General features: G+C 33.7%; 16 protein-coding genes and 1 long non-coding RNA gene across 43 annotated transcripts; 8 read left to right on the forward strand and 9 right to left on the reverse strand.

The window, feature by feature from the left end:
- Nucleotides 1-749: 749 nt before the first annotated feature.
- On the forward strand, nt 750-3,089 carry LOC105179903 (Ribosomal L18p/L5e family protein). 3 transcript variants are annotated; one of them, XM_011103563.3, is made up of 2 exons: nt 750-1,271; nt 2,440-3,089. In XM_011103563.3, exon 1 carries the CDS (start codon nt 852-854, stop codon nt 1,239-1,241), a length of 390 nt encoding a protein of 129 aa, XP_011101865.1. In that variant the 5' UTR covers nt 750-851; the 3' UTR covers nt 1,242-1,271; nt 2,440-3,089. The 3 variants fall into 3 exon arrangements, with proteins under 3 accessions (XP_011101865.1, XP_011101866.1, XP_011101864.1); XM_011103564.3 differs by having other exon boundaries at nt 2,527-3,089; XM_011103562.3 differs by having other exon boundaries at nt 751-1,271; nt 2,523-3,089.
- A 125-nt stretch (nt 3,090-3,214) lies between these two features.
- Nucleotides 3,215-7,257, reverse strand: WRKY12 (WRKY family transcription factor). The gene is made up of 4 exons (XM_011103561.3): nt 6,714-7,257; nt 6,398-6,483; nt 5,636-5,803; nt 3,215-3,529 (listed from the first exon to the last, which is right to left on the reverse strand). Exons 1-4 carry the CDS (start codon nt 7,014-7,016, stop codon nt 3,367-3,369), a joined length of 720 nt encoding a protein of 239 aa, XP_011101863.1. The 5' UTR covers nt 7,017-7,257; the 3' UTR covers nt 3,215-3,366.
- A 9,210-nt stretch (nt 7,258-16,467) lies between these two features.
- Nucleotides 16,468-25,072, reverse strand: LOC105179901 (FBD-associated F-box protein At4g13985). The gene is given in 12 exon segments (XM_088883305.1): nt 16,468-16,674; nt 16,677-16,829; nt 17,176-17,283; nt 17,680-17,726; nt 20,689-20,744; nt 21,370-21,490; nt 21,584-21,675; nt 21,769-22,085; nt 22,441-22,480; nt 22,563-22,727; nt 23,552-24,581; nt 24,853-25,072. Coding segments are annotated over 11 exon segments (2,217 nt in total). The 5' UTR covers nt 24,524-24,581; nt 24,853-25,072; the 3' UTR covers nt 16,468-16,528.
- A 1,065-nt stretch (nt 25,073-26,137) lies between these two features.
- Nucleotides 26,138-30,178, forward strand: CRR22 (Pentatricopeptide repeat (PPR) superfamily protein). Its single transcript, XM_011103559.3, has 2 exons — nt 26,138-29,150; nt 29,606-30,178. Exon 1 carries the CDS (start codon nt 26,309-26,311, stop codon nt 28,724-28,726), a length of 2,418 nt encoding a protein of 805 aa, XP_011101861.1. The 5' UTR covers nt 26,138-26,308; the 3' UTR covers nt 28,727-29,150; nt 29,606-30,178.
- Nucleotides 30,179-31,028: 850 nt separating this feature from the next.
- LOC105179899 (nucleoside diphosphate kinase 1) lies at nt 31,029-33,158 on the forward strand. Its single transcript, XM_011103558.3, has 4 exons — nt 31,029-31,234; nt 31,532-31,580; nt 32,158-32,389; nt 32,859-33,158. The coding sequence occupies exons 1-4, from the start codon at nt 31,184-31,186 to the stop codon at nt 32,971-32,973; spliced, it is 447 nt and encodes a 148-aa protein (XP_011101860.1). The 5' UTR covers nt 31,029-31,183; the 3' UTR covers nt 32,974-33,158.
- A 1,162-nt stretch (nt 33,159-34,320) lies between these two features.
- LOC105179898 (uncharacterized) lies at nt 34,321-40,046 on the reverse strand. 5 transcript variants are annotated; one of them, XM_020691484.2, is made up of 10 exons: nt 39,818-40,045; nt 39,380-39,536; nt 38,096-38,205; nt 37,590-37,658; nt 37,329-37,444; nt 37,166-37,220; nt 36,167-36,287; nt 35,696-35,743; nt 35,412-35,506; nt 34,321-34,874 (listed from the first exon to the last, which is right to left on the reverse strand). In XM_020691484.2, the coding sequence occupies exons 2-10, from the start codon at nt 39,468-39,470 to the stop codon at nt 34,773-34,775; spliced, it is 807 nt and encodes a 268-aa protein (XP_020547143.1). In that variant the 5' UTR covers nt 39,471-39,536; nt 39,818-40,045; the 3' UTR covers nt 34,321-34,772. The 5 variants fall into 5 exon arrangements, with proteins under 5 accessions (XP_020547143.1, XP_011101857.1, XP_011101858.1 ...); XM_011103555.3 differs by having other exon boundaries at nt 39,380-39,714; nt 39,818-40,044; XM_011103556.3 differs by having other exon boundaries at nt 38,096-38,190; nt 39,380-40,046.
- Nucleotides 40,047-46,050: 6,004 nt separating this feature from the next.
- On the reverse strand, nt 46,051-50,121 carry LOC105179897 (ubiquitin-conjugating enzyme E2 28). Of its 2 annotated transcripts, XM_011103553.3 has the most exons (5): nt 49,983-50,121; nt 49,721-49,819; nt 48,396-48,523; nt 47,288-47,392; nt 46,051-46,512 (listed from the first exon to the last, which is right to left on the reverse strand). In XM_011103553.3, the coding sequence occupies exons 2-5, from the start codon at nt 49,788-49,790 to the stop codon at nt 46,369-46,371; spliced, it is 447 nt and encodes a 148-aa protein (XP_011101855.1). In that variant the 5' UTR covers nt 49,791-49,819; nt 49,983-50,121; the 3' UTR covers nt 46,051-46,368. The 2 variants fall into 2 exon arrangements, with proteins under 2 accessions (XP_011101855.1, XP_011101854.1); XM_011103552.3 differs by lacking the exon at nt 49,983-50,121 and having other exon boundaries at nt 49,721-49,909.
- A 570-nt stretch (nt 50,122-50,691) lies between these two features.
- Nucleotides 50,692-53,304, reverse strand: LOC105179896 (bax inhibitor 1). Of its 3 annotated transcripts, none has more exons than XM_011103550.3 (6): nt 53,139-53,304; nt 52,068-52,211; nt 51,893-51,984; nt 51,495-51,681; nt 51,029-51,169; nt 50,692-50,933 (listed from the first exon to the last, which is right to left on the reverse strand). In XM_011103550.3, the coding sequence occupies exons 1-6, from the start codon at nt 53,265-53,267 to the stop codon at nt 50,901-50,903; spliced, it is 726 nt and encodes a 241-aa protein (XP_011101852.1). In that variant the 5' UTR covers nt 53,268-53,304; the 3' UTR covers nt 50,692-50,900. The 3 variants fall into 3 exon arrangements, with proteins under 3 accessions (XP_011101852.1, XP_088737031.1, XP_088737032.1); XM_088880905.1 differs by having other exon boundaries at nt 51,893-51,987; XM_088880906.1 differs by lacking the exon at nt 53,139-53,304 and adding an exon at nt 53,033-53,094 and having other exon boundaries at nt 51,893-51,987.
- A 1,402-nt stretch (nt 53,305-54,706) lies between these two features.
- On the forward strand, nt 54,707-58,482 carry LOC105179895 (dihydroorotate dehydrogenase (DUF3598)). The gene is made up of 5 exons (XM_088880755.1): nt 54,707-55,315; nt 56,080-56,505; nt 56,702-56,794; nt 57,499-57,638; nt 57,951-58,482. Exons 1-5 carry the CDS (start codon nt 54,884-54,886, stop codon nt 58,390-58,392), a joined length of 1,533 nt encoding a protein of 510 aa, XP_088736881.1. The 5' UTR covers nt 54,707-54,883; the 3' UTR covers nt 58,393-58,482.
- A 1,596-nt stretch (nt 58,483-60,078) lies between these two features.
- On the reverse strand, nt 60,079-61,349 carry LOC105179894 (mavicyanin). Its single transcript, XM_011103547.3, has 2 exons — nt 61,132-61,349; nt 60,079-60,642 (listed from the first exon to the last, which is right to left on the reverse strand). Exons 1-2 carry the CDS (start codon nt 61,286-61,288, stop codon nt 60,239-60,241), a joined length of 561 nt encoding a protein of 186 aa, XP_011101849.1. The 5' UTR covers nt 61,289-61,349; the 3' UTR covers nt 60,079-60,238.
- A 2,810-nt stretch (nt 61,350-64,159) lies between these two features.
- LOC110011410 (uncharacterized) lies at nt 64,160-68,705 on the reverse strand. Of its 7 annotated transcripts, none has more exons than XR_016067821.1 (5): nt 68,575-68,705; nt 66,033-66,408; nt 65,870-65,960; nt 64,891-65,094; nt 64,160-64,619 (listed from the first exon to the last, which is right to left on the reverse strand). It is a non-coding gene; the product is annotated as an uncharacterized LOC110011410 (long non-coding RNA). The 7 variants fall into 7 exon arrangements; XR_016067822.1 differs by having other exon boundaries at nt 64,891-65,104; XR_016067816.1 differs by lacking the exon at nt 65,870-65,960.
- On the forward strand, nt 64,742-66,807 carry LOC105179906 (2-oxoglutarate (2OG) and Fe(II)-dependent oxygenase superfamily protein). Its single transcript, XM_020691489.2, has 3 exons — nt 64,742-65,119; nt 65,535-65,782; nt 65,935-66,807. The coding sequence occupies exons 1-3, from the start codon at nt 64,871-64,873 to the stop codon at nt 66,569-66,571; spliced, it is 1,134 nt and encodes a 377-aa protein (XP_020547148.1). The 5' UTR covers nt 64,742-64,870; the 3' UTR covers nt 66,572-66,807.
- Nucleotides 68,706-70,554: 1,849 nt separating the features above from the next.
- Nucleotides 70,555-74,307, reverse strand: LOC105179893 (RGG repeats nuclear RNA binding protein A). Its single transcript, XM_011103546.3, has 7 exons — nt 73,875-74,307; nt 72,554-72,866; nt 72,398-72,463; nt 72,143-72,275; nt 71,568-71,723; nt 71,371-71,427; nt 70,555-71,029 (listed from the first exon to the last, which is right to left on the reverse strand). The coding sequence occupies exons 1-7, from the start codon at nt 74,074-74,076 to the stop codon at nt 70,847-70,849; spliced, it is 1,110 nt and encodes a 369-aa protein (XP_011101848.1). The 5' UTR covers nt 74,077-74,307; the 3' UTR covers nt 70,555-70,846.
- Nucleotides 74,308-78,766: 4,459 nt separating this feature from the next.
- Nucleotides 78,767-86,287, reverse strand: LOC105170238 (uncharacterized). Of its 9 annotated transcripts, none has more exons than XM_088884727.1 (7): nt 86,061-86,287; nt 85,388-85,450; nt 85,149-85,265; nt 84,052-84,252; nt 83,702-83,966; nt 82,578-82,654; nt 78,767-79,129 (listed from the first exon to the last, which is right to left on the reverse strand). In XM_088884727.1, the coding sequence occupies exons 1-5, from the start codon at nt 86,121-86,123 to the stop codon at nt 83,886-83,888; spliced, it is 525 nt and encodes a 174-aa protein (XP_088740853.1). In that variant the 5' UTR covers nt 86,124-86,287; the 3' UTR covers nt 78,767-79,129; nt 82,578-82,654; nt 83,702-83,885. The 9 variants fall into 9 exon arrangements, with proteins under 9 accessions (XP_088740853.1, XP_088740843.1, XP_088740836.1 ...); XM_088884717.1 differs by having other exon boundaries at nt 82,578-82,661; XM_088884710.1 differs by having other exon boundaries at nt 82,578-82,768.
- Nucleotides 86,288-89,683: 3,396 nt separating this feature from the next.
- Nucleotides 89,684-113,816, forward strand: EDD1 (glycine-tRNA ligase). 4 transcript variants are annotated; one of them, XM_011090941.3, is made up of 36 exons: nt 89,684-90,024; nt 90,379-90,429; nt 90,669-90,736; nt 91,202-91,283; nt 91,403-91,466; nt 93,298-93,353; nt 93,506-93,583; nt 93,745-93,819; nt 93,904-93,974; nt 95,304-95,420; nt 95,525-95,626; nt 95,940-96,066; nt 97,124-97,207; nt 97,429-97,515; nt 98,502-98,603; nt 99,024-99,087; nt 100,253-100,308; nt 100,923-100,994; nt 101,612-101,694; nt 102,946-102,994; nt 104,166-104,228; nt 104,331-104,420; nt 104,501-104,587; nt 104,839-104,910; nt 105,002-105,060; nt 105,236-105,329; nt 105,604-105,822; nt 106,569-106,663; nt 108,126-108,216; nt 108,297-108,401; nt 108,790-108,828; nt 109,316-109,405; nt 110,105-110,206; nt 111,063-111,144; nt 111,260-111,345; nt 113,249-113,816. In XM_011090941.3, the coding sequence occupies exons 1-36, from the start codon at nt 89,764-89,766 to the stop codon at nt 113,345-113,347; spliced, it is 3,222 nt and encodes a 1,073-aa protein (XP_011089243.1). In that variant the 5' UTR covers nt 89,684-89,763; the 3' UTR covers nt 113,348-113,816. The 4 variants fall into 4 exon arrangements, 2 of the variants coding, with proteins under 2 accessions (XP_011089243.1, XP_020552867.1); XM_020697208.2 differs by having other exon boundaries at nt 90,010-90,024; nt 90,669-90,740; XR_016065052.1 differs by lacking the exons at nt 110,105-110,206; nt 111,063-111,144; nt 111,260-111,345; nt 113,249-113,816 and having other exon boundaries at nt 108,126-108,232.
- Nucleotides 113,817-116,397: 2,581 nt separating this feature from the next.
- On the forward strand, nt 116,398-122,615 carry LOC105170273 (RWD domain-containing protein). The gene is made up of 8 exons (XM_088883125.1): nt 116,398-116,652; nt 117,259-117,297; nt 117,746-117,883; nt 118,159-118,298; nt 118,406-118,506; nt 119,411-119,523; nt 121,576-121,908; nt 122,050-122,615. The coding sequence occupies exons 1-8, from the start codon at nt 116,515-116,517 to the stop codon at nt 122,095-122,097; spliced, it is 1,050 nt and encodes a 349-aa protein (XP_088739251.1). The 5' UTR covers nt 116,398-116,514; the 3' UTR covers nt 122,098-122,615.
- Nucleotides 122,616-132,119: 9,504 nt separating this feature from the next.
- Nucleotides 132,120-134,678, forward strand: LOC105174082 (phospholipase A(1) DAD1, chloroplastic-like). Its single transcript, XM_011096069.3, has one exon. The coding sequence runs from the start codon at nt 132,482-132,484 to the stop codon at nt 133,826-133,828; it is 1,347 nt and encodes a 448-aa protein (XP_011094371.2). The 5' UTR covers nt 132,120-132,481; the 3' UTR covers nt 133,829-134,678.
- The last annotated feature ends 7,152 nt before the right edge of the window (nt 134,679-141,830 follow it).

The following is a 141,830-nucleotide window of genomic DNA, read 5'->3' on the forward strand; positions in this document are numbered from 1 at the left end:
GAATTCATTGAACACAATCAATGCGGCCTTACCCTAATATAAAGTGTTCATATTTCTCAATCGCTCGCAGTAAACTACAGTAGATACAGTGTCCGCGATCAGTCTATCATCGCATAAATGATTGTTCGCCGACCGAACGAGAAGTTGCCTTTCGTCGCCTTATTGGTCGCGCTTACTCTGCTGATAGCGAGCGACGCCTCGGCGGCTGCGGCGGTCGCCGAGGGCAGCTCGAAAATTCGTGAAATCACATTTCCAGACAAGTGTTTCGACGGGTGCAACAGGGAGAATTACTGCACCTGCAGAGTTAAAGACACCGAGCGTGCGTTCTGCTGCACGTACTGCAGAAGAAAATGCAAGCAGGGCTTTAACGGATGTGAAAACTTACCGATTGGGCCGCCTTGTCCCTGAGGCCACAGAATCATATGGGCTGGGCTTATTGCCGATCCCAAGTATTTTAAGCATTGGTGTTTCAGCTATGGATTGAACTTTTATTTAATAAAACTTTCACATTAATTGGAATATTTCCAGCAATAGTTATTTTATTTTTCAGACTGCTTTTGTTTTTAAATAGTTGAAAATCAATAGTATGAATATTGGATGCATGCATTTTTTATATATTATTATTATTAATAATAAATAAAAGAAGAAGTATATAAATTCAAATAGTCATCGGTTAAAACTGGAATAGATTAATTTTAAATATGAATAAATAAAAAAATATTAATAAAGTCGATAATTAAACTGATGATTATTTTTATGTACTCGAACCGGCCTTCTCCTGCACCTTTTCCAGTTTTCCTCATCGAAGAAGTTCGTAAAATAACCAAAATCACCCCTAGGCCGCCGCGGAAATGGCAGCTCCGGCGACAACCCAGGGCGCCCACCTCCTCCGCTTGATTCTCTCCTGCCGAAAAATCACCGCCCAAGTCACGTGCCCAAGCACCCATTCCATTGTAGCCATGGCTTCGTCCACCGAACAAGAATTCGCCAAGGAGTACAGAGCGAAGCTCAACCGTTTTCCCCGCGCCAACATCTTTTGGGACTCCAAAACTGCTTCCAGAATCGGGGATAAGATCGCCGTCCGCCTCAGAGAAACTGGGGTATCTAGCGTCCGAATCGACGTGCAAGAAGAGCTATCGAGGCCCCTCCATTATCGCAAGATGGTGGGTCCATTTTTTGACTCTGTAAAGCGGTCAGGAATCACCATCGACGGTGCTGAGGGTTTAATTTTTCTGGGTTGAGATTAGTTGCCTGATTGTTCCATTCTTGAGGTACTTACTTTTATGTCTAAATCCAATTCGATTGTGCTTGTTCTGGCAATCTTTGGTTGATTTGGCCCTTCTTCGTGTTAAAATAACTATCCACTCAATTCGTTTCTGATAATAGAAGGCTAGTTATGAGCAGCGAAGTCTTGGTGGTACTCTAAGTTTGGTTCACTATATGAGTGATTTTCCATAAAAACAACGAATAGGCAATCGTTGGTGCATTGATGACTGCTAAAGGTGGTAGAAACTAAGGGGTGTTTGTTCACGAGCTTATTTCAAGCGCTCATTAGTTTTTTTTTTTTTTTGTCAGAAATAAGCTGAAAATTGTGTTCTTGATCTATAAATTTGAACTGTTAAATTATACTGATTTGAACAAAAACTATAGGTAGCACCCTGTCAACTTTTGTACCTTCTCAAAAAAATTATAAATATTAAACTTATTCTCCAAGCACTCAAATTCAAAATTCTCAACCTTGACGACCACAAAAATTATGCAGCTTTGAGTACAATTTATTTCCACTGTAAAAACAGAAACTATTTTAAAAGTCGCATTAATGCTGGAAATAATGTTTGAAGAAGAGAAGAGAGGAAGTTGTCTCTTGTTTTATTGTTGCTGCGCACATATTAATAAGTAGGAGAATAATGTATGTAAATATTGGATTCATACAGTTTCTCTGTTAGGCATTTTCCATTAGTAGAAGCATGGCCCTTTTGCTCTGACCTTATGTTTGTGCCATGTAATTGTTTTACTGACTTCTGTCCAGTGACTGTTGAAACTGTAGTTTGTAGCTTTCTTGATTTGGGAAGGGTTGAATTTTCCACTGTTTCTTCATTCAATATAGAGTTTCCATGTATTGAATGTTGAGTTCTATTTCAACTAAGCTGATCACAATCTGTTTGTTGTCAATATTATAAACTTGGCCCGCAACTGTAAGAGATTTATCACATTCCTTGACAGTAATTTGATCGGCAGCCGACAAGTTAAGAAATAAGCAGATTTTAGCAGAAGAACGCCGTAGATTTGTGTAGTTTCAAAATTGCATAACCTCCCTGAAGTTGCAGAATTGTAAAATTGATGTATAATACTTTTGTTATGAGATTAATTTCTGTTCACTATAACAGCTATTTGTATATTTTTGTTTAAAATCATCATCTGTAGTTCATCGATTTGCAGAGTCCTCTGAAGATTTATCGTATGTCATAATGGGTTGAATTAAGGATCAATTGATATTCTACTTCTAACTGTGCCAATGATAGACAGAGAACGCAGAGACCACAAGGAACTGGAGAATCAAGCAGCATGATTGGAAAAATCTCATGTCAATTGGGTGCGGCTCTATTGGCTTAAAGAATTAAAGCTATCAACAAGCCAACGCTTTCCTGATTGAAGGTGTTGTCTTGAAGAACTTCCATTGGTTGGCCGTGATGTGGTGAACGGAAAATCGACCACTGAAGCTGTTTAAGGAGTTTGCTGGATCCTGTTCCAGAGCTAACGAACATTATTACTGAGACCACATCCCAAAATTTTTTTTATTTGACAATAGTTGTTCTTTGGTTCTCAACGATTCTTGAGGTTGCAAAATTGGCTAGTCGTGAAGAGCGTGTACGTCCATGGATTTTATATCTCTCGGATCTCATGTTCTTAAAGATGCTGTTATTTACGCAGTCGCCCCTTATTGAGCATCAAGAATTCAAGATGCTCTTGGATATTAAAGTCCATTGATGCGTACTTCAATTCAATGTAATGTGACTAAAATGCTGTTACAGGGCTCTGTTTGCAGAACATAAACTTTTTTTTAAGACGCTTTTTTCTGCTTTCTGGAATTGCATTCTCCTCTATTTTTTTTGTTTTTTTTTTCTCCAATTTACGCGATTTGGTGCCTAATTAAAGATGCTTCGTGCAATGGATCCAACGTCCCACGTTTCCTCAATCGAAAACTTGAGATGGATCAAGGAAACTAAATGTCAGGCAAAAGAACTAAATGATTAGAAGATTAACATAAGGTGGCTAGCCATAAAGAACTGCTCAAGTTCACTCATATACATATATATGTATATATATACCGATATTTGCGAAACATGTTTTTCTATACTGGACTACTTAGAAAGAGGTGAAACAGTCATGGTCTGAGGAGTTTGAGTCGTCACAGGGAGAGTGGTTGTGTCTACCTTCATACGTTGTTATCACCATTCGACAATCTTCCGACAGGCGCTCCACCCGTTTCTTGACTCGACAATTGCTATGTGTGCATCTGTAGTAACTTCTGCAAATAATAAAAACAAATCAATCTTTAATTATTATTTATTTTCATTAACGAACTATACAACATGTCGAAAATCGATTGATATATAGTAATATCATGTAAAGAATAATAGTTAACAATACTTTCCACAAATTGCATGTGGTGAGTTCTTTACTGGGTTTTCAAGAAAGCCCAGAAAGGATGATGGTATCTACGTCAAAATGCTGACAAACATTTTCCAGACAGAATGTAAAAATTTTGCAGAGAAAAAATTTCATCTAGACAAATTATATAGATGTCCAATGCAAGGCTCATAAACGACAGATGTACAATTTAATAAAATTGATCAATTATTTGTTGGGTAAAAAACGTAACATTTGAGTTGTATAATTGATTCAGTGAGGCCAAAACCGCGTCTAGGTAATTTTTTTTTCATAATTAGTGTAATAGAAAATGATCTTACAAATGTAGGAAAATCGAACAAATTGCAGAAAATGAAAAGAAACCAAGAATTTTAAGAAAAAGTTAATTTAGGAAAATCGAACATTTGAGTTATTTATTGCTTTCTTTTTTTTAAAAAAATATAATGTATATTTTTTATTCATAATATATTTTAAAATACAAAATAGTATTTATTATATGCACGCAAGAACGATGTGCCACGATGACTAGTATATATATATTGAGTGGTGGTGAGTTGCGGAAACAAAATCACAATTTAGTTCTAATACCAATTGATGTATATGATTGTAATCGATCAAAAGAATAGAAGAGATTAGAAGAAGCCAAAGGAAACACAAAAATACTATTCCAGCAAAAGATCCAATAATTCTTCAATTCATCAATGGCAGGTTGAGGGTATATATGATGAAAATAAAATTTAACTGGGAAATAACTAAATAAAATAATATTCTAATTCAAATAATTCATTTTTTATTACCTAATTCCTTCTAGATACCCATCCTCTTATTGAGGTTTGGACGTCATGGGTGAGACAAGTAGCTAGCTAGTATTTAAAGCTACATGTGAATTTTAAGACAAAATTCCAGCTTTATTATGTTTTGAGACATAAAATTCCCTCAGACATCCTTTCGAAAATAATCAATGTGTAAGAATTAAGGGAATTAATTACTCCATAAAATCCTAAAACATGCATGCATGCATAATGCTTCAAACTCACAAAACATATATATATATATAGAGAGAGAGAGTTTCTCTCATGACTTTAATTTATTTAATTTGCTAGCTAGCTAGTTCTTTTTTCCTAGAAATTTCCGAAAAATGATTTTGTTCACCAGGATATCATGTGAAAATTAGATAAACAACACCGTATAATATATATATATATATGTGTATACATCGAGAATGTTATGATTAATCTAATTAATTATGATGCTATTTTGATATGCATAAATAATGTTGTCATTTATTGACAAATATAATTAAAATATGTTGGTAATCATTTTAGAATTAAGTAGAAGAGGATATATTTTTTCAAGAAAATCTATAAAAATAGTTCACTTGCCCTCTCTTGAAGATCAACTAATATTTTTACACAAATTATAACTTAATTTTTCTTCCCCCTCAAATCCAATTAATCTGCAGAATATCATATATAAATATATATATATATATAACCTCAAAAAGAAAAAAAAATAGAGAAATTAAAAGAATTAATGATAATAATTAACTTATGAAATTAAAAACTATAACAGTACTACTCTCACACTGTTAATATTTTTGAGACTATTGATAATGATATATTCTCTAGTTTGTATTTGGTACATCTTCATTTCCTCATGTGATAATACATATATATATATAGGCCTTGCATCTGAATAATATTAGGACAAGTGTGAATTTGTTATTATTCTTAAATCTCTCTCCTAATTTTTTGCCATCAGTGTGCAATAAACTTCAAAAAGGACAGAAAGGAAACAAGAAAAGAAAGAGAAGCCAAATGATATATATATATATATATGTAATTAATTCTTAAAATTTCATTAAAGAACACAAATCCCAAGATGAAGTATTCATGAAATTAATTAGCTGAATTAAATTAAATCAATGAAAATAATAATATGTATATGAAAGCAAAAAAATGATGAAAGAAATATAAGTAAATACCTAGGATGAAGGCTGTTCTTGACAACCTTCTGACCGTACTTCCTCCATTTGTAGCCATCATCAAGAACATCCACATCACTCCTTGTCTGAAAGCAAAATCTTGGCTCCCTCAGCTTTCTCCTTATCTTCACCTTATTGCTCTTCTCTGATGATGATGAATTCCTCCACCTTCAAATACATATATATGTATATATATATATTCCACATTAACAATTAGATTTTTTTTTTATTAAAAAAACTATATATATATTACAGAAAGTAAAATAAAGATGAGACAACATTAACATGGGAATCTGATCAAATAAAACATGTATGAGTGTACAATTAATGACTGTAGAAAGTTATACATAGTGGAAGCAGCACTGTCGTCTTTCCTCAGACTTTGCAATAGTTCATCACACTACCTATACATACGGACATGTGTGTGTTTGTGTGTGTACTGTATATAGGGTTTCTGCATATACATAAATATGTACGCATATCATTTACAAGAAGATAGAAAACCCTTTTGGTTTCCCACTTCATTGGAGCATTAATAATTAATCTTCCCAAAAGAAAAGCTGTCGTTCCCACTCATCATCTCCTCAATTAAGTTCCACATGGGACCATCAACCAGCAGATCTCTCTAGCTAGGGTTTATAAGTATCCAGTGAAGAGAGAGAGAGAGAGAGAGGAATTGATGATATATACTTGATGAAGTTGAAAAGAGTTATAATGAACAGAAAAAGAAAAAGAAGGGATTGAAAGAAAATGCGATGATACCAAGAATTGCCACCCTCGTTCGTGTTACCACTGCAATTTTCATCATTCACACCTTTCGGATCCACTCCTCCACCTCCACCTCCCACCTACACATTAATTATTGTAATTTCATTATTTCTTCATGTATATATATATATATATATAGAGAGAGAGAGAGAGAGTAATAATTAATCAAAGAGAGAGAAGGAAAAGAAAAAAGATAGGTAGTGTAATAAAAACGAGATCTTAACAATGAAGCAACTAACAAGAATGAGATCGACCAACTTAAACCAAGAATTCAAACTAAAAATGAACGTCAGTAGGAAGAGAGAAGTACCTGGTGGTGGTCGTTATTCCATGAGGGTCGACTGTTTACAAACTGATCATTATGATTGAACCCTAAGGAAGCATTACTAGTGGCGGTGGTGGGCTTAGCGGTGAGGGACATATTGTGAGAAGAGGGGTGGTGGGAGAGTGGTGGTGGCGTCACCAGAAAGCTCAAAACCTGATTATGATGATGATCATCTTCAAACTGTACAAACCCCATTTCTTGATGATGATGAGGAGCAGAGAAGGAGCAGATTTGGAGAGGAGGATGATCGTATATGGGCGGCAACGTCGTCCCTCTTTCCCCTTCCATTATTAGACTAGTGTTTTGTGTTTTGTTCAAAGTAAAGGCGGGGGGCTGATGATGATGATGATGATGATGGATTGAAGGAATTTCTGGGTCTGTCTCTGCCTCTGCCTCTGCCTCTTTCTCTTTCTGATGATCTTTATTATATTCCTTCCATATATCTTTTTCCTTCTTGTTAGAGTAGCCGCTGCGCTTAGTGGATATGTGGAATACTATTATTGCATGCCCAGTACAAAACCCTGCCCTCCATTCCCACAATTTACATATATATATATATGTATATATATACATATGTCTACAATATTAATTTCTAACCTGAAAAAAAGGAAATTTTATCATATAACTTTAGATTTTATTCATTTTGATTCTTTATTTTTGACAATATTAAATTTAGTTTTTTTACTTAGATCTGGTCATTTAGTTTAATTTATAACTTTTTTGTCCTTTTGATGATAAAGGTTAATGGTTCATTCTAATACTCTAAGTGTAATATATATACACAAATATTTTTTCAATAAATCTAAATTCTTATACCATTCTAAGGGAGTATTAGCTACGGATGCGAAATGAATGGATATATATGAATTAAAATTGCTCTTAAAAAGCTGTGTAGGGATAAAATTATGCGGAATTGGATCGAATGACTAAAATTAAACACTTTTGAAAGTTATAAAACTAAAAGTAAAATTGATAAATTTAAAAGACTAAAATTAATACCCGAAAACTTTAATGATTAAACAAATATTTTTTTCTTTCTAACATATACAATAAAATATAATATTAATAATAATTCAAACTCTATGTTAAAAAATATATCTATTAAGGGGTTGTAATTTTTGTTTTATTAATATAATAAATAAATATGATTTTTAAAAAAATATGCTATTACAGGAATTGTTTTAAATATCAGAGAGTGATAACCGTATTTATTAATTGTTACTGAGCTGATTATATATATATATATTATCAATAATTATTTTTTACTTATAGTTTTTTTGATTCTTTTTTGTAATGAACTAATATTTTAAATTTATACGTACAAACCCAATATTTATGTATGTTTGATGTTTATTTAAATATATTATAAACTCAAATTTTATATTACATACAACGTTACGTATATATATACATGTGATTTAAAATACGAATTAAATTACTTTAATTTGTGCTCATTGATTATTATTATTTTAAAGGGGGGGGGTGGGTTCTTTTTGGTCAACTAGGTAGTAAACTGTAGAGGGAATATTTGTGCAGTGAAATTTCAAGATTATATATACATACATACATCATCCTCTTTTTTCTTCTCAGGTTGTCTGGATCATTCACCTACAAACAATAATAATTTCAAGGCTACTCTCTACTGTACTACATATATATGTATATATATAGAGCCTCCCATTTTTCTCTCACACGCACTCACACCCTGCAAAATTTCTGTCACATTTACGCATTATCACAACTCATCTTTTGTAATAATATTGCACTGTACACACATACATATATAGTTTAAGACATAACAAAAAAATAACACTAATAGTAACGACACGTATTTCTTACCACATAGTGAAGTTCGGTGCTAATGCAGATTAGCAATAAATTTAATAAAAAAAATTATTTACTAACTCTGATTTTAACATCAAATATTTTCTTATAATGAGAGATATTTATTAAAAACATTAAATATAACACGCATTTTAGTTTAATTACTTATTTGGGAGTGAAGATCCAACGTAATTATTTTTCGTGTTAATTGACACAATTATTAAGGTAGCCAGCTGCCAACATCTCTGTCTCTGTGGTCAAAAACTAATTATATGAAGCCAAGAAAACGGAGTGCAGGTTCACACAGTACGGACTTGTAGTTTTTTCTTACTCTGCATAAGCCCTCATTTTAGAATAATGAATGATACTATTTTCAGACAAACCATTTCTATTTTATGTTGCTCCATCTATATATATATATTAATTAGTGCATTTAGAAATCTACTTCTTTGGTCACTCAGATATGTGTTTGTTGAACTAAATAAAATCTTATCTCGGAAATTCTTGCATTTTTGTTAATTTTTAGACGTGAATGAGATCGATCTTTTACACTACTTTGATATTACACATGACTTGTGTCCTTACAGTGGGGATTTCACCGGGATTACTGTATCTTCTGCTTTTGTGCAAGAAATACGGTATAAAGAAATATGTGAGTTAAGCAGTAGCGAAATTTCTGAGTGTCCAAAAATAAAAGTGAAAAGTGAAAAATTGAGGTTAGAGTAGTTGGACTAATATTTAGGGAAAAGTATTATTTTAGTTCGTTAAGTATGCCTAATTTTAATTTTAGTCCGATAACTATGTCCATTTTTGTTTAGGTCCAGTAACTTACGAAATTGCTTACTTTTAGTCCTTTGGTAGATTTTTGGACAATTTTACCCCTATGAGTGCATATGGACTAAAATTATCTTTAAAAGTTGCATAGGAGTAAAATTGTCCGAAAATCAGCCAGAGGACTAAAAGTAAGCAATTTCGTAAGTTACTAAATCTAAACAAAAATGGACATAGTTATTGGACTAAAATTAAAATTAGACATACTTAGCGGACTAAAATAATACTTTTCTCTAATATTTATAATCACTACTACTACACTATAAATAACCACGATCTCAACTTCATGGTAAATCAACACTATTAAGTATGGTTAAAAAAAAAATTAAACTTTTACCACGATTAATCAATATTCACCATGATTTTAGCAATGGCTAATATTTTGATCATACTTGTAGAAATAACGACTAATGACCATTGTGAGCCCGTGTTGCGTTTGTATTTGCCATGGTTGTTTTCTTTTGGCTATATATAGTAATTAAGCGTATCGAAAAATTATATTTTTTTAGTGAATTTTACCAATAAGTTATACAAATTGGTAGAAAAATACACTTAAACTAACTCAATTTAATCATTTTAAAATAAAAAATTATTAATAAAAAATACTATTTTCTCTTCTTTTTCACTAATAAACTAATAAATACTTAATTTAAGAGTTTTCAAACACCCGTATAGTGATGCATAATGATGTAGCTAGATAATTAATCTGATTTTTCTAGAATACAAATTTCTCAAAATTAAACGTTTAATTAAATTTCAAATTTTGATCATTCTATTGTCAAATCAAACTTAATATTTTATTCGATTTGATTCGACTAGTTAGCATCAAGACAAGTCACACACACGTGGAAGAATCTTAAAACATAGCAAAAAAATATTAATATAATCTAAAACCCTATGATTATTATAATATTGGAATTAATCTAAATATAAATTATTTGATGTCTTTCAATCATAGGTTGCTACCTGGCTATATTGCTTCCTCAATCAGTTCTAGAAATTAAGGGAAAAGAAAAATCGGACAAATCATCATGCTATGATACCTAGTTGACATTAATATTGTCGAACATTAATGAGGAAATTAAAAATGACTTAATTAAATTGAACAATATACTATATCCTACATACGTACATCAATCGTATAGTATACGAACTCAAATTGTTAGTTGGAGACTTTGAGTTCAATCCATCAAAATTTGTCCTGAATCAATACTCGTATCCAATAAGGCAAAAAGTTCTAGATGAAAAATTAAAAATGAAATTTTTAGGGTAAATCACACCAACATCCTTAAAATATACGAATTATATAAATACTCTATAAAATTACAAATACGATGTGAATTAATTGGGAATATGTATATAGATATGAAAAAGTGAAATAGGTAGGAATAATAGATAGAATGATGTAAGAAGGGAATGGAGTAGGGGGAGGAAAGTTTGGGAATGAGGATGTGAAATATTGTCTGTGGGGAGCAGAGGAAAGAAAATGATGATAGGAGTGAGAAAGAAGATGTTAATGTAATAGAAGAAGAAGTAGAAGATGGAAATGGAAGTGTCTACTCACACCACTCTTCCCTGCAAAAAGTTGCAAACTACTATCATCACCCCCACTCATTATCACCCTTTCATTTCAACTACACCCCCCCTTCTCTCTCTCTCTCTATATATCTATCTATATATATATATATATATATTTCTTTTTTATTAAAAATATTATAATAATAATAATTTAATATTTTCATATTCAATGTATATATATGATAATAAATTCAAATAATAAAAAGGGATCTTCATGTCAATTGTCGAAAAGCTGAGGGACTTATACATAAATAACCCTAATTAGAATCTGGTAATGTGTTAATTGAGATAAGCATGGCTAATCTAGAAAAGGTGTCATTGTAATTGTGTCTCCCAAATGGATATCATCTGACAGAGGTTGATATATAGTGGTTGTCGCATTCACTACACCTTCATTTACATTAATTATCATTTGATGTGCGTATAATTAGCATGTCATTATACAATAATTAAGTTTGTCTAAAATACGGTGCAAATTAATACGTCACAAAAAACATAGTCTAAAATGAAGATTTGAAATCATTTTTAATTGTGATAGATATTACATTTAAATAATTATATATAAAATTATAGACTCCAAGAAAAAAATAACTGAAATCACAAAAAACTGCATGTAAGATTTTATTAGAATTAGGGCAGCAGTAGCAGAACCAATAATTTGTTTCCTAGTACAAAATACATGTCCTTTTCCTGCCTCACTTATTCCATCCAAATTCCATACTCCATCATCCTCACTATTGAATTTCAGATCCAAATATTATAAAAATAAATAAATTATATGTTACTTTAATTCAAAAATAAAAAAACTTATATCCTAACCAAAATTATTTAAACACTTTCCAAAAACGAGACTTCACTTATTAATTGTTCCGAATATTTTAATTATCCTCGAGAAAAAGAATAAATCGAGACAAATTAAATCTCGTGGTTCTAAAAAATAACTGAATATATGATGATATAAATAATTATAAAATATTTTTTTTAAAAAAAAAAAAAAAAGAAGAAGAAGAAGCAATAGGCGACAAAATGGTATATATATGATGATGATGATGATGATGATAATGTAGGTAGGTATAGGCATAAGGTATATGGTTTTAGGGGGTGAAAGGGCAGTAATAATTAATAGAATTATTTTCCCAAAGTGTAAAAGATATCTCCCTTTTTGTGTAGAGAAGATTTGGTAGATAAAGTTGTCCAATACATGATCGCGAACTAGATTGCCTTCTGCCCCAAACCTTGTGAGTAATCACAACTGACAAACTCGTGCTTCTTGGAACTAACAATTTCTTTTCTTTCCTTTTCTTTTTCTTTTTTACTACTTCATACACTCTAACATATATATTTTAAGCGCTTGTACGTCTATTTGATTGGAGCATGGGAAATTTTTATTTGAATTCGTTTCAGTCAAATTTGAATTAATTATATTATAAGTGTAATATACTTATTATGTAATTAATGTATAATTTAAAGAAATTGATCAATTACATCACACTTGCTCAATGATTAGATTGGTTCGAGCAAAAATTTTCTTGAAACAGTGATGTAGTTAAAATTGCAGATTAGGAGTTTGACTGCTTTATAAATTTGAAAGTCTTTTTATTTTTAGTGATATGTTTTTTTTAGAATAGAATCGTGATGTTCCTACGAGGTCAATATATCACGCAACGGAACACTAATCAAGTCGCAACCGCATTATTCAACACCCTTTGTTAAAACGAGGCCATGTGCACATTCCAAGCCTCTTGTCTGGAGGGATGATACGAAATCAGAACGGACAATACATCGCACAACGGAATACCGATTGAGTCTCAAGCTGCATCATTTATCGCCATTAGTCTGAACAAGATCCTATGTCTGTTCCAAACCCCTTGTTTGCAGGGAAAATGATACAGGCAAGGACTTCATATTGACTGCAACGAAAAACTTAGACAGCTTATAGGTTTTAAGACTTTTTTTCTGTAGCGAAATGTCTTTTTTATAACAAATTTTATAAAAATTAAAATAGATAACACGTCACGCAACAAATCACCAATCACATTGCAACTCGAACGAGAAAGTATGTAAAATGAACAAATATTAGAGTTGTGATGGTGGGTTCGAGCAAATGTTTTTCATTTCCAAGTCAGTCCAAATTTAGAAAAGGTTGAAGAAAGCTAGGGCGTAGGGTAGAGTTATCACTACATAGTAAATATCATAATGCATTGTAGAGAATATAACATTAATTATTCTCTATATTATAATACATACGTCCCAAAAATCACAGTAACATAATTTAATCAACCGAAATAAAATATATTAATATTAAAAATTAAATTTTGATCATAATTAATTAAAATTTATTATAATCTTAATAATAATTAAAATACTTATTATAATTTTTAATTTTAACTAATATTTCGACATATTACTTTCTGAAACAATAGTCACTAGCCGTTACATGGCTATGTCGACTAACTCTTCACCACCACAACTTTTAAATTTTATCCATAATAAAAAATTATGTTTTAATTTTTTACAGTAATATCGGTAAGGGAGGATTGTGATATCTCTATTAGGAACGTAATGGCAACCTAACTATTGCTATTGACTGATATGTCCTTTCATTTATTTATTTTTTTTATTTATGGGTGATTGGTCATATTTTTCTAAATTATGGCCATGAATATATTTCGAGGGAAATGGGGATTTGTTGCATCAGTCAAGATTTCAATGTGAAAATGGACAAATTTCCGGTCAATCTTTTCACTGAGTACACAAATCTTGAGGGAATATGCAAGTACTAATCATTAGCCTAGCATCAGAATTAAATTTTCATTTTATTGTGTTTTTATTTTTTTGTAAAAGAATATTTAAAATATGAGTAATGATATTAAAATTGCCAATAGCTATATATATACATATATTTAATTACAAATAATCTTTTGCATTGTCACAATAATAACTTCAATAGCGATATATATTCTACACATTATTATTGTTACCGAAAAAATGTTCGATATAATTGTATTATAACTTATCAGTATTACAATAAATTAAACACATAGAAGATTTACGACAACATCTGTATTGTCACTAAATTGTAACCAATACATATATCCCTATTTCAGTCAATAGTGATAATAAATAATTAACATTTGATACATGTTATTAATTACAAATTACGACATTGTCGCTTATACTTTTTCCACTAAGACCTCGAACTTTTGGATAGAATACGATCTCTTTGCATCTTTCAATACATTTAGATATTAAAATCTAATTAAATATATTAATGACTTCAAATAAAAGCTTACATTAGAAAAAGCAATAAAATTTAATAAAAACAACCTAATATTCGTATTAATGGTATTTAAATTGTGAAACCTTAACCTTATTATCCGAGCAGAAAATAAAAGTCCACAAAGATATGAAAATGAGACATTTCATTTATTCACTTTCAACAACCTCGTATACAAACCGTTGGCAGGTATATGTAACAATTCTAATTAATACATTTACTACAAAAGGCTACATTTTTTTCTTACAAGACTTACTTGAAATACATATTATTGAGACGTTGACATGATGGTGGAACATTCATTTTTTCCCATTTCAAATATTTTTTTAAATACAGAAAACCAATACTAATGTTTTGTTGTGTTAATGTTTTTAGATAAAGACACTTGACCATGATGACCTAGCATGTTTGGGACAAGATATAACTTAAAATCTTGGCCACGATACAAGCAGAATTGATGGTGCTAACACGTATCACATACAAGTCGCGAATAAAGAGTTTGTGTAGTTTATAAGTTAAATGGCTTGTTTTTCTAACGGAACATCTTTTCAAAACTAAACCCACAAAATTATAAAATATCTCGCACCACAAAGTACCAATTGCATTGCACGCCACAACATTTGGTTTTATCTGTAGAAACAAAACAAAACCATTTCTCAGACGCAAACCTCCGTCTTGAGGGCTGATGATATAAACAAGCCTTCCACAGCTTGCACAGTGATATCCTCTCCTTACCAACACCTCTTTTCAAGGACAAATTCGTTAGAGCGAACGACACTTCACACCGGTATTAGTAGTACTAGTAGTAATAATAACAATAATATGTTTTAATTAGTGAAAATAGAAAAAAGAAGTGAGTATAGAGAGGGTAGAGAAGGGGCAATCTCATGATTAATAAGCACTAAATATTGAAAAGAGCAGTAGAAAAGCACAAGGTGTTGTTGATGAAAGAGGAAAGTTTGCAAGTTGAAGCAAAAATGTGCTGAATTCCATGCAACAATCAATTGCCCTTTCAAATTCCTTTCCAAAATTTCATCATTATAAATACACTGTGCCTTCACATTCCCACTATTGGTGGGGTCTCTTTCTTTGTCCCCTTCTTCATCTGCTTATGTATTTAAGGTGAAACTTGCTAATCCTTCACCAACTACTTTCTTGTATTTATTTATTTTCTAATACCACAATTATAACAATTGAAAATTTCGAATTATGAGGTAATTGCAGTACTATTGGGTATGAATAGGATATCTTTGATGGACATTTAGGTAGTCTTTGGTTTCATTTTCATAAATATATACATTTGTATATAGGGATATTAAGGCTTTGTTTGATTTCACTTTTAAAGTTTTCTCTTCTTTATAAATTTCAAGATATAAAGATAAAGATACTAGTGTGTATGTTTGATTTTATATTCTGAATGAATATATGATAAATAAAGATAAGACAACATACACTGAAACATGTTTCTTGCAAAAACATGAATAAACATTCACAATGTTTTTGGTCATCCCACCTACAATCATATACTGGAACCAAATTAAACCATATACTATTACAATAAAGATTCTCACCAACTAGTAGAAATCAAACACCAACAACGCATTACAAAACGATCAAAAAGCATTATTGATGAAGTTTCTAGAAACGAGTATATGAAAACGACGTGCCAAACCAGAATATCAAGGCAAGCCCATATAAATCACACAGTTTCAAGTTTCCAAGTCACATAGAACCAGATAGAACAAGAAATGCAATATGGCAAGAAAGCACGACTACATAGCATCACTAGCTGCTTACCACTTACTCGGATGGTCAATGTCTCTTCAGCTGGTTGTGAAAACAAAACATATATTATAATGCCACCTCATAATAGTTCTTCATTTTCATGATCAGACAAAGCACCAAGGTCCTCTGAATATACCTTCTTTACTCTGCTGCACGGACCAGAGCAAATCAGCGAGAGCAATGATAGTTATAAACAATAAGATTGAAGAATATATGAAAATTTTAATTTCAAAGCACTGAGAAGGAGCCTTACGCAGCTTGTTTTGATTCATAATACTTAAATGGTTCAAAATGCAAATGGAACTTTTTAACTTACAATCTCCTGCTACAACCGTCCAAAGTCAATTCTGAAATCCTCTTTGTCTGGATAGTGAAGCGAGAGAAGCTGATCTCTTTACATAATAGCAGCATATCTTTTTCCACAAATAATGACAGTCCTAAGGAGTTTGAAGTTCCAAAAAAAGTTCAGTTGGCAGCAAAAAAGTTGTTGGTTGTACTACAAGTATTATAACCTGCAGGAGAAAGTTAAGAGACAATGCATATAGTTTCTCCAAGTTCGCCCTCTGTTTTTCTGGATTATCTTCATTTTCTCAAATGATTTGCCATTTTGAAGGAAAAACTTGATAGATTCCAACGAATAAGATGAATCACGGAACTTAGTATTTCAATTTCTTTTAAGTGATGTGATAAATGTGGCACATCCTCTTCTCTGGTCCTTGCAATAGCTTGTTCGGCATTATAAGCACCATGAAGAAGAATATTTGAGCCCAGGGCGCATACCAAATAGCAACTCATTTTCGTCCAAACTAAGATCAAATATAGACAACAGAGGAGTTTTGTAAACATTTCCACCCAATATTTAGAAATTAAAACAATACTTTCTGCTAACAAGTTTAAGAAGTGCCAAAAAAAGGCTGAATTGCTGGAACAGAAAATAAAAGGAAAACAAGAAAAAGGAAGGCAGAAAGATTTACATTAAACACCTAGTGTGACTGTTAAATAGGAAACAGAAAGGCTCGAAAAGCCAGGAAAAGAAAAAAGGAGAGGAGTAAAAACGAGGAAGAAAGAAAAGAAAAGGAACAGAACAAGCCTGAGGAAAAGAAAAGAGAGATAAAGAATCAGAAAAACGGAAGAAGGAAGAGGAAGACAAACCTGTCTGAGAATGTTGGAGCAATGTTAAGGTGCATATGCCTCTAGCATGGCCAGCGCCACTCTTTGCGCCTCTTGCCATCTCCGCTACAGCGGGAGCCTTCAACAACACTGGTTAATATATGGTAAAGTCCAACTAAGTCATAGTAGACAAGCAGTCCTGACTCCTATTAATAAAAAATCACCAGACCATTCGATCAAATTTTTTATAATGCAGAAATATTCTGGTTTACCTGAATCAAGATCCTTTCTTCACAATGATAACATTTATTATGCCCTTCTACAGTTTTAGAGGTTTCTAGATCTTAAAACACTTAAGGATGCACACAAAATCAATGATAAAAGCTATCTTGATTATTGTGAACTACCAAGTTGGCTTCTATAGAGTTGTGAAAACAAATCCATATCCAGTACACATTTCTAAAACAGGTAAATACATTGAAATCTACAAGTTCTCCTTCCCAGTTGATCAATGCACAACAGTACAAGCACGCAGATGCATCTTACCTTCACTGTACATGATCAGGCCCAGAGAATACAGCAAGCAAAACAAACTTGTCCTCAGTTAGCTGAAGCACAAAAGCTCCGGAGACTTTCAGCACAGCATGCAGCCCCCCTAAATATGCAATTTCACATTTCAAAGACCCACCAAAGCAAATGCATCATAATTCAATAATTTAGATTCCTAGTGCTGATTCAAAGAACTTTGAGCTCCATTGTATGACAATTTGGAATATGCAGAATTGATACGAAAACACAATAACTTAGCGGTTGATATTACCCCATGTGGGACTAGGCCTCTCCAATCAAAGGCATTTAATGATGCAAAATGCTGATGACATGCAATGCAACATACAAAACAATTCCATCATTGTCAACAATTCAAAGAGTTTCTTCTATAACTCCACTAAAATGATGTTTTTTACTGGCATAGTATACCAAGTTCCTGAACACTGTTCAAACCCAAGAATTATAGGCACTTGGCTGATGGTCCCCCATGAACACTGCAAGTGTGGTAGGTATTGATCTCGTAACTGGTTCACTCCTACAATGCAGTCCCATTTGATGAATCAAAATATAATCATATAATAGCGCTTTTCATCTGAAAGCAATGAGATTTGAGCTTTGTAGCTTTTATGATCATTTCTTTAGAAAAGTGGTCACCTTGATTGACTCGGGCATTTAATATACTTATAGACACTAAATGCAACTTCATGTGCAATGTGTTCTCCAGCTATTCTTTTTCCTCCTGAGCAATATCTCAAATGTATCAGATTTTATGAAGTACTGCAGCTCTCCCGTGCCTATTACTTGAGAGAGATCTTTACCATTTTGAAGAAGTCAACTGCATTAAAACTCTTATAACAGTAGAGTCAGCACCAGTTGTTAATATGACAAGACGAAGAACTTTCTGTTTACCATTAAATCCTTTTCCATAAAAGCATTTAACACATGCAATATATAATTTGCTGGGCTAGATTTGATAATTTAACGTAATGAGTTTTAAACAATAAATTACCATGCCTAGTGCCAACGAAATGCCCTGGAATTTCTACTTCAAGGATTTAACTTATTCACCAGATACAAGTAGGACCTCGACCACTATGACCGATAGTTTGTCACAAAAAGTTACACGTTCCCCAAAACTATATTCGTTTTTGCATGTTCCCGCTAAGTTGCTAACCTTATATTTTTTCACTTCACCGTCTCTTCTTATAGGTTGCATGAAATTTCCGGTTGGTTCTTTTACCGGAAAATTCTGTGATCCAATACATGACAAGCGCGTAGTAAATTAAAAGCGTAAACAACAATCTGTAGAAACTCTACTTGGCCACCCGGAATATGAGAATTTTTCCACATTGTACCTACTAATTGTGATCATTTTCCATGTGCTCTGTACGCAACTAAAAAGTAATTTGATTAATACTTTTTTGGCGCAGATGTCTGAACATTTAAATTAAATAGTATGATAAACTAGTGATTTGTGCCTTGTCATTAGTAGCAATTTTCTTGATATATATTAATAATAATATTCAAGTCATACATAGATATATGTGATTAATTTCGGTCAATATAACTTGTGTAGGTTCACAAGAAATTAATCATATAACTACAGGACCATGCTAATATGATGCCTTGGAATGGGACCAAGCGCCTGCTTGGTCTGGGATTAAGCATTCTTTGAAGTAAAATGCTACTCAAATAACATACTCATTAGTTCAAGCGGAAGCACGGAAAAATAATAACAGTTCAAGAGGTTGAATAGGAAAATGGTCAACATTTAGGAACAGAAACCTAATTTCTTAAGTCAATTGATTGTTGTCCATCCAAATAACATGGGTTTTCACATGATAGAATTGAGATGGAAGACTTTGCCTGGTGGTGCAAAATAGGCAAAGTGATAGAAATCATAAGGTTGAGATAGCGAAACAATAATATCAAAACTATAAGTAGGGATCGAGGAGTTGGCTTTCCAGTTATTAACGCTTACCAATTTCCTATTTCTCTTTATCAAATCAAATAAGCCGCAGTTTATACGCGAGTCTAGTCATTGATTATCTTGTCCAGATTAGAATATATATTATTACATGATAGGCGAATTGTGATTATACCATTGGTTATATGTTACATTAATAAGTACTTGCATTTCTCAATATGAAAAGGGGCTATATTCAAAAAGGTCAAACATCAGTTTTCTCGAGTATTTCAATTGTTTTTCTCCTTCCAAAATGTGCCTACCATGTGATAGAATGAGAAAGTTGAACAAATCATAAAGTAGGGGATGTGAAGTGATAACATAAGAGCCATTATGTTGGGATTAGGTCATAATGCTACCAATTCTCATGGACTAGCCCTTCAAAATTTCTCTTTTTAGAAATAATACACCATATGATATAAGAGAAATGTTGATAATTGTATTCGAAATTCAAACATGAATCCAGCATAGCGAGCAAACAGCGATTTTCCCATTGGTTACAAATTACACGTGACTAAGCAACAAGTAGTTCTAGTTGTTCAGAAGGGCTATCTCTTTAGATTGTACAGCTAACACCAGGTGTCCCTTAAATCAAATTCAGATTCATTCCTGAGTTATTCAATATTAAAATTATCTATGGTACAAAACCAAGGAAGAGATTCAGAAAACTTAAGGAGGAAAATTTACAAATTTGAGACAGTGGCACTTTCACCTCAGCTGAAAACCTAGTAAATCAAATTGGATAAATTATTTTTCTTACATGCTATGACGACCATGATTAAGAAGGGCAGTTCTCCGGCAGAAAATGATATTCCAAAGTAGAAATTACTAAAACATAAACATGAATCTCTCAAGTTGCTCCAAGTAACAGAAAAACCCAAAGAACAAGATGCACAATTTAGAATAAGAAGTTTATAGTACCTTCAAACTGCTGCAGCTGTACCATCTAAAAGGAACCAATTCACAGCTGCTTCTTAAAGAAAAGGGAGAAATAATGATCCACAAAGTATTTAACTGAAATAACATAGAATAATTGTCACTGCACTCTTTGAAAACTGTAGTTCTCCATATTCATTGGACTTCTGATAAGTGCATCCTGTATGGACAAAGATTTACTCATTAGTACCAGAGGGAAGACATTTATACCCTTATAAACATCTTGTACGGAGAATACAGTGACTATGATCGCCAAAATTCATAAGACAATGTTCGGGGGAAAGCAGCATTGTATGGGATTAATTAAATGTAGCCATAAATCAAAGTTGAACCCATTAGTGCTTCAGGTGCCAGCAGTAATAAAGATCTCATTCACAGTTGAGAACTTTGACACAACCATGTTTTAAGCAATTAATGTCCACACATTCATGTGGTTTACATATATCAATGGAATTCAGGATTTCATTGGTGGGTGTCAAAAGTTTGTGAAATGGTAAGACGATAGGAAAAGCAACCTATTTCTCTGTAGGCATTGGTTTTAATATCTGTATAGTTGAAATTTACCATAACCAATCAACTATTAGCTGTGACTTCAAACATATATTTTTTATGATGGGTAACGGACATTAGGAAGACAATTCTGTTAAAAAGGATTCGTTGTTGTAAGATTGAATACAACTGGCTGAAAAGGATTTGATCTGCTTATGATTGTCGAAGTTATGTGACCAATAGGACTGCTAACTAAAGCTGAAGGGAAAAAGACAACAGATAAAATGAAAACTCACCTGTGCAATTTTCAGCTTTGGCATATTTATATTTTTCACAATGTTCAGCTTCAGCATTTTCGCACTTACATTCTCGCCTACTTTAAAAGTAGCCGGATCTGATGTGGAAAATGTTAAGAGCCTGATATCTAATCATCTCTTTTAAAGAAACATTGTGTAAGTAAAAGATCTGTTGAGTTATAATAATCCAAGGTATCAATATTATGTCCCGAACCTGACATTTGTGATATTGGATGCCAGAACGTATTTGATGAAAAGCGTTGATCTAATGCAATTGATGCTTGATGCAATAGCAGAATATGAAGACTGACACAAGAAGGACATCAAACCAAGGATCTTGATTCTAACAGAAAAGAATGCTCGAAGTATCCCAGAAGAGCAACAATACCTTTCAGCTCAATCATCGTATTCTGGATCAGAGTCTCCTTTATCAAACCAAGGGATTTTTCTTTGAGCATAATCGGGGAAAGATATAACAACTCTGGCAGAGGCTTTAGGAAATGCTACTACCTTGCTGAAGCTCTTCTGTTTCCTCTCTCCATTCCTGGGCATAAGTTCCATCTTCTCCAGGACTTTGCCATTCTGAAGTAAAAACTTCACCAGCTCAAGTGCAATCTCTGTACCATCTAAGTTGGAAATGCGAATGATTTTGACATGATATGACAAGCATGCTATATCTTCTAGCCTTGATTCCCAAGAGCTTCTGTTTTCAATTGCTAAACATGTTGGAAACAGAGCATAATTAGATAACCTTTTTGTTCAGAGCAGTGCACAACAAAGTAGTCTATCATTCAAACATGAGATATATGACAACTTAGGCAACGTGAGAGCTGCTAAGAAATAACCGTACTGTTAAGATAACAACCCTACTAAACAGTCTTGCTCTCCAGTGTGAAACATAATAGTAGAGCCGTCATTAGCAGCATCCCAGAAAAGATGCATCCGAGATAGGTTTGAGCATGGAATGGCTTTTAACAGGCTTTGTAGCTAAGGAACATACAGTTCTAGCATGTCTGCTCCTAAAAGTGATTCAGTCATGTAATACAAGACCTTTTAGAGACAATAGAATACCTTTTTTTTTCTTTCTTTGCGACCGAGGAATATGTCGAGCCTGAAAAGAAGGAAGACACACTATAAGGGCATTCTGATTCATGGAAAAAACTTAAAAATAACTGCATGAAATAGACTTTTACCTCTTTAAATCTGATAAAAAGAGATTCAAGGTTAGGTGAGAACTTCAGCAAGTTGACCAGGCCTTCTATATAATTGGCATTGTATCTTAATTCCAACTCTAGATGATTCAGATTGTCCAATATAAATGTGTCCCACAAAAGTTCACCATAAGCTGGACAAAAATACTAGGGGAAGAGGAAAACAACCTCCATAAGTAGCAATACAATTATACAATCATAAAATGCTTGACCAGAACAAATTAAATTGCAGTTTATCCAATTTGGAGGGGTATCCTCCTCGTAACCAGATTATTCAGACTCCTATCAGCAATTTACCCTATTACTGAAACTAGCTGAAAATTGTACAGTTATTACATGGAGACATCCACAACTAGATACAAGTATGGTTGACAACAAGAATATTAGACAAGTATTTTCCTTGTTCCTTTTTCTGCTTAACCAAGCTGCAAAGTAGTTTCAAACATTCAATAAAAACTCTAAAAAATATCTCAATGAAGTTCCCACACATAACAAGAAGTGAAGAAAACCCAGTCAGTTCCCAGCCTCATGTGGCAGCTTCTCATCCCCCAACCTTTTCAATGCCACACCTTCACCCTTTCCAACATTGAAGAATATTCAACTGTTATTTTGTTCTCTTAATTGTCTTTGCAGAGTAAACAGCTTTCTATTTTATAAATTCATTGTTGGAACAAGTTTTGTTCTGCATTTTAGACCCACAGTATATTCTTTGATAATTCGAGATAAGTTAGGAGTTCAATGGAAAATAAATTTCACCATTGTTTAATCAATCAAGGAAGAAGAATATGTTTGTCGATCAGTCAAATGACTAGAAAAGATAGAGTTCTATTAGAAAAGGTCCTCTCAACTACAAATTTAGATGCAGAATAGCAATTGATAATCATGTTTCATGTGGAGCATTAGGAACATAACCTTTAATCTTCATACTGCATATAAGGAGAGCTGAGAATGAGAAAGCCAGGGCTAGATACCTTGACAACAAGAGTAGACAAAGTCAAAGCCTTGGCATGATTAAGCCCAATGAACCTTGCAGGACAAATTAAGTGGTTCTTGTACTCATCCTCATATCCCCGAGGAACACGCAGAAGGCGGATTGATGCACTTTCCAAAGACATTGTATTCAGCAAAGCAAAGCCACGCAGCATTGGTCCAATGTAGCAGAAAGATATCAAGTTTGGAGCAAAAATTCTGAGCTTAGAATCAAAAGAACCTACAACCCAGAATTTCTCATAGGTGCATACATTCACAATTGTTAGATTCTTGAGATTACAAGCCAAAATACTGATCTCTTCGACATCCCTGACTTGACAATCTTCTAGGTACACGTTCTCGAGTTTAACACAATCACTTGAAAGAAGTTTCTGAGCAACATCACTTGATATAAGAACTCTTGTCAAGTTAAGACTTCTCAGACTACTAAACACTGCTGTAACTCGCAATGGGATGGTGTCACGGAAATTAACTGTAAGCTGTGTCAAAGTTTCACAAAGGACACGAGGGAAATCCAGCTCATCAGCTGTATAATCCCCATCAAGAAAGCAAAGTTCCTGAACCTTTTGTCTAGCTGCAACACGAAGGAGTCCATTAAGCTGCTCTGTGATTGTGTTATCAGTATACAGGCATATCCTTATAATTTGAGAACCGTCCCTTAGAAGCAAAGCCCACTTGATGAAATCCCAGAACTTATAGCGCGGCTCCATAAGTTCAAACTTCTTATTATAATTGTGCTTCACAAACCAATCCATGTTGAAGTTCAAGAATGGCACCGAAGTCCAAACAAACCTCCATCTTTTTGACAGCACACTGGTCCTCACTACATCAAGAAAGTCAAGATACGAAAATACACGATGCAAAATATCATCAGGCAAGGCGCTCAACCTATCCACAAAACACTTCTTTGGACGCGGTGTTCTTGATCTCTTGCACGAGGAAACCATTTCCATGAGGCCCAATTCAAGCAGACAAAAAATGATTCACGAAATCTGAACAAGCGACAACTATCTGCAGCATAAAAACATACAACCAAATTCACAACAACCCGAAAGGCCTAAAACTTATTTCAAGAACTCAAATTAATTCTACGCCTTTCCCAGTAACCGTGCATCGATTCTCACAAATTCTTCATTCTTTCACTTGTACGATTTTAATAGAAAACACATACAAGAATGTTATCAACTTATTTACTCTGAATTATATCAAATTAAAATTTAGCGGGAAGGAAAACACTTAACATGAAATCTTGAAAACAAAAATGGCGAACAGAAAAACTTACGAAGGCGGCTGCAATGCTGAGCAAACCCTGCTCCCGAGATAGACGCATTCCGCTGTTTGGTGAGTTGTGGAATTTTCTGAACGGAAATGCAATTGAATTTTGATTGCAATCTGCTTTTTGGAATTTGGATTCACCGTATTTCGTAAGAAATTGGGTGGCAGTTTTAATTACTTTTTAACTTTATATAATTAATAGGGGCAATACTGTAAACTCATGTCTCCTGTTTACAAACTCCAATGCCACACCATTTAAATTAGAGATAATTATATTATCGTCTCTCAAAATTTTGTGTAATTACGTATAATTTTGTGAGGAAGGAGGGCACGAGGAGGACAAAGGCAGGGCGATGATGGTGGCAACACTGGGAGGGGGTCGGCGATAATATATTTAATTTATTAAATATATATATAAAATAAAATTTTATCGATTAAAAATAATACTCAGTATAAAAGAGTGAGGGTAATACGTCACTGGACATTAAAGTATATTTTATAAAAATATAGAGAGATAAATTATTATTATTTTCTATACATTAGAGTTTATTTAATTTAAAAATTTCTACATCATAACCCCTATCCTTTTCATTTATTTATTTATTTACATCATATATCTAAAATAAGATTTGGTGAAATAAATCTTTCCAATTACTGAAATTTAGGGAAAAAAGGTCCCTCACAACCAAACAGATGTATATATAATTTTGACTAAAAATGGCATGCTTGTACAATAATTCACAGTTTTAAAAATGACGCTTTTAGGTAAATTCACAGTACACGTATACCAAGGAGTAAATCGGTGTGTATTTATATTGTGATTTGTATTTATAATTATAATTTTAAATAATTTAATAAATAAAATATCAATATAATAATTTATTACAATTTACATAGTATTGAAATATATTAAATAAAACTTAAAAAATTAAAAATTGCATCGACGAAAAGTCACAATGTTTGTTGTTGTTCTAAAATCATGATTACCTCCCTACATGCACCACTAACCATCGAGTCGAACTCAAAAATAAAATATTTTATATTATTTATAAAATTATAAATACATATTTTTGAGGTTTTAATTATAATTAAAAGTAGACTTATATTCAATAACAAAAAGTTCATACATTTTGTATATTATACTAATACCTTTAAAGAGATTTACTTATAATCTTTACAAATAATCTATTTATATATTTAAATATAAATTAAGAGACGTGGATATAATTTACCGTATATCAATTTTATACGTACATGGGGAGCTAAGTTTATGATTGTATTTTTATCCAAAAGAAAGAAAGAAACAAGAATGAGAATACAAAGAAACGAGATTAACCGAAACTCACCGCCCATGCGCATCACCAATACGGAGAAATCTCAATTTTTGTTCACAAGCCACGAGATTTCTACACTCTCCGTTCTCTCCATCTTCCTTGGACTGCAGTCAGTGGCAGCTGCCATCCATGAGTTCGCTGCTGCTGCCCCGCACACCACCGCCTACAGTCTCCGCCGTCCCTCCATTTCTCTCACCAAGAACGCACATCCCTCCGCATGTATACAAACACCCAGCTGCAATTCTGCTCGAGCTATGCACTTCCATGAAAGAACTCCAGCAATTCCTCCCCCTAATCATAAAAAATGGCCTCTATCACGAGCACCTATTCCAGACGAAGCTCGTCAGTTTGTTCTGCAAGTTCGGGAGTCTGAACGACGCCGTCAAAGTTTTTGACCCCATTGAGTCGAAGATTGACCCCCTTTATCATACGCTTCTCAAAGGGTATGCGCAGCAATCCAATCTTGATGCTGCCTTGAAGTTCTTTTGTCGGATGAAGTACGACGGAGTTGCACAGGTGGTGTATAATTTTTCGTATTTATTGAAAGCTTGTGCAGATAATTTTGATGTTAGAAGGGGTAAGGAGATTCATGCGCAGTTGATATTAAATGGGTTCTCGGCTAATTTGTATGCCATGACCAGTGTGATGAACTTGTATGCGAAATGCGGACTGATTCACGAGGCCTATAAGATGTTTTATAGAATGCCTGAGAGGGATTTGGTGTGTTGGAACACTGTGATCGCCGGTTTTGCGCAGAATGGGATGCCAAAGAGGGCCTTAGAGTTGGTTATGATGATGCAAGACGAAGGGCATAAGCCTGATATGGTTACTGTGGTTTCCATTTTGCCTGCGTCTGCTAGTATTGGAAATTTGAGGATTGGGAGATCGATTCACACCTATGTTTTGAGACACGGGTTAGAATCATATGTTAATATTGCTACTGCTTTGTTAGACATGTATGCAAAATGTGGACTAATTGGGACTGCCCGGAGGATTTTTGATGGGATGGGTTCCAGAACTGTCGTGTCATGGAATTCGATGCTAGATGGTCATGCTCAAAGTGGGCATTCAGAGGAAGCATTGGATTTGTTCCAAAAGATGTTGGATGAAGGATTTAACCCTAGTAATGTTACTGTTATGGGAGCTCTACATGCATGTGCCAATTTGAGTGATATTAAGCGTGGTCAGTTTATTCACGAGCTAGTTGATCGATTGGGCCTTGGTTCTGATGTTTCCGTGATGAACTCTTTGATTTCAATGTATTGCAAGTGCAAGAGAGTTGATCTAGCTGCTGAATTATTTTATAAACTAAAAGAGAAAACACTTGTCTCATGGAATGCTATGATATTAGGCTATGCACAAAATGGTCGCACAATTGAAGCTATTACCCTCTTTTGCAAAATGCAACAACAGAACATGAAACTTGATTCGTTCACTTTGGTGAGCGTCATTACTGCTGTAGCTGAGTTATCAGGGTTGCGGCAGGCAAAGTGGATCCATGGACTGGCTACAAGAACATGTTTGCACAAGAATGTTTTTGTGACGACTGCTCTTGTTGACATGTATGCAAAGTGTGGAGCTGTTCATACAGCAAGAAAACTATTTGATATGATGGACGAGAGACACGTTACAACTTGGAATGCTATGATAGATGGATATGGAACACATGGTTTCGGAAAGGAAGCTGTGGAGTTATTTGATGAGATGTGCAAAGGGAATATAAATCCTAATGATGTAACATTCTTATGTATAATTTCAGCTTGCAGCCACTCTGGCCTTGTAAGGGATGGCCGCCGTTATTTTACCATCATGAAGGAAGAATATGGCTTGGAGCCCTCAATGGATCACTATGGAGCTGTGGTTGACCTACTTGGTCGTGCTGGTCAACTTGAGGAGGCCTGGGACTTCATTCAGGAAATGCCTGTTGAACCAGGACTAAATGTCTACGGTGCCATGTTGGGAGCTTGCAAGATTCACAAAAATGTGGATTTGGGAGAGAAGGCTGCTGACAAACTGTTTGATTTAGAACCCGACGATGGTGGATATCATGTTTTACTTGCGAATATTTATGCAATAGCATCAATGTGGGAGAAAGTGGCTAAAGTGAGAACTCTGATGGAGAAAAAAGGGATTCAGAAAACTCCTGGGTGCAGTTCAGTAGATTTAAGAAATGAGGTTCACACTTTCTATTCTGGAAGCACAAGTCATCCCCTATCTGAGAAGATCTATGCGTACCTAGAAAAATTAATTAATAGGATCAAAGCAGCTGGTTATATCCCAGATACCACTTCAATTCATGACGTGGAAGATGACATTCAGGAGCAATTGCTGAACACTCACAGTGAGAAGCTTGCAATTTCATTTGGACTTCTCAATACCAGTCCGGGTACAACTATTCACATCAGGAAGAATCTTAGGGTCTGTGGAGACTGCCACAATGCGACCAAATACATTTCTCTCGTGACCAAACGGGAGATAATTGTCCGTGATATGCACAGGTTTCACCATTTCAAGGATGGGATCTGCTCGTGTGGAGATTATTGGTAATCTCCATTAGTCTCAACATGTCGAAATTGCTTTAATTTAATGAAACACAGCCATTTGTGTCCACGGAATTTCTACTAGCCATTGCCGTTTTATTCTGTTGACAAAAGGAATGGAGATACTGGTTCCAACTTCTTGTTGCTTTTTCTTTCCACTGCAAGTCAGAAATGCCTGTTCTGCAGTTGATGAGCCATCATTATCACTAGGAAGAACCCACTGACTTTAACACAATGGAGCTTATAACTGACATTTTGTATAAAGAGCATCCTAAGGACCTTGATTTTTTACGATGGACTACCTGGCTTCACCAAATTATGCAACCCCATTCACCCCTGTCCCTGCCTCCCTGAACTAGTGGCCAACATCAGTGGTGCACAGCTTGATCTCATCCAGATGCAATCACGCCTAACTCTTCAGCATGGGATCGGTAGTCTCTCTCTCTCTCTCTCTCTTCTATATATATATATATATAAATAGATAGATAGATAGATATACATACATATTATCAAGCCCCTAAACCAACAAGACATGTGAAAACTGTATATGTGGATAACCTAAAATCTGGTATTTCTTAGTACAATTCCTAAGTAGTGGATGTCATCACTATGCGGCAGTCTTTTTACTGCGCAAAAAGTTTATGAGAGAGGGAGATAAGATGTCAAAACCTACAGCTTTGTTAAGGTGGGAAAAATCATCCTGGGTTTAACTTTACAATCCTATGCAGTAATCTTAGATTAATCTGTTCTGTCATGCAGAATATGTTTCGTACTGTGGATAAACAGCATCTTAAGTTCATGTTCTTTTTCCGTGATGTTCCTCTTAACCTCTGCTTCCCCATTTATAGTTTTCACAAAATTAAGTTTAATGTGATTAAATGTCCAGGATTCCGTTTACATCTTGAGTAGCTTATGCCATTAGAATCATTCTCCAAAAGAAGATACAGCACAAGGGTTGATTCATGAGTACAATAAAAAGGAGTCATGAAATATATATCCCTCTATGGCAAGCCAATTCAGACATCGATCACCCTCATAGCAGACATCCCGCAAGGTCATATATCTGGAGCTGAATGATTAAAACATTAACTGGTTATGATTTTCTTGTTTAAGCAGCAGAAACTTTCTCATCCAGTTCAATTACAGCAAGGTATGGGCGTGTGGGCAGCGTGGAGGTTAAACCGAATTACATCTGTTCGGCCCAGTGACTGAACAGATCCCGCTAACTATGCTGCATCACTTTACTGACCTATGTGAAGTTCTATAAGCTTCCCATAAGCCAGGTGTTAACAGATCTTTGACTTGACTTGCTACAGGCTATTAGACAACTAAATCTATTTCCGGTTCAGCCGCTTTCATACACATAGTTTTGTCATACTTAATATTGCTGTTGAGGAGGGAACTGCTGTAAACAGTTTTTTAATAGATATGAGACGTGTTCCACATAATTCTCCTACGACCATGGATGCTTGAGATCAGTTTCTATTAACAGAATTCATGTGAATTATCAACTATTTATACTAGAGCATCCGAAACAAGATAAATTATTTATCCTCGATTACTTTCTTTTTACATGTGGGACCGGCCACCGAACCTCCAGCGTCAGGTCCCCGTCAATTCAGTGGGAAGTTGGATTCTCATTCCGGTTACACCATTCAATAGGAACCAACCTACAACACTATTCTCATCATTTGGTAGTTACATATACAATCTTGGATTGATGTACAGTTTAGGGTTCAATTCAGGATTTAAAGCATCTGAATTGATGAGTTCAATTCATAAGCTCTTGCAATTGGAAGTTTCCCAGCCTTTTTTTCTAATATAAAATGAAACAAATAGCTACTGTATTATTTCCCTATCTCATATTTAAGATCTCATAAGCCATGAAATTTATATTTCACTGCAATCTACTGAAGACATTATTTCACCAAAAAAAAAAAAATATCCTAAACCTTTGAATTAGATAATAACATTTAACTCTTTTTGTAGTAAATTTTTAGAGAGGTTGGACCACTTTTCTACAATTTTCACAGAAGACTTTCCTTAAGACAAAATATTCCATTTCCTTTTAATATAATTTTCTTTCCGTTCGTTTGTAATTTCCTTTTTTTTCCCCCTCATAAAAATTTTCAAAATGGAAATTTTACTTAAAGGGAAAAAGATTCGATATTAGATAAATTATGAATAAACAGATAATAAGATACCGTCGTCAAAGCAAAAGGAATGTGAAAAAGTAAAAAGCGGGAAGGTTTTGGTATTTTGAAAAGAGGAAGGGAAGGGGCTCACCAACAGAATATTCCAGAGCAAAAGGATTTAGGGTTTCTGTGCTTTTGAGTACCACATACATATTCATTATATATCTATCTATCTATATATATAGCCGCTGCTGCATCTCACTACCCCCACCCTCATCCTCACTCTATTCAAAAACAAAAACCAATTGCACTTGGCCGCCTCAGTGAAAATGGAGCAGACTTTCATTATGATCAAGCCTGATGGCGTCCAGAGAGGCCTGGTTAGTCTGTTTCTTTTTATAGCTTTGTCAAGTTCTTGTTGAATTTTATTAGATTTTTTTTTTGGAGATGTATGCTGAATTTTTGCGGGTTCATTGAAGGAGTAAGTCTAGTTCTTCCTTTTTTTTTTTTTTGCCATTTTGTGAATCTAGTAAAGTGAAGAAGAGAATTTAGTTGTAATTGGGATGAAATGAAGAAACTCACTGGATCTAGTGTTTTCTAGCAAATAAACCCTTTATGATGTTTTAAGCTTTTTTTTGCTAGTATTTGTTGCCCTAACTCTTATTGTTTTGATTCAGGTTGGTGAGATTATTAGCAGGTTTGAGAAGAAAGGTTTCACTTTGAAAGGTAGCTTTCGCTCCCGCTTATGAATATGGACTTTCTTCTATTTTACTAATAGTGATTGGTGCCTTCGTGGTTGCTCTTTTGTATTGTTTAGATGTGACCTTTTGCCTTTCGCTTTAGCTATGGTAGTGCTGCTCATGTGTTTGTTTGTCTTGCTTTCTAAAATAAGTGAGTGTTAGCTACTGATTCCTGGCCAACTTACAGGGTGTATACATGCTAATTGCTGGTGATTTCATCTTGCTTTCAATTTATTTGTGCTGAATTAGAGGCCTATGCATACAAAAGAAAACAACTAGAATGCAAGGAAAAAGGTGTTAATGGACATTTTCCTTGATGTTGATTTGAGCAATAATTATGTCTTATTATTTTGTTTCATCTTGCTTGCAATTTATTTCTGCTGAATTAGAGGCCTATGTATACAAAAGAAAACAACTAAAATGCAAGAAAAAAGGTGTTAATGAACATTTTCCTTCATTACCTAATATCCAGGAACTTGGCAAAAACTTTAATTAGTTTACAAAAGTCAAATAGCCAACATCTTCCTTATTAACTTAATAAGATGCATCTGTTTTGGATACAGGTTTGAAACTTATCACTGTGGATCGTCCTTTTGCTGAGAAGCACTATGCTGATTTGTCTGCAAAGCCCTTCTTCAATGGGCTTGTTGAGTACATTATCTCTGGACCTGTTGTTGCAATGGTTTGGGAGGGCAAGAATGTTGTAACTACTGGAAGAAAGATCATTGGAGCAACCAACCCCGCTGAGTCTGCTCCTGGAACCATCCGTGGTGATTATGCCATTGATATTGGCAGGTAAATGTTGCTCTTACTATGATACTTTATCTGGTTGTAACAAAAAGCTTCAGGAGTGGATAATCTTTAAGAATTGGGACTGCTCTATATTAGTTCTAATTCAAAAGAACTTAACTAAGTCAGAGAGTTCAATTTAGTACAATTAAATGCGAGGGTTTGTTCTATTGGAGGAAATTTCTCCTTGTCCCTGTTGGACTGAACTGTCACTTCTTCTCATATTGGGTCCAACTGTTACCCAGACTGATTTAAGATACCTAATGCTGTTCCCGTGTGAAACTGTGCTTTAGTTAATTGGTCTCCACCTGTAGAGGGGTGTAGTTTATGTATCAAATGGTGTCCTTATAGTTGTCCCTTGCTAATTTTCTTCTGCAAATCCTTGACATTTCCAAATTTTAGATGTGTTCTATAGTAATTTTGTCAAGGTTGTCTAAATGCATATTGAGATAAACGTTATGCCCTGGCAATGCAGGAATGTTATTCATGGCAGTGATGCCGTCGAGAGCGGAAGAAAGGAGATTGCTCTTTGGTTCCCAGAAGGAATTGCTGAATGGAGGAGCAGCCTTCACCCATGGATTTACGAGTGAACTTGATTTAAGAAATATTATTATGTGTATGGTCATTGGCCATGTTATCTGTAGCCCCATGTTAAAGATTTCAACTTCATATTGAGGTTTTATAACCTTATCTTTCAGAGTGAATTTATGTTGCCATGGTTTAAACCACTTGATATATCTGAAACATCTATGCTATTTAGTTTTCAATTGTACTATTTCGTTGTTTACTATAATCGGTATCCCGTAGTGGTTGCAGCAACACTGATGAAATGGTTTTGTTGTGATTCGCTCATCTAGTTGACCAGTTTATTTTGAATCCGTCCCAACATAGCAGCTTGTGTTCTGTAATTCATAGGATGATAAATCTGGTGTGCTTGACAACTGTAGTTTAATGCTTGATGAAAGGCTTTATAGTATTGTACCAAAAAGAAGGTGAATTAATTGCTTACTGAGTTGAGAAACATGTAATTGAAGCTATTCTAGTTAAATTGCTAATCATGATGTCCATTGTGATTGAAACTACAACCGTTGCATACATGTAATAAGTAATATTTCAACTACTTAAAGAAATGCTTAGGATGAATGGGAATAGATACGAGATGACCCTGCCATCCGCTTCTTGTGGGCTGGTTTATTTGTAAATAATAAAAAGAAAAAAAAGGATATTTCTCTGCATATTTCTTTTAAAAACATCTAGAAAGAAGGGTTGAATAAATGATAAGGCACTACTAATTCCTCATTTCTCCCTAAAAAGGGAAAACATTGAAAGCAAGAACGATTACCTATATATCTATACTATGGTATCAATCCCTTCTTTGGTCTGCAATATTTATTTTTTTAATTATTTCAACATTTTCTTTTCTCAACCTCCATTTCTTTTTCTGTCAACTTCTATGTTTTTTCTTCTCCTACTTTTCTCTAAATAACTGCTCGCAATCTCTATCTTTTTAATATTTTTTATTTATTTAACTAAAATATATAATTTTAAAATATAATAATTATATTCTAAATATTTTAAATTAATTACATGCACTATTTTATATGACTAGTGAGTATCTGACAATAGAGATGCCTCCACTCATACTATTACTACACCCCAAAACTGTGCCATATTTTCTATCTAGCGGACATAATGGACCAGCAGTTTCGTTATTGCCCGAAACCTATTTCATAGATTCATTTGTCGTATTCTATAAGCTATTGCCTTGGCATGAAACTCAGCCTCTGTTCCATTGTATTATCTGGTCTTTTTTTTCCTTTTTACTGTTTTATCTTTTATTTCCTATTATTAATAAATATATCGTCCAAGTGCTCATTTGTGGTAATGAGCATAAAGCACAAATGTGAAAATATACACTTTACTTAAAAAATACAAAATAAACCATAAACCTTCGGGTTGGATTCATGAGTTTCAGTGAACAAATTTTTGCACTGACTTGGCTGGTTATACATCATCCGTGTCTCTACAAAGATGTTGGCTTACATTGATTGTCAGCAAATTCATCTTCTCCCAAGCCTAAACAGGGAAATCAATTGACAGGAAAGAGCATGCTATAATTTTGCTATTCCAAAGCTTGCAGCAGAGAAGGGTTCTAATTACTTACTCTATCATTACAGACTTGCTTAGTCTCCCTTCCCCTCACAATAATCAGTCGAAACAACAAAACCCCAAACCCTGCAAACAACCCGATTGACGAGGGAACTACCTAGTTGGAAACACCATCATGGGAAGGAGGAGAAGAATGGAAGAGAAGGAAGCATCCAGCAGAGAGCAAGTCTTAAACATCAACTCATACCTTCAACAAGTGTGAGGGCTACCTATGCATTTTCTATCGACTAAGAAGGCTGTAGGAGGGCAAGTCTTCAAGGCGTGCAACGTCTTCTTGCAGAAGCTCCCTCTCCAGCTGACGGCGAGTAGCTTTCATCACCGTCTGATGTAGCATGGGAAAAAGAATCAGAATATGTAAAAGAAAAGAAAAAGAACGTCGAGTTGCGCATGAAATCATCTAAAAGCATGACCAAAATTTTGTTTAGATTCATTTCTGAAAAATATTTACTGAAGATGGTATGAAAAGATTAACTCAAGGAATGTGTAGAAATAGAAATGTTTCTGGATAAATGAAATGTAATTTCTGGTTAATTGAGCTGACAAGGTTGATTTGACATTTCATTTGGATTAAATCTTTGGTATACTCATTATGGAATGCAACTAAAGTGAGTCAAAACTCGAAAGAGATGTATGCTTTAAAAATAGGGTTGAATATTAGGTGTAGGATCCAAATGAAGAAATTACTAGGAAGTATTTCTTGAGTAAAAGGGCTCAAGCAATCGTGGAAACATGAGCTCTAAACCACTTGTAAGCTCATCACTTATCAACCATTCAGTTATATGCATCAGGCCAACATGAGAAAGTACGTATTTCTAAGCCTCTATGTAGAAGCAATTCTGACAAACACGTGAATACTTACATTGAAATCCATGTATGAAGCATGCATGGCAAGCCACTGATGGTCCATTAGCTTGAACGCGATACAATAAAGAAGGTCAAATGCAGATTCATTTTCTGTCAGGCAAAACGGAATAACTCATTGAAAGGTGCAAGAACACTTGGAAAATAAGTTTAACCAAAAGTGGATCATTATTGTAGCACGGTCCTACCTAATACACAATGTTTCTAATTGATTTGATGAGCAGAAGCAAATAAAATTAATTGCCGCCGTTTGCTAAGTAGAGTGAAGATGGAAAACATTACCTGTTAGAAACTTCAAGAAAGTTGCTCCGACAAGCGTTCTGGGCTTCACTGCATGGGTGGCGTAAGAGATTAGCTGATGAACAAACAGTACAGACTTTTTTTTCACAAGTTTACTCAGGTATTTTGACACTTGTATAGACTGTGTCTAACAGAGTAAGCAGAACCACCTATGTCCTGCAGTCTACCAATCTTCATTTACATCACTGACAGGCATTTGAATTTTAACTATGGGCACTAAGGTCTGCCAATAATTGTTCACAGACCATTTTTGATACTACATAGATAAAAAATGCTTCAGAAATAATAACTTATCAGATAAGAATGAAGCTGACTCCTATTATAAAGCTTATTGTTGGAAGGAGTTGGAGGTTCAGGTCCCTTGAAGATGAGATACACTTCAAATGAAAAAGAAAAAAGACGAAAAATAATCATTCTAACATTGACTTTTTGGTCTCAAAACATTCAAATCACCTGCTTCGAGGTCAAGCATTTGAATTAGCATGAATGTGATGTTGACACCAGCTACAGCAAAGGGGTATTCCCACAGAGCTCTGTCACCTTCCTTCTTCCGGAGAAGATCTTGAAAAGATTTCTGTGAGGAAAAAAAAAGATAAAAGAATCATTAGGTGAGTTTATTAAGATGATATACTTCCTTAGTAAATACCTAAGCTAAGGAAAAAAGAAAATTACAACAGATGAATAAAGGGAGAGAAGAAAAGTTAGAAAGAGAAAGTATGTCGGAGAATAAGAGAGACAAGGAGCAACTATCTCCATTTTCCTGTCTTTACATGTATGCGTATTTAGCAATGTCTTCAAATTTTGAGCAAAGACTAACAGGGCTACTTTAAATATATGCAAGGTGGGTGGATAAACATACAACTTCTGTAATTGTTTGTATGTGCTTATATCTACAGATATAGTTATCTATCCATAATCACTTCAGTGGATCTTTGGACAGCTGAACCTATTTCCTACCCATCATCGGATGCACATGGGCCTTCAATTGGTATTTACTCCACTTTAAGACTTTACAGAAGCAAAAAAGTTGGAACTGGAACGTGAGACTAATTTGAGCAACTACTGCCCAGGTGAAACAAAAGAAAACCATATCTGAGAAACTTCGAGTAGCGCGATTTAAATTTTGAATTCATGAATTAAAGCTTTGCAATTATATTCAGTGGAAGCTGTACCTGAGGTCACATGAAACTAGTCAGACTATACTACTTCTCAATTTACTATGCAATATACAGATGAAAATAGCCCAGGCATTCTTTACACAAAAGAAGCAAGATTATTCAAGAGGTGACAAGGTTGATCAAAAAACATAATTCACACAAGGCACAGAAACACTAATGATAATGTCTACCCATTTACCACCAGGAAGACGATAGATTTAGCTCAAACGCAAAAGTTTGCATGCATCCACACAGAGAGAGAAATAGATAGATTGAGGAGAGATGCGTAACATACCGGAAAGTTCCTTGCAAAGTATAATAAATTCTCCAATGATATGAAACCACCACCCCTAAAAGAATAAAAACTATATGTCAAGAGCTACAAAAGCAAAGACATGACCAAGAGTTAAGCCAATTTGGTCCAAGAGATTCAACAGGTCATGAGAATGATTCCATACCGAAAATCTGTAGATGGATCTTTTCCTTGCCAACCCATTTCCTTCCACTGCTCTGATATTAAACCACGGAGTTCCTCTCCAGGAAAGGCAACATGCCACAATGCCCTTAGCGCTTCCTATTAAGCAAACGAAAAAGAAGATTGATGAGCAAGAGAAATACTTCGCAGGTTATATTTACACTAGGCAAGAAAGATGGAACCCAATGAAATTGACAAATACTTTCGATATAAAATAAATTGATAGAAATTTTTTGACCAGTACCTGATGTTCTGGAACAGAACTATCATAGGCAATATCGATCCGATTCTGTAGCCTCTGTAGGCATTCCTCCTAATAACATCAGGTTATACAAAAAATCAGGTTTCTACTGAAGCGGGTATGAATTACAGGATAAAGTTAACGGCAAGAATAATAAAATACTACTGTTAAAGTTAACAGCCAAAAAATAGCAAAATACTACTGCTCAAACATGAGATTTTGATCTATCAATGCACAAGTTTTAGGAGAGCAAGTTGTCAAAACACAAAATTGTGCCGGCACATGCCAGAGACAGAGTTGTGCTAGCGTGACACGGGCAATGTATAAGTATAGCATCAGATTCTGTATTGTTCATGCTATGCCCATCGGATCAATTAGAAATACACAATCATTTAACAGAGAGCAAACTGCAACAAAATTGGAGATGATTCCAGATAATGTTTCGGGCTATGATACAACACTGTAGGCAAGCACCGGAAACCAAAAGATTCAATTAATCAGAATATTACCTGTGCAGCGGTCAAATCAAATGATGGACGAGCATCACTATCTCTTCTTTGAGCACAAACACACGAAAGCCCTCTGCCAAGCCATGCAGCAGATCCTGCCACAACCTCCACTGTAACAAAAGAAAATGATTGGCAAAAATAAACAGCAAAGATGTTGGCGTGTGTTGTCATCAAGGGGTATTGTATGCTATGACTTGAAATTTGGACAGAAAATGAAAAATAGCAGTCACTTCCTAGTTCCTCTGGGAAAGAATATAGCACACTAGTATCTCACAAGCACGGTAGCACCTCATTTGTGTTTGTTTTTTCCACGATCTAAAAGTGTAAGTTTCATGTACTTTTGATAACATCATGTTCCGTTTACAGAAATACCATGCATTTCATTCCAATCAATATAATTGAAAGTGTTAGACACAGGAATTCAAAACCTTGGTAGTGCATAAAACTAATTATAAGCACAGAGAAGCAGAAGCTGCTCTCTACCAGAAAACCTAAGTCATAAACTGCAGCTACAGAAATAGGAAGAAGAAAAAGGTCAAAACATTCCTACTTTTGAGAAGGTCCGAAGACTCCAAACTTGGTAAACAGAAAAAAACAAAGAACTTAGAGTACTCTATAAAAGGAACACACAAGGAGATTCATGAAACAAATAAAATTATGAAGTTTACTTATTTTACCGTAGTTCCGCTGGTATAGAGAACTCCATACATAGAAATGTTTAAGTAAATTAATAGCAGATAGCTTTATATGTCTATCAGCTACAGAAAATCTGCTCAATCTTTGATTTATTAATGGGATCGTTTAAAATAGCAGAACTTTTAAATAAGAGTAAGCCCAAAATTACCTTGAAACTTATTTACCAGAAACAGAAAACATATCCAACTGTACCCCAGCATACAAAATGAAAAAAGAAAAAACTGCTAAATATAAGATTCACAAGTTTGCCACATAGCAATCAAATTATGGAATGACAAGTACAGACACAAATTCGGTAACGGAAGAATGAAACTAACCACAAATCTCAATGCAAGTAGGCATCAATTAATTAACGTAATTTTTTTTAACTCATCATCCAGAACTTCCTCAACAGTCACCTGCACTCTTTTATACACAATTGCACATATACTCGGGGGCGGCGGAAATGAGGATACAAAGTTATGCTGGGGTATATATATATATATATATATATAGAGAGAGAGAGAGAGAGAGAGAGAAGGGGAGAAAGATTCTAAAAGTAACTATGAAAAGGAAGAAAAGAAGAAGAGATAACATAAAGGAATATACCAGAAGTAGAATGGCAGGCACTTCCTCGATCAAGCCCTTGCGAAATTCGCCTTACTGCCACAAACGACCCTCCTCCTCCTCTATCATCCATTCCTCTGCCGCTACTTGGTCTTCAGTTGATTCCGAATCTGTTTAATGACTCCGCCTCCACTCCGAACTGAAAAACCACTTTATTACAAGTGCTTCCCAATTCGATTTCCCCAACTGATACTAAAATACGAATTCAAATCTCGATAAACTGAAACTAAAATGTGCAACAACTTGGATTCACCGGCATCGTCTCGTGAAGTGCTTACTATCAAGAAACCAAAGATTCCTTCAATAGGGTTCAAGATCTACAATACATCCCCCAGAACAAATTAAAAAAAGAAAGAAGAAGAAGAAGAACTGAAATCACTCTCTTCTCTAGCAGTTCATTAGCACGCCTACATTACATACCCAATGAAGAATGCTGAGATTGTACGTATGTGTATGTATGTATGTATAGTTTGTTCAAGGCTGCACAGAGGTTTCTCTCTCTCTCTCTCTCTCTCTCTCTCTCTATATATATATATATATATACTGTATGTGTATGGAATTATTATATATTGGACTGAGCTTTCTCTCTCTACAAATGGAGAGGTTTTTGTTTCTGTTGGTGGAGTTGGGTGGCCTGCGCGTCTGTTTTTAGAGAGAGAGGAAGCGGCGATCTTTCTTAGACTCATTTAATTAAATATTATTTAATATTTTTGCACTAGATTTATAATAGCGACAAATAAATTACCTTTAATTTAATTATTAGCAAGTTTTTTGCATTTGGAGGGCATTTGGTGGAAAAAGAAAAATCGAAATAAAATAAAATGATACCCGTGGACCATTTGTCAACACCCTTTCAACTGTTGTGAGCATTAATTTCAACAAATTTGTGTTTAGAAGTTGATGTGCATGTCATATTCAGATGCCTAAAAATCCACTTTATCTTAGCCTGTGACCTGTGTATGTATAAATTATAATAAATGTACTACTTTGATTCATGTCTTAATTGCTCAAGTGAATGACATTGTGTTTCCTCTTAACCTCCAATTCACATGGGATGTTGGGGAAGCGTGGACCATCTCATCATCTCATGTGTTAACAATAAGATAAGACGTTCATTTGTTTTTTGACCCACACCCACACCCACACCCACCCCAAATGTTTGTTCATCATCAAACACGCATGCCCTCTTCTCAATTACACACTTCTTTTTACTTTTCTCAACATTTATTATATTCAAAAATTCAATTCAATTTTTGGTATTGGAAAGAAGGGTTTGGATATGTGCACCCAGAAAAAGGTCCATTTTTAGGTAAAAGAATAGGCATCTCTCAGTTTATGACTTTCATGTGCCAATGCTCTTGTTTCAGTGGTCCCAATCCCCTTTTTCATGCTCTGCATAAATATTCCTCAAATCTAAATCTACTTTGCTTCATTTACTTTTCTTGCTACTACAAATATATAAATAATTTGATCCAATTTTTCATGTGATTGACGTACAATTTTCAAAAATATCAAATCACAAGATAATTACTAATAATTTGATTCGAGTTAGAATTTCAATTAAATCAGTTTTTTTTCCCCTCTTTAATAATTTTGCGTTTGAATCCTACTGATTATTCCGACATTAATTTAATATCATAGTTAGTAATATGTAATAATTTATGGAAATATTACGGTCAAAAAAAGATTCACTTAAGAAAAAATGAGAGGAAAATAATATAATTATTGATGTGACATTTTACATTGAATTTTGGTGATTGAATTGTCCATTTTGGTGATGGGATTTATGAAGGGAACAAAGCTATGATGAGAGATTTGGTGAAAGCTACAAAGCTATGCAGAGAGTCTTGAGATTTCAACATCATAGTGCTTAAATTCATGGGTAGGGCTGACTAACATTAGCCTCCTCAATTCTTTGTTTTTTTTTTTTAATAATAATTTAGGTCATGAATAGTGAATTTAATTAATGTCCCAATAATTCAATCTCAAACATATGATTATTATAAAAAAAAGAGAAAGAGAGAAAATTTTGGCCCAAGTCTAGATTGAATTTATGATTTGATGCCGACATAAATATCAGTAACTCTTTACTTAAAATTCTTTAATTATTATTATTTAATTTGAATTAATGGGTTCGAAGTAAAAGATTTCAAATCAATAATAATAAATCGATTGAATTTATTTGAATAGTTTCTTATTATAATGTTTTTTAATTTTTGAGCTCTCATTTTTTATTAAGGTGGATAATGGATACGAATTTACGGATATAGAATCATTTGAATTTTTTTTACTGAGTTATTTATTTAAATTCAAATTTTTTTATGCAATTTCGATCTTAAAATTCTCACAAAAATATGGGACCGAAAAAAAAATGGATCTTTTGAGTTGTGAGATATAATATAGACTTAGGTAAAAGCTAGATTTATTTAATTTAATAAAGTATCCTATGGATTCTTGGATCTCAAAAATCAACGTGGCATGGAATATTTATTTATCAGACCCTTAGTACTTTGTGTTTTTTTTTTTTAATTGTTTTTTAAATTTATGATAAAAGTATGTGCAAGTGGTAATTTTAATAAAAGCTGAAAAGATCATACAAATAATATCATATCCAATCAAGTGGAAAATAGGTCTAACGGTCGATTTTCAGATTGGGCTTATTAGTCAAACCTAGACGTGCTTATCATGTTGTACCTACCATCATCTAAGTACAACAATCACATGCAATTATGTGTCTTTAGACCATAACATTCCATGCTGCAATTAGCACTCTATTAAGGAAAATATTTTGCCTAAAACCCTCAAACCCTATTTGCTCTTCAAATTTTCTTTATGATTGTGAATTCTTTTTCTTTTCTATCTTTCTTTTTTTTTTTTCCTAATGTTTGCTTGAACTAAGGGAGCTCAACTACCAAGAAACTTCCTTTTTGTTGAAACTCGTCGAAATATTGTCGAATTTGGCATTATAAACCAACACGCTAGATGTGTTAAGTTTAGTCTGTATTGAATCAAGATAAGTTGGCCATTGTGTGAGGTTGGTGAGTTCCAAACTCGTAACATTTAAGTGAAAAATTAAGAATCTAACCACCAGACTACTGTACTGGGTAAAATTACAATGAGCTCTCCCGAAATTTTCTATTATTTGAAAGATAACAAATACCCATTAGAATTAACGGTTGTCTGACAAATACCCCTCTACAATAGGCTGTCACGAGGGATATTTGTTAGTCGGCTATTAATTTTAGGGAGATATCTATAATTTTTTAAATAATGAGAGAGTATTTTCAATTATTACAAACTTGTAATTTAGCCAAGTATGGGTTTATGCATTTAACTATATTGCTTTTTATGACAATTATGGGAGGTTTATGATATGATTAATTTTGAGCATTGGAAGTAGTATGAGATTTTGAGTATCAAAATTTCTGGTCATTGGGAGTAGGGACTATATATTAGCAAATCAGCACAGAGAAGAAGCATTATATGATGATGTTGTGGACCCAATGTCATGTGGGATTTCTGAAAAATGATGATTATATCTAATTTTAAGTGGTGTATTTTTTAAATGTTAAATTTTCATACTATCTATACTTTATTATTAAATTAGAGAGCCTTTTTTATGTCTTACTTAATTTTGATTTACTATTAATTTTTAAATTTTTAATTAATTTATATTTTTCATAACTACTTTTCTGGTAAAATTCTTTTTCCCTCATACATTTTTTTTGATTTGTCTGCAAATTGGTGATGAAATTGATTGATAACAAGACTTGTTTGAGGGCTTTATGGGACATTTTGAAGTTGTTGTGCACCCAACTTTTAATAATTGTTGGCTTTTTATTGTACAAAATCAGCAACAAAAGCCCATTTGAATGGCAAAGGTGTACTCCCTTTTTTGCTAACTCCCACATTTGTTCCCTTACCTAAAAAGTAAGAAGACATTTGATGGGAATCTATGCTCAAGTCTTTACCTATTTTCCTTTTTTTTTTAAATGAAAATTGTTGAAAGTGTGAAATTTAATTATTCTATGATTTTCACTGATTTTATTATTTTAATAATTCATTTAGAATTCTTATGTACAAACTATTTATGTTATATATATTATTGAAAATAAAAATGAGATCGATAAGAATAAAAATACTAAAAAATTAGATAAATATTTATCACGTCACTATTATTATGTTGATTTCTAGGAAAAAATTGAAAAACTTCGTTTATGTATTATAATCCTCGATAATGTTATATATATATATATAAATCAAGTCAAGCATCAATGTAATTTTTCTAAAGAAAGCAAGTTCAATAAAAGGTAAAATATACATCACAAATTTTTATAGGAATTGACCTCACAATTTTACTATCATGAATAATTAATTTTTATATCCCAGTTAATTGAACGTGAATGGCATCTCCCCTCTCCCTCTCTTACACTTTGTATATCGTACAATATTTTTGAATTTTAAATATCTTGAATTGATAGGATTTTATTTATTTATTATTTAAAAAATGACCATTTTAAAGGGTCTATGACGAAGTAGAGATTAATGTTAAAAGCACTATAAATGCAATATGAAATAAAGAATATTTAAAAAGTTTAGAATATATTATATAATACGGAAGTTTGTGAATGCGAGGTTATTAAATAAATATAAAAGTTGATAGAAGTTTTATATAAAAGTCTAGAAGCTTTTGTGATATTTTCAAAAGAGCTTTTGAATGCTTCTCACCACACCATTAAAATTAATCTACACCATCGATTCAAAGAACTAAATATATAAATATTGGATTGGAGTTCGTTTCTAAAAATCAAGTTTGGACATTAATATTTTTATTAAAAAAAAGTCACTAATTTTTTTTACTTATTTACACATTATCTACGAAAAGAGAAAGAAAAACAAAGTCATTATTAAAATTAAGAATTAAGCATCACACGAAATAGAAATTTATTTTGCTAGTTTAAGAAATGAACCAATAAAAGTATTACATCGATTCTTGGAGAGAAAGAAAGGAGGGTGAGAAAAGGTAACAAAAATTGGACGAGGGAGGGAAGGGGAAAAATAATGAAAATTACATGTGTTCGAATACAAACACAGATGAAATTAAGTTATTCCTCTTAGTCAATTAGACAATTAACTCTATATACTATTTTTCCAACGTATTTTAAATCCTTAATGGTAAATTACAATAGATAATCTATGGTATAAAAGCACGTGATGAATATGGAATTCAAACCCACACACATTAATCACTCCATTCATATATTAAATTTATGAAATCTGTCTCAAATAGATAAAAATTTTCTCCAATCATCACTCCATTCCATGTCTGTCGTTTTTCGCCTTTCGATCAAGTCCATCAGGTTTCAAACTACCACAGTTGGCGATTGTCGTCAAGCCGCGACGACTTCTACCAGTGAAGAACTGTTTTCTCTTTGTCGAAGAAGAGAAAGAAAGAATAAGAGAGAAAAATCTCTATATCTCCATTAGTTTTCTTTGATTTCTGATCGGATTCTGATCTTCTTATTTTTGGAATTTTTTTATCGATTTTCATTTTCAAAATATTCAAGATATTTGAGTAGTTTGATACGCTTAAAATCCTCTGAAAATAGTAAAAACCCCTTATGGTATCTCTGAAGTTTTGTTTATAGCCAAAATCCCAACTCTGTACTCTTCAGTTGTTTGTCTAATAGTTGGGGAAGAAACTCCAATTTTGGATGGCCGCCGCATTTGATTCTTATCTCCCCTTAATCAAGCTCAAAATCTCCTCAAAGTCGTGAATCCCAACGGTCTCTTTGGTTGACGCATGGCATTCACTTCCCCTCAAACAACTTTTCTCCTCTATCCGGTAACTGTTGTTCAACAATAATTTCCAACCTCATCTTCTAATGTTGGGATTTTTTACATCTTTAAACGGAGAAAGTTATGATGAATTTGAAGAGTGTTTTTATTTTATTTGTATCATTATTTCACTACAAAATATGTAATTTTAACTATTTAAATAATATTTACTCTTCAATTTTATAATTGAACGAAATACTTTAAAAAAAAAAATTTAAAGTCATTTATAAAATGACAATATTTAAATTAACTAAAATAATTTATTTAAATTTATCAATCCAAATAGAACATTTGAAAAAATTCTTAATCCGATACTACTGTGCATAACTTTTTTTATTAAATATATAATTATCATTTTAAAAATAAGAAAAAAATTCTATAAATGATTCATACAAATATAATTACAATAATATATATACAATTCAACCGGCAAACAAATAATATATATATACATATATATATAAATACATATAAAAAAATATAATTTAACAATAAACACTAAACTTTGTCTTCTAAAATACAAAATCAAACATACTACTCATATTTCACATTATGTCCAAGTGACATGACAATAACAATATTTGTTTGTTACAACCAAATAACAATTCATTAATGATATGTGTCCTGTATAAGGTAAAAAATAAAAAATATTAAAAAAAAGGAAGGCAGGCAAGCCTATAGAAGTATGGATGATACAAATACGTGAACAGTTCTTTAAAACATTCAGACACATCCAATGCAGCAGGACAAGTAAGAAACAGATGCTTGCTTACATGAATATATAGATTTATTTATCATAATTCATAAGAATAATCTTATTTTGTCGCAATTATCATCTAAATATCATTTAAATCACTGAAATACATAAAAGTTAGAAGTATTGGATGCAGTAGCATCACAAACAAGGCACAAAAGTCAAAAGGTAGCTCCTTTCACCTTGTTTAGAGGATTCTCTCACATCAACAATTTAGGCTTCCCCAGTCATAATTGCACATAAAACAATCAAAAATCAACATTTTGTCCTTCAAGCGGGCAATAATATGAAGTTGTATTCTACATTTTTGTTTGATACAAGCACAGTTTAACAGGCAAATCATTTTTACATAGTTCCAAGTCCTGGCAAGCAGATCAGACTACCCCATAGCATACTTCTGGGTCCAGCTCCTAGCAGTTTGCTCGTATTTGGCCCTGTCCGTCTTGTACATATGAGCTATTTCAGGCACCAAGGGATCATCAGGGTTTGGGTCCGTCAAAAGTGAACAAATTGAGAGCAAAACCTGAAAATACACACAAGCCAAAGTTCAGTCCGGTGAAAAAAATTATTTAGTTGCAATACCATAAAGAAGCCTACTCGTGTAGAAATATCCCTTCAACTCAATACGGCTAAATGTAAGATCATTTATTTGCAATGAAGTTACGCAAACATTTGTTATACGTCAATGTGCCGCCATTATACAATTATGCAAACACCAGAAAGCAACGGATTAGAATTTTCAAGAATTCCATCTATGCAAACAAAGATCACGTTATAAATGTTTACAACCGTGCAACCAGTTACTCAATAAAGACATGCACTGCCAAGAATTGAATCTACATCCAAATCATAAACTCCAAAACTCCAGTAGCAAACACAGTGGATAAATAATGCTAAGAAAACACTCTTAGAATTGGCAACTGATGCCTTAGGACTGTAGTGGTGAGCTAAATAGAGTAGGGTAGCCCATAGGAGCAGATAATTCAATGACATATACTTCTCTAAAACTGTTTTTGGACCAAATATTACAGAACATATTTGAAATTAAAAAGATAACAGATACAAGTCAAACCAAGATACTGGAACTTTCATGCAATGGTATAAAACACAACCAAATGTGGATATAAAAGACTTTCTTAATGAATTAATTACCAAATATTTTGTTGCAACACCTCTGGTAATAAATATATCATACCTCCATAGATGGTAAGAAATACAAGGTTGGACTTGTTTGTTTTGAAAATGCTAATTCAGAAATCCACCTCATAAGAGGAAAGTTTCAAGGAAATGAGAAGTACCTTTGAAATAGTTAAAGCAGGGCTCCATTGCTCCTTCAAGATATCAAGGCAAATACTGCCATTGCTGTTTATATTTGGGTGAAACACTTTTGTCCTGAATGCGACCTGAAATTTTGAACCTCAGGTAAAAAGAAGATCATAATGGCCAAAAAGTAATATATGAGTTAGTGGCATTTGATGTTGGACTACAACTTGAAACATGACGAGAAAAGTACACAGAAAACACTGGAATTTCCGAATAAACTTACTAACCAAAGTTCCAAAATCAAGAAGACTACAATTTGCAGATCAAACAAGGTCAACGGAATTGGTTTATTGCTTCAAAATTAAGATGCAGATGGAAGCAATCCCACAAGGAACCCAGTTGTTCCTGGGAGTCCTGGAGGAGCATCACCATATTCCACTTTAATTTTCTAAAATCGCACTCATTCTCAAGTCACAACTTCTGAAGGTTCTTATTTGCTTCAAACAATGTGGAAGTTGGAGAAGACAACACTGATGTTACGCTTCCAATTTGCTTCATTAAAGAGGTGCCCGATGGTTGCCCGTGGTGTTGGCCAACCAACGGAATGCAATGTTGGACATGACAAAAATAGTGGAAAGATGGCGGTACGATAGTTAAATTATTAACATGAGAGATGGCTTTCTGCTGCTCTTTTTTATGTTTTTTTTTTCACTGCAAATGGCTGATTTTTAAATCCAACTGCAACTTCAAGTAGCACATGATTAATACCCTCATTCAATATATACTATCATGTAAAATAAATTGTCAACCAGAACGGGTCATAGAGATAGGTTCAAACTTCACCGTTAGGGTCAAATTATTGAACACTGAAGTCAGTTGTGAAATCTGCTTAAACATATTACATCAAACTTAGGACAGACAAATGCAGGAACCATAAAACCATTATTTGACAAAGTCGATAACATAAGATGACACTAGTCATCCAAAGTATCTATAGGTTAGACTCTGACACAATTAACACCAAAATCAGATCCACAGAGCAGTGTTTAACGGAGTAGAACAAATTAATCGTGTCATGTAACTCCAAGAAAATACTCAAATGCACGAAACCAACAATTCCAGTATTATTTACTTGTTGCATACCTTTGGAGGTTTGAATGGATAATCAGGGGGGAAATGTATAGTGACTAGAAAAACCCCCCCTGTATAAGGACTGTCTTGAGGACCCATTATTGTTGCTTGCCAGTGAAACATATCCTCACCAACAGGTCCTGACAATGTCAAAAGCAACAAATTATCACATTTCCATCTATCAGTCATAGAAAACACTAATACATTGTAATACAATAGTAATTTGCCAATGCACAGTCGTAAACAATCCATCAACTTATGACGCTGAAAAATAAAAAGTAACACTATATGCTTGATTGATCTCCAATTCAACATTAGGAGAGGCATCCTGCACTTATATGCAAGACTGAAACAGGTGCCTGGAGATTACAAGATTTAGCTCTGTTTGCTGGAAAACCCTGAAATAATACGAGGGCATTCCCTAATAGTGATTGACTCAATACCAGATGGAGACAAACAATTTACTGTTAGTCTAGAAATAAGAATGTGATTATGAAATCATGGGAAACAGAAATGTCAGATTTTAAAATAATCTTCACTGAATTTTACTTCAGAGCATAGAAAACAGGACCACTTCAAAATAATTCTAGAAGAAATTATAAATGAACCTTAAAACTTAAAGTAAGTAGCACACTGAAATAGAAATGCAAAAGAAAAGTTGAAAATGATTCTTGAAAGTATACAAATACCTTTCAGAAGTAACCTATTTTCACAAAAGAATTTTACTTCTCAAAACCATTCAGCTATTTATTGGCAAAATTATGCACGATTTTGGACACAAATTACAAATAAATTTCCATTGGTTGGTGAATATAAATATCACAGCACCTCGTATTATGTATAAGCATATTTCATCCAAAAGGCCACAAAGATAATTGATGCCTCATCCTAATTGAATTATCTAAACCTCTAAACAAATTGCGGTCATTCTGCAAGACTCAAAAATCCAAAGCCATAAAACTTAGTCAAATTATTTAATTACGCTTAAGGGCTTCCACCTTAGGTTAAAATGTTCGTTAAAAATAAACATTCAATAACAGCAAGCAGGACTGATAATTCAATTAATAGACAAGAAACCACACCAAACTTATATTTTTCGACCCTCTTCGGCACAAAGCATCACATCATAAACCCACAAATTTTCAACCCAATATAGCTTTTCCACACTCAATAAATGGTCAAAACGGCAAATTCCAGGCAAACCCAAAGCAAAAATGATCAAATTCTATGGATCAAACGTCGAACACGCCAACGAATACATCTAAAAAAGAAAAACACATCATACGAAACCCTAAGTACCAAAAAATTAAACACGAAATCATAGATAAATATGATACCAGCGCTGCAAGAAGTAGGGGGATCTTTCTGTAAATCCTTTAGCTCCTTGAGGATCCTTTTCGACGCCATTGATCAAATCAGCAAAGACAGACTCCGATCTGTTGAATATTACAAAAAAAAGTCCCACAGGTAGAAAAATGTTAGAAGGCAAGAGATAATGTCTTCACAGATATATGTATGTATGTATGTATGTACATTTATAGCGTAAGATGAACGTATTTTTGTTGTACGTATAGATAGAGATGTGAGGTGTGGACTCACCCAACCCCACTATTTGCTTTTCTGTTTTTGTTTTCTTTCCTCGTTTCCTCTTTCTCTTGAGGTTGAGCTGTGCAGCTACTAATAAACGACTTTAATGACCCTTTATTGAGTAACTTGACTGCTTTCTTTTTCTCGTTGAGTATATCAGAATTCCGGCTTATTTACTTTGCTTTATTCTAGTTTTTGAGCTTTTTGCTTTACCAAAAAAATAGTAAATATTGGTTTGGAGAATATACAGTTACAATAATTATGAGGCCAGAGATTTATAGTCTATATAAAATGATGTGTAGCCCGCATGACAGTAACACTAATATGGTTCGTCTTTCTTGTTACGAAAAAGGGAAAAAAAAGCCCAACTTTTATTAGTTAAAAGACAAATTGAGGACGCAAATTACAATCGTACATTTTACATATTGAGTCCCCTTAAATTTAATTGAAATAAACTTGGTATAGTTAACTTCTTGTCAAAACCTCATAAAGAAAAAATATAAAGAACAATAAGAATACTTCTATAACTATCCAACCCTATTATTCATCTATTAATATGTGTGAAGATTTATTGTAACAAGTGTGTATCCGCAACTCGAAAAGGTAATAGCATATGGAACATATGATCATTTGACAGATAGAAAAACTAAATCAGGAAAGCTCCTCGTGACTAACGTATATGCAGTTATGCACTAAAGATCCTGATTTTGATGCATATGTGTGTGTAAGTGAAAGAAATTACAGTTAGGACTTAGGAGCATTGGCGTAACCAGCATCTTGGAAGAATGCTTATCAGCTTCCGACCTTACAATTTCATCACATTATTGCAAACAATAGCATCTCGCTAACAGTAGATGCATTTCTCTAAGAAAATCTGCTTATACTAATTGTTTGTATGTTTTGCTAATATTCTGCGTGGTCCTTGGAGAATCACCCAACCTGTCTCTTCAGTAATTTCATCACCTGCAAGAACAAATAATGAAATAATAATAACTTCATGAGATAGTACTATATTATTGACTAGAAAAGAGTTGAGATCAAGACATGCTGTTACAGACATGAACAATGACAGCAGGAAAATCGGTGATGAGGGTAATTGCATGCTTCACGTAATCGACATCTCCACTACGAGCTTTTAGCACCACCTCCTGGCTATACACTGCCACATACACCATAAACCACAGAAGCCCTGCGTGTAGCTGTATCAAAACGGCAAGATGTTTCAGATCAAAACTTTCTACATATAGATTTGCAAAACAAGAGATTGTCCTTGCACTTCAATGTAAGTAAAATGCACCAAATCAATCTCAAAAGGTTAGAACCAATAGAAGTATGAATTAGTTCGCAGCTCCATTCTTTTCTGCTACTTTGTTATTTCAAATCAACTATCTGAGAAACTGTTGCCTTGTAGTTATGAGGTCAACAGATATATAAATTTTGGCAAAGCTACCAAATATATTAGATGATCATTTTCAGAACTTCTGTATGCGTATTAAATATAGTTTGTGGGATTTGGTCAGAAACCTGAAACGTCCAACGCGCTGAGTCGCCACCAAAAACAGCTGAAGCACTAAGCAATCCTATCAGGACCAGAGGACTACAGAGGAGCAGAGCTACGTAATAGACGAGATCGAAGCGCATTGTCCACATGGATGATGCCACGAAACAGCAAAAGCCCACAGAAGCACCCCAAATCGAAGCAACTACAAAACTTTAGATAATATTTACCTTAGTATTCACAAATTATACAACTATATTATGAAATCCGCTGGCTCTGGGGACACTATCCAGGAAAATTTGGTATCTTGACAAACTTAGTTCTGAAAGATCCAAAATAAACTTGAGAAAATTTGACTATGTTTCTTGAGACCGAGCCAAACTCTTTGATTAAACCTATTCTCAAAGGGGACAGAAACAATTACCCTGTATCCACACCAAGGAGCCAGGTAAAACAAGGAGCAAATGAAGCCCCTCCAAAAAATGCACCAGTAAGTAAGAGGCAGATCCTTCTGTTCTGCTTTACAATATCTTAAAAAGTTAGAAGGAAAAAAAATTATTATATAACAAATTTCAAGGGAAACTTCCAAGTCTAAGTACCTCTTGCCATGGGGATGTTTTGTAGAGGCAAAAGATGATCACAAAGGTTGCAAATACGGTAAAAAGTCTTTCACTAGTCAGACCAGGACAGAAATAGCATCCTAAGGCAAAACTTACTGAAGCACCAAGCAGACATAAGTAGACCTGTATAACCATTAGTCATTAATCACTTAAAGAAAGAGATTGTATGAGTGAAGTGGAAGCAGCATGCAATGCTGAAGTATGTCAGGATAGCATCTCACAAGAATTCTCAGAATTATCAAAATCCAAGTGAAAAACATAATCATTCTGCATCATGCAATCAATGACATTGAGACGAAATTCAAAAGTTATGGTCTCCTCGATTGTAAAATCAGTATCCCAGTAATTCACTGGGTGAAATAAAACAGCTGTCAATACATTGTTAGAGGAAACACTAAATTGAATAATCAACTGAACTACTCTTCAAATCAAAACAATAAGATCCTTCTGAATTAGAGTTTTTTTAATTTTTATTTAAGTACCAATCGTCTCTGGAAAGAGTTCAGGTTCCAGATTAAAACTTCAGTTTTATTCAAGTTTCATACAAGTGCCACCAATTCTCCTGAGAGCCAAAGCATATCCTTGTGTCATGTAAGCCAAAATCAATTACAACAAGACTTTCATGTATTCAGCAGAAAAATCACAAACACATAGATAAATAGAACAAATACCTGCGCACGCGCGCATATCGACTCACCCAAACACGCACAAAAGAAACCTATCATTTCCTACATTTCTTCTTATAGCTTCATCGCAAACTATTATCCGTCATCTTACCCAATTTTCAATGCAATCAAACCAAACCAAATATTCAAAAAACTCACTACTCAATGCGTTACAGGAGTTGCACACCTGCATTTCCTACTATCCGTCTAGTTTGTCTAAGGAAAATAAAATAAATGAAAAAAAAAACCACTCATCTCGTCGAATTATACGCATTTTACCATCCTGAAACACATCGCCTCTGTCTTCCAAAATTGTCTTCATTTTATCATACAAGAAAAAAGGTTCTGGAACATCAAAAAACGAAAATAAACTTAGAATATATACCTGAACCAGGTGGCGTCGGATGAACGGCGCGACCTCGTCGAAGTTTATCACAGCATGCATGTCCCACTCCCTGTGAAAGTAGTTCCTTGCTGCATTAACTGCACGGCGTCTCAACGCAGAGAACCTCATTATGGAGTGTGGTTGAAAGTTTCGGAGTGATCTCAGAGAACAGGTGAAGACTGAAGAGTGAAAGGCAGGTGGATAGACGAGTATTTTATATGCATATAAAACATATTGCCCTTCTGGCCAATCCTGCATTTATTTACGGTACTCTGAGCGAGGTCCTGTCGTAGTTTCGTGAAGCTTATAGGGGTTCTTTTGGGAATTACAAAGCGTGCAGCTAGGCGGGAACGAGGCGGTTCTGATTTTTCTGATCGATGGACGCCACGTGGAATTAACTAACTAATCAGCCTGTGGGTCCCTTTATATCCATCTTTTTAGTAACAACGCCAAAAACCTCCCTACGCTAAGTATGTATCTTTTTTGGCCATATTTTTTACCTACATTTTAGAATTAAATTTATTACTATGCTCTTAAAAAGCTTAATTTTCTTTTAATTTCGTAATTTATATTTGAATTTTCAATATACTTGTTAATAAAATTTAAAAAAAATTATAATTTTAAGTACCACGTGATAATAAGTTCTAAAAATTTAAAATTATTTCTAACACTCTGCTTTTATTTAATGTGTCAATTTAATTTAATATTTATTTCAAATTTATGACACCGTTATTACAAAATTCAATTATGTTTTATGATATTTAATAAGTATTTAATCATTTTAGTTTTATATTTCATTAATAATTAATTTTATATGACGATTATTAGTTTTTAACTGTTCATTTATATATATATTTTTAAAATGGTTAAATAATTGTCAACTATTCAAGGGCCAAAGTTTATATTATGAAAAACACATTTCATGCTCCCACACGATTTACAGAGTTTGGGCGATGTGTCTGTGTATTGGTTCTAAATATTTTTATAGTTGTGCACATTGAATGATGCACTATTGAAAGTTAATGAGATTTTATTTTAAAATTATACATGTCCCTAGAGAGATAATCATGACTTTAAGACAACGACAAATATCGTAATTCCCCATCAACGTAATTTTCTAATTTCTCAAACTTTATTTAGATATTTCATTACTGTGTGAATTGTGATAATTTATTGTATTAATATTTTACGTTCGGACATATATGTTTGAGATAGATAATCATAAATCTCACAATATTCTTTCATGTAATGTTTGTATTAAAATAATCACTATTTATGTATGTATATTATTTATTTTTATTTTAATATTTTGTATTTATATTATTTCTATATGATTTGTTAACTTGTATAAATATAATTTATATACACCACAAATTATTTAGTTATTATATTATTATATATGTTGTTTTTTTATATATATATATTGTACATTTAATGTTATATATATAAGGAGAAATAATAGGTTATATAGTTTTTTTTTTTTTTTTTGGTGCCAATTTGACTATAGAGGATTCTGAAGTGCAGTTCTGTCCAATTCGAACTGAAGTCGAATAAATTAGCTGGAAATACGATTTCAGTTTAAAGACTCGCTGCTGGAGATAATGGCTGCGCCAAAGCTCATCGTCTCATCCCCAACGTTACAGTAACTACCTCGTTCTCCGCCATAACCAAATAATACTGAAACCCTAAAATCAAAATCCCAATAATCAATTTCAAGTTACACACAAAAACACACGTTTTAAGCAATGCAATCACCATGCGTAGACGCTTGCAAAACCTACAGCAGTAGCCTCTTCCAAAGAGGCTCTCCCCTGCCGCAATTTCTTGGAAATCAGGTGGATTACCGCTCCAACTCCTCTTTTTCGACCCGTAGGTACAGTTCTTATCCTTGTATTTCGTGCAATTTGAACGAAAAGAGTGATCCCCATGCTGACAACCGAGGAAGACCAAGCCAGAATTTCAGAGTTAATTGTAGTAGGGGTAAAGTGCGGGCGAAGGGGAAGGAGAATGTGTGGAGTATCGACAACGAGATGGTGAAAATTGAGAAGGAGAAGGAGAGGATGAGGAGGCGGAAAAAAAGGGGAGGGAAGAGAGTGACGAATGTGAATAGAAAAGGTGATGGGGTTCTGGTCTCTGGTTCGATGTTGATGGAAGTTGAAACCGTTTTACAGACACAGGTAACATAAGCTAATGTTTGGAAATTCGAGTTCATTCATTTAATCGTAGTTTTTCTGGGGCAATGTTCGAATTCTATACCATGTCTCTGCAACTATAAGCAGTTTGAGTTTGCCTAAAGTATGGGTTCTCAACAATTTGATGAAAAATGAATTGCTCACTTATACTGTAAAAAAGTCCCGCCTGTGTTAGTATTCTGAGAGTTCGATTTCTGTTATGTGAGTTCTGTAAATAGTACTGATACAATTAAACAGACCAAACATCTTCATAATGGTTAGATTCGTTTTCTGAGTGTTTTGTTGTGACTTGTGGAGATAGAGAGAGAAAAACAAAGATAAATAAGTTTGTGCTCGAGATAGTATGTATGTTTGGTTTTTTTTTTTTGGAGATAATTTAAAATAAGTATTATATGTTTAATGTTGTGTTTTGGGAGACAAAAATTACTATTCATTGTCAAATCATGTTTTTTTTGTATATATTTATATATGTGTGTGTGTGTGTAAATATGTATGTATTTATGATAAAACAGTTAAAAATATCTAAATAAGGTGTTTTTGAATGATTGCAAACATTGGGTATGTTTTTGTGCTTTGGTATTCCTATAGAAATTAACTCAGTAAATGACGATTTTTTTAATTTAGTACCAACTTTGCCCGTGTTTTTGTGCTTTGATGTTCGTTTAAGAGTATGTTACTCCATTAGTCAATTCAAGAGGCATGCTGTCGTTCTTGTTCTTCAATTCACAAGAAAGTGGTCATGGTTACAGGAACCAGTTATTCGGCCTGCATGGTATACCTTTACAAGTAGTGTCAGTGGGATATGGAAGGGCGTAGGAGCTGTATATTCTCCAATCACTGCAGAAATGGAGCCAATTGAGACTGGCAGCAGGAATGAAAACTTATTTGACTGCTATACCTTATCCCATATTGAGGTGTTGCCATCTACTTCTGGGGCTCAAAGTTCTCAAATACGAAGGAAAATAAATTGGGTTACACTGAATCCTTATGGTGAAGCTCAGAAGAATGGAGGTGGTCTTGGAAATAAAAACCGAGATGCATCTTTCGTCAAGGAAACATCTGGCAGAAAATCAACAGGTCACAGTTTGCCAAAAATTGAATCTTTTGACTTTGGAAGAAGTGATGTGATGGAAGAAGATGTTATGGGGATGGAACCTGGTCTTGTTTTCTTTGAGGTAGTGTTCTTAAGTTTATTTATAGCCCCCTGAACTTCTGTATGGGCAGTACGAAACTTAAGTACTCGTAGGGGATAAAATTTAAATTAGATATTATTAGAATGATTATTTCTTGTGATCATGGCTGATGATGTTTGTATTGTATATATCAGCAGGTATTGAGTTTTTATTAAAAGTTTCAACATTGAATTTTCAGGATGGATCTTATTCCAGAGGCCCAGTGGACATTCCAATCGGTGAATTTGACGAGTCTAATTATTACCTGTCCCCAACTTTCAAGTTTGAGCAAGTATGTTTCTCTTTTCCCTGGAGAAGTTTTTATTGTTTTTGTTTAATGCCAACATGTTTTCGATCATGACTGTTACTAACTTATTGGCAACTATTAATCCTAACAGTAACTAATAGATGGAAACTGAATTAAGATTTGCAATCATGTTTAGCATAAAGAAAAAACAACTAATTACTTTTCTGTGTTTCTTGTCTTGAAAATATTCAAGTACTTTACCCTGCAAGGAATTTGATGCTGAAGGTATGAAATCCTTTTACTTTTGTCATAAAATATACTGTCACATGCGAATAATCTACCTTTTCTGGCTGTCTCCATTTTATACTAGCCCTAGGACAGTTCTGTGGGCTTGAAGATTTTTGTTGTGTGCAAATTTTGCTGCTTGCAAATCTCAATGACATCGATGGCCATTTCACTTTAGCCCCTCCTGATCCCCCAGCTACTGTCCTTTACTATATCACATTTTTCTTGAAAGCATATGATTTGATGACAACCGGCATAAAAAACCTAATTACTAACATTTAACTCCTGTTCTTTTCTCATTTTCTCCAGCAACATCTAGTATTAAATTATTGGATATGGAATCGGCATTTCTTTTCAATATTCTTTTTTGTTTTTTCTGTAATCTTCAGTTAGATAAAGTTGTAGTTCATTCCTGCGTCTGTAACAAAGAGGGCTTAATTTTCTTTTTCTGTTTCCTTTTCTAGTGTCTGGTTAAAGGTTGTCACAAAAGACTGCGTGTTGTGCATACAATAGAATTCAGTAATGGGGGTTCCGATATCCAAATAATGAGGGTTGCTGTTTATGAAGAAGAATGGGTGAGCCCAGCCAACATACCTGACTCCAGGTATCAACATACCTGCAAAATATTTAACCTTTTCATGCATTTCAAAAAATCTGTTGAGCTCTATTAGATTCTGATGGATTATTTCACCCCTAAGAATAAGATTCATTGGTTAAAAAACAACCATCGTTTCCATCAAAACATCTACTAATCTGCATCCTGATTTCTGTGATCTGGAAGTTGGTTTAATATTTTTCAAACTCAAACATTCACAATCTGCTTTTATGGATGTTTCATCTTATACAGCCCTGTTCTCTCTCTGGCTCTGAAGCATAACTAACCATTTAAGCACATAATTGATGTTTGCTGCAATAGTGAGTTGGAGCTGGACTTGATGCCATTTTCTCAGAGGAAAAGAGTCCAACCATCAGAGCTGACCGGCTCCTGGAAGGTGTTTGAGGTAAGCGCCACACCGATATATGGTGAAGACATGATAATGGAGGAAAGCAACAGCACACCTTATGTGTACCTCTGCACAGAAACCCTTAAAAAGAGAAGCCTGCCGGAGAATCTTGTTTACTTCGGTGAGGAAGAGATGCTGGACATGCAAGACGTCGCAGTCCTCTGGCTGCCTGGAGGTGTGACTGCCTACGTTGATGTAAACAAGGAAGGCATCCTCTGTATAGGCGTTGGCTGGTACTCGGAGGAGGGAATCAACCTTGTAATGGAAAGGGATTATGGATTAGATGGGAAACTTAAGGAGGTTAGATGGAAATCAGAGATGAAGAGAAGATGGAATAACCCTCCCCCTATGTAAATTCTTTCTCGTTTCCTTGTTTTCCAACCATTCCACGTATGTTTTCAAGAAACGATGGCAAAAATATAGTAAGTTCTCTTGTTTTTGATATACCAAGAGGCAGATAATTTACTTATGCGATGTCATAAAATCTGCATAATTTGTTCCTCCTTTTGAACTCAAGGATGATAGTTAACCACACTCCTGTTTCCCTTCAGGACTTTGATTGCTAGATTGTACTAATCTTGTGGTCAGAACTTATTACGTTGTCTAGAAAACTAAGCAGCTTTTGCTGGGCCTGATTCATAGTGTTAGAAAAAGGAGTACGTCCGTACTGTTTCTATAAACACCAAATAAAAAAAATAATTGGTCCCGTAATATAACACTCTTGATTGTATAAACAGCTCGTGGTCGCGTAAGAGCCTTTTGCGTGGAACCTAACATCTAGAATACCCCCACTAAGCTAGAGGTTTTAGCTTGTGGAAATCTAGTCTAAATTGGTTTGTTAAGAGGTAAGTTAATTATACAGCGACTATAATATATTTACAATATGATTGGTATATAATTTGAAAAAAGTGATCAATTACATAATAAGTGTATTATATTTTTTCTGTGATTGGTTTACTTCGACCAAACTGATTTGAGTAAGAATTTCACAACTCTCAGTTCACGCTTCTTTTTATCTCAATACTCGTATATTTTCTTCACTTTTGATTATATTTAATCAATTTTTATTATTTCATGTCACTTTTGATTATATTTAATCAATTTTTATTATTTCAAACCATGAACGATATAATTTGATACTATTTTTTAAGATTACAAGAAAATATTTGTGCATGTTTGAAATTGTATCACAACTGAGGAAAATCTTGTTTACTGTTTTAGACATTCTTCCAGTGGGTGCCCAATTTTCAAGTCATTGAAAATTTCCTGCTAAGCCAAGTCAATGGAACTTATCCTATCCCACCTTAGCTGCCTAATATTTCTTCCATAATACCTTTCGAAATCCTTTTGATTTTCTATCTTTAACTAATTAATTCCAACTATACCTACTACCAATATATATATACACGACATGCAGAGATCATCCAATTTTTTGTATTTTCTACAGAGATGATTGAGATATTCAATTTAATTGATGGGGGTTTAGGTTAGTTGGTAATTATGGCATTAATTAGTCACCACCTAATTACTTTATTATAATAGCAATCATAAGCTTAGTCAACATGTTTTTGTCTATTGACCAAAATAACATCAAATTGCTCAAGCTCGAGTACTAAACTTATTTTCGTGCTTGTACGATAAAACAATTGACATATTCCTAATATTTGTATTTTAGCAATTTATCTTTGAGTTTTTTGTAGAAAATAATATACATAATAAGATGTTAATATTAAATAATTCTTCTTTCTAATAGTTTTAACTTTTAAATGAGGTGTTAGTTTAATATGGTAACCAAGCCAGACCGATAAAAAATCGTAAGTTTGAATCTTATTATCACCCATTTATAAAAGAGAGATTTTACGCTTGCAGAATTTGCATGTGATGAGATGTGTTTTTTCGTTCTTTTATGTACTCTGACATTAATTAATATTTTATTTTACTTTATTGTTTTCTGTCATGAACTTCTAAATATTACCAAAGTTAAGATCAGAAAATGCTTAAGAAAAATAACATTATTGGAAAGGGAAAAAAAAGCTTAAATAGAATAAAAGAAATCCTAATTAATAATTAACATTATTCCTGCAAATAATTATTACAATGAGATTAATAGATCAAACAGTAAAGAAAGATGGTGATCACATTCACCACAGCGCATGTACTCACAATCAACACTAAAAAATTCAAAAGCACTGCCTCTTGCCTAGCCCATTATTCCCACCACCGCAGCCAAAACCAGTGAAAATCCAACCATCAAACTGTTTCTGCCGCCCAAAATGCTGGCCGCACCACCACCAGCCGGCGGCGGTGGAGAAGACGGAGTAGAAGGTGGTGTCCCTGGAGTTTCTGGAGACCCCGATGGAGGTGATGGACTGGCCCCGCCAGAGGGCGGTGGTGAGCTTCCGTCCGCACTGACGGTGACAGTCAGTTTCATACCTTGAGAGCAGTGGTTAGACCTTGGGCAGATGAAGTACCTAGTGCCGGTAGCGTTCAGGGGGACGGTGGTGGGGCTGGACGGATAGGAATTTATGGGATTCGCACTGCTGCAACTCTGGTAGTCAGCTTCGGTTACTTCATCCACCGTGTGACTGATATCGTAGATGAACACTGATATTGATCATGCATGGTCTATGTGTCAGTTGGGAAAATTCTAATCCAGATCTGGCTTAGTTGGACTTGAACTAATTAATAGCGAATATAATACACTAATCTTGTGATTGATATATAATTTAAAAAAAACGATCAATCATATAATAATGTATCATATTTGCTCTGTAATTTGATTTGATTCCCTTAAATTTAGAGTGGTCATATATACATATAATTACATTAGTACCCCTAAATTACGATTAAATTATAGAAATAATCCATAATATTTAAATACTAATACTTATCAAATATGATATTTTCATCACCACTAATGGTGGTCTATAAATGCAATGAGAGCATCATCGATATGGATACATATGTTTGTGCAAGAAAACATTACAGGCATGGGTTGTTTGTATAATATCATCAAATACTAGGATAAATTATACAATTTAATTATAATCAAGGTATGTAAATATAATTATTCCAAAAAGAAGTTGAACTTACAAAGACTGTCTCCGGTTGCAAAAGTTTGTTCACTAGCCCAATCGTCGTACTTGACGCCAGTGTTCCACCCACGCAAGCCCCCGACGGTGTGCGTGGTGGCGGCGTAGGCCGCCGGAGAGATGAGTAGAAGAAGAACAAAGGCAATGAGTTTGGCCATTTGTTTTGAGCAACTCAAATGTGCAAAGATAGTGAGAGGTGCATAGCACGTAGCTTATATAGACAAAGAGTGGGAGTAATATATATAGTATTCAAAGGGAACAAGTCTACAGTCTTAACTGAAATATTACTGGTTTTGATTTTTACAATATTGTTTCTTTTGTTCTAAACTGAATTATTCTTTTCTGAGTTGTGTTGGGAACTCTCTTGTCTCTTTAATTACATGCCCTATGTACCTAACACCTTACCCATTCTTTTGAATCTCTTAAGGTTGTTGACAATTTATGGGGTTGTGCTCTAAGGTTGTTGCCTCCTACATATATTCAAATTATATATGTTTTGGTGAATCTATAAACTTTTTACGATCATTTATAAAATATTTGAGAGCTTTTAAAATTATAAAAATATTCAATATTAGAAATCAGTTTTGGTCGTATTGAAATGAAATGATGGTTTAGAATATAAAATATTATAAAATCATTTTTGTGAAAAAATAAGTTTTGTGCTTTTATTTTCTTAATTAAATTAACTTCTAGAAAACAAGTGATGAGCCAATTCACCTAATCTTTATTTTAAACTATATATAATATCCACCTAATAGTTTGTTATCTGTTTAATATCAATCGCAAAGAGTGGGTATAATTTCGAGGTTATAGATTTGAGCCTCATCAAATATGGTGTGTTTATTTTACTTTATGTAAATTATTGTAATTTACTTATTATTGTTAGTTATACTGATATATTGGTTGGATAAAAATATTACTCAGTATATCTAAATGAGTTGTTATAATTTATTTACACAGAATATATTTACTTATGTAATACAAATTTCTGATCAATTGTACTAATCATTGATAGTCTGGAAATCAATGATTGCCACGTGTTGACTTTATCAAATAAAATCATATTGGGATCTGTATCACCATCATTATTATTATTATTATTATTATGTAAAAAAAAATAAATCATATTTTAGAAATTTAGAATATGTTTTGGAGTTGGTCAACTTTATGTAATGTTTATTTCATTAGTGGATAGAAAGTGGAACACAACGACTTTGATGGTCAATTTTACACCAAACCTTAACCAAATCTCACTTAAACCAAACTCTCATGTCCCACATCTTAATTTTGTCAAATCATGCTGATGTTGATAACCCCAAACTAACACACCATGCACTTACTTATTTTTTATTTATTTATTTTGTATCGTTATATATAATATACTAATAAAAAAATTAAAAACTGAAAATAAAGCCTCTTTTTTTGTTACTCTAGAAAAATAAAGGGATTATTTATTTGGTAAGTGGTGAACTTTGATGTCCTGGATTTGGAATTCATTAAGGCCCAATATGATTAACTCAGAAATTGGGCCAACCAAAAACTATATTGGGCTCATTCGAGCCCATATGAAGCCCTTGAAAAAGAGCCCTCTCGCCTTGCTCATGAAATTGGGTCTTGCAGGTAAACTATTTTATACTATTTCTTAAGCATTAGGGATTAGAATAATAATATCTATTTAAAAATATTATATTGATAATAAGTCTGAAAAAATTATTTGAGAAATCAGTTATTAGTTTTTTTTATAAATTGATGAAATATAATAAAAAAATTTAAATTTGCACACATTGTATAGTATGTTGCGGTAAGTAGTTATTATTATATACTAATATAAAAAAAAAGGTAAATAGCATTTTGTGACATTGGGACACCAACTCTTTTGTTGTATTGATAATACTTCTAAATTATTTTATTTTTATACTAGCTGTGTGACTTGTTGTTCCCACGTGCATATAATAAATATTTTTCCAAGTTTTAAAATATGTTATAAATAAAAATAAAATAAATAATAACTTAATCAATTACTGTAAATTTTAAAAGTTGAATAAGTTAGTTATTTTATTATAAGGGTATTTTTGACTTCACGAAAAATTAATACGATAATATTATTAATCGTTATTTTGTAAGTATAAAGAGACTTTTCTTTTTATATTGAGTAGCAACAGTGGCACGGGATTCCCGTATACATAAATTTATACAATGTCATGCTATAATTCTCTCAATATTGAAATTGATTACAAAATCAATACACATCTTTAACAATCCAAAGAAAATAATTTATATGAAATAGTTGCTCTTAAAAAAGAAAAAAAACGAGTGTCACGAATGGTTAGTGGATCAAAAATAAAGGTGGAGTAAGTGTACTAAAATAGCGAATGAGCAAAGAAAGAAAACGGGCAAAAAAATGAGTACAGAGAATGTGGTGTGTACGTGGAGGGAGGATATTCCCGGGAAAACGCCAAAACCATTTTGAACAAAACCTGTGGCTGGTTTTCCATGGGGAAAGGTGGTATTGAGACTTTGCAAGATATTGCCTTATCAATGACAAAAACCGCGTTTACGTTTTAGGATATTTTGATGATTCAATCACTTTCCCAAATTGTCACAATGAAAACATTTGAAAAGCTTCGATGTACTTGCACTTGGATCCTTTACAGCGGTATTAGTGAATATATACTAAAAATTACAACCGACTCTCTTATAATTTCAAATACTTTATTATTATTTATTTAACAAATATTCCACCACAACCCGTTGTGAAGTATATTTAGTAGACAATCGTTAATTTCAAAAAATATTTTTAATTATTCAAATATTAAAAATATATATGATTATAACAAATTTCAAAAAAAAAATTTATCATAATTTACCATTAATTGGAAGATGGAGACATTTCCAATTAGGGAAAGACCACAACTAGAGTTCAATATTCAAAATCTTGAATTTTAAATATTTGTTTGAACTCGATTCTTTAAATATAATGGATTACATCAACATATATTTTTAAAGCCTTTCAAACTCAATTCTGAGAATTGAAAATTTTGAAACTCGATAAATATTCAAATAATATTGAATAATCACAAACATAAATGTCTAACCCAAGTCTGATTTCTAAGAAAGTGCTGAAACTCAACTTCTTACGTGTGATAAATCAAGTGCAATGAAACATCCTTTGACTGTCGGTCTGGAGCTGAACCTCAAATAGGAAATCAGCCTTTGGGGATAAATACAACATAGGCCCCTAAAATTTTGTGAATTTGGGTAAAATATTTCCAAATTATGACATATTTTCCCACAATATCAGGCTTGGGACTCCATACTGTAATGATATTATATACTATACTTTGACGCAAGGCCATTCAACCTGCACAATCAACCTGTTTTCATTCAAGTTTCATAACCGGGTCCCATATTTGCCTGAGATTTCTCACTTTTTCATGTGTAATAAACCTGCAAGTGGGGGGAGGCTGACTTCCTTCTTCTGTCCCAATCCTTCTCCCCATGTAATGAAACAAAAGACAATTACGTATTAGCATGACAAGGATTCACCCAAGTAGCAATGCATCTCAAATTCATTGTAACTGAACAACAAAGACATATTTCCCGTTGTGTAAGACATAAATTTTCCATGATATTAGTAACGTTTCCTGATTATAAGTAACGGGGTGTTTGCTATCATTTTTCACCAACTTGCTACAAACTTGGAGCGTTTTGGGAGTACAAGGAACAGCATAAGGATCAACATGGCAGCAAAGAGAGATACCTCATCAGGTTCATTCACAAGTGCAATGGCGCTTTCAGAAATGGGCCTGAGTGGTGTTCCCAAACGTTACATACTTCCCCAGCCACAACGCCCTGCCATTAACCAGAGACCTCATTGCCCCACGACAGCATTGCCAGTTATAGATCTTTCCTTGTTAGATAACCCTTCTCTTCGACCCCAGGTGATAGAGCAGGTGCGTGAGGCCTGCAAGGAACTTGGAGTTTTTCAGGTACATTAACAATTATGAATATTTGCATGAAAGCAAAGCATGTCTGCAATCAGTTTAACTACGTGGTGGCAATCAAGAAAGAATTTTAGGGTTTTATGTTGGAGTGTAACTTGGGTTTTCAGTGGTGCCACATGATAATATGCATGTTTGTTTTCCTAGATGGCATGCATGGTCAAACATCAACAAATAGAGAGCAAAACTATTAGAGCATAAAGAATAAAATGTGCATCTGAAGCAATTTAGAGAAGTTCATGGAAGCACTTTTGTCTACCAAAGTATCTTTGTGTTAAATTTACCATTTCTTTTTCTCTCTGCATGAGCAATAAACTCGTCAATAGTTTGTACGTAGAGATGCCATGCATGCATTTTAAACACTACGCCTTGAAAACATGCATTAAAGTTTTTCATGTTGCAGGTGATCAACCATGGAATTCAAATTTCATTCACAGATGATGCCCTAGATGTTGCTGAAGAGTTCTTCAATTTGCCAAATGAGAAAAAGATGTGTCTTGCTTCTACTGATGTTCAAGCACCTGTAAGATATGGCACCAGTCTAAATCACCTCAATGATAAGGTTCAGTATTGGAGAGACTTTATCAAACACTACTCTCACCCAATCACAACTTGGATCAACATGTGGCCATCAGAACCATCAAGTTACAAGTAAGCCACTAACACAGTTTGACAGTCCTAAGAAAACTTATTATTAAAAAAACACAAAGTTTCTCTCAGTAATACAGAACTACTTACTGACTGGTTCTGGATTCAACTTAGAACCAGAAAAGTGTAGGTCTTAATATGTTCCACTTCTGCAGGACGAAAATGGGAAACTACGCAAAGGCTGCACACATCTTGCATAAAAAGTTAATGGAAGTAGTGCTTGAGAGCTTAGGTCTGAGACCAGACTACTTACAGAAAGACACTGAGGAAGGCTCACAAGTCATGGCCGTAAATTGTTATCCTGCTTGCCCAGAACCAAATCTAGCACTGGGCCTGCCCCCACACTCAGACTATGGATCATTGACTATCATACTCCAAAATCAACAGGGCCTAGAAATCAAGGACAGCAATGGAGAATGGCAATCTGTGTCGTTGATCAAGGAGGCCCTGGTAGTTCAGCTGGGAGATCAATTGGAGGTGCTAAGCAATGGCCGATACAAAAGTGTTATCCATCGGGCAATCCTTAACTCAATGAAGCAGCGTCTTTCAATTGCTAGCCTTCACAGTATGGCAATAAATAAAAAAGTAATACCAGCTCCAGAACTTGTGGACGAGCAACATCCATTGTCCTACAAAGAAGGCAGCTTTGGAGACTTTTTGCACTTCATTCAAGATAATGACATCCTAGAAGGAAGATACATAGATACATTGAAAAAGAAGCCACAGACAGGGTGTACGAAGAAGACAGCGCACCAAGCACATGAGAATGTGATTAGTCATTCTTCTGGATGATCTTGAATTTACTAGTTCCAAAATGCATAAAAACATGCATCACTAAGTATCACAGAAGCTCTAGAAAGTTCTCTGAACGCATGTAACAATATGGAAGCTATATTAAAAATAAATAATTGGCTTTAGTATGGAAACTTGGTCGTGGTTAATCAAGGTTTAGTATTTGGAAGTGAACTCTGGAATACATGGATGCTTTGGTATTATTTGGGTATTTTATACAATTATCCCACAGAATATTTAGCAGCTGTTTGTAGTTACGGTCCACTGCACACAATGATAACTATTTTATGATTTCAAGAATTCCAACAGTTATAAACATGCAGTATTCTTCTTCGATAAAGGCTACAAGCTACCATAAAAAGCTTCAAAACCCTACCATGGTGGGAAAAGTCAAAAGGCTTGTAACCGAATGAATCAGTTAAGATGGAACCTAAAACATGTTTGCTGAGAAACTAAAGCATTAAACAGTGAAAAAGTTCTATTTAGTTATATTTGTGCACTGTTACTTTCAGTTTACGTGAAGATTAAGATGTTCTATGAGTTACAAGAACTTTCATAAGGAGCAAAAATATTCCATTTGCAGGGAAATCACAGAATTTTTTGCAAAACTAATGCTTCTTACATCGATCAAGCACTTCTCTTTGCTGCATGAAGTTAGATCCAATATTAAGCACTGCAGCTCTCCCTGAAATGTATTACACTAATTCTTTTCTAGTTGGTGGTTCAAGAAAAAATCACATCATGACCGACCATATACTTACCAGGTTACGATCATCAATAACAGCTAATCTAATATGTTGACTGCTTAAAGTGACGTCACCATGCATGCATGTATATTGTTGCCTAATATGCTCTAACGGAAGCTTGGTGATTCAGCTTTAGACTATTTACTCAGTAGGTAGAAAGGATTAATCCTACCTAGCTTCCCATCACATCCATTACTTTTCATATAAATGCATATACGGGCATATACAAAATATCATCTTTGTTATTTTGGGTAAGAAAGTACAAAACTAAATTACCGACAGTCTGGAAATTGGGTCTCTTTACAAAGCCACTTGCAGGTCTAGATTTGTGATGTGGCGCCGAACATTATCTTTAGGTTATACGTTGTATGGAATAGGAAAATTAGATCAGCCATAACTTTTTCGTATTCATGCATATACAAGTTGAACAGAAAACGACAAATTTACATGATGAATAATACTCCTTCTGTAACTATAACATCATTCGTTACTCATTATTTCAGCTTGTCCTGCCACACACACGTCCCAAATTGTCGGCTTTAAGGTGTGAAGACATTTCCTAATAATTTGGAGCTATTTCAAAATTTTGACAAATTTTCCATTTTATCTCATGAGAGTGGGGATAAGAAGGATGCAAAAACATAACCTTATTATGGATTTTTCTAGATATATGCATATAGCATCTGGAAACTGAAACCATATAATGTCAGTATAGATCACATATTTCTGAAGCCAAATGTAGTGTATACGCCATTCATAATGGTTGTATCCTGAGTCACACGATCCACATTCAATGTCACAGGCTAGCTACAGCATCGGTATTTCTATTTACCAAATAGTCTAAAGTGATTTTTTTTCTAGCAAACACATAGGAAGTACTAAATCACTAATTCAGTATCACTCAACCTAATTCACAAAGAACGAACATGTAATCGACCAATAAGAACTCCCATGCATAGAATTCAAACTTACAATGTGAAGCTTAATTTCCAAGAATAGACACCGGTTTTACATGCATTCAGTAGCTTTCCATTTTACAGTACATAAATACTCCTATCAAAACAAAGCCATAATCTCTACAAAACTAACATTGTTCAATCCCAACCTTAAAATGCTCTCGCGGACACTTGTCGCCTTCTATGGCGGAGGCGAAGGCCTTAACAGAGGCCGTCTCCTCCGATCCGAGAAGCGCAACGAAAGCGCGTCTTTGTGAAGAAACACTAATTGAGTCTAGGGGCTAAAAAGATCAGCACATACCGAAGGCGAAGCCCTCATCAGCGTCGAGGATGGCGGCTCCACCTGCTCCGGCGACCCTACGCACCAGCTCTCACCTTCTCTACTTTTTACCTCTTTTCCTTCTCTTCTCTATCCTCTCCTCCTCTTTCCTTTCTTTTACAAATTGTAATCCGGGGTACGTCTTTTCATGGGCCTATGGGCCAATTTGTTTCAATATATTGGGCTTACAAATTAGCCCAATTAAAAATTAGGTCCAATTTTCCTTGGCATTTGATTGGATCAGAAAACAACGGCCCATATACTATTACAAATCCAAGCCCAATGTGTGGAATTGGCAATCAAGCTGAAGAATTGGGAGCAGCAAAATAATTAATTTTTTCGAGTTAAGTTTTCTTATTTATGTTAAGTGGATTTTTGGTTAAGTTCATTTATTTAGAAGATCATACAAATTCGAATATTTTATAAGATGTTAAATTTTATTTAAAATATTTGAATAAAATAATATTATAGAATATTAATAATGGTAAATTTATAATTAATTCAAAAAAGTTTGTTAAATCTTAAAAATAAATTAATAATTCTTTACTAGTTTTTAGAATGAATAAATTATAAGTTCCTAACATTTTATGTTTAGAGTATGAGCTCTTTTTCGAAAAAAAATTATCAAATATTTTATAATATCTTGTAAGCTATTATAAGCTCACCAAACTCCCTGTAAGTGTCATTTGAATTTAGGAAAAATTATAATCACCATACTTTGAAATTTGATATAATTACACATAAATCTCATATGATTTAAGAAATTGTATTAGATACCCCTAATGTTTGTTTAAGTCTAAAATAGTTCAAATCTATCAAATTTGCTGATATTATGAACGAAAATCCTTGATTTACTTATTACTAATTTATTGTAAGTTAAACAAATATTTTTTCTGGCCAATATTACTCTTATAAGTAATAGCAAGTAAATAATAACTCAATCAGTAAATATATTTTATTTATCTATTAATATTAATAAATTCAATTAATATTAACTAATAAAATACAAAGTAATTTTTTGAATTAAAAAGAATTTACATGTCATTATATCAAGCTTTAAAGGAAGAAGATGTGATTTTTCCTTCATATTTATGTACTTTTCTCTTTTCGGAGCTTGCAATTTTCATACGATCAACTGGCCATGAAAGAAAGCTTTTACATGATAGCAACGATTCTTACAGGAAGCTATTGAAATTAGTTGTTGTCGCTAGTTCTAATGTACATATAATAAATAATTTTTTAAATTTAAAAATATGTTATACATAAAAGTAAAATATGTTGATTTGATAGTTAAATTAACGTCAAATTTGAAAAGTTAGATTGATTAATTATTTTATCAATTTAAGAATATTTTTGACATTGCAGCAGCGTCAATCCATTTGTTTTATAGCGCGCTTTTATTTTAAAAAAAAAAATCTAGTATGGATATATATAGTCAATCCTACATTGTAATTTTGGATTTTAATTTTATGGACTCAAGTACATTCTAGACGAGTCATAGACCACTCTCAGGCCATCCAGCTCCGAAATGAATAGATAAACAACCCTCCTAAAATCAGTGTTAACTGAAAGATTAAAAAAATATAATCCACAACTATAATAAACGGACACATTTGTTTCTTCATTTCTAGATTAGAACAATTTAGTCATCTTTAATCAGTAACTTGGATAAATTTAGAATCGTTTTCAATATTCTGAAAGAAAAATAGTATGATTTATACTACACTAGTCTTCAAGAGATGCATCAACTCCTCAATTTAAACCCAAGGAGCTCAACTCCTCCGCCAATCTGAACTTGCGTTCAAAAGTCTCATAATCCTCGACTTGTGTTGGGGTTTATGTAGGAGCCCCTGGTTTGTTTGTTAGTCCCAACTCCAAAGAAATAACAAGCAGAACATTCAAAAATATCCTCCATTGTAAAAAAGGGGAGGGAAAGAAGTAATCTTTAAATGTAAAGCAAACTGAAGAAAGCGCCTCTTCCATATGCAGACAAAACTGAGCATCAAATATGAGGAGTCATAAGTAGTTCATATGCCCTAGAAAAGCTTGAAAACAGAGCACGGCACTGGAAAAATGCTACACGGGGATCACACAGAGGACACTGATATACATTTTAAGCATATGACAGTGATGTACATTTTAAGCATAAACTTTAGGAAGCTTTTAATACAGTAAACTCCATTATTCCAGTTAACTCCTGCCCAACCGGTTAGAACACTGACATAACATGGCAGAAGCAAAACAAGGAAATATCTCACTTCCCACCTAAAGTAGGGAACTGGCCTGGATCTTCAATTGCAGGTGCTTCAGCATTGCCCATTTTACTGCCTCCAGTATAACCTCCTCTAGAACCACGACCACGGCCCCTACCACGACCGCCACGATTGTAGTAGGCCTCACCCTCAGCAGGCTTCAAGAACTCATTGATGCTGACAGACTAAGTCATCCAGAAATAAATATCAAACTTTGCTGCTCCCGTACTGAATCATCCCTCTTAAATGAAATAATCCCTTTTTCGGGGGGGGTTGGGGGGTGATTATGGATATTCATGTAATGTTTATTAGATTCTGCCAATGAAATGGCGCCCTAAGATACCTATAAGAGTATTATATGAAAGACGCCATTGATTGGCAAGCATAAAAAAGTGGAAAAAGCCAATACAGCACTCAGAACGACAAATACACTAGTGGATTCAAGAGGGCCATTGCGTGCATGAATTGTATAGGCCTCGAGATGTCAATAGATATACTAGTCAAATATATATTATATATAAGGTACCTTTTTGGCTCTCTCTTCTTTCTCAGCCAACTCTTTCTTTTTATCCTTATCAGAGCCCTGCAAAACAGAATCACATAGAAAATAAAAGAAATACGTTTCACTTCATTAACTAAAATCAAGAAGCACAGGACAAAGACTAAACAAGCTACGAGTAGCAAGCATAAAGCCCCTTCACTAGAAAGGGCACAAGGACTCACCAATTTGATGAATACATCATCATTAGCCTTCTTGTTTGCAAGTTGTTGCATGGTTTCAAACTCTTTCACATCAACCTTCCTTTCCTCAGTTTTAAGAGCCTGCAGCGCCTTTCTTTTCTCCTCCAGAAGCTTCTCATACTCTTCCAGTGTCATCTCCTGCATTTGAGTGGAAGCCATTGTTTCACAAAGTTTCTCAAAGATACTGATTTTGGTTTAAAATACAATTGCTAGGATCAGATGTCCATTTTTGTCGTCAAAGCAATATGACAGAGCTTTAGTAAGAATCAAGTCAGTCCACTAGCCATTAGCTAGAAAATAGAAATACAAATCAAAACATGCCATACACAACACTCAACCCTGCATCATAAATACAGATAAGGCCACTTCACAAAATCCTCTGACAAAGGGGACAGAAAGCAGTTCAGGTTTAACAATCAATCACAACACTTCTGCACAAAATCATAACTTAATAGCAATGAAAATATCAAATTTCTCAAATGATAACAAATATGTAAGGACCATATGCTCAGGAACCAACTTCAACTAGAATAACCATGTAGAATCAAGCCCTTCACCTTATCCTCAGGTTTCTCTTCAACTTCAGTAGTTGCAGCTTCCTTGTCTCCATCCGCTGGAGGATCCTCATCTCCTGAGGGCTTCTCCACATTCAGAGATTTTTCACCTTCATTAACAACTTCCTCTGTCACTCTACAAACAGTAACGTAATCAGTCAAAGAATAGACTGCAAAGCAAGCATATATGAGACAGATAGGCCATATGCCATCATATTCTTAAAGTCTAATGTCTGAAGGCCACAGGGGAATACTCACTCAGCCAGTTCATCAGTATGCGTTCCCCAGTTCGCTCTGCCAGCTCCTTCTCTTTTCATCTCATTTCTGCGTATATAACGAGTTAATAAAGGGAACCATCCGAAGACATAAATATAAAGACTAAAGGAACAGAAAATATATCATATTCATATGTACCCGCGCCCAGTTCCACTACGACGATCAAATGGCCTACGAAGACGGTCGCGATCACCTTCTCCAACTTCTCCATTGCTGAAGCCACCTCGGCGACCACCACGGAAAGCACCACGAGGTCCACCATATCCACCACGCCTTTCAAAAGGTTTCCCAGCATCAGCCTCATCAGGAGCACCTTGACCAACTTGTATTTCTCTGTTGCCATATGAATTCTCATTGTTGGTTGAGTCTCTAAAGGGCCCACCACGACCACGCCCATATCCACGGCCACCACCACGGCCACCTCGTGCAGATTCAGATTTTGCCTCTCTGACTGTGAACAAGTCAAGAATTGGCAACAATGGAATAATTAGAAAGATCAAGTAGATAATAGAAACAAACAAATGCAATCATAACCTACTTGGTAAAAGTAAAAGCAAATAGACCTATAGAAAACACAGGACAAGACCAGCAAAAATTGGATTGTATACATTTATTAGATATATAGACAGATTAAACAGGTAGTGTCGGAACTCAACAACTTGGGTGGTGCAACATCAGACATATGACACAACTAAAGGATAGCCAACAAACAAGAAATATTGTTTTCATTCCTCAGTAAATAAAGTACAAAAGAAGACTTCTTTTCTGTGCAGATTGTGTAACATGTAGCTGACAAGAGAAAACTAATCTATGCAAACAACGTTGGCAATAGATTCTTATTCATTGGTTGTAAACATTGTATATCCCACTGTCACTTAAATACAGAGCTTAACTTTCCATAAAATTTGAAAAAAATAAAAAATAGTTTCTAGGTTAAAATAATAAATGTATAAATTTATTATGGTGCTGTTTATTCCGCATAGGATCTATTCTACTAGTAACATGACCGCATAATGTTTACCAACCCTAGACATTAATATCTTATGATAAAACTATAAAACTCACTTAGTAAAACGCATTATCTGCGCACTCTAGCAAACTTCTCAGTTAAAGAGATGAAATCATCAATTTCTCGAGGGGGAGAGCTCCCACGGTCGAATATCAGGTAAGTAAAGAGCTTACAGAATAAAGATGCTTCAATAATACAATTGCATTTTACCTGTAGATTAGCGTTCAAAAAGTCCAATATTTCAGTAGTTTTAGCTTGCGTCTATATTTTTTCCCGTTTCCTAACAGAACATTCTTGCTTCACTAAATCGATTAACAACAAATACGCTCTTATACCGTACAGAAGCAAGGAACCAGACAAAACTGGGGAACAATAACCATTGATCCAAAATAAAAAACTTCAGCTTTCCTTAAATATTTTAGGACAGAGAGAAAGAAATAGAGCACTAACCAGCCTGAGATGGGGGAAGAGGCTTGGATGGGAGCTTAGGCTGCGCAGCAACCGACTTATTTTGCGACGGCGGCTGCTTGGCCGCCGCAGGCTTAACCGATGGAGCTTTGGGCTCGTTCTTCTGCTGCTGAGCAGCAATCAACAACGATGGGTCCTCAGCATCATCGTCACCTAGCAAATCAAACGGGTTCAGTGTTGCCATTGTTCCCCGCAGCAGCAAATGCAAAACCCCTCGCTTTCAGATTAGTCACAAATCAACTCTTAGTCCAACTTCGTAATCATTATTAAAGCTAATAAAATTGACAGATCTACGCAGTCGGTGATAACAGAAGAGGAGAAGAGATAGTAGGGTTTACTGAAACCCTAGCCGCAATGCTCAATAGACCGAGAGAGAGTGAAGGAGGGGGAGAGGGTGGTTATCTTTATCCTCACACGTATGAATTCTTGGATTTATGTACAGCATGTTTGTCGTATTATGCATACATAGTTTGTAATATTACGATGTGGGCTGGGCCTTGGGCTTAGTATTTTAGGGTTTGGTATTGGGCTTAAACGAGGTTAGAATGTAATTTATATGTTTATCAGGACCTCTTTTTTCTCTTGTGGGTTGCCCCATTTCATTCACCTGGGGAAGGACTTCATTGATTTCGGGTCCAGCTTCCCATTTTGCAAAGTTCAAAAATGCTTGGTAGGAAACTAGTGATACATAAATCTCATATAGTTCGAAAAGTTTGTATTTAATATTTTAAAATTTATTTTTATTTAATAAATAAATTTTTTATTAATTAAAATTCATCTTGTTGATTAATAAAAAAAATTCGGTAAAATTTCATATTTATCATCGATTGACTTATTACTGAACTTTTACAAATCAAATAAATCTATTTATGATCTGATTATCCTTATATAGCTTCACAAATTAATGAATATGAGAAAATACATATTCACTATTACAAGAATAGTTAAGTTAGAAAAAAAAATTATTCGACCTGCAACAAGTCAGTAAAGTCAAGTAATGAACTGAATGATAAAGGACACCCCCTCATTCAGTTCGGACGAACTGAACGATCGGCGCCTAAAAGCATTCCACTATGATCCTCGAACCGAGTGTATCCTTGAGTTTCGACTACCCTTTCTCCATGATAGCCCTCTCCGTTAGGCCGTGCGAATTTTTGGGGCGTCATTTATAATAGGACAAAAGTAGAGCATAAAAAATGTATTTTTCGAGTAGTGCTCATCATCACGCACTAAGAATGGGATATGTCGTGTGACGTGTTGGACAAATTCGTATTTTCTAACTATAAATACATTTAGTTTTTACTTCACTTAAGAAAATAAATGATTAAAATACATAATACATAATTAGAATATTAAATATGTAATTTAAAAGCCTCGCACATCAATATACTCCTAGCATGGGATGGACTTAGGATAGTATTCAACAAATAAATTAAAAAATACGTATTTGCAAATTTCACTACATTTTACTCCTATTTAGAGAAAATAAATTATTAGTGTATATAATGTAAATTATTAAAGTGTTAAAAATCAAGTTTTCAAATTCTACACATTAACATACCACCAACCTAGGATGCACAGAATATTGTGGTCAACAAATAAACTTAAAACACTCGTACTTTTGATTAAAAATTTCTCTATTTTTTACTTTTCTTTGTGAGCATAAATTAATGAAGTATATAATGTAAAAAATAGAGCATTAAAAATGTGTTTTCAAACTTCGCACATCAACATGCCCATAGTTTGGGATATGCCGAGAGTAATGCTAAACAAACTTATATTTTTTACCCTGCTTAGCAAAGATAAATCTTTTATATATGTAGTGGAGGAGAAGGGTATTTTGGACCATTGCACTACCAAAAAAGCTGGCATAAGGTAAAAAAAAAAGGCCCCTACTCTCATTTCCACCGTGTGTACAGCACCTTCCGTCAGTTTTGGACGGAGAGGGCCTTTTTTGCAGGGTTTCAAAATTTACAGGGTCTTTTGTGGCTATATATTTAACACATGTAAGTTTTGTTCAATTTTAGCATAACATAGGGGGTATTATGCAATTTTCCATATTCTTATCACCAGTTAACTTACAGTCTTGAATTGACTTAGTAAACTCATCAAGATTTTCTTCAATCTTTTTACTAGGAAGAGAAGTTTCAATGTAAAGTTATTCAAATTTATTCCAAAGTTCTTTACCAGAATTTTATTTTCCAACTTTTCTAATTACAGAATCAAACAAATTAAAAATAATAGAGGAGTAGGGATATTCACCATTTTCAAGCTTTTTATCATCATAAACGTTATCAATGTATTTTTCATCAATAACTTTAAAAAATATTGTTGAATTAAAATGCATTTCTTTTTTTGTTGCCATGTTGAAAAATTAGTCTTACTATCAAAATATTGTAAATTATAGACAGCCATATTAACAGAAAAAATAATCACAGAGCACAGGGTAATAAGCAGAAAAAATTGATAGAATATCATATTATAGAGTGCAGAATAATAAAATAAATATCAATAATTTAATAACAGAGAAATGAGGGAGCCTCATTACCCCTCAAACCAGATACCCATCGGCTTCAGGGTGCCCGACCAAGTGAGGGAAATAGCAAGGATTGGTCTTGCTTAGAGAATAATAAGAAGTATTAACAGATTAAGAAATAGATATCACAATTAATATAGAGTTATGGATTAGTAACAGTTTTACCGTTTGAGTGCGATGGAGCCAGAGACTTAACCTAGGCTCTGATACCACTGTTGGGTATACAGTGAATACCAGGCTCCAGCAAAATATTACAAACTCTCGAACTAAATTATAGATATCACTGGGTTTAAAGATCTATAAATTACAACAATAAAGAATCAAAATAATACAGATTAAACATAAAATTAGAGATCTAAAACAATATACAATATAGAACAGGAACAGAGTTAGTATTAAAGCGCGCACGCGAGAGAGAGAGAGAGAAAGAGAGAAAACAACAGTCAGGGATTAGGGTTCGGGTTATGAGAGAAAGTGAAAAAGAGTTAGTATTTAAAGCAGTCGGACCGGGTCAAACCTATTGGAGTATACCGAGTGGGTCACCTAAAGTGGAGTTGGCCTAGTAGTTTAAACCATCCAGTGAGATGGGCCTAGACCATTTCGGTTTGGGCCACACTTTTATTTACAATTTTCACCTTGGACCAAATCCAAGATAATGGATTTTAAAATGGGCTTTCATCAGAACCTGAATATTCAGGAGTCCTGAGAGATACCTGCAAAAATGACAAGAGATAAGACAAAATATGCAGAGAATAATAGTATATAACAAATTGAGTATGTCAAGACAATTTTTTAATTTTTCAATGGGTAGTCACTTAGTGTCCATATCAGCTAGGTTATCTTCAGAACTGATTTTTTCAAGATTGATAATTTCTTTTATGACAAATGTCTCTAATGAAATGAAAAGATTAGATTTTTACACAATTGGATACCTGATAATTGGCAATCAGTGAAAACTGTAAGTGTTTTTATTTAGAAAACTGATTTTTTTTAATAACCCTTCAAGTAAAATAGCTTTTTTAAAAGCTTCAGTTGTAGCAATATATTTAGCTTCAATATTAGAAAGTGGAAAAATGTGTTGAAGTTGTGATTTCCAGGTAATGTATGCTCCACACAAAGTAAACACATAATAGGTAGTTGATTTTCTTACTGTCCCTATCATTTGCATAATTGAAATCCCCATGGCCAACCAATTTTGCACCTTCAAAGTATTTTGAGAATTAATACCAGAACTGATAGAGCCATTCAAATATCTCAAAAGCCATTTAAGAGCTTCCTAATGAGGAAGACCTGGATTTCACATATATCTACTCAAGCAATTAACAGCATATGCCATATCAGGTTTAGTACTAATTAGAAGATACATGATAGAACCAATTGCATTTGAATATGGAATATTTTTCATGTGTTCTTTCTCATAATCTGTTTTTTGGAATTTGAAAACGAGCAGCCAAAGGAATAGAGAAGGTTTTGAGTTTGACATAGAAAAATTTTCAAGCACAGATTTTTTCTTGAATTACCTTTCCATAGTTATTCATTTAGGAAAATCGTAGAATTTTTTCTATCCCTTTCCATAGTTATTCCCAAAATTTTTCTTGAATTACCTAGATTTTTCATTCAAAGTTTTTGCATAAATTCTTTTTTGAAAACATTTAATCATGCTTATGCTAGGATTGACATTCATCATGTCATCCACATAAAGTACAAGAAATAGAGGGACGTGATTATCATATTTAAAGTACAGACAAGGATCATAGGCGCTATTTTGGAATTTTTAAGAATGAATGAAATGATCAAATTTCTTATTCCATTGTCTAGGAGACTGTTTTAATCCATAAAGTGATTTTTCAGTAAGCACACATAATCTGGATTTTTTGTTATTAACAACACCAAAAGGTTGACTCATGTATATTTGTTCATCCAAATTTCGATGCAAGAAAGCAGTTTTTAACACCCATTTGTTTGAGGCCAAGATGTGACGTATATCTACTGTACCAAGTTTGGAGGAAGATGATTGAAATATATACTTTCTTCTGTTTTGGTATAGAAACCGAAAAGAAGATCACAAACGTGAGAATAGATGTTCTGATCAGAATAAAACTCATATGCTCTAAAAAGAGGGAAAGCACAGAATTCTGTAGGTATTTCTCACTTATTCTATAGCATGTGGCCTTTGTTACACGAACTCACTCCTTGTAACTCTCAGTATTTCATATATTTTTGGAGATGAGAAGTTCATGTATATGTGTGGTTTCAAAGGGGAGGACGTTGCCAGTGTGGTACAGTGAAGAAAAGAAGGTGGAAAGAATAGAGAAAATTAAGAGGAAATAGACGAAAATTATGCGAAATTAAAATTTCATCTCAACCAGCAACGTGGGATTGCATTTTCTTGGAGAAACCTTCCTTTTACATCTTTCTGACTATGACTTCAAAATTCTAAGGCGCCTAACTTTTATTATCAAAAAAGCTAAAATACTAACAAAATATTCTAATTTACAGTAGGCAAGACTCCTCATTTGTCCTCGAGAGCCTCGTATTCAGAATCACTTGAACTCATCAGGTGGATACTGGTACGTACAATTAGGAAAAGCTCTTGTGTTGAGAACTTGAGATCGTTTTCAATAGTGTTAGGTGTTGTACGGAAGGCCATTTCCCTCAAGTATGTCGACTTCCAATTGCAATCTTTCGATCTAATGTCAGCCTGTAAAAATCAAAAAGAAAAGTATGAGAAAAACATGCAATCTCTCTACATACTCGTCCATGAAGGCTGAGGTGTTTAGAGTCTTTATTTGGCTTGCAATATGTGCTTACTTGAATAACCTCATGTTCCTAAGAGTTGTGTGGACGTTCAAAAGATTATTGTAAGCAACTTAAATACTAAACTAAATACACATTGGCTGGCTCAAAGGATGCACCTTGACAACATTTAAAACCAAATGATAACCTATGTAACTACACATTTCTCTCTCACTTTTCGTACTGAATAAGAAGTCCATGTTCCTATTTGTTTCCTCTATGTCAATTTTTTTCTCATATCTGAAAATCAAGTAAAGTTTAATGCCATTGCATTTTCCCTTTGTAAACTTTAAAAACCAAAAGTCCCCCGATTTCTATTATTAAAGCTCTACGTTCTCGCTATTATAATCTAGAAAGAGTGGAAATACAATCTTTTGAGGCCTTAGAGAATACTGCGGATGCAAGTTGGAGAGTTGATGCCTAAATTGGAGAACAATTCTCCACTGATGTTGCAAATTTATTCTCAATTATTCTTGTGTTAAGTTATGTTCCAAGATTTGCCTTTTTAGAAATTTTTCGTTGTCATAAATTTTAAAATTTTGTACAAATTTTACACAACACCATATTTATTCATGTTATTGACAGATGAAGTTTGCAAGTGCCCCACAACAAAGTTTGCTAGAAAATCGTTATTGTACAAACCACAACTTATTTTACTTGTAAACATCAATAATAAAACATCATATACTAAAATATTGAACGGTTGTCTACATGCCAATTTAATTCATTTATTTTTCAAATAGGTGTATATTTATACTGGCAAATGTTAATATAGTTGATAATGTCTCTTGTTAATTAGAGTGTTCAAAAACTTATAAAACATTTAACACAAATGTGACATTTCATCCATTCAATCAAATGAATGATTTTGAAGTACTTTTTACAATTATAAAAGCTATTCATATTTAGTTTCATTACAACAAAAATAATATATAGTTTTTCTTGGAGGTCTAAATATGCAACCATATCATGCACTTAAGGAAAAAGAATTATTACATAGATTTTGTACTTAATTATTTATATATTTATAGATACAGATATATAGAGATTTTTTAAAAAAAATTAAATAAATTGTAATCTCTTGCTGATTTGAAAACAAAAGAGTTGATGGTGGAAGAACATTTTTTCATACTAGCAATTGGACAAAATTCATGCATATGCAAGTAGAAAGCTTGTAGTAAATTCACTATTTTAAAAAACAAAAGCATTTGATAAGACAAAACAAAAGAGTTGATGGTGGAAGAACATTTTTTCATACTAGCAATTGGACAAAATTTATGCATATGCAAGTAGAAAGCTTGTAGAAAATTCACTATTTTAAAAAACAAAAGCATTTGATAAGACAAAACAAATTTGTGAAATATAGACTATAGTTAATTCCTTAAATGCAAATCATATGATTTCTCATGTATGAGACTATTATAGTTACCAAAATTCTATGTTCTTTAAAATCGTTTCACAATTTTCCAAATTATATAATATTGACAAAGACGTACTTGGCATGTAGACAACCATCCTATATTTTGATATAGTGTTCCATTATCAAAGTTCACAAATAAGACAGTACATGATTGAACAATAAAGATTTTCCAACAAAATTTTATGTGATACACCTGCAAAGTCGAAGATGTCAACAACATGAATAAACATGATGCTTGTGCATAATTATACAAAATGGTAAATAAATGACATCAAAAAACTCCAACGCAAGCCCATGAACAAAACCCAACACAACGAATAAACCAAGATAAATTTACAAAAACAAATGGAGGTTCGTTCTTCAATTTAACACTCAACTCTACACTTGCATTCTCGTATTCTAATATGCCCCAAAAATTGCAATTCCTATCTCTTCCAAATTACAACAATGATAACGTTGAGTTTTTCACAGAAACCAGACAGAGCTTTAGGTTTCGAAGTTTACAAAGTATAAAAGCAATGGTTTCACCTTTATCTCGACTTTCAAATATGGCAAAGAAATTGACAGAGAAGAATGAATAGAAAACATGACTTACCTTTCAGTTAGAAAAATAGAAAGAGAAACATATAGCCACACCGGCCACCATTAAGCTCTAAATATTGTCAAAATACATACTTTTTGTAGCCATGTGTGTTTCAGTTTAGTATTTAAATTTCCTACTCAATCCTTTGATTCCCACACAATTCTTAAGAATATGAGATTACTTCAGTTCGCACAAAATTGACAAACCAAGTTTAGACTCCAACCCCCAGCCTTCTAATAAACGAGCGTAGATCACCTATACTCACTCACATGCTTCACTTATACAATCGAATGAATGCATGTTACACATAGTACCGAAAAACAATTTCTCATGTAAGTTGATAGCCTTTTGTTGCATGCTATATGTGTCATGACTCGCCGAAAAAAAAAAAAAGAATAGATATTGCCTTCATATCATATAGTATGCATTAAGATAGAATTGTAAAGAAACTGAGATTTGACAGTGTCCGCCTGTGACTGAAATCATTACTCATAGCATTCTCCAGTCGAAAGGCATAAACAACATGGCAAAAGTACTTCACGATCAAGAAACGTGTCTAGATGCACTTAAAAAAGTATGCTTTGTTGGCCCGTCAATTCGGCCAGATTTTTAAACTCAAACTGAAAGACAGCATACAGATGGCCCTCACAGTCCAATATATATACACACACATATAAAGTTAGGAGATGGGCTGAAACTGATGGTAACAAGGATAATAGTAGGAAATAAAAACTTACTTATGGCTCAGAAAGTGACACATATGTTGATTAAAGTCAAGCTGTCACTACATGAGTTCCCATTACCTTCGAGTAGTTGTAAGACCATCACCATGGTATAATTAACAAACTCAACATATATAGACAATGGTTGTTTGATTTTTGCTTTAAGTAGTTGAAGATAAAACTCCCCGAACTTGGGTTTGCAGTTTGCTGTGAGTTTTCGAACTTTAGAAAAGAAACATTAAAAGTAAACATCTTGCAACAAAGAGTCGGAAATTATCGAATTTCAAGAAGTGCAGATTTCTTTCTATGAAAAATCAACATCTAATATTCGATCGACAGACGAGAGCTTTTCCGTTATTTTTTTACCATAGTACGTGCCCAGTGAAAACAGAGAACGAAATAATATTACTTAGGTTCAATGTTAGGCAAACAGATTTTCTATCTAAATTACCAATCAAACAAATTAAGCACATTCATAACATAATTTCTCCAATACTACCAATAAAAATTGCTCTTCAAGATTATAAGAAGAAAAACAAAAGAAGAAACTACAGAATCATTATTTGTGGCAGTTGTGCAGCTACTAGTTGTTATCAGATTAGGTGATGCAAAGTGATGTTTCTCTTACCTTTAATGTTTTAGATGGCCATAAGTGGATAATGGTGCTAATCGGCTTCCCAGCAATGTCCCATGAGGAGAAAGTTTCTGCATCCTGTGAACATTATCAGGCGCTCTAATGCAGCAAATCCGAAGAGAAATCATGATTGTCCATCGTTCTCCAAAACAAGGGAATCCTCAACTAATTCAAACTCAAACAGTCTGCTGATTCTGTAAAAATTAGCCTTGGACATAGAAAGAAATTGTTGCACCATTTACAATCGCAAAGATAAACATGGAACCATTAAAGACCAGCAGTTATATTTTGTTAAAACTTCTATTCTTTCCCATCCCAATCGTGGGAAGATCAACCAAACACCAAGATTACAAACCAATACATGGCCTTGCCACCAGTTTAAAAAAAGAACACAATCACCAAATATTCATATAAGAGCTAGAAGCATTAGGCATCAATAAGAGAGAAGGCTAGCAAACATGTCAATGTAATCAAGTACATAGAAAACAAGAACTCGATGACCATGAAAATACAGGTGGAGGACTGAAATTCTTCAACCATAAAATCATTTCGAGAGCTATATATAATCTAACAAATTTGCCTAGAGCCAACTTCATCCACAATCAATGGCAGTCGGCCCATAGAACATGGTTTTAGTGCTAGCCTAACCATTGATTAGCATTAAGGATAAGTGAACTTGGCAAAACGTCACATACATGACTGCAAGAACAAGTGCAAAATGTACAATTCAATTGTAAATTGCCTTTCAGATTTCACACATTATGAATCAGATACATGTAGTGGGTGATTTAGCATGTCAATAAATCATTATGTTGTTAACAACTGAAGTCTGCAAAAATTTGAACAGCGAATGCCTTCTGTTGAGCTAAACAAACTTTATCTTCCTTAAGGAGTAAAACAACCTAAAAGGCAGTCCTACGCCAAAAACTAATGTTGCTTCTTACGTGACAAATTTAACTTTAGATAAATAAAAATAAACAATAAAGAAACCAATTCAAAACCGACCAAGACTGGGCTGTAACGATAAGGTAAAATAACCTTTATACGTGCTGACATCAATGTAGACTGAAATAAACCAAAAAAACAAAAAGGAAAAGCCAGAAAACACCATAACATACCTATACATGAGCCTTTCAATAAAATCTTCTTCTTTCATCCTTAGAAGAGAGTGTCGAGTCTCCTCCCCAAGCGCAGACCAGAATCCACCAAAGTCTCCACAGACAATCTGGCAGTATGAAGAGAACATGTTTCTCTTGTTCCATGACCTCTACCATATCCTGCAATTCCTTGGCTTATCCATCCTCATCCACCTCCCCCACATGCATCTGGATAAAGCAATTCATGTTCCCTTTCCCTTTCCCTTGCACAAGCACTGTCAAACACCTGATTCAGAAGAAGCATGTAAACTAAATGTGCTCATGAAGAAATTATAAGCACAGAGAATCAGTAGCACAGAAAAGAGATTTACAGTTTGAAGCCCCTTTAAAGACTTTGAGTAAAGATAGCAATCCAAGAGCGTGAGTGTCCCATCCCTGGCTGCAGTCAATCCACCCCATGGATGGACAGATGGATCTTGAGCATCATCTTGGCGTTCATTTGCCATACACAGGTCCCCATCACTTTGATTGTCTGTTGCTCTCGCACTGTAGCGGCCACCTGCTGCATCCTGCTGTAGAGAATTCCCCATACATGACAATCTGCAAAAAACCTTCAAGCAACAAACCATTGCACCTAGAAAAATACATGTTCTTCCAAGCGTGCTCAAAGAGTGTCTGCTTATCTATCCTAAGAAGATTCCTTCGAGCTTGTGGTGTCAGCTCACACCAAAACTGCAGGAAAATAAAAAACACCTTCCATATCTAATCAAGTTTAACTTAACTTGCAAACTAAGAAACAGGCTTGCCATTAATCAATACTTAACAAATCCTATTTGATTTCTGGTTCAATAGCTAATAAAAATAATGTCGTATTCTGAACATACTAGAGGAAGCAGGTCAAGGATATGAGAATGTAATAAGTGATAAATGTTAATATAACGCAGAGCTGCCTACTACTGAAAACTTAGTATGTACTTGTGTAATTGGTGCCTGTGTGTTAGCGGGAGAGCTATTCAATGATCAGGCAGACTACCAGAATAGCAAAGTTCCAGATATGCACACTGCTGCAGAGAACATGCTAATTTAATCCGCTCGTTTAAATTAATACACTCTAGCTACAAAATTTGTCTACCTTCCAAATTCCATAGCACCAGATTAATAGAATCACACATGGTTTGGACGGGCATTCTTTCTAGAACTGATTTCCCATGAGATCAACAAAACACAGAACAAAATAAAACTACTTCTATTTAAATTCCGCATGATGAACTAAATTGGATCTGTCCAAATGTTATAGGAATGACTTCCAGTGCAGTTACAATCTTAAGATTTCAACTCTATAACATTTTTTACGCGCAAGATCCAAATTAAACTCTTAACAATCCAATAGAAAATACCACGAACAACCATTATTTTTGTTGTACGAACAATTTTAATCAAAGTAAAGAATACATTTACACACTTATACCTTCTGCAGCTGATTGTACCTCACATCATTGCGATGCTTCGACCAGAACCCATTACTAGAAACGGATGAACCATTGAAGGAATGGAACGGCAGCGTGCCACTCCCCACCAGTGGATTCTGGTAACCAGTATTAGTATCATTGTTATCAGCTCTAGAATAGTGGGTGATTTAGCATGTCAATAAATCATTATGTTGTTAACAATGATGATTGAAAAATATAAACTAAGGTAATTAGTCACCTGGGGACACAATGAAAGTGCCATCTTCTTCATTTTTCCCAGAAGTTCTAGAGGCACTGGAGCCTGACAATAGAAAACACTAGAATATTTCCTTCATTTTTGTAATAGAACCGCGAGGCGCCAGCAATATCATATTTAATTCACTGCAACCAAAAAGAGAAAAAAAGAACCATATCTAATTCACAACAATTTGTGGACCGCAAAGTTTTCTTTAACCAAAGATGAAAATAATAGAAAAACACATCCATGAAAACAGGGAAATGAAAAGGCAGAAACGACAGTGAAGATCCTTTCAAAGGAAATTAGAGATAATGGCGTAAACTCTTGTAAACAACACCAATTCGTTTGTGGATATTTCCAAGATTTAACGTCTCCACAAGAAAACATGGGGAAAAAAAAAACTAAACAAAAAAAGGGAACCGGTTATTTCATCAGACCAAGAAACCATGCGGCACAATGTACTCGCAATTGCAAACCCTACATAACAGAACTAAAAACAGGAAAGTGGGTTCATATTCGAGAACTCCCTGAAAAGCAAGACGCGAATATTATAAGGAATTAGAAGCCAAAGAGTGGATCTCCACGCAAAACTTCAAGAAAAAAATTCAAAACCACGCGCAGCGGTTAACGGGCCATTTTCAAGAAACCCCAAAAACACCAGCCACGTATATACCTGAATCTTGATCTTTCGATTTCCAGTTGAATTCGTCCTCTGGGACTCATTGAATTCTTGCATTCAACAATTCTTGGTAAAAGAAAAAGTGTCAAGAAGAAGAAGAACAGGAAAGAAGTTGTAACTCCATGATTCAAGAAATCGATTTCCCCCAGTATCTCACCATAGTCTGATACATACAGGGAAGAAGGAAAAAGCAGTTTCACAACTACACTCTCAACGGCTAGAAGACTAAAAGTTGCTATTTCACTAACTAAGGCGTATAAATTCTAACAACAACTTTAATTATTTTAATTATTATTTTATTAATATATATATAATGTGATCAAAAAATTTAATCAATAATTACGATATTTTAAAATTTTAGTACGCGATTCACATCAAAATTAAGTATATATAAGACTATGTACATTAGATCATATCGGACAGTTTGATTTAAAATCACATGGCCTAATTCTACGATACACTGACTTGAATGATTATTCTTATGTTCCAAGTACGATATATTGATATCCGTATATTCAATATGTCTAAAACTTTACCAAGTGTATTTTTTTATAAGTTTGATCATATCTAACAGTCTGATCTGAATTTTGATGGTCCGATTGTCCCATGTTGTTCAATAATATAAGATGATAGTTAGATCGATGTAATGCTAATATTTATAAATATATGAATTTACTGCTGATTGTGAACATATATTAATCTCAACAATAAAATAGTTTAAATTCATATTTGCCGTGAAGTTTCTTGCCGTTGATACGCCACCATATGGACAAATCATGGCCTAACACTACCACCGTTCGACTCCTCTCATCGAGACGATTCCAACGAGGCCAAGCTTTTCCATTTTCATCACCGTCTGCGACGAAGAAGAAGACGGAAAGAAGAGAGATAAACAAAAATTAAGTAAAATAATAAAATATATAAAATATTTAATTAAATATATATTCATACATTTAAAGATAATATTTTTTATAAGTTAAAAAAAATGATATAATTTTGAAGAATACCTAAACTTTATATCAATTTTTTTAACTTATATAAAATATTATATTAAAACTATTAATATATATTTAAATTAAATATTTACTATTCTTTTATTATTCAAAATTTTATTAAATTAAATACTTTACTAAATTATTATTTAATTTAAATATATTTTTAATATTTGTTTATACAATATACTAAATAAATATAAAAATACTTAAAAATTATATCAATTTCTTTACTGAATTATTATTTAATTTAAATATATTTTTAATATTTGTTTATACAATATACTAAATAAATATAAAAATACTTAAAAATTATATCAATTTTTTTAACTTATATAAAATATTGTATTTAAATTATTAATATATATTTAAATTAATCATTTAATATTTTTTATTTCTTTAAATTTTGTTAAATTAAATAATTTTAATTAATTTTTATTTATTAATTCTTCTCGGTCGTCTTCTCCAACGCCAAACGGTGATAAAAATGGACAATCTTGGTCTTATTGGAATCGTCTCGATGAGTGGAGTCGAACGGTGGTAGTCTCAGGCCGTGATTCGTCCAGACGGCGGCGAATCGACGCACAAACATCACGGCATAAATAAATTTAAAAATTTTGGATCTCAGCAAAAACTTGATGAAAATGAGCAAGGTCGGTCTCGTTCGAATCTTCACGTCAAGGCGAGTCTATTGGTGGTGGTCCTAGGCCGGAATTCATCCGGATGACGACAAATCGAAGCCAAGAAGCTTTGACGGTCGTGCTCGAAGCCCAGTCTCTCTGGTCAATGAAAGTTCAAATTGATGGTATGGATATGTTCGTCTTGAGGAGAGAGTTCTAATGGTATAAGCCATGGTCGGAAATTCTTTCAGACAACGACGGAATCATAGAGAAAATTCGGAAGAAATTGTATATATAATATATATGTAAATGTATATAAATAAAAAATATATTCAAATTACTTGAAATTTAGACCATTTATTTTTTACATTCAAATATCAATGGTTGTTATAAAAAGGGTATAACGGTCAATTTAGCAAAAATTTAACGCTGTTAGAGTTCATCTAACGGAATGGGAGGGTATGCAACAATTTGGAAAACACTGGAGTTTTTTGTCTATTCTTTTAACACAGGGGGGTTTTAGCTAAATTTTGAAAACACAGGGGGATTTTATGCAATTTTTTCTTTCATTTATTAGATATTATTTATATTGCCTGATATAATATTTAATCGAAAAATTTTATGAATTTGACTATTTAAATTAGTGTGTAAATTAACACATTTGACTTAAAAATGTTATAGTTGGTTAATTAAATTATTAGATTTATAATACTTAATCATTATTATAATTAGCTTAATCAATTTCATCAGGCCTATTAACCAAATGCTTAGTTACATATATTGGTGTTTAGTTAAATTCTATAGTAGCAATGAATTGATAGAAAATTTATAGAAATATTCAAAAATTATATTTAAAGAATAATTAGGGATCATAGATGAAGTAGTTTTCGCCAACTCCAGGAATCCCCACAGTTTGGAACCGCCCAAATAGATGTATTTCGTAATTGCCCATGATAGAGTCATTCTATCCAAGTAGACGTCCTATCACACTTTATAATGTCACAGAGCTTCTTACACATTAAAGTTCGATTTAAGGTAACAATGTCTTGTAAGCCCTGACCACTTTGTGGGCTACAATACGATCAAAGATAGGGTAAACTTATAGTTTGTTTACTTAATTAGACAAAAGTTATGATTAGGGTGTGATTAGTCCAATGTTTACTATCATAGTTGTGATTTGGAACAAATCTATAATTTTTCAAAAATACTCATAATTAAGACAGAATATCAGCATCAAACACGTTGGTTGAGCACATAACTATAGTAGTTACTTCTTGTTGCAATATTTGTAATAAATATCCTTTTTACAATGTCTTCTAATTTATTACTTTACTTTAATCTTGGACCACGCTTAATTATTACGGGCTAATATTTAAAAATTTATGGGTTAAATATACTTATTTTTATCTAAAAAATTTAATTTTATTATTAAATTAATAAAACCATTAATTATGAGTTTGTAAAATAGTTCAAATTTTAAAATAAATACACAAAAAAACTTTAAGTTAAGTAATGAATAAGTTCAATAGATATACAAACAACTTTCATGTAAATATTTTGTTGTTGAGATATTATATTTATTGTGTATCTGTTATATATTAACTAATTACTCCACTTTTAATTTAAAGTTTTTATTTTTTAGTTAAAAATAATTTAGTGATAAATCATGCAAAATATCAAAATATATTAAGAATATATAATTATTCAATGTATGGGAATAATTTTGTTCAACCAAAAAGTAAGGATAACATTTATTAGTTCATAGTACAAAGGGTAATATTGGAATTGCAAAGCGTGCAGATATTTGTTTCCTTGTGTATCGAGTAAAAATCAAACAGAATCTGAAATAATTACCGTTATTAAAAAAAAAAAATTACAGTTGAAATATAATCTTTAACGGTTGATTTTTTTTCCCTTCTTAAAATTGCGTCTTTTTATTAATTTCATGATTCAGATAAACCTCCTCCCTTAGGCAGAGCTCTCAGAGTTCCTCTCATTCTCTCCCCCCCCCCCCCCCCCACCCTTCCCCGCTCCCTCCACACCAGCCTTCTTCACCCCGTCCACTCACACAGAATCCGCTCTGGAATGGGTATACTATCACTGCCGCTGGTGACGGCCATTCTCAAGAAACCACCGAAGAGCTGCAGCCGCCACCTTTCCTTCCTCTTAACCGGAGGCCAGAGGATCAATCGCGGTTCGTCCCTCGTATTCCGGCCGAAGCGCTTCTCATCCGGCGCCCATTCTTCTTCTTCTGTTTCCACGCCGGTGGAGCAGGACAACCAGAAACCATCGTCATCGTTGTCATCATCTGCTCTCACTTTCCAGCAAGCCATTCAGCGTCTCCAGGTTTCGTGCACCCTCGTTTGTCATTGCATTCGTTATCTCTGTTATGTGCTTTCAGTTGCCTTTTGGATAACGTTTAGATTGGTCGAATACATGGGCATTGGGTTTAGTTTGGGTTCTTCTTGGTTATGGTTTAAACCACTTGTTTGTGAGTTGGGGTTTATAAGTACTAGTGGATCGTTGAAGAATTTTGATTGGTACATTATCTGTATCAGCCACCAGAATCTTTTTTGAATATGTGCAAGAAAAGTAGAAGAAACTTGAAATATCTCTGTTTGTGGCTGAATCTCTCTGTGTGTGTGTGTTTATGATGTTGTCTCTACTGTGTGTTTTTAAAGTTTGACTTCATATCTGCAGGAATATTGGGCCTCCGTTGGATGTGCTGTGATGCAATGCAGCAATACTGAGGTAATTTGAACTCCGCTATTTTGAACTCAGTTTTCCTTGTTCCTGGCAAGGACCGAAAATTACTATGTTATGTTGGTATGGGCTGAGTTTTAATTCCTTTTCTCCATACAATGTGGGATTATTATGTTTTATGATTTCACCTCTCTTTGTATCATCTGTTCTATTCCAATTTTCCTACACATATACCGGCTTCCTTTTAGTGTCTTGTTTACTTTCTGGTGATTGACAATGTTGAGCAGGTTGGAGCTGGAACTATGAATCCTCTTACATTTTTAAGGGTTCTTGGTCCAGAACCGTGGAATGTTGCGTAAGTAAGCTTTTGATACTTCCTGAAATTCATATGTTTTTGCTATCTCTATCTATGTCTCTGTTTCTCCCTACTCCCATTCGTCCCTTCTTTCCTGTGCCTCTCCTGACCTCTCACCCAAGAAGGAAAGAAATGATGTATTTCTCAGACTTCATTCAATCAGCTCTAATTTCGATGGAAAGTGATAAATAATGGAAATATTTACAGATATAAACATTGGCCTGTGCACTGATCATGACATGGCCTAAGATTTCATGTTATTGGAAAATTATGCTAGGTCAAATTTCACATGAAACTGTAGGATTTTGGTCTTGAACTCTTGATTATATCCTTGAAAGAGGGTGTGATCTAAAGAATGCGTGGATTTACACGAAATGTTCGCCTCAGTCTTCAAAACAATAAAATGAAAACATATCATCCCTAATTTCGTAATGTGATTATTAATGTGTTGGTTTCTGTTGGAAGGTATGTGGAACCTAGTATCCGGCCAGATGATAGTCGTTATGGTGAAAACCCTAACAGACTTCAAAGGCATACCCAATTCCAGGTGAACTTTGAGGCAGAACTATGATTCATTTATGAAACTGTTTGAAACTTTTCAAGTTGTATATTGGCTTTCAACATCCTATCATTTACTTTGCAGTGCTTACCTCAAATTTATCTCAGGTGATATTGAAGCCTGATCCAGGGAATTCACAAGACTTGTTCATTCGAAGTTTATCTGCCTTAGGTTCTATTTCCTATCAATCATTTTCCCTGATATTGTTTGTAGCATTAATATCTTTCAATTAGAGCAATTGTTAATATCACAGCTTACAGATTTGTTATCTCTATTATGCTTATTTGTTGATATTATGCCTAGTTCTGCATTGAATCTGCCATTACATGAATTATTCTTTTAATAGCGTTCTGAGAAGTATTCAGCAAAGCAGTAGCATATGGAGCTACCTTCAGGCTGCCATAGTTTTCCCACACAAGATTGTCACTTATGAGTGTTTATTGGTGTTGATGATTTTTCTAGAGGGAGAATAATGACAAATCTATAGTTGAGGGAAATAGAAGGAAGCGTTTAAGATTTTTTGCAATCGTGTGGTTTACATTGTTTATATGTGGTTCAGGGCTTGACTGAATATTGAGGGATTAGCTTTGCTTCTGTAGTGGTCTTAGGTTTAGGTTTCAACATCTACCTAAGTCATTGATGAAGTATAACACAACTAGTGGCTGGTACCAGAATGATAGGATGCTATACTTTCTTTGGAAGTTACTTTCTCTCACAAGATCAATTTAAAAGTATACATGATTTGTAATCGATTGTAGAATGAACTATCATATTGGTTGGTGGAAAACAATGAGAAATTATATGGATATTCTGGTTTTCCCTTGGCTTCTTTTAATGCGACTGTTTAAACCAAAGATTGTGACTGGACTTAGTTTTGTTTACAACAAAGAGTATATGTGATATAAGATTTTTTGCAATTGTGTGCAGTACATTCTTTATATGTGGTTAATGGGTTGATAGAATATTGAGAGATTAGTTGATGTAACCTAAGTCATTGTTGAAGTATACAATGACTTGGTTGATGTAAAACAATATGAAATTATTTGGATATTCGAGGTTTCGGTTGGCTTCTTTAGATGTGACAGTTTAAACCAAAGTTGACCTGGACTTATTTTTATTCACAACAATGAGAGTATATGTGATCTAAGAGTTTTTGCAATCGTGTGGTTTACATTGTTTATTTGTGGTTAAGGGCTTGATAGAATATTGAGAGATTTAGTTTTGCTCATATGGTGTTCTTAGGTTTAGGTTTCAACATATACCTAATTCATTGATGAAGTGTAACTCAACTGGTGGCTGGTACGAGAATGATAGGATGCCATACTTTGTTTCAAAGTTACTTTCTCTCACAATATCAATTGAAGAGTTTACATTATTTGTAAGTTGATTGAAGAATGGACTTTCTTATTTGTTGGTGTAACACCAATATGAAATTATTTGGATATTCCAGTTTTTGGTTGGCTTCAGTAGATGTGACAGTTTAAACCAAGGATTCTGACTAGACTTATTTTTAGGGACAACGAAGAGTATATGTAATCTAAAATTTTTTACAATTTTGTGGTTTACATGTCTCTATGTGGTTAAGGGGTTGTTAGAATATTGAGTGATTAGTTTTGCTGCTGTAGATGTCTTAGGTTTTGGTTTGAAATCTACCTAAGTCATTGATGAAGTATAAGACAACTTGTGGCTGGTACCATAATGATAGGATGCCATACTTTCTTTCGAAGTTACTTTGTCTGACAAGATCAATTTAAAAGTATTCATGATTTCTTTGTCAATTAGTTCCTCTATAAAGCATATATCCTGAGGTGGCAATTTAGTTAATCAATTGCTTCTTTCTGTGTAAGTCAACTATCCCTACAGAGAACTAATAATTTCAGTAATGAAGAGTTGTTTGCTTTAATATTTTATTATGGCAAGATGCCGCCTAATCTATGAAAGCTTATTTTATATTTATTCTTTATATTTCCTGAACCTAAATTTTCACTTTAATGGTTGATAGGTATTAATGTTAATGATCATGACATTCGTTTTGTCGAGGACAACTGGGAGAGCCCGGTGAGGCTTTGTGACTAGGACATATCTGTTATTGCTTGTTTAATTAGCTTACTGTTCTGCTACCGTTGTTTCTTGTTTGCCATTTCATTTTTCCCTGATTATGAGCTTTATATTGTTTTAACAAACGCTTCTCATCTTTCAATTTCTACTAGGTTTTAGGCGCCTGGGGACTGGGATGGGAAATTTGGATGGATGGAATGGAGATTACTCAATTCACATACTTCCAGCAGGTCCTCTCTTACTCAGTAGAAACAACTCTTAACATTTACGGATTATGGATTTTTACTTAACAAGATTTTGATCCTCTTTGAATTGGTCTATGTTCAGGAGCTTCTTCATCATATTCTGATTTTCTGGTGTCTAATTTGTTAATTTTCTTTCCCAATTCTAGGCTGGAAGTCTTCAATTGATGCCTGTCTCGGTTGAGATTACCTATGGTCTTGAAAGAATCCTTATGTTGCTTCAGGTTCTTCATTTGTCATCAATTATTGTGTCTTACATTATGTGTTTTAGACATGCTTGCCTGAAGTTTCTTGAAATTTCTTTGCAGGGAGTTGATCATTTCAAGAAAATACAATATGCTGATGGAATAGCATATGGAGAGCTTTTTCTGGAAAATGAGTTAATAAACTAATTAAAGTTTTACCATTTTCTTGATAACTGCTGGTTATGATGCACTACTCACATTGTCTTATTTATACCGTTACTCTACTCTGTGGGAATTGAATTTCTTTATTACTCATCAGTATGTGCTGTTCTGGCAGTATGCTGACGGAATAACATATGGAGAGCTTTTTCTGGAAAATGAGTTAATAATAAGCTGATTAAAGTTTTGCCCTTTTCTTGATAAATGCTAGTTATGGTGCACTTCTTGCATTATCTTATTTATACTGTTTCTCTACTCTGTTGAAGATGAATTTTCTTTATTTCTCATCATTATGTGCTGTTCTGGCATGTAATAGAAACTTTCACATGGTTATATGATATCATCTGTAAAGATTAGAACATTTTGTGTCATATCCTCCTTCTGGAGGCATATGTTGACTGCTCTTTCCTGCCCCTGTCTAATAGCATATGGTGATTATTCAGTTCTGCAATGTGCAGGAAACTGCTTGTAAAAATGTGTAGATGATACACTGTAGTTTAGCTGCTCTATACAAGGAATTATAACTTTCTAGCCTCATTTATTCATGGGTTTAAATTGCATTTGGTGTTCCATGGACTAATTACATTTATTGAAGTTATATGATGTCAATCATGGAGATATATACAAAGCTTTCCAGCTTGTTTTCGTGTTCTGTTAGATAGAGGAGGGAGACAATGAAGTATCTGACTTCAAATTTAGGGAGCCTTTTTTGTTTGCCACTTGAAATGTTTGCTTTTAAAGCATGCATTATTTGTCTCTTAGTTCTAAAATAGCAGAAAAGCTATCAGATAATATTTGATTCAACCAATGATAGGGAAGAGATAAAAGGGAAGGAATTATGGTATGTTTCATACTTGGATGGGTTCCAGCTTTGCTACTCCTGTATAACTTGCATATAAAATCTTCAAAGACATCCATAGGACTTTGGTACTTTTCACTTGGGCTGCTGGAAGACTAACTACATGTTACTAAGTCTTTGTGATATTAATGTTAGCACAAAGCCTTGATCTCCTTGCTTTCATTCCCATGCCCAATCTGTCTACTTTCCCTAATCTAGACAATGTAATTCATTTTTAAACACATTGCTTTTAATTGATATATCTGCCATGCATCTGAACATTTTTTCCTTAACAGTGTGCTTCATTTTCTGTGTGCTAACAATATGTAGCGACGATCTCTATGTGGTTATCTTTTTTTTTTCTTTATGTCTTCAAAACATTTTCTGCTTGCTCACACTTCATGCTTCTAATATCTTTCTGACTTTTTGAGAAAGGAAGAGTGATAACTTCAATTATCTGTTTCAGGAAGGAAATGAGTGCATATTATTTGGAGCATGCCAGTGTAGATCACATTCACAATCATTTTGATCTATTTGAGACTGAAGCTCGTCGTTTGCTTGACTCAGGCCTTGCAATTCCAGCGTATGTATCTTTACTTTCGTCCACCTTTATGACATGCAACAGTTCAGGAATTGTGTTTTTTTAGGTTATAGTTGATACATATCTATATTTCTTGGTCATGTTAGGTATGATCAGCTTTTAAAGACATCTCATGCCTTCAATGTCTTGGATTCCAGAGGATTTGTGGGAGTAACAGAACGTGCTCGTTATTTTGGTCGTATGCGTAGGTTAGTTATCCTGTTTGCATTGTATGATGTTGATTCAAGTGCTTATCTGCAACAGTTGTAATACAAAGCATGATTTTATCCATTTTGGATTCGGGAAATATGTTCTTTTCTCAAACATGTGAAATTGACTTGTCAAGATACTCTTCATTTTGCCTTTCGATTTACTTAGTGCTGTTAAACCTATTATAGTTGATCACAACTATCCTTACTATCTATCTCTTCTCACTCATTCAGATGCTCCGATATTTTCTTTCCATCAGAATAGTTGACACATACGAAATTACGTCTTGAAGTTTTGTCTCCATACTTTCAGTTTAGCACGTCAATGTGCACAACTCTGGTTGAAGACAAGGGAATCTCTTGGGCACCCCTTGGGTCTTGCTTCTCAACCTGAGCATCTTGGCTTTCAGAAAGAAGACATAGAGGAAATAAAGAAAAGGGTTGACTTGAGAACTTTATATTTGTTTGCATCACTTCTATACTTATACGATGTCAGTTATCTTGGGCTATCTGGAGCTTCATTTCTTATTCCACATTTTGTTCGTAAACTCAACATGCTTCATAATTCAACAAAAAAGAGTATCTGTTAAGAATACAAAAATGGGTAATTCAATACTTGGACCCTCATGGTGATGAATGAAGCATTAACTAACATTATTCGATTCTGCGTGGGAAGTGTGTATTGTGAAAAATAACTTCTCTATGAGCCAGTAGAGGGTGGTGATCATGAATTTTTTGTTTCTGTACTAAAGAAGAAAAGTAGGTAATGTACTTACAAGTAGATTTTTAAGAACTTTAGAACCTTTGGATTTTAATAGTAGGTGGTATTTAAGTCTCAAAAACTTCCTTTACATAATACTGAGAGCTTTGCAAAGGCACATGGTACTGCTACTTATTCCATCATTACCAGCTTGGATTTTGTTAGACATTGTCAAAGGTTGTCTGCTCCGTTTCTTTCTGGTTATCTTTTGATTTTAAGAACTTTACATGTAGTGCTTGTTTGAGTAACTCGTTAACACTGTCAACATAACCTATTCCACGTTCTTTTTTCTCATTATCTTTTACAGATAAATTCTTTCTCCTATATTCTTTATATTTATTTGCTTTGCTTTGTTAAAATTGAAAACTTAGGAGAAATAATCACTGTTTGATCATCTATAAAGTTTTTCACTAAGAGAGCTTCTTGAAGATCGACAGTTTTCCATGTGGCAGGAGATGTTTAGCAACTTTAAAATGGTTACCTTTGTAGAATGTCAGATTTTTGCTATATGCAGATTTTGTCTTGTTAGCTTTAGAAGAATATGAAAATATTTTGTTGAATTGAACAAAAATTGAGATATGTTACACTCTAGTTGAGTCTTTACTCTTTTTGTTCTCCATCCATAAAATACTTATTTGTGTGATTAGCTTCTGTACAATGGTGCTGGTGGAAGTTTTTTTACGCTCATGCTCTCTTTGTTGTCAATTGATAATACTCTCTTTTCCTGTTTTGTATAGGTTTCCTCAGAACCCCGAGCCTTTGTTCTCGAAATTGGGACAGAGGAGTTGCCGCCAAATGATGTGGTGAATGCTTGCAATCAAGTAATGTGGTTTTTCCTTGTAGAAGTCTTGCTTTAGTCTCTTATATAAAGTCTGTTTATGCTCCTGCCATATCTTTTCATCTTGATTAAGTCTTTGCTTATTTATTTTTACTGTTTCATCAAGCAGTAAATTTTCTAGAATCTATCTAATTTCTGCGATCCATTTTATTCATGATTGCAAAAAGGAGTTCTCTTGCCAACCATATCTGCTGGTTATTGCAGCTCAAAGATCTCGTCAAGCATTTGCTCGAAAAGCAAAGATTGAGTCATGGAGAAGTTAAGACATGTGGAACACCACGCAGACTTGTGGTATGTCTGAAGTCTTGTTGATGGTGCTTCTTTTTGGCTTTGCTTTATGGAGTTGCTTCTCCATCTTGACCTTGTGTGAAACTGCTTACTTAATATGCCTGGGTCTGTTTGCTCTTGCTAGTCCATATTTCATATGATTTAAGACCTCAAGCCATTAGAAAATGCGTTAGTGTAAGAAACTGATTTACATATCAAAAATTCTTTTTTTTTTTTAATTACAACATGCTCATTTTGGAAGAACCTCTTTCTTTTAAGAATCTTTAACTGACTTATACAACAAACAGTGGTTTTATCAAAAGTGATATCATCTCATCAAGATAAGCCCCTAACCTTTACTTGCTTTATATGAACTCAGGAATTTGTCACGATGTCTAATGATGATTGGCCTTGCTCAATAAGGGCGAGCAATATTTATTAAGCTGAGCAATTGTAGATGTAGACTGTTTTGTGGTGTTAGGCCTTCTAAGTTATGAATATACATGCAGGTGTCTTTTGTTATGAATTAAATGTAAACAATAATGTTTCATTATGTTACACTAATGTCCTGTTTGACCTTTTTGTCTTTAAGTCCACAGTATAATGAACAATCATGGTTTAACCAAAGAGATGGGTTTTTGTCTCTGATCTCATTCCTGATTGGACAGAAGATTTTCTTCGATTTTTAACAAGAGAAAGTTGCAATATGATGCTCCCTGGGGAAAAACACACTAACTGGCTGCAAGAATCTATTTGGCAAGTTGGGATTTTTGCTTTGCACTTTTGGCACATGGCCATTTTCCCTAAAAAAAATGCAAATTTTTCCTGGCCAACTTTTTCTTGTAATGCGTGGCAGAGGCTGAGATGACATGTCATAACTATTTGCTGCTCTTTTCCTCGTATTTGGTCATGCATTGAACTTTACTTTTATTCCACAGATGAACTTGTATCATATTTGCAAATTCTTAGTTTTCGTACTTCACTCACCTTACACAACTTATCATATGCAGGTTCATGTCCATAACCTATGTGATAAGCAGGTAGCTAATCAAGTTGAGGTTCGGGGACCTCCAGCATCAAAGGCATTTGATCAGCAAGGGAATCCTACCAAGGTCATCCTGTCCTGGAATTTATTGTTTTGGTTGTTTATTGAATTTGTCCAACGGTAAACATGATAAATGTTTAATCAACATCAGTGGAACTGTTTGGTCTAAGCTGTGTGCTCGAATTTAGGTAGGCAAGCCATGAAATGACCTCAGTACTTGTTTTTCTTGACATAATGTTTTCAACACAATCTACTCTGAAACGCTTTACCTTCATTATCATCTTCCACTTTCTTGATATCTTTTCAGGACAACGCCACTCTTTAAAGGCTTACCTCATTCTGGGTTGGAAACATATAAATTTTCCATTCTCTCTTCCCTTGAATGATTTTTTCCCTATTGTAAAAACATCCATGGAACTAAATTGTATCTTGAGTGGTCCTTGGTTACCTTTATCATCTATGGTTTCTAATTCTAGTCATTGGTCAGGCTGCTGAAGGTTTTTGCCGCAGAAATGGAGTGCCTTTAAGCTCCTTGTACAGAAGGGTTGAAGGTAAATTCCTTTTTACATGTGCTAAACTGAATCTTCCTATCCTAATCGACTCTTGTGGTTGATCTGGTTTATCCTTTCGTATCATCTGTTACCAGCTTGAAACATCTGTACTGTACCTATTCTTTAGCTGTCATTTGTCATTTTCATTAGGTTTTGTGGCTCTTTCTTGCTTTTTCACTGTCAAGCTTGGCATATGAGATATCTGGCTTGGCATTCACTCTCAAGCTAATTATTCTACATTGGCTTTGAAAACATTTCCTTTTTCATCTAGTTTTCTAATGATGAACATCAAGGGCCTGTCTATTGTGAAGTTTACAAAGCAATGATGCTTAAGAAATTTATGCACGAATGCTGTAAAAGAATATATTCACTGACATGCCAGGATGAGACAAAACCAAACTTTCCTATGGCTTGAACAAAATGGTCGAATTTCTTTTAATGAGGATTTCACTTGTGAGGCAATTTCACGTAGAAAATAGTTGATATATGACAGCATAATTAAGTAGTTCATGGTGCCTAAAGGGCACGCTTGATTCTTGTTCTTGCCATGTCTTAGCGGAGAAGGTTGATTTTAGAAGGTTCAAGCAATTTTTTTCCTTCTATTGTACTTCCTTACTATATCTGCACATACAAAAACTGACAACGAACGCAACATTATTTTGTCTCCGTTTCAAGATTTTTTTTCAAATGAGGCAAATATGTAAAATGCAAATTATATGTGAACATAGTAAAAATTACAACGTAGTAGGTTTCTGAAATTAGCTGAAAAAGATTATGTGAAGAAGCAGAAGGCAATGAAGAAAAGAGAAGTCTAGGAACCTCTGGAAGGTACAAGGACAACATGCAGGTACTTTTAAAGTACGAGCTCATGGCCTGTATGAATAAGGACAAATGATTTTACCTTGCAATATTGCCTGGGCGCAAATAATTTTAAGCAACAATTTGATCCTAAATTGAGACTTAAGGGAACAATAGTTGCTAATAGAAGTCATTGTTTAAGCTTATTGAAGATACTTTTGCAGTTATCAAACTGCTTGCCGTTATTACTTTCAGAAGATAGAAGTGCTGTTACTTAGCTGTTTCCCTCTCCGAAGGAGATTTCTCTTCCTTCTGTTTGTATTTTGGCCTTTATTCTTAATCTGTTTATCAAAATAAATTACTGCAGGTAAAACAGAATATGTCTATGTTCGTGCCATGGAGCCATCACGTCTTGCCCTGGAGGTACCCTACTATAACTTTCTTTTGATTGTTTTTCCTGTAGGCATCTTACTGATAACAGCCAACCAAATAAGAAAAAGAGAAAACAGAATCCATCATGTAACCTCCTTATGATTGTTGTCATGCAAGCTTCGCATGGGTGAATTGCTTTAAGACGTTTCTTAGTGCATATACTCATTTGAAGCTTGTTAATGAGCAACAGTGTCCAGTCCTACAAGGCTACAACACATGCACCTAGTAAGATAGTTGATGGGTGTCTGTTGTATTTGAATGAAATTCTATCATAATAAGAGGAAACTAGTGATCGTGTGTCCAAAAGATTTCTCCCACCATGTAAAATTTTCCTGTCTCGTGTTTGAATTTCCTTCTTGTTTTTTGCACCACACATTTCATTATCTCCTGCAAGCTTCCTAATACACTGGGCATCATGTTTATTTATTATACTACATCCAACAATTCAATCACATGACATGTGTCTGCTTCTATATCATTATTATGTCCAGTCAAGTTTGTTCTTGAGTATTCACTCACAGGGAAGTCTTTTACCTTGTGGTGTATGTCCACATATTTGCTATCTACTTTTTGGATGTGTTACCTATTCCTTTGTCATTGAACAGGTTTTATCTGAAGAGTTACCTACGAGCCTAAGTAAAATATCATTCCCTAAGTCGATGCGATGGAACTCTGAGGTTTGTGCTGCTCAACTAATGGAACTTCATCTGCTGTCTAATCTCTTTATCGTCTTTGGATTGTTTGTCACTTCCACTGCCGTTCTGGGTTTAGGTTTTCTGTCAACACTGCTTTTTGTTTATTTGTGTCATGCATTGCCCTGAGTATTTATTCATTATGTGGTCAGGATCGTGACAGGAGTAAGTACAAAGTAGGATCTGAACAGCATCGACATTAAATCTTGAGTTTGCTTTGTGCCTCTCACTCTTCCCGTGGAACCTAACATTTTTGGATTCTCAACTTTAGGCATGCATTATTTCTGCAAGTTTTGGCTTATTATATTCCATGTTATCATCTTTTATACGTAGATCTATGTATATGTATATACATTGAACACCTTTAACATAAGTATTTGCTTTCTAATTCTTTCCCTCTGTGTACGGGGGGAAATTAAAGAAAACAAAGAGATTGTTTGGCTAGTGATTATGTTGAAGATTAATTTCCTTGCATTACTGCCTTTTGCCAATGGAACATTTTATGTAATCTGTTTATGAACTTCTACATACATATCTGCTTTTTGCTCCTTTAGTTTATGTATGCATATGTTGGAAAATTGAAAGCCACATTGTTATTACAGGTCATGTTCAGTAGACCCATCCGATGGATATTAGCGCTGCATGGAGATGTAGTCGTTCCCTTCACATTTGCTGGAGTTCTAAGGTAAGTTAAAGATGTGTTTTATTCAAAAGTCTTTTCTGGCTTTTTGCTAGTTCCTTTTGAACTTGTCATGAAAGAAAATCACATGGTTTATCTGGTTTTTCTGCTTGATGTTGTTATTTTAATTTGGGATGTATATTTTACCTAGTATGTAAGTTGCTGCAATTGGCTGAAGTAGAGAAAGCAATGTGAATTAATGCGTGTTGCTTCTTGGAAAACTAGAAAAATCTTTCTTTGATCATGGCACTTATGCACTTCCACATATATTGCAATGGTATTCTAGTAATTGCATTTGAGTAAGATGGCTAAATATGCATGGCATAATGCAAACTACGCCATTGATGAAATGATTAGATAATAGCATGTTAGATTAAGTTTAATTGCTAAAGCATTGAATATTAGAAGAGAAGTAATGCAAGCTTTTGTATATGTCTCACATTTCAGAAAGATTTTTATTTATTCACAGCATCAGCAAGGACAGCAGTATTTCTATTCACATTTCTATTTTTAATATAAGTTTCTATTTACTAGAGCAAAAGGCATAAATATTTGTCCCGTCTACCATTGTGCCGGTCTAACTCATCATGCTTCTTCTATTTGTAGAAGTTAAAAATCATAAATCTTTAGTCGCTGTTATGGCCTTCTTTGATGTATCAATAGTCTGTGCAATCTCTTACTGTAGTTTCCTTTCTTTAACTTGAGAATGTTGTTTGTTCCCTTCATTCAACTTGAACCTTTTCTAAGATATTGATTTTATTTGTGTTCAATTGTTTGTTAAACAACTTTTCATAGGATACCTTTTGCGTCGAAAGCTAAAGCCATCATTGAAGAATTTTTACATTTTCATGGAAAATAATTTTTTTCTACATTGGAATTAGGCAACTGACCTCTCTACATAACATGAATTGGGGTAGAGTAGCAAATTTTAAAAGATTCAAGAATCCAGACTAAATAACTGTAGCCTCCGACTCAACCTTTTATCTTAACCGTTGATTTTTGGTTGTGTTGGTGGGTATCTAGTTCCGGCTACTACTCTCTTTCGAGTTAAGTGTTCTTTTTTCTTCCTTTTTATTTTTGGCAGGGTGGGTTGGGTTTGAGGGATAATGCAGCTATTCTAAGCGTCTTAAGCTTCTTCTATTCAATAGCATTGAGATATTTGTAATGAAGGCCAATTTACAGCCCTGGAAATTGCACGCACATCTTGTATTCTAGTTTCTTTGTTATTTATAGTTTTCATCTAGTTTCCTTTCACAGTGGGGATGTCTCTCATGGACTCCGAAATACTCCTTCAGCTACTATTAAGGTATGTCGGTCAACCATAAACATTTAATTATATGAAGTTTCACAACTCTTTCTGATTATTAGAAATTTCATTTTTCTTGTGCTTGGGAGTTGCAGGCATGAAAACAAAAAAAAAGTTGATACAACCAAAAAACTATAAGCTATATGAAACCATAGGCTTCATTAGAAGTTCTTGTCTGGGACTTATATTGTGTAATTCAGAACTTCACGGGATAAATGTTTCATCATTGTGTGATCAGTATGTTTGTGCACTGTTCACTATCCAATTAGAAGTTCAACTTCTGGGTTCTACATACCTGAAGATAAATTTGTCAATAAAGAAGGCATCTTTAGAATAGGAGTACCTATCGTTTGTCATTTTGCAAGTAATACTATGCTAGAAGGATCCAGATTCTGGTATTCCCCTCTTATTGAGCTAAGAGTTGATTTCTGACCTAACCAAACAGTGGTTTTGCTTTGACTGGTAGAATTTAAGAATCATTTTTCTTTTCTCCTCCCAGCTGTGAGTTTAAAGGAAATGATGTAAATAGGTGTCAAGGGAGAGTTGTTTTGTTAAAGTAGTTTTGCTTCTCCTATGGAAGTGGTTGGTTTAGTTTGTATGCAGTCTTTAATTTTATTATGACGCTCTTGCCTTTCTTTCAGCCATCTTAATTGCCTTTCTTGGTATTTATTAGAATACCAGTGGCTAGCAGGGTTACTTGAGTGAGGATTTTGTCGAATACTTCAAATATTCTAGCTATCAATAACATCTGCATTGCTGTATTGTATTTTTGAGTCTTTAATCCGTGATCACATGACAAGCTTAAAGGCTTACAACCAGGTTTCTTTTATTGTTCTTTTCTTGGTTATATTTATTGCCAAAAGACCGTGATCACATGACAAGCTTAAAGGCTTACAACCAGGTTTCTTTTATTGTTCTTTTCTTGGTTATATTTATTGCCAAAAGAGTGCCTTTCGTTGAACCAAATTGATGTCTGGTTGTTCTCTTGGATAAAATTGTTGATGCCAACAATATCTGCTGACTTTGTCTATTAGTACTTTATGCACTCTCTTGATACCAAATGTTTGACGTCGCTTAGAAATAGCATGTATCCTTCCTTTCCTGGAAGGTAAAAATTAATTATTTGTCTCTATTCTGTAACGATGTATACATATATTTTCTGGGACTGCAGGTAGAGAGTGCAGAATCTTATACTGATTTGATGCAAAATGCTGGAATAGCCATCGATGTTGAGGTGATTGATGTGAAAGTTCTCTTCTTTATTTATTTTTTCTTATGCTTGTAAAAATTCAATATATTCTAGAAGATAATGGGCTGGAAGTATTTGTTTTTGCAGCAACGCAAGAAGACAATTGTGGAGAAGTCTACTTCCATCGTCAAAAGTATTAATGGTTCTGTTGTAATGCAAAGTGGTTTGCTTGATGAGGTAAGAAAAGAGTACCTGCAGTTTTTTTGTTCTGGTTTTCCTCCTTGGAACAATTTGAAAACATTTTCTTTAATGTTTAGGTCGTAAATCTTGTTGAAGCACCTCATCCAGTTCTTGGCAAGTTTAGTGAGTCTTTCCTAAAGCTTCCAAAAGACCTCCTGATAATGGTTTGTCATTTGCTACTAATTAAAGCTAGATTTCTTCTCTTATTCTGTTTACGTGTTCTTTTCATCCTGCCTTTGCTTGCTTGTATTACTTGAGAAATTGATGAGCTTGTCCATTTCTGCACCTCATTTATTTTATAGCGTTTACTGCTTAATTTCTTGCTATACCTATAGTAACCTTCTATGATACATCCATGAACATGCATTCAGAATCATTCTTGTTATCAGGTATCTCATTTCATGAAACTGTGCAGGTTATGCAGAAACATCAGAAATATTTTGCAATAACCGATCAGGACGGAAAACTATTGCCATATTTTATTGCTGTAAGATATGCTAATCATATAGAAATGTTAAATTGGTAAACTTTTTCTGTTATGTCGCTATAATCGTAGCTGACCCCATTTGTTGGTTCAGGTTGCAAATGGACCAATTAATGAAATGGTTGTGAGGAAAGGAAATGAAGCTGTGCTCAGGTTGATATACTCGTCATTTTTACTGTTGCACCATTCATGGATTTTAACATCTAGAAAAACACATGCTAAATCAAAATGTTGTACTGAAAAATGTTAATATCAGAAACTAGAAATTCTATTCCCTGGTTATTCCAATGAGTTGAGCTATGAATTGAGTAAATAAGTATTGTCACAGGGCTAGGTATGAAGATGCAAAATTCTTCTATGAGTTGGACACGAGTAAGAGATTCTCTGAATTTCGGGACCAATTGAAAGGGATCCTTTTCCATGTAAGTTTCTTGCAGTCTCGATCTTTCTGTGGTACTTAGAAGGTTCTCAATGGAGAAACCAGAAAGTCTCATTATTATTAGTGTATAGGAGAAGTAAAAAACAACTGATCCTGCATGATTTTGAATAGACGACGATTCTGTATTATTGATCCCATGATAGAAGCATCAGCTTTCCAAAATGTTCATCATAGCTGCACAAGAGTTAGGAATTTAGAATCTGTAGATATTCTTTATACTTTGCTGCAATATATGTCCTAATATGAGTAATAAACAGGAAAAGCTGGGGACAATGCTGGACAAGATGACACGTGTACAAGGTCTGGTCACTGAGGTGGGCTTGTCGTTGGGGGTAACTGAAGATACGCTCCAAGTCATTAAGGACGCTGCATCATTAGCAATGTCAGATCTTTCATCTTCAGTTGTGACAGAATTTACCTCCCTTGCTGGGGTAATGGCGCGACACTATGCTCTTAGAGATGGCTATTCAGAGCAGGTTGTGAGCTGGATTCTCTCTTCTTCAATTTGTCTTAAAAGATCTAATGCAATTCTCTATTATTCTTCTCTACTCTCAATGGAGCCTTTTCTGTGGTGATTCTTTATCTGCTGCCACCTATTCTATCCCCTTTAGGACTTGGAGGTTGGAAAGATGTGTCTGACATTAATGCTAACTCCAGCAGATAATTTGACTCCTTGATGTCTCTGTATGGTTTAGAGAAACGTGATTCTTTCATTTCTTATAGCCTAATAACAAATCTCTGAGTTTGACCTAGGTTCATACTGTGTAGATACTCTTGAGTCGACTAAGTTTAGATCAACTTTCATGACTCGAATTTGTTCCTTTTGTAAGATGTGGTGAATTGATTTTTATTTATTTTTAATTAAACCACCTGGAGGTGAGGGGAGTTTTTTTGAGTCCCCAATCCTTCTATATTAATTCAGATGTGGTAAATTGATTAATGATAGACTTCTGTAAATGACATACTTTCCCTTTGGTTCTACTTCAATAAAGTCTGACTCACCAAAGTAGGAAAAGGAAAAATCCAGCTGGGTGTACAAGGGATTGATATTTTCATTTTTGGTTTTCAGCCTTTCTAGAAGGTTTCTTTCTGTTTGACGCCCCCTTTTCATCTGAACATACAAGATGCATATGCATTGTATTAGTAGCTAAATGTCCAAAATCTATTACAAGGTGAGTCTTCATTTTCTCTAAGCAGTCATTATTTCTTTTTTATTTATCAGATTGCTGAGGCACTGTTTGAAATTACGCTTCCACGATTTTCGGGAGATATAGTTCCAAAAACTGATGCTGGAACAATATTGGCAATAGCAGATAGGTATAACACAAGCTACTCTATTTCTTTGTGCTACTCCCTGTGTTGTTTGGTTAAATGTCCCAGTATAATGTGTGGTACTCTGCTATTAACTTCTGCATTTTCTGCACACTGCTTTTAATTTTTGCGTTTCGCTAATTATCTTCTAATACATGTTTATATTAGTTTATGCATCTAAACTACTCGGATCTTCTTTTGTTTCTTATGTCTTTCATCCTCTTCAGAGATGGCAAAATGGAGATAGGTATAGTGAAGTAGTGCCGAGAGGCAAAACAACTAGGAAACGTCCAATGGCACACTCTTGAAGTTGCAAATGCAACACTTCTCATCCAGTGAAAAAAGTTTTTAGTTAAGCTGGGAACTATTCTTTCAACAAGTTATTTGTCATCTAACCAGATCTTTATCTTTATTCTGGATGCATATTATTCAACATATAGATAGTGATATTTATGAGATTATTGGAGTAAACTCTAAACTTGTAAGAGAAATAGGAAAGGAATATAATCAAAATAATGTGCTGGTTAACTAATCTTTACCTCTCTTTCAAAGAACTAAATGAAAACATTTTGCCTGTAGGAAAGGTGTTGGTATTGGGGGCTGAGTGAACATCTACTGTCTTTGAGCGATTGATAGTTTATTGGCCCTATTGGCATTGAGTTCGCTAAGATTGCAAGATTAATGGATCTTCCTCCCAATACCTTCCTAGCGCAATTACATGTTCATGTATGAGAAATAACAATAAAGGTCAGGAAACCAAATTTCTTATGCATGAACATGTTCATGCATTTGTGTTATTTGGATGTAACAAGGAAGAAGTTTTGGACGGAAAGCAGAAATTTCATAGCATGAAGATTGGTGGTTGTCATTTATTAAGGGGATTCCCTTTCAGGTTTACATGTACAATCAGTCTGTTTGGTGTTTTCCGTACAAATAAGATGGTCATTTTGCTTGACATTTTTGAAGGCTCAAAAGATAATCAAGCATTAAAAATCAGCAGTTTTAATTTTGATGAATGTGTATAAGATCTGTCACATTTGCTACTATACAATAGAAGGCTTACTAGTTCCAGCGATCTTAGCTTTCTATTTTCAGTAACATATCTTCTTGAGCTGGCCCTTTTATGTTGTTTTAAAAATATTCTGAGCAATCCCTACTACATCGTATTTTGAACCACGGCCATCACTGAAATGATGATCCCAAATACCCATTTTCGGACAACCTTATGATGCATCCCAAATTTTGGTAACACAAAACATTTGATGTTCAAATAAAATTGTCTACCTACTAATTCAAGCATGTCCATGGAACATACAGCTTCCAACACCTGTAACAGTCCTGTAAAATAATTAAATAGATTGATGTTTATTTTGAGTATGTATCCCTTATTCTAGTTGCTGTTTTGATTTTTTCTGCTAGATTTTCGTTTCCTCTTTCTTTTCTTTTTCACCCAATTCCTTTTATACAGGTTGGATAGCCTTGTAGGATTGTTTGCTGCTGGTTGTCAGCCGACCTCCACCAATGATCCCTTTGGCCTGCGAAGAATCTCTTACGGTCTAGTATGCCTTAATCAATGTAATAATTGAAATCTCATTTCATATTGGGATCATTGGAATAATGTTTCCTTCATGATTTGCAGGTGCAACTGTTAGTAGATACCAAGAGGAATTTGGAGCTAAGGCATGCTCTTGAACTTGCTGCTGCAGTTCAGCCCGTGAAAGTAGAAGCACAAATAATAGATGATGTAAGATGTTTATTTCCTGCTGCAAACTTTCTATGAGAGCAATTGCTGATGGTCTGCTGTTATCCAATTGCCACAGGATATGAGTGATGTAGTGTTTATTTTCCTCTTATTTCAGGGGTATCCATTTCTTTGTATTCCATCTCGTTTCAGGATATCAGTTCTTTGCTGTTTTATGTTTTTGATCACATGATGATCTATTACATTTCACATTTTTTTAACAGTTGATGAATGTGCACAGTTGCAACTTTGCAGAAAGCTGCATCTGATGAATTGTTAGTGTATTATAGGACCTTTACCTTTCGACACAGGATAAAATTCATCTGCCGCACATGCATAGTATTCTACTCATGATGTGAATAAAAATTGACAGTTTCCTCTCTCGTTTTAGGTACATCAATTTGTGACAAGGAGACTTGAACAACTTTTGGTATGTTGATCTTTTATCTGCGAATCATTTTCTGTGAGGACTTGTTGCTCTTGATTATTGATCTTCCTCCAGCTATAAGACCGTGTTCTGAATTTGTCGATCATGTCAAATGGTTATTGTTGGTTGAGCTGGAACCACCAGTCTGGTTGATAAAATAACTCCTGTTAGAAGAGAAGTTCTAGCAGTCTTGCTTTTATATAGAAAGTGTAAGGAAAAAACCATGCGTTTAAGGCAGAGTTTAGATGACATATTTTCCTTGCTGGATATTGTTTTGTAGATCTCTTCTAAGGGTTTGCTTCAGATTATCTGAAGTTATGTTCTAGCTATGACTTTTGTAGAGTTCACCTTGCTCTTGTGGTTATTTGCCTTTTATTCAGTCGATAATGTAACCGATCAGCTTTATATTATCTTAGAATGATGTCAAAGCTTTTCATTCTCTATTTCATACTATTTTGACGATCTTTTGAGTTTAACCCATATTTGACAGATGGATCAAGGAGTGAGTCCAGAAGTAGTCCGTTCTGTTCTAGCACAGCGTGCAAATCGGCCTTATCTGGCAGCAAAGTCTGCATATAAAGTAAGTTATGGCATTCTTCTTGTGTATTTGCATGTATTTACCCAAGTGGTACCCAGGTAGATATAGAAGTTATAAACTAGTCTATAAAGTTATGTCAGAAAGATAGTTGGTTGTTCATGGTTGCCAACGGCATGTTTAGTCAACAAATGCAACAGTTACCTTATCTAGTATGTAATTATAATCTTTGTTTTAAATCTACTTTCTGTTCTATGTGACTCTAGAATATGAATGTACTTTGAGTTTTAGGTCTGCTTGCTAGTCAAGAAGAACTTACTGAAGTTGAGTTCTGTCAATTATTGGTGATCTCATTCATCTGAAATGATAATTTGCATAGACAGATGCACTGCCCTTTACCTTTTAAGATTATTGACACTTACCAGCCTCTGCCAAAAAGTAATTTTCTGATGCAGTTTCTTCAGAAACATTTTGGTCATGTCACTAACTCTATCTTGTGCTCCATATAAAATTTCGTGTTTCACATTTGAGTCTTGTCTGTAGAACTTATATTGTTCTTCTGTTAATGAATCAGACTTTAGCATGAAGTCTCACATTGTCGTGTCAAAATTAAGTTTACCGAACAACTGCCTGTTGGCTGTTGGATGCTTTTCCAATTCTATGAATAGGAAGACATACGAGTTTTGTTGTCTATGGGTATGAAATATCTCTTCTTTTGTTTTCCCCTTGCTTTCCAAATTGCAGATGAAAGCTTTGTCAGAAGGTGAGCTGCTGCCCAAAATTATTGAGGCATATTCTCGCCCAACGAGAATTGTTCGTGGAAAGGATGTTGCTGATGATCTGGAGGTGCCTAGCGATAACCTATTTACTTTTATTGGCAACCCTTTTTTAGTTTTCTCTCAGTCAACATCAATGACAGATAATATAAGACTTGAGCGTTCATGAAAAATGTTTTGGGGTCCAAATTGGAACTTAATGTGTTTCCCCTTGCTGCTCGTGCTTTAAATTGCCCATGCATGTTTTACAAGTTGATTGTTTTGGTTGGGCTGGTTTCCTCAATGCTTCTTAGTGTGAGAGGACATTCACTATCAGAGGACCTTGCATGGAGTGATTGCTTGTGGAAGCTTAATAAAATTGTTTAATGCATAAGGATCTTTTTAGTCAGGTGGCAGAATTCCCAGTATCTTTCCTAATGCATATTCCATTTTTCTTTGTCATTTTGAGTAGATTATTATCTCGCGGTGTAGTTAGTTGCCTACCTGTTTTTGCAAATATATTTCCAAAGTAGCAGCAAAAAACGGAAGTGTTCAAAAGCTTCATAAATTGCTATGCAAAATTCATAGAAACACTGATCATAAAGATGCACATGAATCACAATGATGCATTTCATGTTTATGTGCACATCCACATTTCTTCCATGCCACTGCAGCCGTGTGTTCTTTTTCATAACTTTTTTTCCTAAGCTGGGATTTATCATAATCATGTAGAAACGGAAAAGGAATAAAAGTATCTACACAGTATTAAGTTACGATGGTGCTTGTGAGATATCTGTTTTGGGAATCTGCAATTCCACTTTTAGTTACACATCTGAATGTTTGCCATATACATAAGAAATGAAAAACATTGGAGGCTGGTATTTCTGTTGCCCATATGGTTTGTTTTCACTTTCTCCTAAATGTAAAAAGCGCATTCTCTGTTATAGGTGGATGAGGCAGTCTTTGAGACAAAGGAAGAGAGAGCTTTATGGAGCACATTTACATTGTTGAGGAGTAAAATTCATCCTGGTACCCTCATCTTTGATAAGTACTTGTTTTTGTTATTTTGATTCAGCTGCATAACTCATTCTGCTGTTTTTATTTTACCATCCTCTTACATCACTTACATGTCCATTTTGTACAGACATGGAAGTGGATGATTTTGTTGAAGCATCTTTACCTCTACTACAACCGCTCGAGGATTTCTTCAATCATGTATTTGTTATGGTGGTATGTTCCCTTAGTTTGTTATTCCTCATAGATTATATATGCACGGACATATTCATATCTCTATCCATATCTATATTTATATCTATGTTATTATAAAAGTATAAATATGCTCACGGGTTTCATTTATTTTATATTCGATCAAAATATCATTATAGTTATGCTATCTAGTGGTATTTGTGTAAATTAATATCATAATTGGATAAAACTTAGTTCTAATGATATCTTGATTAATACAATATATTAATTGGACACATAAAATGCACCTTATGAATGAAATTTTAAAAGCTCATAAATTGTAAATTCATTTCTAGTATTACTAAATTCCCATAATTAATTCCCTATGTACAACTCCTGGTATGTATTTTTTTTTATTTATTTTGAAAATCCATAAATTTAATCTAAATCGAAATCTAAATTTAAATCTATTACAAGAGTATGAATATTATAAACTATTTTATGTTTCTTAGTTTTTTCTTAAATAAAAAAATTTACATGAAAGCCATTAAAATATTAATTAGTAATGTCTTGATTCTTGTAGAGCAAAATTTAGAACTTTGTATTGAAAAATAATAAATACTTGTATAGACATTTTTTCGTACAAATTCCTTTTACAAAAATTTGATTAGAGAAACATAAAAAAACACGTATCTTTTCCCAAACCCATGGCACCTCCTCCCCGCTTGCCCCCTCCCCATTGATCCGTTCCGTATTAACCCCTCAGCATCCCTTGTGACCTGTCAACTCCCTCCACCCATACACACACACAATCGGTTCTCCCTTGCAGGCGTCGCAAACACGGCGTCGGATTTCTTTTATCGAACTTTTTCCATGTATGTGTATATATATATACACACACATAAGTATATATATTTGTTGCATATATATTTATGTTAATATTAATATATATTAATGATATATAAAAATTTGTCTATATATGTGTTTACATATAATATAAATTAAATTAATATACTATTATGTTTATATTAAAATTTTGTGATATTTATTAGTCTAATTCATTTCACTTGGACGTTGATTTAAATCAAGCTGTTTATTTTATATTAGGTCTTAACTGTTAATTTAGATAAACTAATATCAACCGTGGCTGATGATAGATAAAATCAAGTGGTTCATAAATTATTAAGGTATAAAAAATTATTTGTTCTTAGAAGTCATGAAAACTCGCACAGGACGCATGTGATACACTGTTGGCTTATTTACCCTTATTTAAAGTAATAAGGTTCTGTTTATAGTAATACAATAAATTAAAATGCATGTCTCAACATAAACATTGGATCTCCGCAAAATTAATTTTTGGCGAATCCAACTCATTACAATTTATTATTAACAAAATTATGTAATGTAATGTAATTTATTCATGCACTAGAAGAACAAAATTATTCCTTATGAATATTATAAAAAATATATTAACTTTAGAATTAAAAGTATTTCAATATAATTCTAATGAATTTATTTATTTATAGTTATTTCTATAAATCTATAGAATTTATTATTTCTATATATTACCATTTTCATGTTAAAGAAAAAGTACAATTGACAAGCATCAACTTAAAAGAATAATATGGTTTTAAAATTCTGTCAATTGTTATAATTTTATATTGTATATTATATTTTTCTGCATGCAACGCACATGTTCTTTTTTCTTTTACTAGTATACTAAAAATGCCAGTCCCATCAAATTTTCTTACCCATTGATCATGTTCCTCAGCCAGGTGTGTAGAAGGATGTATTTCAAGTTCTGGTTTTGGGAGTGCACATAGCACTTGTAGAATCATATTATTGCTGCTTCATCTTCTAACGAATCTCATATGCTATGTCTTACAATTAAGTACGTGGGATGAGGTTTCATGAAGTTTGTATTATGTGCTCTGAACTCTATTTGCAGGAAGACGAAAGAATCAGAATGAACAGGCTCGCACTCCTGCGAAAAATTTCAGATCTTCCAAAGGGAATAGCAGACCTCTCAATTTTGCCAGGTTTCTGAGAATTGTTACTTTCAATTTAGAAAAGATAAAAAAAATTGAGTTTGACGCCATAGAAGTGGCAAGGAAGAGGAAGGTGAGAACAACGGAGCACCAATCAGCACACTGGTTTCTCATAGGTTGGAAACACAAGTAAATATTGTGTGGAATATTAGTCTGCATGGAGCTGAGATCCAACCAGGGCCGTCTTTCGTTCAATCCATTTCATGCCAGCCCTCTTGCACAAGGAATGAGTAAATGGTGGTTGTTATAAGAGTCGGCTTTTCAGATGAAGCTGTCATTCTTTCTAGGCTCAGTTTTGGTGTTGGATTTTGAGTCGAACTCGTGTATATTACTTGTAAGAGAAGTATTTGAGTGTATCTTTAAGAGGATCATAGTAGAAGATTTTCTTTTTGCAAGGATTTATAATAGGAACTGTTAAAAAATAATATGGGCTTTATTTATAGTAGGAATTAAATTTGTACCAGTTAATGTGGTTTTAATTATATTTTTTATGTTGGGTAGTTTTCCTTGTGAAGGAGACAAAGGTAGTTTGCTGGTAAGTATGTGGTGCTACTCATTTATATATCTTATATTAAGGTAGGTCCTTTTTTTAAATTTGTATATATATATATAAATATATGATGAAATTATGAGTAATATATAAATAGGGTATCTAATAAGTAGGTTCATGTATGAATGAGGTTGATAAATAGAGAGTTTTTTCTTTTCTAAATTGGTGAAAGAGTTCAATCTTTAGTCTTATCACAAAGTTTTGTTCCTCCTATTTTCTCTTTACGTAATTTTGGATGCATAAAAAATATATTATTTTTTTCGGTAATTGTAAATTTTATTAATGAAAAATAATAGTACAACACGGTTCAAGCATCAGAAGTTCCTTCAAATCAAGAGATTCTCCATAGTTTATAAAATCCCTGTGTCTAGCAGTTGAGGGGAGATTGTGATTAAGTATAGCAAATCTAATCTCATAAATTATAATTTTTACAAGTGTTAATAAGAGTGGCTGGTGTGCTGAAAGATCCATAGATTCTGCTCTTGCCATAGGTGATAAACGAAGGAAGCCAACAATGCCCGAAATGACGCGTTGACGACTTGCTTCGCTCTCCACTTGGTTGACATCCACTCCACATCAATAGCCTAAGATCGAGTGGGCCATTGAAACCGTACAATCCCCCGGATACCTACGAGGCATTGGCGAGCATAATTGGAGTGAAAGAATAAGTGATCATGGGTCTTAAGTGATCCGTCTTGGCATAGGACACATGCCCCTCCAGTGTGGGATAGCCAAGGTTCGTCAAGTGTATAAAGCTTTCCCAAAATGGCTAACCATAAAAAAAATTGATTGCGGGGAATCATGAAAGGACCCAAAAATAATGAATACCAAGCTATCTTGGGTCTATGGGGGCGGAACCATACTATACGGTTTCCTCCTGGCTAAAAATCGGTGCTTGGGAGCATAGGCGAGCGAAGAGCAAGGATCTGACGCCACCCTCACGTGCTCCTGCTGTCACTAACAGTCCAAATAGTCTGATTGACAAGGTGAGTATGGACTACCCAATCAATCTAGATGGAGTCACGTTGCCTTATAATAATCTTTCATAAATGTTTGCACATGAAGGCTCGATTGAGAGCAAGAACATCTCTCAACTCGAGTCCACCCTCATCCACGGATTTGCAAATGGTTTTTCAAGCAATTTTCGGGTAACCCGTACCAGTAGTGCCTTTTCAAAGAAAAGCACGTAGACACTTCTTACTTTCCTTGAGGACTGTTTTTGGCAAAATAAATGTCGATGCCTAATAAGTATGATAGGACAACAAAATAGATTTGATAAGTTGTAACCTACCATCGAAGGTGAGTCGCATCCCTTCCCATCCTCGTATGCGACTATTAATCTTCTATAGAAGAGGAGTGCAGTCCCTAATCGAAATAAGAGAGGCAAGGAGTGGAAGTTCAAGGTAACAGAGAGGTAGATGGCCCTCACTAAATGATAGCAGTTCGAGCAGCCAATCTCGAATGCCATGAGCCGATTTTGAAATGATGAGATGACTTTTTTTGAAAATTGACACATAATCCGGATAGTGCTGCAAACGAATCAAGCCCCTTCTTAAAAACGCAAATGGACGGCTCATTCGCCCTTAAAATGAAAGCAGATCATCAATAAAGCAAAGTTGAAAATATATATTAGGGATAATTATACTCTGTTTATCTGATATTTAATTTCTTAAGATATCCTTTACTTAGAAGAATTGGGTTTGATATTCCTGCCAACTAAAGTTTATTTTTTGTTTACTTTATTTAGCTCAAATTCGATATTAATGTGGTTGGCCCGCCTTTGATAGTAATAAAAAAGTATGATCGAAATCATGAAATTATTTATCTCATCTTAATTTTATTATACAAAATAAAAGAGCTTTTAAAATTTGCATTTCTCTAACAAATAAGTTTTTTTATTAATTAAAATTGGCCGAGTTTGATGATTTTAAAACATATATATAAGTAAAGGACTTTTTTATTTCTTAAAAGGGAATTATACATTTCTAATAATTTATTTTTTATTTTAAAAGCTAACTTTTAAGATAGTTTACCAAATATTTTTTAATATCGTGCTTTGAAAAGTTGATTACTCATCCGAAAACCTTCTTAAGTATGATTTTTTTTTTTTGGAAACTTGAATATTCTAAAACAAAAGTTACAGTTATAATCAAAATTTGATAAGTAAAAAAGATAATCAAATATATATATATATATGTATATATGATTGCATATACCTCTTCATATTTATTTTTAATGTTCATTATGTTTTATCTTTTTGTATCTCCGATTTGCAATTATAATAGTTATGGTGTATTTTGTAACTACAATTTTGGTGTACAGCATATATCTTATTCGTAGGATAAATTTTTTAAAAAAATAAGAAAATAATTTGAAAAAAATACATATATTATTTTCTTTATATTATATTAAGATTAGGAGTGGTCATTAAAGTAAAATTTCTCAAAGTTTATAACTCAAAAGTACTTTTTTTTTTAAGAATTATTTAGTTACATAAAATAAAGTGTGCACAAAATCTGAACTCAGGACTTGTTTGCGTGATTATTGTATGAACTTGAGCCGATTGGCGAGCCCACCAGTAAACAGTTGACACCGCCACCGCCACCGCCGTCGCCGATGGCTGAAGAAGAGGTGTTGGCAGAAGTTGAGGCAGTCCAGGCGGTGTACGGGGACGATTGCCTAGTCATCGAAGCCTATCCTCCCCATCTCCACGTTCACCTTAAGCCGCGAACAGCTGATGTCTCCTCTCAACAGGTATCTCAATTTTCTGGGTCGGAGAAATTGTTCTTTGAGGATTGGGAATGTTGATAATGTTTTTTGTTCTAGTAGCATGCCGCTCAAATAAGGGATTTCGATTTGATGAGTACTTTCCTTGGGTGGTCGGGTGTGCTCATGACTGTTTGAGTGTTTTTGTTTGAATAATCTGGGTCGTTTGTGGTTTGCCTTTGCTGAAAACTTTGTGATGTTAAATGTGTTCTCTATTTTTGAACTTTGCTATTGTTGATTGTGGATATATGGATTTCTGAGAGTATGTTTTTCAATAAAATATGAACTTCTCATTCTGATCATTCTCGGAGGAACTGGATATAATCCCAAAATCTTATTGCTTCTGATCCGTTCACCATAAGATGCTACCGATGGTGTACAGATTTATGACTCTTATAATAGAAAGCACCAGACATGAGTTGAGTTTTTTATCTGTCTTCTCTATTTGACCTACTTAGTTGTGGGAAGATGTTTGGGGTAATTTGTCTTCTTCTTTAACCTAGTAACATGCGATATGCCATCATCTCTTCCTTGTTGCGTTATTTCTGGCATATCAAATTGGTATAAAAGGAATAATGGTGCTTTCTTCTGCAGTTTGTGGAAGCAACTATTGGCATGAAGGCTGGTCCTCAGGTAATTATGCATGTCATCGCATGCTTACACACATTTTGCACTTCCTTCTTAATCGAACGAAAAAAGGTTCTAGTGTGTTCATTACCCTTTTTTCTCCTTATGTTGATGCTTACACACTCATTCTGCACTTCCTTCGTAATGGGACCAGAAAAGGTTCTAGTGAGTTCACCCCCTTTTTTTCCTTATGTTGATACTTCTGCATCATCATCACAATTGGTTGGTCCATGAGTTCCTATTTCTTAATGGGACCAAAAAGGTTCTAGTGAGTTCATTTACCATTTTTTCTCTTATGTCGATCATTCTGTGATATCTACTGGTTATATTGTTTTCCCTTTTCTTCATATCTAGGCCCTTTTTTCTTTACAGTAATCCCAAATCACTAAAACTTAATTATCAGTAGATGAGAGCAGATCTTAGTGCCCCTTATGTCAATTATTTCCTTTTGCAGTATCCGGTAGAGCCTCCAAAGATTAGTATTATTGATTCCAAGGGTCTCGATGAGCAGAGACAGAAGCATCTTACTGCTAGCATTTGTGAAAAAGCTTTTGAACTTGCCTCATGTCTAATGCTTGTGGCACTTTGTGAGGTAACAAATTATGTACTTCAGATTAGTTTGCTTATTTTATTCTTAGTGTGAGGGCTAATTTTTATGTTTGACACTTAGTCTTGCTTGATCATTTTTACTTATCCTGGAGTCTACAAAGAAGTGCATATCAGTGACCTCCTCTTGTTTTTGTTTCACTGTTAACCTGCTATCTCTTACACATGAATGCAATCCATAGAGTTGTTTGTAACTTTGTATGAAGTGTATTATCCTCAAAATGTCCATTTCAAGATGTTAATTGCTCCATGATTTATTAGGAAGCAGTGGAGAGGCTCTCTGGTATGAACCACCCAGATGGAAACTGCCCATTATGTTTATATCCATTGCTTGATGAAGATGCTCGTTGCAATTCATTACCATTTATGAAGTTAATGTCTTGTTTCCATTGCTTTCATTGGTGAGTACATCTAGTGGTCTTCATTTTCTTTAATTTCAAATACTTTCATCTCATTCACAAGGTGGGCTCTGAAACTTGTTGAACTTCGGATTTTCCAATTATTGCAGTGATTGCATAATCAGATGGTGGAATTGGACCCAGGTGCAAAGTGAAAAGGACATTACTAGTTCGTCATCTTCAACTTCTCGGATTATGCAAGACCAACAAGGTATGCTTCCATGCAGCAATATTTTGTTTTAACTATCACAGTGTTCAGAAGTTCTGAGAGGTATTCTAGCCATTGTTTTATTGTGGTTCAAGTGGTATTCTAGCCATTATATTTTCATTTTTGGTTTCAATTTTCTGTTACTGTAGTTATTTTCATGGGTTTCGTCAAATACTATTATTGATGTGATACCATATCTTTTTATTTACTCCTTTCCATGTTAATGTTATCATCACTTTCTCATTGTTCCTAAAGCTACAAGGCATAATATTACTGCAACACCCTAAATATCTTCAATTTGTTGGTTTGTACAATAATTCTATGTAACCAAGTAATGTACATTGTTAAGCATTTCAATACTATACCAAACATGTTAATACTGGTAAAATAGAATTATGCGTTTAAACTGTCTATGAGTATTTTACTTTCAAGACACCATGTTAAAGCATGAAGTCTGGTGTCATAAGCATTCCCTCTTGTCTTCTTTATCTAATTATTGAAAATTAGGTGTATAAGTAAAGTCTCCCCTTGTGCTGAGGCAAAGAATTCTAGACATGCTGGAGGCCTGCCATGTTTCAGCTGTTGCTAGGCATTCAAGCATATTAGGAAGTTCAACTCACTTTGTGTTCAGTGATTTCACCCACTTCTCTTGACTACCTAACACTCTTCTGTTTTGCTTTTTCTTTTCATTCGCTTATCTCTACTCTATTTCTTGTCCTCGTGTCACTCTTATATACAACCTAGCCTTGTATGAGGTCCATATGATGCACCCTAGAACAGAGAAATTTTGTCCTTTTCCAGCCATTGAATGGGAACCATGTGCTCTGATCTTTGTTTCCTATATAATTTTACTTGCATGACTTTTTGTTGGCTTTCAATTCTGATGCACAATTGTTGTATTGCATAGCCATGCACAGAATGATGGAAGAAAGTATGGGGAAGTGCCCGGTGTGTCGTAAAGTTTTTCTTGCCAAGGATATTGAACACGTGCTAGGCTTGGTTGGCACTGGTAGCTATTTGGTAAGTCATATGAGCCTCCAGTAAATAGATTATTTTAGTTTGTATCTTTCTAAGGAATTCAATTTCCTTTTAATTACTCTCAGATTGCTACCATTTCATTCTATGGTTCTTTATCAAGACTTTTCTGTGTGCATCTGTGCAATTACAAATGCAAAAATATTGTCTTTACCTGACAAGGAATAACTTTTTTGTGATTTCTGCATATGGTTTTAAAATATCCTAGGCTGATTTCAAGATGACAATAGTTTGCTCGATGGTGATGTTCTGAGATAATGGTGTTTTGCTAGTTATAAGATGGTCATCCACCTCTAATCAGAGTTTTGGATACTAAGGACAATGCCTTCTAGTTGAAGGGTGGATGATAGCATCATTAAATAATAAAAATAATTACCTAACTAGTAATTAAGTATGTCGACAGTATAGTGCAAAATGCTCGTTTGGAAGAGAGAGAAATCAAACATGTTCGCTTTGTTGATTTAATTTCTTGATCAATAATATCCTTTCGGGAATAGTCAAACGTGTATAACATACGGGATCAGGGGGAAGAAGGAATCAGAATTTCGTCTTAGCTACAGATTTATGCCAGGGTGACATTATCTTGAACAAGCACCTTCAACAAGTCCGGAGGTCAACCATAAGGGAATAAGGTTTGCATTTTTGGAGATTAATCTATGTGACAACTCATGCTGCATGGATCACAACTTTATGAGCCCATCAAGCTGCTGTTGCTGCTGTGGTTTCTGGTGGGGCAACCACTCAACTGTATTCTAACCAACATGGTACCATAGGATTTTCAAGAAAAGTTGTACGGATCTGAAGACTTCTGTTTTCTCAGGGAGGAAGGATCAGGGAAATCCTGCTGTTGTAGCTTTCTTGCAGTGATCAAAGAGCGGGAAATAAATGACGAGTGATAAGATTTTCTTTTGACAACCTAATACCATTGCTTGTGAAGCAACTTCCGTTAATATGTTGTCATTGCACATCATAATAGGAAATTATGTATGCTATAATATAATTAATAAACATCAGACCTTTGTCCACGTGTAGTACTACTTTAGAAGAGAACTTTCGCATTTGATAACTGGACCACCATGTTCAAATAGATGGTCCAGTTTATGAAGTAACAATAGAATTCTATCAGCCGATGACTTTGAAGTTTAAGCCTTGAAATTTGTGATATTGTTCACCCTAGTTTCTAATGTCAATGAGGATGCTATGGTCAGTATCAAGGATGTGTTAGAAACTGCCTGAATCCTTGGCTAAGAACTGCTGTTGAATCAAATCCCATACCGAACAATTAGTAGATGGCTTGTGAATATAACAATATCTGCCAGAAAGTTTTACCTAGTGAATGTGAACAGAATTCAGTGTTAAAAAGGTCCTGCAGGTTACCTTACTTCTACATGGGATAGTTGAAGAAGCGGGATACTGCTTTACAAGGATTTATGGATTTCATTAAAAGGTTGTAAAAAGTCGGAATGTTATGTTACCAAACTTGTGCGTGGTAATGTCTAATAAACAAAGCTGTGAATTGTGTCATTTAAGATGGTAAGTTTTCATCTCTTAATAACCTATCAGTTGTCCATGTAAAAGCTCACATAAGTTTGCGCTTATTAGCATTCATTGTTTGCGTAGTTAGGTGTGGACTTTCATGTCTGTTCTATATACAATTTGGGATAATAATATGCATGGACAGAAGTATTCACCGGGACCTGCTTTTTCTGTTTTGTGTACTTGAGAGGTCAGACAAATATTTCTTTACAGTTCTGGAACCAAATGTGTAAGAACTCCTTTTATCATCAGGCTTCTCAGGAAAATAAGGGTATCTGTAGCTGCACGAGTGTCAGTTATTTGGGTTTTGAAAGCTAATGAGACCTCCTCTTATTATTTTATTATATCATTATAAATTGTTTATTATTTGGGTTTTGAAAGCTAATGGGACCTCCTCTTACTATTTAATTATATCATTATAAATTGTTTACTGGCGGTCCTGATTTATTTAATATCATCTTTTCATGCGAGGAGAAGCTAATTCATGTTTCTTTACCTCAGGATTCCAATGGGATCCAGATTGATGAAGACATCCTTCATTCCGATTCTGAGAAGATCAGGAGACAAAAATTTGAGGCCATATTAAATCTCCAGCAAGAAAATAGTGGCTTGATTGAACCCAAAAAAACAGAGGTCTTATTACCGGGTATGTTTCTTCCCCAGCCGGTTGCCGTACCCCCAACTAAACCCGATGTGGTACCCAACAAGTCACAAAACAAAGATGAAGCACCCAAATCCGATACCAAACCAGGAAGTTCATTCAACAGGCCTGGCTCCAGGAAGCACAACAGTTCTACCATGAGGAAGCACAGGACACAAAATTCAAGTAAACAAGTAAGGCAATGGGTTAGGAAAGACAATGTTTCATAAAATTAAATTAATGATTTCTTGCATCCCCAACCCCCTTCTTTTTTCCAAAACTTTTTTGTTTTTAAACTTTTCCGAGATGAACATGCAATATATAGTTATATACAGAAACATGTCAGCGAAAAGGATGGTTTCAGTTTTAAGTGGAGGCAGTGAGATTTCACTTATTAATGGATTCCATCAGCATCAAAGTAGAGGTCATATCCATCATTCTTGTCTGCATTTCACCAGACACCAAAAAGGTGACATAATAACCGAATCCAACGAAGTTCCTGCTTACATTTTGGAAGGTAATGCTTTTGTCCTCTTCAAAGCTTTACTGACAATGAAGTTTGATTGACATTGTGCATCATTGTTGATTGCACTGAATTGTAGACCACAACGTTGGGTTTGTATGTGCTACACTGCTTTCTGTGTGAATGTAATGAGATTGGCAGGTGAAATTACCCTTATTTCTGGCGGATCTCTTTCCCTTTAGGCAAAAGGCAATGGCAGACAAACGTCTAAGTATGGAGGAATTATTTATAGGACTTGAATTAGGAAATTTAGAGTGCGCATGCCCCCCTCCATATATAGTTTTCATGGGTCTTATCAATGAACGGTACTACTCCCTTGAGTTGTAAACATCATCAAGAATGACGTGTAAATGTGAAATCCATTGCACTTTCGTGTCATATTCTTGTCTTTCTAATTTGGCAATCGAGCCTCGTAACGTGAGTTTGTACCAACTCACCTCGCGTACTATCAAGCTTGATAGGTTATAGTCCAACCCACTCACATTTTTTTTTGTAAGCTTCGGCCTTTTTTAGAGTTAGCTCCTTTGGTCATATTTATTTTCTGTAATACAATAGAGAATATAAAATATGTATAGGAAGACTAGTTTTTATGAATATACCACATAAAAAAAAATAGAGGCCAATAATTTCAATGAGAAAAATGAAATAAAAAAATAATTTTATTGAGATAAAGTTAATTTTTTTAATTTGAGCTGAAACAAAGTGATACTTATGAATATAATGTGAATAATACATTAAGATCCAAAAATATAATAATTAAAATCAATGTGATACAATTTTCAAATAACGAACTACGTTGGAGACGTGCTTAGGAAAAAATAAAAGTATATCTATAAATAGTATTTTATCAAATAAAAAAACCTATTTTTTTTAATGAAAAAAAAAAGAGAGAGAGAGAGAACCATATCCACCAAAGCAAGGAATTCCCTTTGCGAGGACATATGGATCTTAGTCTTAGTAGGTGAGAGGGTCTGACAAAATATAAAATAATTCAGCTATGATGGATTGGGCCAATTGGATTAGGGCTTTAAAGTCTACGATTGTGACCCAACTGACAACGATCCTTTACACGTCTTATCACATGGAAACACAATCAAGACACAATCATCCTGCAATCCAAATGGGGTATCGTACCTACCTCCAGTCCCATTTTTCTTCCTTCTTTTTATATTGTTTTTTATTTTTTTTACAATCATGAATTCATCCAGGTTGAAATTCACAACCTCTTACAAGAAGAAATCTTGAGCTTCTTCAAAAGCTACATTTTCTATTGTTTTTCTGTTTTTGTTTCATGCTGAATGACGATCCCAATAAATTTTTTTTTTGGATCATAAGTAATTTGTGATCGTGATCACGATGGCGTTAATTGATGTGATTTTGATATAATTAGTTGTCTCATTATAAACCACAAAGAGCAACCACAACTCTTGCAATAAAATATTCGTAGGTCGATCATTAGTTCAATTTAAAGTATATTATTTATTTATTTATTTCCATCATGTTGCAATTGAGACTTTAGGAAGGGGGAAAAATTTTATCCCTTCATCTCGCCGTAATTAGGTGCATGTCTATTAGCATTCTCAAAAAGGTGTTTGATCATCTCTTAATTTATTCAACACAATGATTGAATATATTTATGTGACTATTAATAACTTAATTCAATTTATTTATATCAATTCTGAGTAATTTTGAATTGAATAAATAATAATACTATTAAATTAGGACCACAACATCACATATTTTAGGCTAAAAAAAGTATAATTATTAAGTATTTAATTATCACTATACTTTTCTTGTGATTGTTATATTATTTTTATAAATGTACCACTAATTATGTATAACGAGAACTTCATCACAGTTTTTCTTCACTAATTAATCCTAATAACGACTTTTGCTCAAATATTATCTTGTCAAATTAGAACATAACAATTATTATATTCGTAATTAAATGAAACACGTGGTCGCTCAATTTTGATACTGTCACTTAATTTTTTATTCTTAATATATTTTTTAATTTTGGTATTTATCGAATATATATATATATATTAAATAAGTGTGTATATTGTTTGTATTGAATCTTCCCATATTGCTTATAATTAACATATCTATCTATCTATATATATATCTTAGATTTTTATTGATTGGCAGAAAGTTTGCATTAAAGTAAGAGATCTTTTTGTGTGATAATATTTGCAGGAGAATGGAGAGAGAGTCGCAAAGAGCAATGGTTTGCGTGCACATTTGTGGCTAATCTCTCACCACTCAATATAAAATTCCAACCATTGTCCTGCAATCTAAATCAATCCTCACCTTTCATCCATCTCTCAATCATTGCCACCTACATCCTCAACTTCTATTTTTTTTTTCTACAAAAAAAATAATAAAGAATTTGACCACAATTAAGTAACCCAAAAATGTCTTTGGTAAGTAATTATGTCCCTGAATTTTCAGAATTTTTTCTTACCATATCCGAGGTATTTGCGAAGGTCTAAGGTTTTATTTATATGTATATAAATATTTGTTTTTCTTTTAATGTTAATAATAATGATGTGATAATGATATTGTCTCGTTAATTTGTGGCACTTGCTCTTTTACATCACAAGATTTCATTAAAGAAGTGGGATCACGACACATTGAAAGTGGAAGTGCTTTTATACCACTTTTACATAATAGAGATATTTGATGTGAAATATATGTATATATATATATTCCGTCCAAGAAATATGGTCAATGTGTGATGATTAATTCAATATAATTCCAAGATGTCAATTTAAGGTTTTCTGAATTATTCAGTACTAGCGAATCAATGAGTTTACAGTCCATTTTTTTAAATGCTTGAGAACTAAGACAAATTATGATCGAACCTAAGACCCACGAGGATGAAAAAATATACAATTATAATGCCAGAGTACGATAGTTATTGGTTTTCGTCTATACTTTATTATTATCGACAATGAGACTCTTTGGTGTCTCAAATTATAGTCTGTCATTTTATCTTGATTTTTAATATTCTCTATTCTGTTTAACCGTCCGCTCTTCTTAATTTTTATTAATTATAATATTCTTAATTTTTTAATCATATTGTTGATTCACCCACAGACACAATGACACGTAATTGAGGACGTGTAAAGAAGAATGAAGGTGTAATAACAGTTTCCAATCATAGGCACCAACCCTTAAGATCCTCGAGAAGAGCACATGGGTAGCATCTTTTGGAAGGATCAAGAATATCATTTGTTGGAGGCTGGCCCCACTACATAAACCAATTTAATGAAAAATAAGAGGTGGCTGCAATTTCTAAAACATTTCGATCTACAAAATTTTAATTTTAATACTTAGTGGTTCAAGTGCGTGATTTAATAATAAAATTGCAAAGAATTCTACTTTTGGATCTCTGTAGAGTTAAGATGCAATGTACCTCTGCACGCGATCTTCTTTTTGAAAATGTAACCTGTAATTTTTGTCGTGACGGGCCACTGTTTGTAGTGAATTTCTCCATTTTTAGTCACTTATTGGGGTCTAATATGTTCGTTGTTGCTAATAAATTTCATAATTTTATGAGTTAGGCCGTAAGCCTATTTTAGGGCCTGCTAGCCTAGGTTATATTTCTTTTGTGGGAGTTCGTTAAAAACAAATGACCTTTTTCCAGTACTGAGTTATCTTACGGTTAGATATGAATTCGACTGTCGATTATTTTCTCAAATCTTATTACTCCCACCCTATCGACACTTGATTTAGTCTGTACCACATTTAATGACTTGAAAATTTTCACCTTTATATATAAGTTATTATTCATAATATAATTATAATGTAACTAGTTAATTCTGTTTGTCTTTTACTTACTATTAAATTAGTAACTATTAACCTAAATACTTTTCAAAATCGATGAATGGTCTTTTTTCGATATACTGCTTGGAAATATATTAAGGCTACCTGAATCTGACTAAATATTTAATTGGATTAAAAGACTAAATCGGTAAATAAAATTTTATTAAATATCAGTTTAAATTGAAATTTTGTCGTTATGATATAATTTTTAACTATTCTATTACTATAAATATTATTTAAATTTGGCACCATTATTATTTCAAACCGACTGAAATCATCACACATAAAAATGTTGGAAAGTGTTGCACTTTTGCCTAGAGAACAATAAAGATATTTAAAATTGGAAGATATGTGTACCAAAAGGAATAAAAAGGGAAGATTTTTTGTTGGAAGGTACTTCCGGATCTGCAAAGTGTACAACCTGACAGTGGTGGTGGCAGAGAGAAACATTTGCAAGTACTGGGGGAGTGAAGATGAAGCCAGGTCGCGAGATGGGCTATATTAGGGTGGAATGCGGCGCACTGTATCCCATGAGTGCATTTTACAAAACGGCCCCATAAGATTGCAATAATCATTCAATTGTCATGTCCTAGACTGGAAAATGGTTGGCTGGAAAGCCTTTTGTGGCCCCTTATGTTGTCTGAACTTGCTTTTAACTCACAGCAAACACACAGTCATGGCCTTTTTATTTCTATCATTTACGTTCCATTTTGTTGTTTTTTATAATTACTAGATTAACCAAATTAAGAGGAATCAAATAAGACAAACACTTATATAAAGTGAGACGAATACCTGCACGTTTGGTAGAATTCAAATCCATTATCTCAAATTTATTCATGGGACCTCAACTTTAACCTTAATCATTAAATTAAGACATCATTGATTTGTATTTATGTCCGTAAATTACTCTATATCCAATCTTACTGTCAAATTTGGAATTGCGGGGGTTATGTTATTATATATTTGAAAGTTTTGGTAAATTGGAATTTTAAATATAATATTTATTGAATTATACGTTACTATAAAATAATAAATTGTTTTAAATATTGTTGACCAAAAATGACCTTATTATTTATTAATGATTGCAAATGACACGACAGATTGAAATAACATGTCAAGATTTGTTGATGGACCAAAATATTACTCATAATTAAAAATAGAAATAATTTATGTAAATAAATCATAAATGAAGGGATGTAAATATAATTATCCCTATATGTTATTCAATCAAGAATATAAAAGTTATGTACTCTATTATATGCTTAAAATAGCATACATAAGTGCTTGCACTCCCAATTGACAACTACTTGGGATATTTTGACATCATTGCTCCAAACAAATTATATGTATATTTATCTATTCTATTAAAAAAAAAAAAATTCTCCACACTCACAAACGTTGTTAATGATAACGCCGCATCATATTTTGTGATGTAAAACATATCTTTCAACTGATAAGATAATTAATTTATTTAACTTTATAAATTCCACAATTAATTGATAAATTAATTTTATTTTATATCTCTGTTTCTATTTTTTTTAATATAATGTATTAATTTATATATTTTAAAATATAAAAAATTATTTATTATATGCACGCTGAAACGGTGTACCACAACTACAAGTACTAAAAATGTTGGACAATACTAAGACATGATATTGTAGGTAATTTTCAGAAGAATGAGGGGGGTATTTATACATAGTCCAAACTTTAAGAGACAAGAGTATAATATAATTTTTATGTAATCTATCCCTAAATTTCCATCAATATTCATTAATCACATATTTGAAGTTTAATATATAATCATACAATAGGTTGGCCTACAATATCACTTTTGTTATGGTTAATTAGAGAGCTGAAAAATAAATTAAATTACTCGATATTCGATTGGAATTGATCAATAAAAGTTTATTTAAACTTTATTTGTTAAACTTAATATACCAAACTCAAACATAATTTTTTGGATAAGCTTTCAAGTTCGACTCGAACTTGATTCGATTAGTGCAAAACAATAAAAATATATTTCAAAATATTAAATTACTTGAACTCAGCTCATGTTTGAGTCTATTATAGTTCGTCCGAGCTTGATTAAATAAATAATAAAAATAAATTAAAATACAACTTTTGAAATTCAATAATAATTCAAACAAATTTGAATAATAATACGTTCGATTCGATTCGGCTCGAATCATTTACCGCCTTAAGCTATTGAATGGAATTTTGCTAATAAGTTCTTAGAAATGTCCTTTTGAAAATATGCAAAATTTAGAGTATTCACACAATAATTCGTGTGTCTGACAAATTATTTTAGTTGAGATTTATATCTATTCAAATACGTTTTCGTAGACGATAAAAGAGAATTGTTATTTCCACACGCTTTTTACCTGCGTCCATGAGTTGTATTGTTGTGTGGAGAAGTGCGTTTTCTCCAAGTACCAATAATTTTCTTCGAGTTATCTTTCATCGTATTCACGTTGACCTCAAATCACGTTTTTAAAAATATATTCATATTGCTGACTTATGTCTCAGAAGAAAATTTATTTTCTCGTACTATTTGATATTATATAATTAGATGAAATTGAAGAAAGTAATTAAGTAATATTTCTTAATTATATGATCTAAATTTCAATTTTCCTGATGATCTGTTTAAATATGCAAATAATATTTCTGTTTCTATATTCTCACAAATTTAACGGGAAATAAAATATTAGCGATAAAAAATCTGAGTGAGATTATTAAAATTATCATTAATTATATGTATTAAGTAATAAAATTTTGAGTCTGTCTGTATAACGACTTTCATAGTTAATTAACAGTGACATGTTATGTCACCAGCAATAATTAGTGATAAAAAATTTGTGTATAAAATTATCATTATACACAATTAGTAAAACGTGTATAGTAATAATACAACGACGACAAATATAATTGTCATGGTATTTGATTATGTGTCCTTGTAGATGTGGCGTTGTATATATATAGTGATAACTTATTCACAATTCTTATAATTAATAATTATATTATGATAAAATTAAAATTCTCGTTATTTAACATAAAATTATATATTTAATATAAAAGCAATCAGTTACATTCTCTGATGTATCAAATATTAAATAGATCGAGTATGTCTATAAATTAAAAAATATATCGAAATCTAACAAATAACTTACACACAACATATGTGGAAATAGAGAAAAACCCATTTGAACGTAAGATTAGTAAAAAAAACATAACTTTTCGTTATGGTTAAAGGTAAAAATTATTACGAATGCTAATAAACTGTTGTTGTGCAACAACTATTAGTGGTTGCTTTTGTAATAATATTTGATGTTTTAGAGAAATAAAAGATATGCATGATATATATATATATATATATATATAACTATGATCTAAATGTGCACGTTGTTTGTAAAAAATTAAGATTTGTTACTTTACAAAAGAAATAACCAATTTTCCGACATTTCACTCTATGAGCTGCAATAGATAACGTGATGACGTCACATCTAGTTCAAACAGTTACCACACATGAAAAACATATATGTAAATCCCATGACACACATGCAAAATTTGAGGCACAACATTCATGTGCAGGAAATAGCCTTCTCTTTTGTTGCTACTTGTATTAAACCTCGAACCTCAATGTCCCCAAAACAAACCCTCGTTTTATTATCTCCTTTTGTCTCAATCAATCTTGTGGCCAAGAGTATTTCTTTTATGATAATATGTTATTCACTGTATAGTTTAATACATTCATATTTAAATACAGATTCAATACATCGATAGTTCAAATCAACGAATACGTTTAGACGAGACAAAGAAGCAGTAAACTACTAATGAATACACCCACATATCCATTGGATTCGAGCCCACATTATATTGATTATAAGGTTTCAACTTTATTAATTGAGCAATGCCTCATTGACCATCCACAAGTAAAGTAGAGTATTTGAGTACCTAGAAACGCGGATTGGTATTTTCCTATTTTCTTTCAAGTTAAGCTAAAGTATGTAATTAGGACATTGTTATTATTTTGATTTTGTTTTGCTAAGTTGAGCATGTAAATAAATTAGTCAAAGACGTTTTTACACAATTTCTTCTAAATTATTTAGAATTCTCAAATGGGTACTTCTCCTTTTTCTCTTTGCATGGCCGAATTCGGACATCAAGAAAAAAACACACACACACAATAAAAATTGAACACTAATTCTCCACCACCATCGCATTAATTAATATTACAAACTTCAGACATAAGTCTTTCGTGAAAATTCATGAGACAAAAAGGAAAAAGAAAAAAAATCAAATGCTCAAATGCAAAAGTCACATGCAGAAATTGCAGCATGCCCTTTGCATGAATCATTTTAGCCCATTCATTTCATATTTCGCCCTGTTTTTGTAGGGTAATTTAGGAGTCCCTTCAAAAGGGCATGTTTCTGTATCTCCTTAGCCCCAACCACCCTCGTGCCCTTATCATATATTTCCACATTACAAAATTCCCTTCATTGCCAACTGACCCTTGGAACTTCTACGTACTGTCCGAAGCTTAGATCCAATTTGGTATTGGTATGTGCATGAAGTTGACGAGGTTGAAGTAATTAAGACCACCTCTCGTGTGCGCTCGTGCATGTGCTGCTCGGATAGTTGCAACTGTGTCAATTTTGATCTGGATTTGCTCGGGGCCTCAAGTCTCGTAGCTAGCTGTTCACTCGTTGAGCGTGTAGTGTGTTGTGAATTTGACAATTAACTCATTCTGATACTACGTAAATCAAAAGAACTGAGTTTATTATAAGATCTTGTGTCTTATGAAATAATTTTGAGCTTATAAGATACTGAATTTTATCTTAAAAAGAAGTTCTTGAAACTTATGTTTGCACAAAATAAGATGTGGAAATTACAATTTTCCTCCCGTAATTTAGGGTTTATATACTTTTGGTCCCATAAATTTAAAAAGTCTCACTTTTGGTCCTCTAGCAGTTTTTGTATTAACTATTTTATAGAAGATGCCACGCGCTACTATTAACTTTTCCGGCTGTTGGGTAGCGGCTACATGCGTAGCACATCACATTTTCGTCAAATAATTAATAAAAGAACTGTCAGGGGACCAAAATTAAATTTTTTGAAAAATCTGCGGGATCAATAATAAGAATTTCTTAACTAATTAAAATTAGTTTTAAGTGAAAAAATGGACCGAGATAAGAAGATTTATAGATAAATATATTATTAATAGTTTTCAAATATATCTGTATTCTTCAATAGAACGTGAACACCTAAATAATCAAGCAGTTGTGGTGTGTATTTAAATAAAATGACTAATTGCTGTATTGAAAAAATAATAATTATCTATATCAACCCACATTTTGATGTATTCTAATTTAATATCAATCGTAATTTTCATAATCGCACTACATATATATAGTTTCAAAATAGACATTAAAATGATAATATATTATATATATACTTATACATATAATAAAGACTATGAGTGGTGGTCATAAATATTGAATGAAAAGATTTCGAAAGATTTAGGAGGAAACGTGGCAGTAAATAATTGACTCCGGCTACCGTCGAGAAACGTTGAATAAACTTTAGACCCAGAGTCCACCTTCTCCGGCCAGCTGATGTGGATGTGTTCCGTTGGTCAATCACCGCCGGGGTCCCACCAATTTCGAGTGATCCCCTAAAGCCGCAGCAAAATAGTTTCTGTTTTTCTAGTTATACTCATCCTTATGTCCCTAACAACCCTACCACAAACACTAATTCCATAAGTTTCCCCCAACCTGTACATGCATAATTAATCTACACTCTTTTTTCATACAGTTCATACCTTAAACCACTTTCTTTCTTACAACAATCATTTTTCTTATTTTGACAACTTGTCCGTTTAGTTTGCTGTAGTTGATTAAGTACGTCGATAATCGCAAAAAATATAAGAAAATAGTATCACTTAATTGTATCTGCATACTAATTTTGTTATAACAGATAAATAATTTATTATATCATTTGATCTATGAAGGCTAATATCAATAGGCTTAAATAAAGTACACTAAAATATATATAGAATAGAAAACTTAATGTATAAATTCGTGAAACTCAAACCAACAATTTTTTAACCGTAAGGGCTTGTTTTTACAACTAATGTTAGAACTCAATGACTTTATATGTACAGTAGCATTTGATGGGAAAAATGAGTTGGGTGTGAGACCGTATGGTATGAAATTGGGTATAGGTGCCATACCCCCACACACTTTATTGACATGTACCTTTCTGCTTGTTGGCATTATAAAAGGGCAACTCGATGTTCTCTCCAGTTGAATTGAAACCCAAATTAGCATAGTGAGAGGGCAGGGGGAGAGGCTTTTATTCCACTAACACCACAATCATAAACTCAACCCCTCCCCACCACTACTACTCAACAGGCCATGAGGCTCTCAGCTACTAAACCTGTACGGCCATGCACCTCATCAAATCCCACATCCCGACACTTTGCTTGCACCATTACCAACTCCAAGAACAACCTCAACACCAATACTAGACCTCCCATAAACTTGGAAAACCTCTTCGTCGACTACGATTTGAGAACCACGTCATCGTCGTGGCTCGTCGACCCTGCACCGATGACGACGTTGTCTTCTGTCAAGTTGAATAAGAGATGGATGGACTACCAAGGACTCAAGAATTGGGAGGGCTTGCTTGATCCACTCGACGACAACTTGCGTTGTGAGATCATACGGTACGGTCGTTTTGTCGAGGCTGCTTACCGGTCGTGTAATTTCGACCCGTCGTCTCCGTCGTATGGTATGTGCCGGTACTCTAAAAGAAAGCTACTTGAGGAGTCGGGCTTTCCGGAGACGGGTTATCGGGTTACCAAGAATTTGATGGCCACCTCGGGGATACAGTTGCCGGGTTGGGCTGAACGGGGACCGACCTGGATGGCCATGCAGTCGAGCTGGATTGGGTACGTTGCTGTTTGCCAGGACAGGAAAGAGATTTCCAGGCTTGGGAGACGGGATGTGGTCATTGCATTCCGGGGTACAGCGACGGGCCTGGAATGGCTGGAAAATCTCAGGGCGACGTTAACTCCTCTGCCAAATGGTGATTGTAATTGGAATTGTTATTCTGATTCCGATTGTGAGCCAATGGTGGAAAGTGGGTTTCTGAGTTTGTACACTTCAAACGACGGAAACCGGCCGAGTTTACAGACACTGGTGAGGGAAGAAATAGCAAGAATCCTGGAAAAGCACGGGGATGAGGCGTTAAGCTTCACCATCACCGGCCATTCACTAGGGGCGGCGCTGGCCACTCTCGCCGCCTATGACATCAAGCAAACCTTCAAAAACTCGCCGCTGGTCACCGTGATCTCATTCGCCGGGCCGCGGGTCGGGAACTGGAGCTTCAGGTGCCAGCTGGAGGAACAGGGAACGAAAGTCCTACGTATTGTGAATTCCGACGATCTCATCACCAAAATCCCGGGTTTCGTGATCGACAACAACGAAAACCACCAGTTTTTAAAACATTCCGGCAGCTACACCGAGGCAGCGTCAGCGAACCTCGCCGGCTGGGTTCAAAAGCTGGTGGAAGACACACAGTGGGTATACGCGGACGTGGGCTGCGAGCTACGGTTGAGCAGCCGCGACTCGCCGGACTTAAACAGCATCAACATTGCCGCCTGTCACGAACTGAAAACATATCTCCACCTCGTTAACGAGTTCGTGGGCTCAAACTGTCCCTTCCGGGCCACCGCAAGAAAAATGATGAACAAAACCTAGGTAAAATCTTAATGAACTCATGACTACCCAAAAAAAAAAAAAAATTAAACCCGTAAATATTTCCTTTTTTTCGTACATGATATTCATGATTGTACGATCAATCCACGGGTCAGGCCAAAAAATGTGTAGATATTAACATTTTTCCACCAATTACAAGGTGTGATTATTGTACAAAAAATCCCATAAAAATGATCTATAAATGAGTAGGTGCGTGCGCCATGTAAGAAAAGTAACAGTTCTTGCCGGGGCTTTTTCCAGGTTGAAATAAAAAAAAAAAAAAAGTGTGCTACGTCAAGTAGTATTTTTGTGTACACAGTGGAAACGCACTAACTAGTACTTGTAGTAAAAGTTTACATTTCGGACGGAACTTTCAAAAGGTTTATTTTGTTTTATTTGGCAAAGAATGATAAAAATCAGCAGCAAAATAATTATTAATAAGTTTGAGAGCACCGACCGGACGGCCGGTTCAATTAGAAGACTGCTCCCTAAGCGGGCTGCCGTCCATACCCAACTTCTCCAGGTTTGACACAACGTAAGGACGATTGAATTGTCAACAATGTAACTGTAGCTAGTTTGATCCATCGGTGTTGGCAAAGTACACATGCAATCAATTAACACAGCCCAGAGTTGAAACACCACCGTCCCGTCTCTCAGAATCCTATTCTAACTAACTTGGACAATCTGCCCTTTCTGATTGCTTCACGTTTCATCTCCCATAATCTCCCATTGAGGTGGGGCACTTCCACTCTTGCATGGTTTAGCTGCCACTACGTACACCACTTGATTATTATATACAACCCACCCGTGTATCATTTCAAAACATACGTATACACGCTGCTAATTAAGCTACTTGATTCTTTAATTTGACTCATCAAACATGGGACACTCGACATATATATATATATATATATATATATGACATGTACAAATATATGCATGCATCCTTTTTCAAACTCGATATTAATTTAAACAAATTTGAATAATATCGTGTTCAACTCGAATCGAAGTAATCATGCCCCTAGTCACAACACTTGTCGTTTATCACTTGGCCTCACAGGGTAAATAGAAATAAGGGGAAATTTTTGGTCAAAGTCCTTTCCTGGTAATATTCTTCCAACTACGTACATACAAATATGTTGGAAATATAGGAAACTAGGAATGAGGAAATTATGGGATATGTCAGTGAGGATTGCGCTGAGTAATATGATCCGTACCACTTATCCTGCAACAGAATAGATTATTTTGTATATTATAAATTATAACCAATTTAAGAATTATAATTATAAATTAAAAATAAATACATTTTTTACCCTATAATTTTCGGGGGATCGTAACGTGCCAATTGCATGCGTCTTTTATGGAAAAATTGGGATTTTCCGACAAGAAATATATCAGATGTATTAGTTTTTTAAAATTATTTTCCTTAATTATAAAATTAAATTTGAAAGTTATCAAAAAGTCACCCCACCATAGTTACTGAATTAAAAATGCAATTTTTCTAGTAATACTATTTATCATGATAAAAGAATGAAACCAATGTGAAAATTAACTTTCCACCAACGACAATTAATCGACATTTATTATAATTTTAGTTATGACCAAATTTATTTGTCATGACTTATAGTTATGGCTAATATTTTGACCGCGCCTCCAAAAATACATAGTGGTTAATCAATATTTACTGAGGTTTTTGTTTTTAATTTGTTGTAACCAATCATAATAAAATTTATATTTATTATAGGGTAAAACTATATTTTTAGTCATGTAACTATAGGTGTTAACAATTTTGGTCCTGCAAGTTACTTCATCTACACATTCTGTGTTGATAATTTTTATTCTAACAATCGATAGCTACATAACAAAAAATAAAATTTAATACAGTGTTGAAGATGACCAAAATTATCAAAAAAAAAAAAAACTAAATGTATAAATAAAATGAATTATAGAACCAAAAATATTAATAACTTATAATTGGAGTACAAAAAATATAATTTTGTCTTATTCTAATGTTACTTTTTGTACAATCAATGATGAATCCATATAAGAAAAAAAAATGATTGCAAATTTTTCAATTGATTTGCTACTTGCAGCACCTACACTTCACTTGAAATATATTTCCATATTTGACATCATTACAAAAATACAACATTTAATCATAATTAGTTACCATAATTAAAAACAAAATAGTCGCAGCAAATAGTCATTAATCGTGGTCATGCAATGATCGTTGATCGTGGTATTTACGAGGGTGGCTAAAAAATCGTGGCAAATAACTTTTTTTTGGTGAAAAATCTATATTTTTGCATCGATTTTATTTAACTGATATTAATAAAAATGATTTGTCACGATTTTAATTCTATAACTATTAAAATTGTAGATAATAGTAATTTTTTTTCTTCAGTACATTGATAATTGGCATATATATAAAAATTATTTTTATGTTCATTAATTATGTTTATGATGACCATTAATTAATTAATGTGATAATTGTTTCAGACCATTGAAAACAGGAATGTCATCATTCTGTCTACATCAAAGTTGAATTATATATAACATCGTCATATATAGTTGTAATGATTGACATCTGGTTATTCGCAGTACCTTAAATTGTAGCACATTCATGTCGTGATTATGAGCAGTCAAAGTCGTGAAAATCATGAAATGTTTAACAGCACACGCTTTCAAGGAAATCCACATCCATCATGGCAAAGCACAAGCTAACTATCTACACGCAAATCACAGCTCGTGAAAAGGGATAGAGTCGTGCTGACTGATCACTAAACTATCCAAAATCTTTGAAAACAAAGGTAAAATGATACATGAAAAACTGCGAATAAGCGTGTTTTTGTTCCTATTCAAGGTGCAGAGGATAACATTACGATTTTTTCTACCTAAAATAACGATCCAGTTACCAGTAATTCTTTTTAATTCTTGAAAATAACATATGGTATACTTTTTTTTTTTTTTTTCTTATTTACGTCCGTACACTCTGAATATGGCAGCATAAGACTGAAATTTTGTTTTATCCGAATTTTTCTTTTAATTTCAGAAACTATTTTATCCGAATCCTTAATCATTATTAATAAGACTTGCATATATTAAATATATGTATTACTAATAATAGTTTAGTTGGAAAAGTGAATAGTTGTAATGAAGGGAGGTGTGAGTTTTAAGGTGGACTTTCTGGGTTTTGATCAACTGACACTTCCCTGTAAATCAATTTGTCCTAAACTCAGAACTCATCTCATTTGTCAACTACTGATGTAATAATGAATCCACGACCGGATCTTACATCATTGTCTAATTCTTTGTTTTCTTCTTTCAACACTATGAGTGTGATTCCTGTTAAGATTTCAGTACCAGCTCGTTATGTTATATGAATGTAATTGACACATAGAAATTCTATCAAAATACATAAATATTTATTGTTTTTTGAAAACTTATAGTTACATTCTCTGCGTTTACAGTTGTAATTACAATTATACCTCTATTCAAAGGCAAAGTTTACATTAACATCCCCTCATGGAGTGTAGCTGTAATTTTGCAAAAGATATAAAGTGTTTGTATAATTTGACACAACCGCAAATAGCATCAATATAATTTACCTTAACTTTTAATGGTTCAGTAAAATGACAATGATCAAGTTGCGCAAAATCAAGAATAAGTTTTCGAGAAATATGCAAGCAACCCCTACGTGATATTATAAATGAGCAAATTATCCTTCCTATAAAAATAAATAACAATTTACCTCCCTATATTTTCTAAAATACAGCTACTTACACCTCTATATTTTTCAAATAAAGCAAATTACCTCTTTAGATAGGAAGATAATTTTTTTATTTTAAAAAGCACATAGAGATAAATTATTTTTTTAATAAAGAAATAACTTATTTATAATATCACATAAAATTAAATTGTTATTCACCTATATGTTTTATATCACCCCTACTTCTTATTTCTCTTTTGCCTTACTTTTACATATTTATTATAATTTATAATTATAATTTATTCTTTTTATAATTTTTTTTTATTAATTAACATCAAAAAATTCATTTTATATACACGTGAAAACTGCATGCAACGATAATTAGTTAGTTATTATAATATATATGTATGTATATATATATATAATGTATTTTTGTCAAGTCTCGCTCTCACCCTCGAGAAAGACAGGTGGGGGTCGAAATGCGGGTTTGTGGGCATGCACGCTCAAAAATTGCGGTTTCAGTTTCAAATCGTAAAAAGCCGCTAAAATACGGAGAGACAGAATTAGAGATAAGTCGCAATCACAAGAAACCGACATATGACTAAGAAAAGTTGGACCATCATTTTCAAATATTATTATTACATTAGTTAACGTGGTACGTGATTTTTACGTGTATATATTGAATAAATTTTAAAATATATTATAAATAAAAAAATATAATTACATTAAAAAAATTAATTGATTAATTAATATAAAATTAAAAAAATTAAATAAATTAATTATTTTATTGATTGAGATGCATTTTTTATTTATAAAAAATTAATTCAATAGTGTCATTAATCGCTGCTTGTGAATATAAAAATTCTTTTCTTTACTAATTACCAACACAGTTAAATGATCATAATTAAACCAATGCGAAATCAAAGTAGTCGTGTATCATATGATCTTATGTCGCGTTTTCTTCCGACTTCTAAATTATAATAATGCTGTCCCAAAAACAACAACATCAATCTTTTAATTATTACCAAAAACAGACAGAACGTGAAATCATGAACGAACGTGTGTTGCTTCGTGCTGTGTTGTTTTCTAACAAAGAACGTTGCTAATTAGTCGCAACACTAATCATCATTAGTAATAACACGAACTGAATTTCTTTTTAATTAAGTAATTTATATTTAATGAACATGTGATCAGCCCTATTTTTGGTCAAAAATTTTGACAAAAATAGTGAAGAAAACAAATACAGTAATTTAATATATATGTATCCTTGTGGACTTTGCAGAATATGGAGTTCAAAATTTAATAGTGTTTAAGAAATTAAAAAAAAAAAAAAAAGAAGAAAAGAATGGTCGGAAAGAATAATCAAGATGATATACCTGTACGATTTATTAAAGATGAGACCCCTGAAATAATTATTTATTCATCAAAATGCTATTTAGTAATTTAATTAATTAAATTTTGATCAACTAATTATCTTATCTTAATTTTTTTTAGTTAATTTGACAAAAAGTATAATAAAATTTTAAATTATGCACACAAAAATTTAAAATTATAAATAATACAAGCTCTTATTTTTAGAATAAGATATTGTAAAAACTTAATAATATGAGAAACACCCTCTAATAATAAATCTACAAATTCTCTATTTAAATAAACAAATTAATATTAATTGAATAATTGCTACCGACCACTTCAGTTTTTGCAAATCCCAGTGAGTCACGATTTCACATTACTGTAATTGCTAAAATTAACTCTTTGTTTTTCTACAAAGTGCTCAATTAATACAAAGTCAAATTATACTTTAAGTTGCTAAGAGTATATAAAATTTATTAAAACCTTAAAATTCAGAAGAAACGTGTTCATATTGCAATCAACACAATTTTTTACATTGAAAATTATGCTTCATTTCTTAATCATATGTGTGTACAAAATATACGGAATGATTTTTAATTAATTGCGAATAATTTTCGATGGCAATTCTACTTACATATTTGTGGGTTTCTAATTAACAATTAATAATTTTGAAATTATTAATTGATAATTATTGTCCCCTACTTGATTGATATCTCATATATATTTTTTTTATTGAGATCATACAAAATTTAAAAAATTATAAAAAAAAGGTATTTCTAATCATTATTTTTTCGAAAAATAATTATTGCTACATACCCATTTTTGAAAAATAAAGAATACGTAAAGCACCGAATACAATATACAGTAAAACCTTTATAAATTAATATACTTTATAAAATAATAAAATTTTTCGGTCCCGATTTGGACCTTTGTAAAAAATCATCAAATTCGATAAGATAATAAGATAATAATTTTTCAAAAAATTCCTTTATAAATATTAGGTCCCATTAAAACTCTAAATTAATAATTCAAGAATATTACAATTATAAATATTATGATAATTTGCTAAAATATGAAGTCTGTAATGCTTTACGCTTTGATCATTCAGGGATGATTTTGCGATGTTTTTTAGATGGGAAGACACGGTTGGGTGTTATGAATTATTTTATTTTCATATTGAGATTTATATAGTATATGTTTCATTCATCATGCATGAATATATTAAATTGGCTATAATAATTATTTAAGTGCAACGAATTATTGTAAACATGTATATTTAAGTAATTCTAATGAATTGAACATGCGCCTATGAATATAATAGTTAATTGTATACAATGAATTGATATTATATATGAATATATTTAATTAGTTACAAAGAATTGATTGATACATGAATATAATCAACGAAACATATATGAATTCATTTATTTTCAATACATATGTACTAAATTTGTTGAATTTAAAAAGTCACTCTTTTAATTAATAAAATATTAATTTATCAATAAATTAATATCTCTCTAAGTTAATAAAATTTCATGATTTCAAGGTTATTGATTTATAGAGGTTTTACCGTAAATTTAAATTATAAATGCCAATTGTGTGTTGAGCTCTGGTCTCTAATAGTTCCCGGGTTAGCCCAGAATCGTTTTAGTTTGTCATGGGTCCGGGGCAGGATTGGACTGATGTAAAGAGATCCAAAAAGCGCCATCCAGATGCATGTGCAAATGGACCCGGATAAATCCTACTTACAAATATGGGCTGTGGTCCAACTACAGGTGCTTCTTTTTTTCCGGGTAATTGGATCGAACCCCAGCTGGGTGTGTTTGCAAAGACAAAAGGGCAAGCAGAGAAGTTTAGGTGGTGGTTGATTTCATATTTATGAGATTCACATTATTTTATATTCAATTAAAATTCGTTTGAGCTCGATTGTATTATTAATCAAACGAATTTCAATTGGATCATATATGAATCGAGCTCAGTAATTTTATATTTTTAAATATATTTTATTATTTTTGCACTAATTGAATCGAGCTCAAAAGGTTGTCGAACAAAAAGATTGTTCAAATTTAGTTTGTCAAATTCAACAGATCGAATTCAGATGGGCTTTTATCCATCGATTTCAGTCGAGTAGTTTGATTTATTTCTCAACCCTAGGGTCAAATTTCTGCATTAATTATTACTAAATTTGAACATTGCTCGTCCATTGACAGATCTACTCCATTCAACATTTCTAATGAATAGTAGACAATAACATTACAATCACTGTCCTAAGAAAAGCCTTGGATGTGTGGCCAGCAATAACAATGCGGTGGGGCGCTCTTTCGCTCTCGTGTGTGTACCATATTTGGCGTGAGCGCAACATTTGTGATTTGATGGAGTACATAGAGATATATGCACTGTTGGTGCGCTGATGGTTCGAGATGTGTAGCAGAGAATTCTTAGTATAGAATTACCTACTGCTATTAACATTTGTGCATTTTACCGTTTATGGCGGATTTCGTATTCTGTCAAAGAAACCACTTAAATTAAACAAATTGTATTATACTATTTGTACAGTAAATTGCCAAAATTCATTGTTCTTGGCCACCAAATTATAGCAATAGCATCAAGTTTTTGGCCAAACTCTCCCTTTTTGTCTACATAAAGAAGGTTTGAATGAAAGATGATCTTCAAAGTTTTTACCCTTGCAAAAAGAAACAAAATCCAATTTCAAAGTTGGGAAAGTCGCATTCTTAATCACTTTCGGCCTTGGAAACCATTAATTTAATCTCAAAAGCCTCCAATTTACAACTTTAAACTCGCTTTTTCCATCAATATTTTCTTAGCAGAAAGAACAAATTCTCGCGTAGCGATTTTGTTCCAAGAACAAGTCAAAATATTATTAATCAATTGTAAAGGTTGAAAATAATAATAATAATGACAATAAGTGATTTGTATATAACT

This window comes from Sesamum indicum, linkage group LG1 (genome assembly GCF_026168435.1).
Source record: "Sesamum indicum cultivar Baizhima isolate 11 linkage group LG1, ASM2616843v1, whole genome shotgun sequence".
In the NCBI taxonomy this organism is placed as follows: domain Eukaryota; kingdom Viridiplantae; phylum Streptophyta; class Magnoliopsida; order Lamiales; family Pedaliaceae; genus Sesamum; species Sesamum indicum.

Bases quoted from the DNA above. Each gene is read 5' to 3' on its own strand.
- LOC105179894 (XM_011103547.3), bottom strand. From the start codon at position 61,288: ATGGCCAAACTCATTGCCTTTGTTCTTCTTCTACTCATCTCTCCGGCG. The intron at 60,643-61,131 runs GTAAGTTCAACT...GATCAATATCAG, and splicing joins TGCAACCGGAGACAGTCTTT to TGTTCATCTACGATATCAGT.
- LOC105179897 (XM_011103553.3), bottom strand. From the start codon at position 49,790: ATGGCGTCGAAAAGGATCCTCAAGGAGCTAAAGGATTTACAGAAAGAT. The intron at 47,393-48,395 runs GTATGCAACAAG...TCAAAATTTCAG, and splicing joins ATCCATTCAAACCTCCAAAG to GTCGCATTCAGGACAAAAGT. The intron at 46,513-47,287 runs GTACTTCTCATT...GTGTATTTTCAG, and splicing joins CTGCTTTAACTATTTCAAAG to GTTTTGCTCTCAATTTGTTC.
- LOC105170238 (XM_088884727.1), bottom strand. From the start codon at position 86,123: ATGCAAGAATTCAATGAGTCCCAGAGGACGAATTCAACTGGAAATCGA. The intron at 84,253-85,148 runs GTATAAGTGTGT...AATTCTCTACAG, and splicing joins GGTACAATCAGCTGCAGAAG to CAGGATGCAGCAGGTGGCCG. The intron at 83,967-84,051 runs GTAAATCTCTTT...CTTCTGAATCAG, and splicing joins CTTTAAAGGGGCTTCAAACT to GTGTTTGACAGTGCTTGTGC.
- LOC105179898 (XM_020691484.2), bottom strand. From the start codon at position 39,470: ATGGATGATAGAGGAGGAGGAGGGTCGTTTGTGGCAGTAAGGCGAATT. The intron at 38,206-39,379 runs GTATATTCCTTT...CTTTTGTTACAG, and splicing joins TGCCTGCCATTCTACTTCTG to TGGAGGTTGTGGCAGGATCT. The intron at 35,744-36,166 runs GTGATTTGAATG...CCACCCATGCAG, and splicing joins AATGCTTGACCTCGAAGCAG to TGAAGCCCAGAACGCTTGTC.
- LOC105179896 (XM_088880905.1), bottom strand. From the start codon at position 53,267: ATGAGGTTCTCTGCGTTGAGACGCCGTGCAGTTAATGCAGCAAGGAAC. The intron at 51,682-51,892 runs GTAATTGTTTCT...TATTATCTAAAG, and splicing joins CTCCTTGGTGTGGATACAGG to TTTTGTAGTTGCTTCGATTT. The intron at 50,934-51,028 runs GTCTGTAACAGC...TTGTTCTTGCAG, and splicing joins TTCCTGCTGTCATTGTTCAT to GTGATGAAATTACTGAAGAG.
- LOC105179893 (XM_011103546.3), bottom strand. From the start codon at position 74,076: ATGGCAACACTGAACCCGTTTGATTTGCTAGGTGACGATGATGCTGAG. The intron at 72,464-72,553 runs GTACATATGAAT...TTATATACGCAG, and splicing joins CGTAGTGGAACTGGGCGCGG to AAATGAGATGAAAAGAGAAG. The intron at 71,724-72,142 runs GTGAAGGGCTTG...ACTCAAATGCAG, and splicing joins AAGAGAAACCTGAGGATAAG to GAGATGACACTGGAAGAGTA.
- WRKY12 (XM_011103561.3), bottom strand. From the start codon at position 7,016: ATGGAAGGGGAAAGAGGGACGACGTTGCCGCCCATATACGATCATCCT. The intron at 6,484-6,713 runs GTACTTCTCTCT...ATTAATGTGTAG, and splicing joins GGAATAACGACCACCACCAG to GTGGGAGGTGGAGGTGGAGG. The intron at 5,804-6,397 runs GTATCATCGCAT...ATGTATTTGAAG, and splicing joins AACGAGGGTGGCAATTCTTG to GTGGAGGAATTCATCATCAT.
- LOC105179903 (XM_011103563.3), top strand. From the start codon at position 852: ATGGCAGCTCCGGCGACAACCCAGGGCGCCCACCTCCTCCGCTTGATT.
- LOC105170273 (XM_088883125.1), top strand. From the start codon at position 116,515: ATGGCTGAAGAAGAGGTGTTGGCAGAAGTTGAGGCAGTCCAGGCGGTG. The intron at 116,653-117,258 runs GTATCTCAATTT...TTTCTTCTGCAG, and splicing joins CTGATGTCTCCTCTCAACAG to TTTGTGGAAGCAACTATTGG. The intron at 117,298-117,745 runs GTAATTATGCAT...TTCCTTTTGCAG, and splicing joins GCATGAAGGCTGGTCCTCAG to TATCCGGTAGAGCCTCCAAA.
- LOC105174082 (XM_011096069.3), top strand. From the start codon at position 132,482: ATGAGGCTCTCAGCTACTAAACCTGTACGGCCATGCACCTCATCAAAT.
- LOC105179895 (XM_088880755.1), top strand. From the start codon at position 54,884: ATGCAATCACCATGCGTAGACGCTTGCAAAACCTACAGCAGTAGCCTC. The intron at 56,506-56,701 runs GTAGTGTTCTTA...TTGAATTTTCAG, and splicing joins CTGGTCTTGTTTTCTTTGAG to GATGGATCTTATTCCAGAGG. The intron at 57,639-57,950 runs GTATCAACATAC...TTGCTGCAATAG, and splicing joins GCCAACATACCTGACTCCAG to TGAGTTGGAGCTGGACTTGA.
- LOC105179906 (XM_020691489.2), top strand. From the start codon at position 64,871: ATGGCAGCAAAGAGAGATACCTCATCAGGTTCATTCACAAGTGCAATG. The intron at 65,120-65,534 runs GTACATTAACAA...TTCATGTTGCAG, and splicing joins AGGAACTTGGAGTTTTTCAG to GTGATCAACCATGGAATTCA. The intron at 65,783-65,934 runs GTAAGCCACTAA...CCACTTCTGCAG, and splicing joins TCAGAACCATCAAGTTACAA to GACGAAAATGGGAAACTACG.
- EDD1 (XM_011090941.3), top strand. From the start codon at position 89,764: ATGGGTATACTATCACTGCCGCTGGTGACGGCCATTCTCAAGAAACCA. The intron at 98,604-99,023 runs GTCATCCTGTCC...GTCATTGGTCAG, and splicing joins AGCAAGGGAATCCTACCAAG to GCTGCTGAAGGTTTTTGCCG. The intron at 106,664-108,125 runs GTATAACACAAG...CCTTTTATACAG, and splicing joins ATATTGGCAATAGCAGATAG to GTTGGATAGCCTTGTAGGAT.
- CRR22 (XM_011103559.3), top strand. From the start codon at position 26,309: ATGAGTTCGCTGCTGCTGCCCCGCACACCACCGCCTACAGTCTCCGCC.
- LOC105179899 (XM_011103558.3), top strand. From the start codon at position 31,184: ATGGAGCAGACTTTCATTATGATCAAGCCTGATGGCGTCCAGAGAGGC. The intron at 31,235-31,531 runs GTTAGTCTGTTT...GTTTTGATTCAG, and splicing joins ATGGCGTCCAGAGAGGCCTG to GTTGGTGAGATTATTAGCAG. The intron at 32,390-32,858 runs GTAAATGTTGCT...CTGGCAATGCAG, and splicing joins TATGCCATTGATATTGGCAG to GAATGTTATTCATGGCAGTG.